The 132,500-nt window shown below is 42.1% G+C and overlaps 8 protein-coding genes and 1 long non-coding RNA gene across 13 annotated transcripts in view; 4 read left to right on the top strand and 5 right to left on the bottom strand.

Moving 5' to 3' along the window:
- Positions 1-11,150, bottom strand: part of arhgdig (Rho GDP dissociation inhibitor (GDI) gamma) — a 54,833-nt gene extending 43,683 nt beyond the window's left edge. Inside the window, exon 1 of the mRNA XM_072692906.1 lies at positions 11,101-11,150. The gene's annotated coding sequence lies outside the window, so the exon portion shown is untranslated. The remainder of the gene's footprint in view (positions 1-11,100) is intronic.
- A 1,059-nt stretch (positions 11,151-12,209) lies between these two features.
- LOC140573507 (enoyl-CoA delta isomerase 1, mitochondrial-like) lies at positions 12,210-17,067 on the top strand. The gene is made up of 7 exons (XM_072692903.1): positions 12,210-12,335; positions 13,221-13,358; positions 13,536-13,663; positions 14,317-14,463; positions 14,868-14,989; positions 15,096-15,274; positions 16,403-17,067. Exons 1-7 carry the CDS (start codon positions 12,293-12,295, stop codon positions 16,573-16,575), a joined length of 930 nt encoding a protein of 309 aa, XP_072549004.1. The 5' UTR covers positions 12,210-12,292; the 3' UTR covers positions 16,576-17,067.
- Positions 17,068-18,194: 1,127 nt separating this feature from the next.
- eci1 (enoyl-CoA delta isomerase 1) lies at positions 18,195-24,226 on the top strand. 2 transcript variants are annotated; one of them, XM_072693276.1, is made up of 8 exons: positions 18,195-18,256; positions 20,327-20,461; positions 20,648-20,775; positions 21,689-21,835; positions 22,121-22,242; positions 23,122-23,300; positions 23,610-23,779; positions 23,853-24,226. In XM_072693276.1, exons 1-7 carry the CDS (start codon positions 18,214-18,216, stop codon positions 23,777-23,779), a joined length of 924 nt encoding a protein of 307 aa, XP_072549377.1. In that variant the 5' UTR covers positions 18,195-18,213; the 3' UTR covers positions 23,853-24,226. The 2 variants fall into 2 exon arrangements, with proteins under 2 accessions (XP_072549377.1, XP_072549376.1); XM_072693275.1 differs by having other exon boundaries at positions 23,610-24,226.
- Positions 24,227-25,297: 1,071 nt separating this feature from the next.
- LOC140573517 (deoxyribonuclease-1-like) lies at positions 25,298-33,110 on the bottom strand. The gene is made up of 9 exons (XM_072692918.1): positions 31,881-33,110; positions 30,395-30,534; positions 30,221-30,309; positions 30,048-30,140; positions 29,783-29,898; positions 27,067-27,179; positions 26,819-26,973; positions 25,501-25,588; positions 25,298-25,416 (listed from the first exon to the last, which is right to left on the bottom strand). Exons 3-7 carry the CDS (start codon positions 30,235-30,237, stop codon positions 26,902-26,904), a joined length of 411 nt encoding a protein of 136 aa, XP_072549019.1. The 5' UTR covers positions 30,238-30,309; positions 30,395-30,534; positions 31,881-33,110; the 3' UTR covers positions 25,298-25,416; positions 25,501-25,588; positions 26,819-26,901.
- A 550-nt stretch (positions 33,111-33,660) lies between these two features.
- Positions 33,661-38,794, bottom strand: LOC140573515 (deoxyribonuclease-1-like). Its single transcript, XM_072692915.1, has 9 exons — positions 38,677-38,794; positions 37,519-37,657; positions 37,345-37,433; positions 37,178-37,264; positions 36,949-37,064; positions 34,910-35,022; positions 34,662-34,816; positions 33,881-33,974; positions 33,661-33,796 (listed from the first exon to the last, which is right to left on the bottom strand). The coding sequence occupies exons 2-9, from the start codon at positions 37,654-37,656 to the stop codon at positions 33,749-33,751; spliced, it is 840 nt and encodes a 279-aa protein (XP_072549016.1). The 5' UTR covers position 37,657; positions 38,677-38,794; the 3' UTR covers positions 33,661-33,748.
- Positions 38,795-39,414: 620 nt separating this feature from the next.
- On the bottom strand, positions 39,415-45,508 carry LOC140573518 (uncharacterized). Its single transcript, XR_011980669.1, has 3 exons — positions 45,411-45,508; positions 39,525-40,057; positions 39,415-39,427 (listed from the first exon to the last, which is right to left on the bottom strand). It is a non-coding gene; the product is annotated as an uncharacterized lncRNA (long non-coding RNA).
- On the top strand, positions 43,270-52,703 carry naa60 (N-alpha-acetyltransferase 60, NatF catalytic subunit). 2 transcript variants are annotated; one of them, XM_072692916.1, is made up of 7 exons: positions 43,270-43,524; positions 45,492-45,607; positions 45,796-45,925; positions 47,597-47,693; positions 47,793-48,027; positions 48,476-48,657; positions 48,774-52,703. In XM_072692916.1, exons 2-6 carry the CDS (start codon positions 45,498-45,500, stop codon positions 48,630-48,632), a joined length of 729 nt encoding a protein of 242 aa, XP_072549017.1. In that variant the 5' UTR covers positions 43,270-43,524; positions 45,492-45,497; the 3' UTR covers positions 48,633-48,657; positions 48,774-52,703. The 2 variants fall into 2 exon arrangements, with proteins under 2 accessions (XP_072549017.1, XP_072549018.1); XM_072692917.1 differs by lacking the exon at positions 43,270-43,524 and having other exon boundaries at positions 44,250-45,607.
- A 1,452-nt stretch (positions 52,704-54,155) lies between these two features.
- On the top strand, positions 54,156-89,644 carry carhsp1 (calcium regulated heat stable protein 1). Of its 3 annotated transcripts, none has more exons than XM_072693198.1 (4): positions 54,156-54,338; positions 82,303-82,539; positions 83,709-83,831; positions 89,371-89,644. In XM_072693198.1, the coding sequence occupies exons 2-4, from the start codon at positions 82,349-82,351 to the stop codon at positions 89,531-89,533; spliced, it is 477 nt and encodes a 158-aa protein (XP_072549299.1). In that variant the 5' UTR covers positions 54,156-54,338; positions 82,303-82,348; the 3' UTR covers positions 89,534-89,644. The 3 variants fall into 3 exon arrangements, with proteins under 3 accessions (XP_072549299.1, XP_072549301.1, XP_072549302.1); XM_072693200.1 differs by having other exon boundaries at positions 54,156-54,324; XM_072693201.1 differs by lacking the exon at positions 54,156-54,338 and adding an exon at positions 78,590-78,669.
- Positions 89,645-98,287: 8,643 nt separating this feature from the next.
- abat (4-aminobutyrate aminotransferase) overlaps positions 98,288-132,500 on the bottom strand; it is a 41,583-nt gene continuing 7,370 nt past the window's right edge. The window contains exons 2-16 of the mRNA XM_072692825.1: positions 126,290-126,420; positions 123,453-123,550; positions 123,123-123,152; positions 118,137-118,254; positions 106,638-106,687; positions 106,155-106,235; positions 104,849-104,941; positions 104,497-104,559; positions 103,304-103,367; positions 103,069-103,217; positions 102,244-102,381; positions 101,392-101,559; positions 99,899-100,045; positions 99,579-99,690; positions 98,288-98,511 (exon numbers count right to left, since the gene is read on the bottom strand). Coding sequence (XP_072548926.1) covers positions 98,390-98,511; positions 99,579-99,690; positions 99,899-100,045; positions 101,392-101,559; positions 102,244-102,381; positions 103,069-103,217; positions 103,304-103,367; positions 104,497-104,559; positions 104,849-104,941; positions 106,155-106,235; positions 106,638-106,687; positions 118,137-118,254; positions 123,123-123,152; positions 123,453-123,550; positions 126,290-126,359 — 1,503 coding nt within the window. The 5' untranslated portion in view covers positions 126,360-126,420 and the 3' untranslated portion in view covers positions 98,288-98,389. The remainder of the gene's footprint in view (positions 98,512-99,578; positions 99,691-99,898; positions 100,046-101,391; positions 101,560-102,243; positions 102,382-103,068; positions 103,218-103,303; positions 103,368-104,496; positions 104,560-104,848; positions 104,942-106,154; positions 106,236-106,637; positions 106,688-118,136; positions 118,255-123,122; positions 123,153-123,452; positions 123,551-126,289; positions 126,421-132,500) is intronic.

Raw genomic sequence — 132,500 nt, forward strand, 5'->3', positions numbered from 1 at the left:
TGACAAGAGCAATATTAGTGAGGTCAAGATGTTGGATGCTCACCACCCCATTCCACCTCATCATCCCCAACTCATCCCAAACGTATTGGATGAAGCACCAAACATCATTCCAGAGAACACAGTTCTTCCACTGCTCCACAGCTCAATGCTGGGGGGCTTTACACCCCTCTAGCCCACACCTGTCATGAGCTGGCATGGTGCCAATAGGTTCATGCTTATCTTCTCCAGAGAGTCCTATTCTATTGGCAGTACTTCCCTAGAGGTAGGTACCACACAAGCTGTGTATGTGTGTGTAGCTGAATGCATTCATTAGAAGGGGTGTCCACAAACATTTGGACATATGGTATCTCTCTCTCTCTCTCTCTCTCTCTCTCATCTTTCTGTCTCTTCCTTCCTCTCTCGCCAATTTCTCTTTCTATCTCGCTCGCCTTCCTCTCTCTCTCTCTCTCTCTCTCTCACTCTCTCTCTCTCTCTTGCTCTCTCGCTCTATCTCGCTCTTCAGATCTCTTTTATTTTTATCACCTCTTGGCGTGTCTACAACGCTCGCTCTCTCTCTCTCTCTCTCTCTCTCTCTTTCTTGTCCATTAATCTTCTGTCTCTGTCTGACTGTTTGACTGTTTTGTCCCCTCTTTCATTTTATGACTTCTTTGCACATATTATGACCCCCCCCTCTCTCTCTCTCTCTCCCTCTTCCTCTTCCTCTTCTTCCTCGGAACATTAAGACGTACCACACTCCTCTTCCCTACCGTCTACTCTCTGTCCCCTCCATTTGTCATCTGTCACTCAGGAGGTATCAACCTGTCCTACCTACCACCGTCACCATGGAAACACCCCTCTTGCCTCCTTTCCATATGACCCCGGTGGAGCTGAACGACATGCTAGTAACTGCTGACCTGCACATGCGCCCCAACACCCCTGATCCAGCCAATCATCTGATTAACAAGCCCTTCCTGGGCTGAAGGTGGCGTGTTCGAGCAGGAAACCACTGAAACGTGCAGGGCAGGAGGTCGTCCAGCACCAGAGTCTGAAAACCAGCATCCCAGAATGGTCCAGAAGGGTGGCCAGCCCTGCATGTTTAAGTGTGTGATCGCACTCAGATGAGGACCAAAACAACCACACCGAGACCCTGAAGGAGAGGTGGTCTTCTCCAGTTCGTGCTAAACAGCTCTACTGCCCAGCCATACTGCCCAGATAACTAACGTCACTACAGCTCTGCAGTAATGCCATCTCTGCTGCCTCTCCATGGTAAACGTTCTCGCTCCCCAAGTTTACACACTCGCTAACCGAAACCAGGACCCCAGAACCCAGGCCCAGAAGGACCCCCGGCCCTGCACACTTTACAGTTCACTCTGCTCCCAACGCAGCAGGACTGGGTTGCACCACAAATCCACGACTGAGGTAAACCTGGACGCTTCTACATGCCCACAGCAGATGTATAACCTGTCAATCAACACATTGCCAAGGCAACCAGCACAGATTTCTTACATTCTATGGAAGAAAAAAATAGAGCGGTTAGAGCGCCGGGCTACTGATAACAGGGTTGTGGGTTCGATTCCCGGGCTCGGCAAGCTGCCCCCTTCCTGTCATCTAGCTCATCTAGTGCTCCAAACGAGCCATGTTTTGGTTGCCGTCAATTTGGTAGTAGCTACTAGCTCCTACGTACAGCCGAGTTATCTTCGTAAACACTTGGCTACGCTACAGCTAGCCTACGTTTCAACGTAGGCACAACTCACGCAACCGGGCCCTGATCCCGATCCCTAATCAGCTAAAAACAAGCTGATGGTGGTGTGTCGGAGCAGGAAACCACTATAATGTGCAGGCTAGGGGGTCCTCCAGGACCAGGACATCCCAGAAACAGTACAAATGTGTGGTTTGGGAGGTTCCTGTAGCTATCCGATCTCGCCGTACATCTAAAGGTAGTAGCATTAGCATATTAGTCAAATACTGTGATGCTGCATTTGATCAGTGCTGCTCAGCAGCAGATCCGGGTCACTAATGGTAGGCTCAGGGTGCTGAAGCCATGCAGCTGCATATAGGCCATATAGGGAAACACAGGGATCCGTGTAGGACGCTTCCTCAGGGCAGCTGTATGGGGACATACTTGGCATCCAGGCGCCTTTTCTTTCACATTCCATTAGACATGCATCTACCTGTGCAGCATAGCTTTAAGGGATAGTCAGCGCTACATCAGTTCCCCCTTGATCTGAATGGAATCGATCAGCCAAGATGTAAACTGGAGCAGGCGGTAGGTTAGCATTGTGCACAATCCCTGACCGACTAAGTATTGCCAATAGAATAGGACTCACAAGCATGAGTAGCCAGGCGTGGGCTAGAGGGGTATAAAGTCCCCAGCATTGAGCTGTGGAGCAGTGGAAGATCTGTGATCTCTGGAATGATGGATGGTGGTGCTCCATCCAATCAGTACTTTTGGGACGAGCTGTGGAGTTGTGGATGAGGTGGGGTGGTGATCCTCCAACATCCTGACCTCAGTAGACCTCAGTAATTACAACACAGCGCCGGACAATGAACACAGGGGAACAGGGGGAATGTTCCTCCGGCAGGTACGGGCAGGTATTGCTGCGCACCAGAATGTGAAAGGATGTTACTACAAGTTCTACAGAGCTCGAATGCTCCAGCTTAGCGGGTTACCGGCCCCTCTCAAATATGCATTAGCTGCAATTAACCAGGAAGGGCTAAAGGCAGTTGGTAGAGCAAACAGAAGTCGATACACTCCCCAGATATTTGAATTTTACCGCTGAACTTTCTGCATCACTGGAAATGCAGAAGGTCCCTGTGTTGTTTTTGTTTATGTGTAAAAATATCTGGCTTTGGTTTTGCACAAAAAATGAGCTACGGGTTTTAAAATGGTGTCGATTCTGGTGTGTTCTGGTGTGCAGCACATAATACTGCAAAACCTTTCCAATAATTAAATATAATAACACTCTGATCGTGAACTGTACTTAAAAAATGTAATAAAGGCTAATAATGTCATTAGGGTCTTGACCGTTAACATAATACATTTTATTTTTACTAAGAATGTAATATTATATTGAATATAATATGTATATTATTGATAAATATACTACATTGTACATTACATAGTATTTTTGGTAATTTATTTATTTATTTATTTATTTATTACATTTTCAGGTTGATAATTTGTAATAACATTACATTATTGGGAATTTATTATGTTTTCAGGTTGATAATGTTTAATACTTTTATTACATTATTTGAAATTTATTACATTTTTAGATTGATCATTTGATCATAATATTTTATTAAATTATTGGGAATTTATATTACTTTTTCAGGTTGATAATGTTTAAAACCTTTATTACATTATAGGGAATGTGTTAATTTTTTTGACTGATCATTTGTAATAACATTACATTAATGGGGCTCATTACATTTTCTGGTTGATAATGTTTAAACCTTTATAACATTATAGGGAATTTATTTATTTATTTTTCGATTGATCATTTATAATAGCATTACATTTTTGGGGTTTATTAAAATTTCAGTTTGATAATATGTAATATTTTATTACATTATTAAGAATTTATTACATTTTCAGGTTGATCATTTGTAATAACATTACATTATTGGGGTTTATTACATTTTTGATTGCGTTAGCTGTTCATTATTGCTACATTTCTGTAGTTGTTATTATTATTTTTGTGATATTATTACAATAATAAGTGCTACACTGGTATATAGGCGTAAATGCTGTGGTGCAACTACACTAGTCCATGTCCTGTTTGCTAAGTATTTCACTTTCTACATATGTTTTTCACCAAAAGTCAAGTTGTGCAAAGGGTGGTGGACATCTTCCTTTGAAATACCCACATCCGTCATAAAGAAAGCCAGTCTACAAACTTTGCCACTATAGATGCACTACTGGTTTCATACTGGAGTGGAGTGCTTGGGCCCCTGATAATCGCCACTTGCAATGTAATCTGTAGAGCTTTCAGAGCGATTGTCACAGTCCACAGAAACTATCCCACATTAATTTAAGATGAAAACTAAATACAAGCTGACTGGTTTGGTTGCTAACAAAGATGTCTTTAAGATCTAATAATATTTTTTTAAGTTTTAAAAAGTTCTACAGATCTAATGTTCCAGTTTAGCGGGTTAGTATAAACACAAGCAAGAAGTTGAAATTCTTGTGAAAGGCAATTGGTAAGTAATTAGTAATTGTTTTTTCTGTTATTTCTAATATATATTTAAATAATAGCTGTAAATATGTACTGCTACACTGGTACACAGGCGTAAATGCAGTAATTTGTAAATGCTGGTTACAAATATTAAAAGAAAATGAAAAGATTATAAAATTCTAGACAGAATTGAAAATATATACATATCACACAGAACACAGCAAGCATGTTCACCTGCAAGACACTCGTTTCCTCCACCGATCAAGAAATGCATGACTGTTGCACAAACAGGATGTGAGATGAGGTTGCTGTTTGAAGCTCACCACAGTGCACACAGCTAGTGTTACGGTCTGTGTGGTGCCATATAGCATATTGTACATTGCTACCAAATGCAAGGCCCAACTGTGGGTTCATGTACTAAAAATAGTGGGTATTCATTTTTGCATTGGCCATTTTCCAACCTCTCGTTAGCACTTAGAATTAAACTGGTTGTTTTGGTTACTGTACCTTTAAGACAGTAAATGAGCATCCTTCTAATTGGCACACCTCCTTCAAAAAGCAGTCTAGACTAAAACACTCTTTAGAACTGTGTAAATGGGTGTAGCTTTAGTACTCTAGCTGGAACACGCCCCCTTCCGTTGGACAGTCTGCAGCCTTTATTATTAGGGGAAACGACCAAACCGTGAACGAAACAAACGGCTATCTGCTGGCACTCAAATCACACCCGTTTAGAGGAGAAGCCTCATATCTGAGAGCACAGGGTCGAGTGAATGGAGTGAATGCAGCGGCACGGGTCGGGTCGTCTTTTACGTTTCTACGTTCAGCCATGTTCAGCTCCTCCTCCTCTGCTGCGTTTTCTCTTCACTGTAGCTTCCTGTAGCTGCTCCCCAGGTCATCAGATTCAAACACCTGACTCTGGCCTACAAAGCCAAGACTGGACCAGCCAGCCCCTCCGTACTTGATGGCGACGGTCAAAACCCTGATCTGCCCCAAGAGCCCTTCCAGCTTCAGGTACGGCTCGGCTCGACCCGCCATACTTTAAGATCCACGGAAGACGAGCGTCCAGGCTTTTCTCTGTCCTGCACCGAAGTGGTGGAACGAGCTTCCCCTGGGTGTCCGAACAGCAGAGTCCAACGCTCGCTGTCCTCAAACCCAGACTGAAGACCCTCCTCTTCTGAGAGGACTTGGGTGACTAGTAGAGGACTATGGTCTTCATATTGATTTGTGTTTAGTCGTGTCTAAACTTTGAATTTGAAGTCGCTCTGGATTAAATCTTCTGCTAAATGCTGTAAATGTAAATTTTCACTGTAGCTTTCCCTTTTACTTGACCTTAGCATGTCGCTAAATTTGCAACTACAGTGGGCAGTGGTGGCTCAGCGGTTTGAGCGCTGGGCTATCGATAAGAAGGTTGTGGGTTCGATTCCTGGGCTCGGCAAGCTGCAAGCTGCAACTGTTGAGCCTGGATTCCAGACGTTTCAGAGAATTCTGCTTTTCGGTAAAATGAAGCTATGAATTCCTGATTCTTTATGCACAGCAAATAGCACCACAGCTCTGTCCCGTTTGTTTGTGCTAGCGGCCTTCACACTGAACGCTAACACGGCCAGGTCTTTTTACTGCTCAGGGGACGAGGCTGCGGTAACTCCCGCCACATTTGACGTCACATGCATACCCTCTATAGACAGATATGTAAATGTGTTGGTTTTTATGACATCAGAAAAACAGTAGATGCAGAACAAGCTGTTTTGTGTCTCTTAGTTGTTATATATGGACCATTCTGATACTCTTACATTGTTCAAGCACTGTGTCAACAGACAGAGTTCCCCTTTCATGATATGGACCCTCTACAATGTGGTAAATGGTCAGCATTTAAGACTTACCAACTACATTCTTGAGATTTCATTTGTTTACAAGCAAAACTGTCGCCTTTTACAGCCCCCTTAAACCATACAGTGACTTTTCTGCTTATTTCTGAAAGCAAGCTTTCCATCTTTCCGTAAGCAAACATAAAAAATCCCAAAGAGTGATTTCAAATTTCAATATCTGTAACCGATGTGCACGTCTGCCCTGAAGCCCTTTAGCTCAGCCACTTGAGCGTGCCCTGAGAACGTCCCGGGACGGAAGTGAAAAAGTCATTTCAATCAATACACAGAGGTCCTGTTTATCAAGGCCTGCCAGTAATGTACACGACTTCCTCTTCACAATCTGTCAGGCATTGTCACAACCAGCCGTGTGAGAACTATGTTGCGTATTGGGGGTGGGGGGGGGGGGGGGGGGGGGGGGAGTCTTTCTCAGAAACACTTGTTTGTTTGTGAAAACAGAGACAGTGCTGGTCTTTGCTTGGACATAAAAACAAACATGACAACAACATCCTGGATGGACGTCGGCCTCAGCTAGGGTCGTCGTGATTATTTGTTTTTAAAGGAGCTTTACAATGGAACAACCTTAAACACTGCTGTCCCTTCAGGAAAACCACCAAACAGAGCTGGAAAACGGGCCGATTCCAAAACCCCAAAACTGTTACATCACAGTCTTTACTTTGTTAAGGTTACACCCCCAAAATGTACATAAACCCCGCCCTCTTGAGAACACTCTAGTCAAAGCTGAAGGTGAAACAGTAAAACTCAATGGCAACTTCAGACATGAACATGGTGGCTCTGCTAGTCATGGGAATGCGGCCGTGAAACCCGCCGACAGTCCCCGTCCATCAGATTCGTCTTTTGGACGCAATTCTGACGAGACATTTCTGCCACTGCTGGTAGACCCATATGACCGCATGCTTCCATGCACCTGCAGATTCAGCAGCTACTTCCTTCACACTATGGTCTTTGGCCATGCCCAAATGCAATTACACCGACTGCACTCTTCTCAAAGTATGAGTTCCTTCACTCTCTCACACCGCAGGTATTTATAGCCCGATCATCCTCATGCAGCGCCATCTGCAGGAGCGTGAAGTTACTACCACACTCAAGGTGAGGTTATATCTTATTATATTACTAAATTAATCTGTAAAATAATGTAGTCCTGCGTGCTACAATCAATATAATCAATACCTAAAGATTTATCTTATAACATGTACTCGATAGTGACAGCCCTACTCTCAGCACTTCAGCACAGGTCTATCCAAGCTTTTATAGGCCTTACGTAAACACCGGGAGGCGTTAATATGGCGTGACATCTGTCATCCACTGCACTCATCAATATGAGGCTCGCAGGCATCGAAAAGAAAAGTCTCTGGTTTTACAGCCCTTTAAACCCGCCGGTGTTAAATGAGGCTTCATAAAATGCCCATTATTTCTGGATTCTCTGGAGGCTTCGGTAGAAGAGTGATAGATTCCTTATATTGCTGATGGAGGCAGATCACTTCGGCCATAAAGGCCTTTACTGCACACGCCCAACCGATTTACACACAGCGTGGGTCACCCCATGCAAAACTGCAACACCGGCATACTGAGAGGATATTACACCATATCCTACACAGATCTGTGACAAGATTGTCAGCATACAGCAATGCCACTAACTTTCCACCAAAGTGAAGGACTTTAACTGGGAAGAGGACTATTTATATAAGCATCCAAGAGGTTCTTTGAGTTGTCAAGGTTCTGTACAGAACCGCTGTCTTTGTCAAAGAACCCTTAAAGAACCTATTTTAATAGGTATAGTTATTGTAGGCCTCATATTCTACATCATCCCCAACAGAGGCTCAGCCAGGGATTTTGGGCCCAATGAAAAGATGTTACATTGGGGCCCACAACTCACAGTCACAATTCTGCCAAAATACCCAAACACAATTTTCAGTTACGGGCCCCTAAAATCAAAGACAGAAGAACCAAATTTGGTTCCATAAAGAACCATGTTTGTACTACACTGTTAAAAATAAGTTTCTTGAGGAGTTCTTCAGTTTAAAACCGTGGAGGAACCTCCTAAGATGCTTTCTTGAAGGTCCCTCAAAGCACACTAGAAGGTTCCCTCACAGCTTCAAGCTAAAGAACCTCCAAACATTCCCTAAGGATCTTTTACTTTTTAATAGATAGAGCTACAAAGGGGACCAGCTTCATATGAATGCCTGTGGATTTAGAATGGGAAGCTCCCATAAAAGCTCCTGTAAATGTAACAGGTGTAATGTATAGGTGTCCCAATACTTTTTTTTACATTGTAGTATTAAAATGTCTTGCACTAAGCTTATGCAGCCTACCTAGCATTTGATTAACCTCCTTATATTCTATGCAAAACGTCATACTTCCTTTATGAAGGCCAACACTTTTAATCTGTGGCAATTATGTAAGGAATGCAAGGGCAACCATATGGGTGATTTACGAGACCAGAAGAACCAGCTGAACTGAAGTCCTCCAGGTGCAGATATCAAATTATCAGTAATTTTCTCTTGAATGAAACTAGCACATAATGAATGAATAGAAATGAGCACTAAAAGCTAGCACTAATGCTATTAGCATTTATGCTAGTAGCCACATTACATTACATTACATTACATTACATTTAGCAGACGCTCTTATCCAGAGCGACTTACAGGGTTACTCGTATTACAGATGTGGGCCAATGTGGTGTTGGGAGTCTTGCCCAGGGACTCTTATTGGTGTAGTGCAGCAAAGTCACCCAGACTGGGAATCGAACCCCAGTCTCCCACATGGTGTGGTAGCCCAGTGGCAGGTAGTGGTGTTATCTGGTGCGCCACACCAACCACCCACCAGCCACAGTATGAGTGTTTTTGCTCATAAACAATAAAAATATGTACGTTGCTTAACTCTACACATGATTCTGTGGGACTCAACATTTATACACTTAATATTTATAATTCCATGTGAGCCAGAGTTAGCAAGATAGCTAATGCGCTAGTTCACGCTCTGAAGAGAGAACGTAGAACTAGGCTTGAGATCTCATAAAATAACAAAACTATGAAATGACAGTTCCTGCGGCCTCGAGGCCGTGAAAAGTGAACTAGAACCGTGAGTTCTGTTGGTTCCTGTCTGAGTAAGTTCTTGTTTTTGAATGTGGAACTGCTCATGTCTGTTCTGACTGGCTTCCCGGTATTGCAAAAGCAGTCCAGGATAAAAAGAAACACCCATTGTAACCGCCTTAAGCTGAATAGACAGCTATGTGTAAATATACACCAATCAGCCATAACATTAGAACCACTGACTGGTTCCAACGGCACCTGTCAAGGGGTTGAATCAGCATATTATGCAGCTAGCGAACGGTTCTTCGGTTCTTGAAGGTGATGTGTTGTTGGAAGCAGGAAAAATGGTCAAGCGTGAGAATCTGAGAATTATCGGAGAATTTAACAAGAGCTATATTATGACGGCTAGACAGCCACAGCATCGAGCAGATCTTCTAGTTTGTTCCTGGTATGCAGCGGTCAGTACTTACCAAAAGTGCTTTAAGAAAGGGTCATGGGCACTCAAGGCTTATTGATGCGATTCGTGGAGGCTCTACCTCACAGCTTACAGGACCTAAAGGGTCTAGTGCTAACGTTTTAGTGCCACAGGAGGCTTTAAAGGGGTTGGCTTTAGCAACAATGCTGGGATACAAAATGACTTTGACCAGTAGCCTTTTGTCTTCAGCAAACTAGGAGAGAACCATGGGAAACATGATCTTCAAAGGACAACAAGCTTTTGGTAATAATTAATGTTTCCCCTTAGAAAAAGGTTGCAGATCTAGGGAATCATGGATGTCGGTGCTTTCGTTCCACCGCAGATATCCAGTGTTTCAGGGGGCGTTCATGTCTGTGTTACCTTCTGGCTCTCTCCTTCTAGTTCGACTGTTATCGTCAGATCTACTGGAATCGCCGGCCACGCTCTGATAAAGTTCATGTTATCTGTACTCCATAAATCCAAAGACCCTTTAGTTTGACCAAGACTGACCTTAGATGGTCTTCTCCTACCTGCCTCAGTCCAGTTCCCTACAGCCCAATCCTGGCATCGGCTACACTCCATACCTTCAAACATACCTATCTCTGCTGGGCTTGGATATATGATGGGCGTTACTAATATTATATAGGGCTGCAGATTATATAGTTTCAGCATCATCATTGCAATGTGTGCATAGTCTTGGTTCCTCCCAGTGTTACTTTCTGTTCTATTCCAGATTTCTGTAAAGTTGCTTTTGACAGTATCAGGTTAAAACACACTGTGAGCACACACACACACACACACACACACACACACTTAGAGCAGGCAGCCACCCCAGAATGCAGGAAGCAACTGAGGGTTAGGTGCCTCGCTCAATAGCACCGAACCTTCCAGTCCCAGGCCTGCTTCTTGGACCAGGTTGCCCTGCATGGCAGTGTACTCACTCCGCCCTTCGCTTGCAGTAAAGGTGAACCAAAAAGAGGAATTTAAGGGGAGGAGAGGCCAGTTTGTCAGACTCGCATATCAAGAACAGGATCTTCTTTCAAAAGCATTAAGAGGATGTGGTTAGCTACGGCATTCACACTGGTTAGTAATCACGAATGCTGCGTGCAGTTTTAACAGTAATGCAGATGCAGCCGCACCATTATCATCCGGACTGAGGGACTAGATATGATTCTTATTAGATTAATCAGGGTTATAGTGCAATGCAGTCCATCCAACAGAGTCATATTAAAATCAATAATGATCAAATCAATTTGCTAATAATTTTTTTTTACAACTTTTTTACAACTCTGGGTAAATATGAATCATCTAAGCCCTCTGAAGGCAATGACATAAGCTATTATATCTGTTATATGCATCATATAATGCATCAGGGCCTGATTCCCTGTCCTGAAACTGAGTCGGTTCATGCAGGTCATGAACCAACTGACTCCCTGTCCTGAAGCTTTGCTCCTAATTAAGTTATTTAAACACTTTAAACTTTTCATATTCAATCATGAATATTTTCCTTCATAAACACAAGAAAAAACTAACAATTTTCGCGAATTTAACACAGAAAACACCAAAAACACTCTCACCTCTTCGCCCTGTTCAGACTTGTTGATGTAGGTCTCTCTCAAATAGCTGAGTGAATGGTGCGCGTTCTTTTTTCTTTCCCACCCGCATTCACACTAGCACCGCCTCTTGCGCGTTCTGATTGGCACGTCGCTCACTCTCTCAAGAACGATTGGTCAACTGCGTACGAGCCGGAATCGCTAGCCAATCAGAGCGGGGCCCGTCTAAAAACGGGTGGGAAACCATGAGCGGAACTTTTGCAAGCCGTTGGTTGAGTTAGTTCGCGTCGCTGAATTCATTATCATAATCGTTTATTTTATTTATCGTTTGTTTATTTATATATTCATAAGCGTTTGCAATAAATGCAAAATTGTTTTGCTTTGTGTGATTAACTTTCACTTCTGAGCAGCGGCTTTGTTTTGCTGCGCTGCTGACACCTAGCGGGCAGAGGCGGTGTGGCGTCTTCCGGTGTATTTATTATTTTGTCTTGGGGGACAAAACACATAATTAATTAAACTGGAAATTAATTATGCTATTAATTAATTCGTTTTTTTTTGGTATTTGTATAACGCATAGTTATTTATTAATACATTTACCAATATTAACATTTTTTAACTAAACGTTTTTCAGTGCTACTGCCAGAGTTAGCCAGAGTTAGCTAATCTAGCTAGACAACCCTTGAGAGCATCAGGTTCTGTCTTTACTGAGTTAGCAGTAAAAAATAAACGTATAAAAATGATCAGTAAAAACCGCAGAAGTAAAACGCGAGATATTGACAACCTGTTGTCCCGCCCCCGGCGGAAATGGCGTTTCTGATTGGCTCCGCCTCTGAGTTTGCCCGCCTATTTCGCTCGCTCCAGGTGAAAGGAAGATTTTGATTGGTTCAGAGTTTGTCCGTCTGTCTGTTCGTGATCTCGCACCTACAGGTCAGTGTCAGCGCGCTTTACGGAAAGCGCATATCTTTTAAAAAGCGGCTGAGAATATGCAAAAAGTTGAGAACATGGATTCTACGTGCATTGCGGCTCTGTTTAGAGCCTTAATATAACACAGAAATCCCAGAGAACCATCTATTATTATTATTATTCTCCCGCCCTCGGAGTTCCGTGTTGTGATTGGCTGTCGGAGTGATTGATCGATGCTATCTCCAATCAAATTCGAGTACGGTGGTCGTTGTTTGTCAACGTCACCGAGGCTCAGTTTTTCGGACTGACAGAAATGGCTTCACCTCTGAGGCAGGCAGCGCGTTTCGCGTCGTCTAGTAAGTTTTCAGGTCTTTTACGTGACCACAAATTCTCCAAAAGTTTGCTGTTATGGTTGGCCGACGTGTCCTTTATTAGAAACCTGTGCAGAAATTGTATGAACTTTAAACGGAACCGTATTAACCCTATTAATAAGGCACTGCCAGAAATGCTCCATTATTGTCGTGATTTCTCGCTGTTTCTGTACGCAGGACATTTGTTTTTGGGGTTAGAAAGGTAAAGTAAGAGTCCAGACAGTCCCCCTGCAGCTGCAGCCCCTGAATGTGGACCAAAGTTCACCTCTGCCCAGTGGCTGCTGGGTAATTGCAGACACTGCTCCCCTGCTCAATGCTGGGGGGCTTCCTCCCCCCCCCCCCTCTAACCCATGCCTGATCATTAGGATGCATGGTGCCAATATCTGCTCCAGAGAGTCCTATTCTATTGGCAGTACTTCTCTACAGGGACTAGACAAGCTGTGTGAGCAATGGGTGCATTCATCCTTAGAATGAGTGTCCACAAACTTTTGGACATGCTGTTTTAGTAGGAACTTTAGTAGGAGTGAATATAGCATCACCATAAAAGTTTGTAGACACTGAAATCAAGGTTGTTTACGCTACGATGGGACATTGCTGTGACCGTTTGATAGCTTCAAGCCACTACAGCAGTGGTGAGATCCAGTTCTAGGTTCTGGATCACAAACGCCATCCCAGCTCATACCGAAGGTACTGGCTGGAGTGCTGTGGCTCAGATTTGTACCGCTGTAGTTGATGGGACACTTGGCATAGGACAGGGTGACCTCTACTGGCGGTGCCTTTTCTATGGAGGTCATGCAAGCTGGTCAAGTGTGTTTGCAGGTGAACAACTTGAGCTCATTAATGGTCTCTTTTCTCTTGGATCTCTCCTAGGGTGTCTCTCCCAGCTCTCTGCGAGCCAAAGCCATGCCAGAGTCAGTGCTTCATCCTACTCTGGCCCCACCACCACCAGCAGCAGCAGAAATGCATCAACTTCGTCCAGAATCCAGGTGCAGCTGGACAGCAGTACAGGTCTGGCCTAATAAACCTTCTGAAGGACTGAATGGGCTTGTAGCTGACCAATCATGAATAACAAGTGGGCTTCAGTTGTAGTCATACAGCAGCCAGAAGTAGAAGGTGTTTCTAATAAATGTATTAAACATCTTTCGGTGGGGGTGTTGTTGTTGTTGTTTTGTTTTTTTTGCGCAGGCGTGGCTGTGATGACGTTCCAGAGTCCTCCAGTCAACAGCATGAGTCTGGACTTCATGACCGAGTTTGTCATCAACTTGGATAAGCTTGAGCTTGACAAGAGCTGCAGAGGAGTTATTCTAACGTCTGTAAGTCACTACGGGGTCACGCACTACCTGGCCTGCCCATGCTTTACCCAATAATGCTTTAGCGGCGGCTCCTAGAACCCACAGACTGTAGCATGTTCTGTTACCAAGCTCCAGACGGGTTCAGCTGAGGTAGTCCAGTATGTTTTCGATGGAGCGGATGCGATGGAGAGAAGAGATGGGAAAGGCTGACGTCGGCTGGCGAGGATCCCTGTCTGCCCCTTTTGGATTTTGGAATTGGCCTGTTTTACAGCTCTGTTTTAGATCTGCTGGAACACCATGAACCTCAAACACCGTCACATCTATGTACCGAACTCTAATTATCAACTATGCATTGAGGACACCTTTAAAAATGAGCTGTTTTTAATGAAAGCACTTAAACCTGACTTAAGCTATCGTGATTAATCTAATAGGAACCGTAGGCCACAACCTACAGCAGAGGTGATGGTGATCTACCAGCACTGGTTCCTGTTGACTACACCAGCACGGTTCGCCTTAGTTGCGTAGTTTAGAGGAGACTCTAAACTCCAACCTACATTTATTAGGTTAAATTAATTTGTCCGTTCTTCCGAACGCATTCGTGGGAAGAGCATGCATCGCTTAGCAATACTGTTGTAGTGTCTGCAAGCTTGGTTCTTCCTGTGGTTTTCATGTAGGCCCTGCCCAATGTGTTCTCTGCTGGCCTGGACATCATGGACATGTATGGGAGGAGCCCTGAGCACTGTGAAGAGTTCTGGAAGGTTCTGCAGGACCTGTGGCTGAAGTTGTACGGCTCCAGCAAGATTACGATCGCAGCCATCAATGTGAGTTCGACCAGTAGGGGTCTTTACATAGTGGTCTACTAACATCTATAACAGTCTATACAAACCTGACATACCTTCAAACCTAAGGATCAGAGGTGGATCGAAACTTTATAAGCTGATACCTGATCCATTAAAAAGGCCTGGATCACCAGTCAGGTCTTGGAGAGCATGTAAAGTGCCAGAACGGCATAAAAAATGTATGTTTTGGCAAAAGGAACACAACTATGTAATTGATTAGACCTCTATTGTCGCTGTAACATGCTTGTTATTAATCAGTGCTGATTTTTAATGAATGATGTGTTACCAGCATATCAACTGTGCACTAACCTCCACCTTCCACTCTAGGGTTTGCTAGCTGCTGCTGGTGCTGCTGACGTTCTTGATCTCTGTACTTTGTTTTTCAGGGTGCCAGTCCTGCAGGAGGCTGCCTGATGAGCCTGTCTTGTGACTACAGGATCATGGCTGACAATCCTAAATACAAGATAGGCGTCAACGAAGCGCAGCTTGGCATCGTCGCACCGTTCTGGTGAGTCAAGTCGGTTCTTGACAGCACGTGCGCTGAACAGTTTATTTACTATTTTTGTATTTTAGGAAGTACATCTAAGGAAACTGTTGTCTGACACCTTTCTCAGGCTTAAGGATTGCATGGTGAACACCGTGGGCCACAGAGTAGCGGAGCTATCTGTTCAGTATGGTGTAACATACAGTCCTCAAGACGCGCTGAAGATCGGCCTGGTGGACCAGGTGGTCCAAGAGGATAAAATTCTTGGCACAGCCACCGAAACTATGACCAAGTGGTTCGCCATTCCAGGTCAGTCTGATCCTCTTTCTCTCTGTATTTGATCTGCAGTAGAAATGTTTGAATGGTTCAAAAAGTTTGCAGATGCAGAATTTTTCTCTGTTCGACCTCAACTAGAAGACAAAGAGTTTGCCGATGTCAGAAATTAGGGGTGAAAATCCAATAATTCATTAAAAGGACATGGATATTTATTATATTTATATAGATCATGTCTAGCCAGCGGCAGCCGAGGCCCCGAGAGAGCACAATCAGCCTTGCTCAGCCTACATCACGCCAGTGCAGCTGGTCACATGATCTCACTTGTTTGCAAGGACACAAGGGAGACCCATCCAAACAGAGACACAGAACCCCTCTCTCTCCCTTTCTCTCTCTCTCTCTCTCTCTCTGAGGGGACTTGTGAAGTGTTCAAAACCTGCTTAATAAACAGCAGCATGTTCCTGCAAGACAGAGGAGGGGGGGGACTCACTGATCTGGGCTGTTTTCTAAGCTGGATTACTCATGAATACTCGACAAGTCAATGGCATATGGTTAGTTAGGGGAAATCTAGCTGGCGTCTCTCTTTTTCCAAGAGACAGAGCAGCACATTGGCCCTGTCCCAATTCTCACCCTAACCCTTAAGCCCCGAAGCGCACACCTTTATAAAGTTGTCTAGTACTCCGAATATGTCTAGTGCTGTGGACATATTTGGAGCCCTTGTGTCTGATCAATGATCGCAAATCAAAATACATAGAGCTCATTAACTCTTCAGTTTTATATTATATTGTAGTATTATTAGTAGTGGTATTTGTGCTTTATTTGATGTAATTAATTAATTAGTTTTTTGTAAATATAAACATAGTTGGCTTCATTTATCCTGTACAGAGAAAAAGAGCTTGGACTGAGGCCATGTGACACTAGGCAGCATGTAGGGCAATGTGATCACGTCAGAAATGAGCACATTACACCATTTAGCAGCTTTCTATGAAGGCTTTCCTCTGAAAAAACATTGGCATCACTAAGTTATAATGTGCATCAGGTCTGTAAGTTAAACGGATCTGAAGTTATGAAGCCTGGAATGCCGGCCAGTTGGCGGCTCAGATTATACTGTACTTCTTTCTTCCCTCTGGTTTCTTCTAATGCTGCGATGTGTTTGGTCCACAGATCATGCCCGGCAGATCAGCAAGACCTTGATCAGGAAGCCTACAATGGACAGACTGTTGGCGAACAGAGAAGCTGACGCCAAAAACTTTGCGAGTTTCGTCACCAAGGACTCCATCCAGAAGTCTCTCGGGACGTACTTGGCCAAGCTAAAGGAGAAGAAGGCAGGGAAATAGAACTAAATTGTGTTTGGATGCCTTCAATTTCAGTCGTTTCTTCACTCCATCGATACGTCATTGGGTGTGAGGCAGGAATAACACTTGGACAAGGCACCAGTTTCAGCCCAGCCCTACATGTGGAGTGTTTTTAAAAGGTGGGAAGAAGTGACCAAAGGACCATGGGGCCGTACGGCACAGGCTACCTGCTGTTCCACCATGAAGCCAGTTCTAAATAACCCCTAAAATGTAATGTGACTTTTTTTGCATTGATTTTCTGGCATCTTTTGCAGTTGATTTGTTAATTAAACACCAGGGCGCCTTCATTTTCGGTTGCCTTTTCTTCACAGACCCATGGTAATGTGCTTTCACCACAGTGAAAGTTTCACTGGACTATAAAGCTAACTCCATCACAAAACTGGACCTTCATAAAAGTCATGCATTTCTGGTGGTTTGCCTGATGTGTGAACAGCGAAACCTTGTTAAATAAAATAAAAAAACTCATCACTTTTCCCATTGGCTCCTGGCTCTTTTTATTTGCATACTGGCTGTGACCCCTCCCCTCCCCCCCCCCCTTTACTCACCATCAGTGTGTTGTCATTCCCTCCAGGCTACCTTCTCGTGGGCGTTTACATGTATTTTGATGTAACTGGCTGGTGTACGAGACATGGCTTAGAACTCCCAGTACATTGAAGGGAAAAGCAACCCAGGTTCTCCAGGTTGTTCCACTTAGGGCAATATAGCGCCCCTCCCCCTCAAACTAGACTGATACAGTCAATACTGTACAACTATTCTGGTATATGTTAAGAGGGCAGGGTTACACTTCAGAATGAGGTGATAGGGTGACGTCTGCAGGACGTATATCGCGCCCTGTCTTTTCGTTAAGTGGAGCAGCTGAGTTGTGGTGGAACTCACATGAACAACCTGCACTATGCAGTCGACAGTTCAATTCAAATGACAGATTCAGATTTACTAAAAGCAGCATGTGCCGTTAGCTGCCTGATTAAAAAAATAGTGCAATGAAAACCAGTTTAATTAAAAACGTTAAGTTTTGTAAAATATAGGGATTAGAAATTAAAAATAAATACTCAAATAAAATACTCAAGTAAAGTACAGATGCTTCAAAAATCTACTGAAGTTAGTACGGTTCTGCCCCTTCTGCTGAACTGGGGGAATCGGGTCTACAGTGCACCAGGAATTTATTACAGGGATCTCTGCTCTATTTTATTAAATATATTTTTATTTTTACTTTTATTTTACTTTATTATTTTTTTTTTATACATTTATATATATATTGTATATTTTTATATGTATTATTATATGTTATATATATATTTTAAATATATATATATATATTGTATATGTATTATTTTATTTTATTTTTATATATTTTATATATTAATTGTTTTTAGATTTTTTTTTCGTTACCATTTTAAATGTTTTATTTACTTTTATTATTTTATTACCTTTATTAACATGTTGTATCCTGTATACTCTATATTGTAAACGAAGGTAATTGATCATTCTCCCGCCTTCTGATTCTCTCTTTGTGATTGGCTGTCTGAGTGATTGATTTATCTCTCCTCCAATCCGATTCGAGGATAGTAGTAATTTGTCGACGTCACCGGACTGAGGCTTGCTTCTGTCTCACAGACAGACATGGCTTCACTGCTGAGACAAGCAGCGCGCTTTGCGTCTCCCAGTAAGTTCGTTTATCATTATTATTTTTATTTTTATTTATTTTTCCCCTCATTTGTGTTTTAACCTGACTCCAGTTCTGCAATTTGGAGGGTTTGGGTTCTGCAGCGGCTTTTTAAGTGGCTGGTATTTGTTGATATTGAGTTTTTATTAACTTCGCATGGTGAATTCTCGAGTGGGAATTCATGCACTTTCATACACAGTCCACTTCCTATTCCTAATGAACCTCTGTAGGTCGCTGCAGCCGCTGAATGTGGAGCAAAGTTCACTGCTGCCCCTGCAGCACAACAGCTGCCTTCGGTCCTGTGGGTTCAGCTATAGGTAGCTATAGCTAGCTGCTAAACGGTGCACCCATGACTGACCCAGGCATTTAGTTATGTATGCACAACCGCCATGGAAAGGCATCGCCACTATAAGCTCTGTGGAGGTGACTTCTCCAAGTTGCTGGAGCCAGGAAACGTCCCTGCAGAGTGGAGGAGTGGGCTGGGCGCATGGATGAGGGCACTAGCTAGCTACATCCGGGTACGTTGATGTCGCGTAAGATAATTTAATAAAACTTTTTTTCTTTACTAAATTAAACATGCTGTTTTATCGCTATTATGAGTCAAAATCATTTAACAATAATACCACGTTGTTAAATAAATAAAAATAATAAATATTAAAAAAAGGGGGCGTTGATGGCTGATACCGGGACCCTAACCTGCTGGTTTCACTGTAAATATCAATGTATTGATCAGTTTAATACATAATTCGAGTCTCTGTAGTTTCATATATATATATATATATATATATATATAATCCAGGGTAATTTTGAGGCAGCAAAGTCTCCCACAGTCCACTTCTTATTCCTGGTAAACCTCGGTGGGTCCCTGCAGCAGCTGAATGTGGAGTAAAGGTCACTTCACCTACCGGCAGTTAAAGGAACTGCAGGCACTGCAGCTGCCTTCAGGTCTTGTGAGGTCAGCTAGCTGCTTTATGGTTCATTTTTGTCCCTCTTGCTTTTACAATTTTAGTGGTTTATATGGAGTATTTAATATTTTAATTTCCCCTCTGTCTTATTTGGTTGTTGTATTTGTTGTTTTCTAGCTTCTAACTTTTATAATAATTCAACTCAGCTATGTTGGAAACAAGTAACCCCTTAAATAATTAGATTCACTATAGTTTCATTATAATTGCATTAATGCAGCCTTTAGATCCACTTTGAATTTGGATTATTACATTTTGAAATTGCCTTACTCTCTGACGCTTGGTGCAACAAACATCAAACATTTAAATAGATATTAAGTAACACAAAGCATAGAAATGATATGCCGTAATGTAATTTATAAAGTGTATGAATAAAGTTATATGTATAGAGTCCCTAAAATGACATTAAAAAAATTAAAGTGACACATGCAGCAGATTTAAAGAAAAAAAAAAAAACTCCAGGTATGGTCAGTGCAAATATAAACAGTAGTGCAAATTTGAGGTGATAGACTCTTATAAAGTGACGTGTGCATTACCAGTTCTTGATAATGCAGAGTTCAGTACGGAGTTTGTATGTTAAGAGGGTGAAGGGGGAAGGGGCGGCAGGGCAGGGAGAGAGTTGAGCATTCTGGCTGCCTGAGCTGTCCCTCAGTCTGCTGGTTCTTGCCTGGAGACTCTGACATTTCCTCCATGATGGCAGCAGGCTGAAGAAGCTGCATAATGGGTGGGTGGGATTCCCTGCTATGCAGAGGGCTTTCCGAGTGAGGCGGGTGCTGTGTGCTTTGATATGGACGTTCCAGTAGATCAGGGGTAAATCCAGCTGGCTGCATTAAATTTCTTTCGCTTTTCACTAGGTTGCATGTTCTGCTGTGTAAGATATGAACTGGCCGCAGATGCACTTTTATACAGACCATTTTTATCCTCTGCAGAAAGCTGGAAGCCACAGATTTCTCCTTTTGCTGTCCTTCGCTCTGTTTTTATAGATTTGTTTTTTCATACTTTGACCCGTTTGAACCTGGTCAGTTCATGTGACCCTCCAAGCAAATTTATTTATTTATTATTTTTTAAAAGTTCATTAATGGTCTCTCTGCTCTTGTATCTCTTCTAGGGTGTCTCTCCCAGCTCTCTGCGAGCAGTAGCCATGCCCGAGACATTGCTTCATCCTACTTTGGCCCCACCACCAGTAGCAGCAGAAATGCATCAACTTCGTCCAGAATCCAGGTGCAGCTGGACAGCAGTACAGGTCTGGCCTAATAAACCTTCTGAAGGACCGAATGGGCTTGTAGCTGACCAATCATGAATAACAAGTGGGCTTCAGTTGTAATCCTACAGCAGGATAGTGGAGGTGGGCTAACACAGAGTAGCCAGAAGAAAAAGGGGTTTCTAATAAATGTAAACCTCTTTGGGTGTTTTTGGGGTTTTTGTGCAGGCATTGCTGTGATGACGTTCCAGAGTCCTCCAGTCAACAGCATGAGTCTGGACTTCATGACGGAGTTTGTCTCCAATTTGGATAAGCTTGAGCTTGACAAGAGCTGCAGAGGAGTTATTCTAACGTCTGTAAGTCACTACAGGGTCACACATTACCTGGCCTGCCCGTGCTTTACTGACTAATTCTTAATTCTAGAGGTAGCAGAATACCGCTTGTCCAGTTCTAATATGGGATCCTTGAGTATCAGTGTATAAATGGTAAGTATGAAGGAAGTCTAGTTTAACTAGCCTATTTACCACCCAGTTATTCTTCTTATAATTAAACAATTATTATTATTATTATTGATAAATTTCCCCATTTTCTCCCAGTATGACTCTGCCGATTAACCCACCCGTCACACGTCCCCCTAGCACTAGCAATGCTCCCGACATTAGGAGCTTAAGACGTGTTAAGGACTTAATGCAAGTATCCTCCAGTCGTCCACTGTGCAGACTAACATTCCTTTTAAAGGAGACAAGGGATGAGAGAGAGTGCTATCTACCCATCCAGAGATGCGTAGAGGACACTCCAGTTGCTGATGGCAAAGAGGCATGACCTGGGATTCGAACTCTCAACCCCTGAGCCATATCGTGTTACATTCTGGGGCTCAGAGTGGCTCAGCGGTCTAACACTCTGATTTCCCTTTACAGTTGTAGTTTGTAGCCTGTCCGCTTTTAGCCTTGCCTCTCGGGTTGGCTTTCTAGAGTCTTACCGGTAAATAAAATAAGTCCAAAATAAGATTTGGTTTGGCTGAGGTCGTCCAGTTTCCTTCTAATATGCCGTCCATCTCAACCTAATGGGGAAACTGAAGGGCACAGTGCAGCAGAGTTCAGCCATTCAGACGGGAAACCTTAGCATTACATAGCAACTCTTAAAACCTCCAACTTCAATTTATTAGATTGAACAAGATCTCCTATAAAGCTTCCCCATTCTTCCATCCTCATCCTCACGGTTACTGTTGTAGTGTCTACAAGCTTGTTTCTTTTTTTGGTTTTCATGTAGGCCCTGCCAAATATCTTCTCCGCTGGCCTGGACATCATGGATATGTACGGGACTGGCCCGGAGCACTGCACAGCGTTTTGGAAGGTCCTGCAGGACCTGTGGCTGAAACTGTATGGCTCCAACAAGGTCGTGATCGCAGCAATCAATGTGAGTTTCCTTCAACCAGTAGGGGTCTCCGAATTGCACAGCCCGGTGCTACTGTTGGTACTATTCAGTATCCTGACATTTTCCACAAGGGGTGCAACGGCTAATTGATTGTAGATTAATTAGTGATGTCCTCGCACATTCCGTTTTTTGTGCTACTTGGAAGCAGTTCAGAATTTAATCCAGGAAATATAACCGAGCGCTTGTTGGAACTTCACCAAACGGTGCAGTAAGCTTGTTGGCTAATGCTGCTGCTGATGTTCTTGATCTCTGTACTTTGTTTTTCAGGGCGCCAGTCCTGCAGGAGGCTGCCTGATGAGCATGTCTTGTGACTACAGGATCATGGCTGACAATCCTAAATACAAGATAGGCCTCAATGAAACCCAGCTTGGCATCGTTGCACCGTTCTGGTGAGTGCTGCCTGCACATGCACTGATGTTTCTAACAATGTAATAAATTATAATTTAATTAATATATGTGATATGTCCAAATACTTGTGGACACCCCTCCTAATGAACGTGTTCAGCTACTTCAAGTTGCGCCCATTGCTGAACCTGGCGTGCAAATGCGCACACAGCTTTTCTAGTCCTTGTAAAGAAGTACTGCCAATAGAATAGACCTCTCTGCAGCAGATAAATATGAGCCTATTGGCACCATGCCTAATACCAGGGAACTTGAGGGGGCATACAATCCCTCAGCATTGAGCTGTGAAGCAGTGGAAGAACTGGAATGATGGTTGGGGCTCCATCCAGTACTTTTGTGGCGAGATCATCATAGATCCTGACCTCACTAACAATGATCTTGTCACAGACTCCAATGAAATCCTCACAGCAATCCTTCAAAATCCATTTAATAACCTTGATTTCAGAAGAAAGGGGCAAAAATAACCTGATTGAGACATCCCTGCTTATAAGTAAAATGCGCACACAAAGTTTCCAAAAAAAGCACTACATTGTCGTTGCATACTGTGGCTGTGATGTGTTATCATTGCAGTTATCATTTCAAGGAAAAAAATGTCTTTTGCGATATTCACAGTATTCACCTTGATATTTGAGGGGCTTTTTCCATTCTTATTTATTTGCTTATTTGTTTGTTTTTTGCAAATTTTCAAAATTTAAGGATGGAAGACCATCCAAAATAACAAGGTATATAATGGCAGTCTCTAACCAAAGTTGCATACCCACTATTTATACATCAAATTACCAACAAATTAAAATGTATTTATTTAATTTTGTATTTTAAAGATTGCATAATGGAAACGTGGAAATGTTCTCTGATTCGTTTCTCAGGTTTATGGATACCATGGTGAACACGGTGGGCCACCGAGTTGCAGAACTGTCCATTCAAGGTGGCATGATGTATAGTCCTCCTGAGGCGCTGAAGATCGGCCTGGTGGACCAGGTGGTCCCAGGCGACAAAGTTCTCAGCACAGCCACTGAAACTATGACCAAGTGGTTGGCAATTCCAGGTCAAACTGCTCCTTTTCTCTCTGTGTTTGATTGCCTGGCATCGTGTCGGTTCTGTTGAAGTGTTGTTTACGTTCACCAGGTCTGGGTGTGGCGTTGTGGTAATATGGTTACCTGGTTAATTTAGTGACGTGATACGTTTTAGGGTTTTAAATATAGTTTTAATTTGCATTTGGAAAGGGGAGGATACTATTTCACAGCCCTGTGAAGACCTGTGAAGACTGTTGAATCTTACTTGTTTTTCACTTTTTTTTTCACGCAGAAAGTCAACAGCAGTGTAACTAGTGCTGTCATGCTTGTCATGTCCACAGATCATGCCCGGCAGATCAGCAAGACTTTGATCAGGAAGTCTACAATGGACCGACTGGTGGCGAACAGAGAAGCTGACGTTAAAACCTTCGTCAGTTTCATCACTAAGGACTCCATCCAGAAGTCTCTGGGGATGTACCTGGCGATGCTGAAGAAGAAGGCAGGAAAATAGGCAAGAAGGCAGCAGGATAAGGGTCCTAAATTACGTCTTTGGTGTCTTCAGCTTCTTAGTCATTTCTCCACAGGCAATTCAGCAAGTGTTACTTTGGAAGTGGAAGGTGGGAAGAAACTGGAGCACCTGGAGGAAACCTTGGGAAGAAACGCCCCAGAGGACCCTCTACCACACACTGCTGCGCCTCCACTATGCCCAGTCTTCAGTCTAACTGGGATGTGAATTAACGTAGTGGTGATCTTCTTGCATCAACTATTTGGCAGCTTTTGCAGTTGTTTAGTAATTACATTGGGCCGCCTGGGCGCCTTCATATCCGGTTGCCTTCTCTTTTAAACAAACCTACGCTGATGTGCTTTCAACACAGTATTAGGTTACAGAGTTATGCACTTCTGGTTTGACTATGTTTGAACAGCACAGCCTTGTTTAAATAAAAAAAACTAAAACCTTTCCCATTGGCTCTGGCACCATTTCTTGGCACATTGGGCACGTTTCTGCTATGATTAAGTGGCTTTAGTTTGGGGGCAGGTTACATACAGTACCTCAGCTTGAGTCGTTATTGAAAGCTGATCAGGAGCAGCATCGCAACCACCATAGAGCTTTTATTTACTACAGCCAAGTACATGTGTCATTTCAAAATAAAGAAATAAGGTCAGGAAGGTTATGTTTGTGCAGGTGTTGCTTCCCAATAGAACAGTTCACCACCACTCCAGAGTGTGCCAAATCTTACTGAAGGTCTTACTGAAACAGGTTGATTTGACTTACTAGCAATCCCATACACTATTTAAAGGTATAAGATCCTTGAGGAACCTTTTGGAGGTTCTTTTAATGTGAATTTGTGGAGGAACCTCTTAAGGTGCTTTTGAGGAACCTTCAAGGAACCTTTTTCTTCTACTTAAGCAGTTTCAGATGAAAGAACTACCAAACGTTCCTCAAGGAGCTTAAACATTTTGCTTATTCGTTCATCCATGTTCTTAGTAATTTCTTCACGGGCAATTCAGCAAGTGTTATTTTGGAAGTGGAAGGTGGGAAGAAACTGGAGCAGAGGTTCCTCCACAACTTCAAATGAAAGAACCACCCAATGTTCCACAAAGACCTTAAACTTCTTGCTTGTTGGTTTATCCATTGGAGGTTCTTTAATGTAGAATTGTGGAGGAACCTTCAAGGAACCCTTTTCTTCTATTAAAAAAACAAAAAAAAACTTTCTTTAAGGTTCCTTAAGAGGTTCCTCCACCGTTTTAAATGCAAGAACCACCAAATGTTACTCAAGGACCTTAAACTTTTAACAGTGATTCAGTTCTCCCAGATAACTTTCTGCACTGGACCACCACCAGTCAGGAAGTTATCTCGGGAACTTAAATGTCTTGGGCTGGCCAGACTTTTGCAGTTTTTCAAACTCGAAATGTGTGTGCAACTGCTTAAAATGTTGACCCCTCTGCCTTTTCAGTTCTCAGTTCAGAACGGTACACAGTAAGAGAAACTTTGACTAAGGGTGCCCAAACTTGGTTGTGTGTATAGAGCTTTAATTGGCTTTTATTTTATTACATTTTTTAAATTGAGCTGCCTTTGCTCATTCAGAGTCTCAGTACTGGTCATTTGAGCTGGACCTCAACAGGAAAGTGATCGCTGACAGCCTGGGCCTAGGAGAGAGATAAGATGGCAGTCAACACATCGTGCACACGGTCTCTTAGCTGCAGAGGCAGGTATTACTGCGAGCTTCTTACCAAGCTGTGGCTTAGTCCCAGGTCCATCACAAAGTCATAGACTTGTGCAGAATTGACCCCTCTCATCATGTCATCGGTGGATACAATCCTAGAAAAACACATTTTAACAGACACCAATATTACCAATATGCCAATCAGCCACAGCATTAACACCACCAGCCTCATATTGAGTAGATCCCCCTTGTGCTGCAACAATGGATCTGACCATTTGGGGAATGGACTCCACAAGACCTTCGTAGTTGTCCTGTGGTGTCTGGCGCCAGGACGGTAAAAGTAGGGCCTGTCGGCGATTCACTGGTACTCCTTCCTTGGACCACTTTTGGTAGGTAGTGACCACTGCATAATGGGAACACCCAGACCTGCCCAGGTTTTGGAGATGTTCTGACCCTCCAGTTATCTAGCTGTCCCAATTTGGTGCTTGTCACGGTGTCTCAGATTCTTAAACTTGCCCATTCTTAAGCTTTTCCTGCTTTTAACACAAATATCACCTCCAAGAGCGTGACCTTTCACCTGTCTAATATGTAGACCCCACCCCTTGATTGACGCTATTATTGACAGCCTCAGCTTCCTAGCTTGGTAGAACACCCCTTAGAAACAATAGCTGAAAGCAGTCACTTCCTGTAACCATCTGTCTTCCATAAATGACATCTGTCTACTAGAATTTTGAACCACTCCTCCTTTACCAACTGCTCCAGGTCTCTCAGGTTTGCAGAGTGATGTAGAGTTGATGTAGTGTTAAAGTGAGCCATCTATTCCCCCCACCCTCCACCCAGATTGCCAGAGGCCAATTGTGTTCTCTCAGGCTCTGGCTGCTGATGGCAAGCAGCATGACCCAGGATTCAGACCAGTGATCCTCGGGTCACAGTGGCAGTGTCTCAGTCCGCTGGACCCCTCGGAGCCCCCGCTACACAAAACATTAATGTTGAAACTAACCTTGTTTGGTACTAACAGGAAGTGATTAAGCATTGCTATGGCAACATACATCACCGTAAGTTCTCCAGCAGTCATTAACGCCACACTTGTATTGTTATCTGCCATTCTTTTTTAACTATCATTCCAGAATTGACATTCAGCTTTCCTGCTGGTTGGGTTGTCTTATTTCCAGCCAGCCCCGTGCTCCCATGTGGGTTAGCTTAGGGTTGGCTGGCATCAGGAAAAACCCAACTGTGCAACCCAACTCAGCAGAGCAGAGGTGAGTGTAGCCAGGAGTGAGCAGACTAGCTTTAGGCCTTCCAGTCCTTTCATCAGAGCGAGCAGGCCACCTTTCCTTCAGAGTACACTCAACCATTCTGGACTGTGGTGTTGGGACAGTGCTTGCCTGTCGTAGGGGCAGGGTATGTGTGCGACCGTAGTGTCCGCAGTGTCTGGGATTAACCAGTGGTACGATTTGTCCGTGTACAGTCAAATGTTTGGCCAGTCCTTGGCTTTGATGTAGGTACAGCCTGCGTTCAAATCCCCCAGGAGCAAGATGTCCTGAAACATAGTTTGAAGTGAATGGTAAAAGTGATTGTTTACCACCAATAATAGTACATAATTAATAGTAGTCAATAATTATATTCATTTTACATTGGTGTTCCAGAGATGCCTGATGTAGACCACCACATCGTGCAGCGCGTCCACCTCCTTCACTGCAGAGTCCGGTGAGGTGTGCTGCGGGACGAGGACAAAGTTCTGCACGACTGAAGGAAAGGAATACAGGCACGGAAAGTGTAATCCCTTCATTGTCTGTTTATTAAGATAATAATAATAATGATAATAATAATAAGAATAACAGTCATGCTAATATAGTCACCGATTAGCATTATATAAATGACATCATGCTAGTTGGTGACTACTTACTTTTATCACTCGCTAGTGACATTAGCATGTAGCATTAGCATACCTATTCCTTTCCATTAGGGGAAGATGCTTGTGCTGGCAGTAGCTATAGACACATTAAATCACCATAAAATGTGGAATATATTATTATTATTATTATTATTATTATTATTGTTATTAATAATAATAGTATTGTTATGATTAGTAGGGTTGCAGTGATATGGGAATTGTGGGCCTATGCAATTTGTTTGTGGAGCATTTCTATTGGTCCATTCATTACCTTACCAACTCTGAAACAACTGACCAACTGTCAGATTTGCATTATGTCCCATTGGGTCCACATTTATATCAGATGAGTTACAAATGCAGTAAAATCAAAACAAATCGAAACATCTGACTGCTACCAATTTTAAGCAAATATCTTCCAATGCAGATGTCATCCCATTATCATCATATCATCATATATCTGCATTCCTATTGATTAATTAGTATGAATTATTATTCCTTTTGTGCAGTTGTGATTGTGGACAATAATAAACAAACAATTGTGAATCGAACACATTGCTATTTAATTGAAAACGTGAAAATAAAAATAAAAGAGGTATTATTGAGTTAATTTTAGTTATTATGATTCGTATTCCTACAGATACAGTATGTTTTGAACTTGGTACTGTTTAGAACTATAAAAACACTGAATATTGATGATATATCCCATATGATATGATGAATCATATATTTTTTAAATTATTTAATTGTTTAAAATGTATTGTTATAATTATTATGATGATGATTATTATTAGGAAGTAGTAGTAGTAACAGGAGTGGTAGTGTTAGTAGTAATAACAGTAGTAGTAGTTGTAGTATTATTAGTAATAGTAGTATTGGTAGCGATATGAGGAGCTGGTCAGATAGCACACAGAGCAAGAACAGTCCGATAATGATTGCAGTCTTCATCCTATTTGCATGGGTGGAGATATGTGCATTCACACAAGACGTATTCAGATCTCTGTAATTTGATTAAATAATCAGTCATATCAGAACATTATGACCACCCCTGGTTTGTAATGAACTCTGTCCATCATATCAGCTCCACCTCCCATACAGCAGCACTGTGTAGTTCAGTAATTCCAGACTGTCTCCACTGGTTCCTTTCACCCTGTTCTCCAATGATCAGGACCCCACAGGACTGATCATTACAGAACAGGTAGTGTTTGACTGGTGGGTGATTTGTAGTAAAATATTTGTACAATATTAGTAATAGTTGCAGTTGTAATAGTAGAAGTAGTAGTTTTATTAGTAGTAATAGTAGTAGCAGTAGTTGTATTAGTAGGAACAGTAGTGATAGTAGTAGTAGTGGTTGTACCAGTAGTAGTTATAGTACTAGTAACAGTAGCAGTAGTTGTAGTTGTAGCATTATTAGATGTAGCATTAGTTGTAGTAGTATTAGTAATAGTAATAGTAGCAGTAGTTGTAGCATTATTAGATGTAGCATTAGTTGTAGTAGTATTAGTAATAGTAATAGTAGCAGTAGTTGTAGCATTATTAGATGTAACATTAGTAGTAGTTGTAATAGTTGTAATAGTAGTAGCAGTAGTAGTAGTAGTAGTAGTAGTTGTAATAGTTGTAATAGTAGTAGCAGTAGTATTAGTAGTTGTATTAGTAGGAACAGTAGTGGTAATAGTATTAGTAGTTGTAGTACTAGTAACAGTAGTAGTCGTTGTAGTTGTAGCATTATTAGATGTAGCATTAGTTGTAGTAGTATTAGTAATAGTAATAGTAGCAGTAGTTGTTGTAGTAGTAGTATTAGTATTAGTAGTAGCAGTAGTTGTAGTACTAGTAACAGTAGTAGTCGTTGTAGTTGTAGCATTATTAGATGTAGCATTAGTTGTAGTAGTATTAGTAATAGTAATAGTAGCAGTAGTTGTTGTAGTAGTAGTATTAGTATTAGTAGTAGCAGTAGTTGTAGTACTAGTAACAGTAGTTGTAGTTGTAGTTGTAGCATTATTAGTAGTAGCAGTAGTTGTTGCATTAGTAATAGTAGTAAAAGTTGTGGTAGTAGTAGTAACAGTAGTAGTAGTTGTAGCATTATTAGTTGCAGCATTAGTTGTAATACTATTAGTAATAGTAGTAACAGTTGTGATAGTATTATTATTAGTAGTAATAGTAGTAGCAGTAGTAGTAGTTGTAATAGTAGTAAGAGTAGTGGTAATAGTAGTGATAGTAGTTGTAATAGTTGTAATAGTAGTAGCAGTAGTGGTAGTAGTATTAGTAGTTATAGTACTAGTAACAGTAGCAGTAGTTGTAGTTGTAGCATTATTAGATGTAGCATTAGTTGGAGTAGTACTAGTAATAGTAATAGTAGCAGTAGTTGTAGTATTATTAGTAGTAATAGCAGTAGCAGTAGTTGTTGTATTAGTAATAGCAGTATTACTAGTAGTGATCTATCAGTAACAGTATTAACAACCTGAGTATTTGGAAGAGAACATCACCACAAATGGCTCTCGTATGAACGTATCTGTCCCACATGGTTCACACCCGTCATCATAGGTGAAGTGCTTTACCACTGACACTGTCTCCTGCCTAATGAGCAGAAACACAGACACTCACCCTGACATCCTTACCATTCATTCACTTATATTTTACTGAAACAAATAAACAATTTTTTCTTAATAAATAACTAAATAATAACTTTAATAATAAAAGCACACAGATGGCAAATGAATGGATACCTGTAGATAAACAGATATCTCTCTCTGTAGGTGGAATCTTTCCTGCCCAGTGGTTCACTCACGATATGCTGGTAGGTGTATGGAGAGGAACCCCTGAGCGTAAGGAGATGGGAGTGTTAAAGGCTCTCTGAGGTCCGACTGTCCATAAGTGTGGTTTACTCACAGTCACTCACTTGTTGACCTGCTGCATCAGTCGGTAAGTTGCGGAAAGGTCATTGTCTCGTACCTCCTGGATGAGTATGATGTCATACCGATGCACCACCTACCAAAGCACACACAACAGGCTTGAGTGGGAACAGCAGATCGTGGGTGTTTGTATGTATGAGGAACACTGATGTTTCACTCACTATGCTGATTATTTCGAGCAGCGTGGCATCGGACGCTTTTTTGTTGCCAAACGCCTGGACGTTAAATGCCCCGATCAGTAAGGAGCTGGTCAGATAGCACACAGAGCAAGAACAGTCCGATAATGACTGCAGTCTTCATCCTATTTGCATAGGTGGAGATATGTGCATTCACAAGACGTATTCAGATCCCTGTAATTTGATTAAATAATCAGTCATATCAGAACATTATGACCACCCCTGGTTTGTAATGAACTCTGTCCATCATATCAGCTCCACCTCCCATATAGCAGCACTGTGTAGTTCAGTAATTCCAGACTGTCTCCACTGGTTCCTTTCACCCTGTTCTCCAATGATCAGGACCCCACAGGACTGACCACCACAGAGCAGGTAGTGTTTGACTGGTGGGACGATCATTCTCAGCACTGCAGAAATACTCACATGGTGGTGGTGAGTGTGTTAGTAATCTGTGTTGTGCTGCTCGTACAAGTGGATCAGACGCAGCAGTGCTGCTGGAGTGTTTAAACACAGCAGCAACAGATGCGCTCCTGTCTATGTCTTCTAATTCTTAAACTTGATACAGTATATATAGTATATATATAGTAGTATACAGTATATATATATATATATATATAATTAAACATCCTCCATCATAGATAAAATCAGTCATAAGAAATCATTGTTTAAAATGCATTGTTACAATTTATAATTATAATTATATAATAAATTATATAATTATAATTATATTATATAAATTATGGTTATTATTATTAAAAGGAAGTAGTAGTAGTAAATGTTTTGGTAGTAGTATGAGTAATTATATCAATATCAACAGATTTCAATGGTTGTGAAAGTATTATTTGCAGTAATAACATTAGTAATAGTTGCAGTTGTAATAGTAGTGGTAGTAGTAGTTATAATAATAGAAGTAGTAGAAGTAACAGTATTGGTAGTGGTGGTCGTAATATTAATTTAACAGTAGTATTTGTAACAGCATTAGTAGTAACAGTAGTGATTGTAGTATTAGTTGTAATAGTAGTAGTATTAGTAGTTGTAACAGTACTAGTAGTAGTTATAGTGACAGTTGTGGTAGTAGTATTTTTAGTAGTAATAGTAGTAGCAGTAGTAGTAGTAGTAGTAGTAGTTGTAATAGTTGTAATAGTTGTAATAGTAGTAGCAGTAGTAGTAGTAGTTGTTGTAATAGTTGTAATAGTAGTAGCAGTAGTAGATTTGGAAAAGAACATCACCACAAATGGCTCTCGTATGAATGTATTTGTCCCACATGGTTCACACCCATCATCATAGGTGAAGTGCTTTACCACTGACACTGTCTCCTGCCTAATGAGACTTACCCTGACTTACCCTGTCACCCTTATTATTCATTCAGGGCTTCAATTATTTAGTTAAATGAATAAACAATTTTTGCTTAATAAATAACTAAATAATAACATTATTAATTAAAGCACACAGATAGCAAATGAATGGGTACCTGTAGATAAACAGATATCTCTCTTTGTAGGTGGTCCTGCCCAGTGGTTCACTCACGATATGCTGGTAGGTGTATGGAGAGGAACCCCTGAGCGTGAGGAGATGGGAGTGTTAAAGGCTCTCTGAGGTCCGACTGTCCATAAGTGTGGTTTACTCGCAGAGCTGGCCCGATGCACACAGAGCAAGAACAGCCCAGTAATGATTGCAGTCTTCATCCTATTTGCATAGGTGGAGATATGTGCATTCACAAGACGTATTCAGATCCCTGTAATTTGATTAAATAATCAGTCATATCAGAACATTATGACCACCCCTGGTTTGTAATGAACTCTGTCCATCATATCAGCTCCACCTCCCATACAGCAGCACTGTGTAGTTCAGTAATTCCAGACTGTCTCCACTGGTTCCTTTCACCATGTTCTCCAATTTTTATTTATTATTACTTTTGTCAGATTCCAGTTATTTCTGTGACCTTTGTGGGTTTTTCTTTTATTAACAGAGCGGTACCAACAATTTTGTCTGTATACACACGCACGCACACACACACACACACACACACACACACACACCACATATTATACTAAAATACTACCCATGTCGTCTGGGTTATATGTTAAGTTTATGATGATGATGATATAATGGACATAAGGACATAAGAGAAGTACCTGCTATTGAGTTCCGCTTCGTCTAGACAGACTGTGACTGTGAAAGGCCAGCGAACCCATAGGAAGGCTTTTCAGCACTGGCCCTGTAACCCCCTTTTTCCCCATTTTCTGGGGAGTTTTTATTTACAAATTCTGTGGGAATGTAACGCACCACTGCAGCTGTTATTTCAAAGGGAGGTGTGTGTGTCCGTGTCCGTGTGTGTGTGTGTGTGTCCGTTGTCCGTGTGTGTGTGTGTGCAGAAGATTAGACAAACTTTAGGTGAAAAGCTGCATTTTACAGTTCTTAGCATGTAAGAGAACTAAGGACGAACTGGGAGATACTGTGGTATTTTCCTGGACTTGCCATAAGACTAGTTCTTTAAAGGGGAATTTCACCATGTTTTTAAAATTCGTCCGCATGGTTAAACGGTTGAGATGTGGACAATCTCACTCAGAGTGGGTCTGGTGTGGAATGGAGAGTGGGTTTCTTGTGAAGGATCATACAGGCTACAGTTTCTTTACAGTGGTGGTGATAGAAACCAGGATCTGATAGGATCTGCAATGCAAATCTAGCCATTTGCTATGCTTTCTAGAACAACCAGTAAGCCTACCTATGTCTGAAAGATAAAAAATAATAATAATAATAATAATAATAATCTTTTCAAATCTATCGTAAAAGTGTCTCAGGCATCCCACCATTTTCAGAGCCATTTCATATGTAATAACTTTCTCTGCTGTGGCTTTTGGTGGTGTAAAGTGCCTTTGCAATTTGTGTTGGTTCCTCCACAAAATGGTTCCTTAAGAGGTTCCTCCACAGTTTTAAATGCAAGAACCACCAAAATGTTCCTCAAGGACCTTAAACTTTTAACAGTGATGCAGTTCTCCCAGATAACTTTCTGCACTGGACCACCACCGGTCAGGAAGTTATTATGTCGTACGTACGAGAACTTAAATGTCTTGGGGTGGCAAAACTTTTGCAGTTTTTCAAACCTTTTCTCTTTCAAACTCAATGTGTGCGCAACCAAAATGAAGCTCCTGCTTAAAATGTGGACCTTTCTGCCTTTTCAGAACTATCCACAGTAAGAGAAACTTTGACTAAGGGTGCCCAAACTTTTTCCATTCGGTTGTGTGTATAGAGCTTTTTTTGGCTTTATTTTGTTTATTTATTTATTTATTTATTTTTATTTATTGAGCAGCCTTTGCTCATGCAGAGTCTCGGCACCGGTCATTTGAGCTGGACCTCAACAGGAAAGTGATCGCTGACAGCCAGGGCCTAGGAGAGAGATAAGACGGCAGTCAACACACCGTGCACACGGTCTCTTAGCTGCAGAGGCAGGCATTACTGCGAGCTTCTTACCCAGCTGTGGCTTAGTCCCAGGTCCGTCATAAAGTCATAGACTTGTGCTGTGTGAGAATTGACCCCTCTCATCATGTCATCAGTGGATACAATCCTAGAAAAACACATTTTAACAGACACCAATATTACCAATATGCCAATCAGCCACAGCATTAACACCACCAGCCTCATAGTGAGTAGATCCCCCTCTGACCATTTGAGGCACGAACTCCACAAGACCTCTGTGGTTGTCCTGTGGTATCTTTCGCCAAGACGGAAAAAGTGGGGCCTGTTGCCAGTTCACTGGTTGTCCTTTCTTGGACCACTTTTGGTAGGCACCCAGACCTGCCCGGGTTTTGGAGATGTTCTGACCCTCTGGTCAGATCACACTCAAACCACACTTTCCCTATACTAGCTACATATTTCATGCTAAAAAAATAGTTAGTATTAGTAATTATTACGCAATTGGGACGCACCCATAGTCAACCTTTTAAACGTGGGATAGGTGGTTAATTTCTAAAAGAAGTGAAGGGGTGCCAATAATTATTTTTACTTAATACTTACACAACCAACCTCATGTTGGGCAGGTTGGCACAAGATCAAACCATTAACCATGAATGCACTTATTTCCAGCCAGCCCCGTGCTCCCGTGTGGGTTAGCGTAGGGTTGGCTGGCATTAGGGAAAACCCAACATTAGGGAAGCCCTTTAGGCCTCCCAGTCCTTTCATCAGAGCGAGCAGGCCACCTTTTCTTCAGAGTACACTCAACCATTCTGGACTCTGGTGTTGGGACAGTGCTTGCCTGTCGTAGGGGCAGGTTGTGTGTGTGACCGTAGTGTCCGCAGTGTCTGGGATTAACCAGTGGTACGATTTGTCCGTGTACAGTCGAATGTTTGGCCAGTCCTTGGCTTTGATGTAGGTACAGCCTGCGTTGAAATCCCCCAGGAGCAAGATGTCCTGAAACATAGTTGGAAGTGAATGGTTAAAGTTTTTGTTTACCACCAATAATAGTACATAATTAATAGTAATTAATAATGATATTCATTTTACATTGGTGTTCCAGTGCTGCCTGGTGTAGACCACCACATCGTGCAGCGCGTTCACCTCCTTCACCGCAAAGTCCGGTGAGGTGTGCTGCGGGACGAGGACAAAGTTCTGCACGACTGGAGGAAAGGAATACAGGCATGGAAAGTGTAATCCCTTCATTGTCTGTTTATTAAGATAATAATAATAATGATAATAATAATAAGAATAACAGTCATGCTAACGATTAGCATTATTTAAATGACATCATGCTGGTTGGTGACTATATTAGCTCTACTTCCCATATAGCAGCACTGTGTAGTTCAGTAATTCCAGACTGTATCCATCTGTTTCTCTGCAGACTCTGTTATCAGCCTCCTTTCACCCTGATCTTTAATGATCAAGACCCCACTGGACTGACCACCATTGAACAGCTAGTACTTTTGCTGGTGGGTCGGTCATTCTCAGCACTGCAGAAATACTCACATGGTGGTGGTGAGTGTGTTAGTAGTGTGTGTTGTGCTGCTGGTACAAGTGGATCAGACGCAGCAGTGCTGCTGGAGTGTTTAAACACAGCAGCAACAGATGCGCTCCTGTCTATGACTTCTAATTCTTAAACTTAATATGGTATGTTTTGTCCTTAATACTGTTTGGTACTATAAAAATACTGAATATTATTTAGAATCCCAAACATAAGTATATATAATTAAACATGGATCATAGACATAATCAATCATAAGCAATCTTTGTTTAAAATCCATTATTATAATTACTATTATTATTATTATTAGGAAGTAGTAGTAGTAGTAGTAGTAATAGTATTGGTAGTAGTATGAGTAGTTAGTCAATCTCAACAGATATCAATTGTTGTGAGAGTATTATTTGTAGTAATAATATTAGTAATAGTTGCAGTTGTAATTATTGGTAGTAGTTCTAATAGTAGAAGTAGTAGACGTAACAGTATTGGTAGTAGTGGTTGTAATATTAATATAACAGTAGTAATTGTAACAGTATTGGTAGTAACAGTAGTGATTGTAGTATTAGGAATAGTAGTAACAGTAGTGGTTGTAGCATTAGTTGTAGTAGTTGTAATAGTAATAGTAGTAACAGTAGTTATTGTATTAGTAGTAGTAGTAGTATTAGTAGTAATAGTAGTAGTAGCAGTGGTAGTAGTTTTTGTAATAGTAGTAACAGTAGTGGTAATAGTATTAGTAGTTGTAACAGTAGTAGTTGTAGTTGCAGCATTATTAGATGTAGCATTAGTTTTAGTAGTTTTTGTAATAGTAGTAACAGTAGTGGTAGTAGTATTATTATTAGTAATAGTAGTAACAGTAGTAGCAATAGTTGTAGCATTATTAGATGTAGCATTAGTTGTAGTAGTATTTGTAACAGTATTGGTAGTAACAGTAGTGATTGTAGTATTAGGAATAGTAGTAACAGTAGTGGTTGTAGCATGAGTTGTAGTAGTTATAATAGTAATAGTAGTAACAGTAGTTTTTGTATTAGTAATAGTAGTATATTTATAGTAATAGTAGTAGCAGTAGTGGTAATAGTAGTAGCAGTAGTGGTAGTAGTTGTATCAGTAGTAGTTGTAGTACTAGTAACAGTAGTAGTTGCAGTAGTGGTAGTAGTATTAGTAGTTGTACCAGTAGTTATAGTACTAGTAACAGTAGTAGTAGTTGTAGCATTATTAGTTGCAGCATTAGTTGTAATACTATTAGTAATAGTAGTAACAGTTGTGATAGTATTATTATTAGTAGTAATAGTAGTAGCAGTAGTAGTAGTTGTAATAGTAGTAAGAGTAGTGGTAATAGTAGTGGTAGTAGTTGTAATAGTTGTAATAGTAGTAGCAGTAGTGGTAGTAGTATTAGTAGTTATAGTACTAGTAACAGTAGCAGTAGTTGTAGTTGTAGCATTATTAGATGTAGCATTAGTTGGAGTAGTACTAGTAATAGTAATAGTAGCAGTAGTTGTAGTATTATTAGTAGTAATAGCAGTAGCAGTAGTTGTTGTATTAGTAATAGCAGTATTACTAGTAGTGATCTATCAGTAACAGTATTAACAACCTGAGTATTTGGAAGAGAACATCACCACAAATGGCTCTCGTATGAACGTATCTGTCCCACATGGTTCACACCCGTCATCATAGGTGAAGTTCTTTACCACTGACACTGTCTCCTGTCTAATGAGCAGAAACACAGACACTCACCCTGACGTCCTTACAATTTTTGCTTAATAAATAACTAAATAATAACAATAATAATAAAAGCACACAGATGGAAAATGAATGGATACCTGTAGATAAACAGATATCTCTCTTTGTAGGTGGTCCTGCCCAGTGGTTCACTCACGATATGCTGGTAGGTGTATGGAGAGGAACCCCTGAGCGTGAGGAGATGGGAGTGTTAAAGGCTCTCTGAGGTTCGACTGTCCATAAGTGTGGTTTACTCACAGTCACTCACATGTTGACCTGCTGCATCAGTCGGTTAGTTGCGGAAAGGTCATTGTCTCGTACCTCCTGGATGAGTACGATGTCATACCGATGCACCACCTACCAAAGCACACACAACAGGCTTGAGTGGGAACAGCAGATCGTGGGTGTTTGTATGTATGAGGAACACTGATGTTTCACTCACTGTACTGATTATGTCGAGCAGCGTGGCATTGGACGCTTTTTTGTTGCCAAACGTCTGGACGTTAAATGCCCCGATCAGTAAGGAGCTGGTCAGATGCACACAGAGTAAGAACAGTCCGATAATGACTGCAGTCTTCATCCTATTTGCATAGGTGGAGATATGTGCATTCACACAAGACGTATTCAGATCTCTGTAATTTGATTAAATAATCAGTCATATCAGAACATTATGACCACCCCTGGTTTGTAATGAACTCTGTCCATCATATCAGCTCCACCTCCCATATAGCAGCACTGTGTAATTCAGTAATTCCAGACTGTCTCCACTGGTTCCTTTCACCCTGTTCTCCAATGATCAGGACCCCACAGGACTGACCACCACAGAGCAGGTAGTGTTTGACTGGTTGGTCGGTCATTCTCAGCACTACAGAAATACTGACATGGTGGTGGTGAGAGTGTAAGTAGTGTGTGTTGTGCTGCTGGTATGTGTGGATCAGATACAGCAGTGCTGCTGGAGTGTTTAAACACCTCAGCATCACTGCCGGACTAAAAACAGGACCAGAGGATGACCGACAGAAACTGTGCAGTCTCTGACTTTACATCTACAGAGTGGACCAGCTTGGTAGGAGTGTCAAAAAGAGTGGACAGTGAGTGGACACTATACCATCGCAATACATACTAACACACTCCCAGCACCATGTCAGCCAGTGTCACAACACAATTATTTATATATATATATATATATATATATATATATATATATATATATATATATATATATATTATACTAAAGTGTACTACCTGTGTATTCTGTGTTGTATATGTATAAGTTGCTGTGATGCTATAATGGTGTTAGATATATATATATACCTATTTATTTTTTATTTTCATATATATATATATATATATATATATATATATATATACACACACACATCACATAGTATACCAAAATACTACCCATGTCGCCTAGGTTACATGTTACGCTGATGATGCTATAATGGTGGTAGGTATATGAAATACTATATGGAGAGAGAAAACATATATAGAAATATAAATAAATGAATAAATAAATATGAGTGTTCATATATTTATATATGTAATCACAAAAACACAATTTCCGAGGTTCTCTAAGTCTATAAGGACATAAGAGAAGTACCTGCTATTGAGTTCCGCTTCGTCTAGACAGACTGTGACTGTGGTCCAGAATGGCCAGCGAACCCACAGGAAGGCTCTTTCAGTACTGGCCCCGTTAGCCCCTGCTCTAAAGCAGGATCACATTTTCTGGGGAGTTTTTATTTACAAATTCTGTGGGAATGTAACGCACCACTGCAGCTGTTATTTCAAAGGGAGGTGTGTGTGTCCGTGTCCGTGTGTGTGTGTCCGTGTGTGTGTGTGTGTGCAGAAGATTAGACAAACATTAGGTGAAAAGCTGCATTTTACAGTTCTTAGCATGTAAGAGAACTAAGGACGAACTGGGAGATACTGTGGTATTTTCCTGGACTTGCCCTAAGACTAGTTCTTTAAAGGGGAATTTCACCATGTTTTTAAAATTCGTCCGCATGGTTAAACGGTTGAGATGTGGACAATCTCACTCAGAGTGGGTCTGGTGTGGAATGGAGAGTGGGTTTCTTGTGAAGGATCATACAGGCTACAGTTTCTTTACAGTGGTGGTGATAGGAACCAGGATCTGATAGGATCTGCAATGCAAATCTAGCCATTTGCTATGCTTTCCAGAACAACCAGTAAGCCTACCTATGTCTTCTGGGTTGTTATGCTGATGATGGTAAAATAGTGGTACGTCTGAAAGATTTTGCAGTAGAATGCTCCACAGGTATGTAATAAAAATCTTCTCAAATCTATCGTAAAAGTGTCTCAGGCATCTGTGCCAGAAGGTTTCCAAGGAACATCTAAACAGACATGAAGCAATTTAGAAGCAAGTCCTGTGGACTGATGAAAGTGAAATCAAACTTGTTGAGGATTTCATGATAACAACTCCTCCTCAACTGTTAAGCACAGGAATGGATCAGTAGTGCTTTGGGCTTGTGTTGCAGCCAGTGACGCATGGAGCATTTCACAGAAATACCAGGACAATTCTGGAAGCAGACATCACACCATCTGGAAAATAAATGAAAAGATGAAAAGAGGACGGCTTCTACAGCAGGATCATGATATTTTACAAACCTTTGCAATTTAGACTCCATGTATTTCATGAGCGTTAAAACACTGCAGTATTCCAGTAAGTAATAATATTGTGTATGTGTGAGTGTATCTCTTAGCCATATCAGTATAACATTGAACGAGAGCCACTATTAGTTTAATTCGAAGCAGCTGTTCCGGAGCAGTCACTTCAGTACTTTTCCATTTCACTGTATTTTGTCCACAGGGCTTCCTGAGGTGTGCTGATAAACTTTAGCACACATTAACAGCAGCTCCAGTCCTGGCACAGGATTTCCCACCGGTTCCACAGTCCTCTGAACAGTCCTCTGAACAGTCCTCTGGTTTCCCAAAGGAGCTCCATTAGGTCTTGTTGCTGATTCCTGCTGAGAGAAATCTCAGAGGTGAGCTCATGTCACGAGTTGGCCCTTGAAATACAGTGATGGTAAATTTGCTTTAAACGGATTGCATTAGCAGTGAGCATCAGTGATCTGTATTTCCTCAACAAGACCTTTTTACGACATAATATCTCAATAATAATGAGATACTTCTATATATAATAAAATGATCTCTCTCTCTCTCTCTCTCTATATATATATATATATATATATATATATATGTCGTATCATAACTACATAATTGTGTGCTCTCAATTGTTAAGTTATAAGACAGTATATACAACAATTATAATTAAGCGATAATATATTGTGTCATAATTACATTGTATTTTATGGCATATCTCATAGTAATGAGGTACTTTATCATAATTATGAGATGTTCAATTGTTGTTTTTACTACATTATATCTCGTAATAATGACATACTCGACATACGAGACATATTCTCATAATTACAAACTATTTCTGTCATAATTACAATTTAAGACACTCTTTTTACAAAGTATGTCATAATAATGAGATTCCTTTTAACAATTGCGATATGCTCCATCAGTCCGTTCTTAGAGCATAAAGCCATAATTATGATTATTATAATAATTATAAAAGTTTGTCATAATAACATATTATGAAATTATGACCTTTTCTGGTCATGTTTTTTAAGACATATCTTTAAGCAACAAGGTACTTTCTGATAATTCTGATATTATTATGATAATGATAATAATAATTAATAAACATATTTTTATGACATATCTCATAGTAACAAAGTGATGTATCTTATAGTAACGAAGTTCTCTCATAATTACGTGAGACATTCTGTCACAATATCCTTTTTACAACATATTTCATAATGACGAGATGTTCTATGTCATAATTACATGTCATTTTTATGACTCTCTTAAAATAACATATTATGTTCTGATAACTTTTTCACAGTTCTGATCGTGATTCATGCCATTTTTTTATTGGTGACATATCTTATAATAATTAGATACTTTCTCATAATTATTTATTAGCGACATCTACAAACTATGAGATACTTTGCCATAACTATGTCAAAAGATTTTTTGTATTATGTTATGTCTTTTTTTCGGCGGCATATCTCATAATAACGAGATACTTTCTCATAATTATGATATATCTGTTTTATTGGCAACATATCATAACTACCAGATACTTTGCCATAACTATGTCATAACTTTTCTTTATTGGCGACATATCTCATAATAACCAGATACTTTCTCATAATTTGGCGACAATTCATGATAACGAGATACTTTCTCATAATTATGTTATATCTGTTTTATTGGCAACATATCTCATAATAACCAGATACTTTCTCATAATTTGGCGACAATTCATGATAACGAGATACTTTCTCATAATTATGTTATGTCTGTTTTTTTGGCAACATATCATAACTACCAGATACTTTGCCATAACTATGTCATAACTTTTCTTTATTGGCGACATATCTCATCATAACGAGATACTTTCTCATGATTATGTTATATCTGTTTTATTGCTGACATATCTCATAATAACCAGATACTTTCTCATAATTATGTTATATCTGTTTTATTGGCGACATATCTCATAATAACCAGATACTTTCTCATAATTATGTTATATCTGTTTTATTGGCGACATATCTCACAATAACCAGATACTTTCTCATGATTATGTTATATCTGTTTTATTGGCGACATATCTCACAATAACCAGATACTTTCTCATAATTATGTTATATCTGTTTTATTGGCGACATATCTCACAATAACCAGATACTTTCTCATAATTATGTTATATCTGTTTTATTGGCGACATATCTCACAATAACCAGATACTTTCTCATAATTATGTTATATCTGTTTTATTGGCGACATATCTCACAATAACCAGATACTTTCTCATAATTATGTTATATCTGTTTTATTGCTGACATATCTCACAATAACCAGATACTTTCTCATAATTATGTTATATCTGTTTTATTGCTGACATATCTCATAATAACCAGATACTTTCTCATGATTATGTTATATCTGTTTTATTGCTGACATATCTCATAATAACCAGATACTTTCTCATAATTATGTTATATCTGTTTTATTGGCGACATATCTCATAATAACCAGATACTTTCTCATAATTATGTTATATCTGTTTTATTGGCGACATATCTCACAATAACCAGATACTTTCTCATAATTATGTTATATCTGTTTTATTGGCGACATATCTCACAATAACCAGATACTTTCTCATAATTATGTTATATCTGTTTTATTGGCGACATATCTCACAATAACCAGATACTTTCTCATAATTATGTTATATCTGTTTTATTGGCGACATATCTCACAATAACCAGATACTTTCTCATAATTATGTTATATCTGTTTTATTGGCGACATATCTCACAATAACCAGATACTTTCTCATAATTATGTTATATCTGTTTTATTGCTGACATATCTCACAATAACCAGATACTTTCTCATAATTATGTTATATCTGTTTTATTGCTGACATATCTCATAATAACCAGATACTTTCTCATAATTATGTTATATCTGTTTTATTGGCAACATATCTCACAATAACCAGATACTTTCTCATAATTATGTTATATCTGTTTTATTGCTGACATATCTCACAATAACCAGATACTTTCTCATAATTTGGCGACAATTCATAATAACCAGATACTTTCTCATAATAATGTTATATCTGTGTTATTGGCAACATATCTCATAATAACCAGATACTTTCTCTTAATTATGTTATGTATGTTTTTTTGGCAACATATCATAACTACCAGATACTTTGCCATAACTATGTCATAACTTTTATTTATTGGTGACATATCTCATCATAATGAGATACTTTCTCATAATTTGGCAACAATTCATGATAACGAGATACTTTCTCATAATTATGTTATATCTGTTTTATTGGCGACATTTGATCTCATAATAACCAGATCCTTTTTTTCATAATTATGAGATGTTCTATGTCATAATCACAATATGTCATCTTTATGACCCTAGTTTCTTGTAATAACCACATGTTTAGGTCATAATTGCTGTTATATCATTGCATAACAAGAAGATGTATCTCTGCCTCCCTGGTGATTAAAAGAAAAGTCAGAAAGGCGCGTGTTTCCACCTGAAAAGGTTAAAAAGTCACGGAGGCCTGAGCTGTTTACACCGCGAGGCTGCCGTAGTTCCTCCGCGCACTGAGGCGTTAGCATCAGCGCAGCTACTCCAGCCGAAGCTAACCGGAGCTAATGCGCCGCGGAGAGCCGCACAGCCCCCAGCCGAATGTCTCACCTCCGTCCGGGACACACACCTGCTCCTCCCCATCATGATACCGCTGCTCTGAACTCTCTCCGCGGAAATACAGACAAACGGTCGCCTGCGTTTCTGCCTGTTCGAGCGCTGAAATAAGGCAGGTTGACCAGAGATCCACGACCTTTGTCCGGGAACAGCCAGCCAGCCAGCCAGCCAGCTAGCGCCGGAGCTGGGCTGCTACGGTTGGTAGCTAGCTAGCTAGCTGGCTAGCTAGCTATTAGCTAAGCAAAACAGACGCGTTTATGTGTAATATATCATAGAGACATTTATTTTATGTGGCTTTTAGTGTTTTCTTATCATTTTCCATAAGCAAATGTCCTTTTTTAAGTTTGTATGCGCTTTAAAAGCCGCTCTGTGTCTCTGTGTTAGCCGTTAGCCGCTAGCTATCCTAGCTCGCCCGCTTGTTTAGCTAGCCAGTCGGGCTCGGTCCACAGGGGTGTTGTGAGGAAAGTAAGTGGATAAAAAGGGGGTTTAAGTGTTTGGCGGGTTCATTTCAACCCCTAAAATGTCCCACGGTTCTGAAACTAACTTGCCGACTTGCCTAAAGCTTAGATAAGCGAGCTGTTCTGATGAGCTGGCTAACGTTGGTCGTAGTGAAGCCCTATGTCCGTTCAGTACGGCTCCGCTGTCTGTCCAAATGTTTGCGGACACCCCTTCTAATAACTGCACGCAGATAAACACGAACCAGTGGGACCATACTTAATGCCAGGCGTGGGCTAGAGGGGTATAAGGTCCCCCCAGCATTGAGCTGTGGAGCAGGTGATGGATGGATGGGTGGATGGGTGGGTGGTGCTCCATCAGTACTTTTGGGATGAGTTGGGGATGAGGTGGGGTGCTGATCCTCCAACATCCCAACCTCACTAACGCTCTTGTAAAGCAACATGCAGTCAAATAAAGCCTTTCCTGGACAAAAGAGACAGTTAATAGTAAAAGCAGGGTGCACTTTTAAAAATAGCTAGCTAACTTTATTGTGGAAGAAACAAGAAATAAGCAGGTGTCCCAATACTTTTGTCCATTTAGTGTATATATCTGTGTTCCCTGTTGCCCAGCTATATGACTGTGTCCCAGTCCTGCTCCTGGAGTTCCCAAGTCCTGCACATGTTTAATTTTTTCTCTGCTCCAAAAACCTGATTCAGCTCCGCTCATTATGAAGGCCTCCCGGAGTTGAGCTGGGAGTGCTGAAGGAAGGAAGGAAGGAAGGAAGGAAGTGTCTGGGGTACTTCACCAGGATCAGTGTAGGACACTTTGACCTCTGTGATTGAGGTCTCTTCTACGGAGACCCTAAGGTGACATGGCTGTTGTTTTTAAGAAGTCATGGGCACAAGACTGAGGCCACAAAATATCATGTTCTGAATATATCATCTCAGTATGTTCTCATCAGTGATTTATCATGTGGCCACAAGTTAAGTGTATAATGGTATTTAATAATGCATTGGAGAAATGGTGGCCTCAGAATATTGTATTGTGGCCACAAGATTATATTGAGATCACGAGGTAAGTTTAAAATGGTGTTTTAATAATGCATTATAGATGTAATGGCCTCGGGATATTATCTTGTGGCCACAAGATTAAATTGGAAATGCGTATTATATCTTTATCTTGTGATCATAATATATGAATAATAATAATAATAATAATGATATACTTTCATTGCCACCATATGTTGTCCTGTGGCCACAGCGTGTTCATTATCTTGTGGCCACTAGAAACTTAATTTGTGGCCTCCATGTATTATCTTGTGCCCATGCCTTATTAAAACAACCACTTTGTCACTTTATGGGCTCTGTACCCTTCAGATCGGTGTGTACCAGTGCTGAATCAATGACTTTGGTTACTTGATGACTTTGTAATCATGTAATTATACAGAAAATCTGAAAAGTGGGTGGAGTTTCTCTTTTTAAGCAGCCTGAAGCTGCTCTTTAGTGCTAGTTCAGATGAGAATAAATATGTTTCCTATTTCCAAACAATTTGTAGGAACCTAACCTGTGCTTGAATTTGATGTACAGGGATGGTGAAATTGTCTGTATCCCATCTGTAACTGCATACAACGCTCTCTTCTTTCAGGTGTGAATGACCGACGTGGTGCCCCTCACTGCGCTCAGCGAAATCAAGCTCCGTCTCCTGTGCCAAGATGACATAGACAGCGTTAAAGTGCTCTGTGGAGATTGGTTCCCCATTGAGTGAGTATACAATCCTTCTGTTTGTGTGACTGTTGCACCACTTTTCCAACTGCAGGTGTTGATGTTGAATCTATGGTCTGTTCCACTTGCTGGAATAGGTATGAAAGTTCTACCATAGCAGCATTCAGGGCTTTTTCTTCTGATGTCCCTCCGTGACGCTCAAGCCGTGTGTCTTCTGCACTCCTCAGGTATCCTGACTCATGGTACCATGACATCACGTCGAACAAGAAGTTCTTCTCCCTGGCGGCTACCTTCAAAGGGGGCATCGTGGGGATGATCGTGGCTGAAATAAAGGGCAGAACAAAAGTTCACAAAGAGGTTGGAAAGCTTGCCTCCTTGTTTAAACACTCCATGTAGCTCAGCTTGTAGACAGTTTATTGCTTTGGCTGAGAGGCAAGAAGGCATCACAGCATTTCAGATCATCTGGAACAGTGATTCTTCATCCTGACCTTGAGCCAGTCGCACCAGGAACCGGCTGAAACCTGAGGCCAGCTGTTATGTAGTTTTCAAAGGGCAGGTTTACGCATTACTAATTCAGAAATGTGTGCACCGAGTTTTTACTTGGAGCGTACTACTAGCGTTACTAAATATATACACCCACCCCCTCAGCAGGTGGAAGTGTTGAGTGAGCCAGCGGAAACCACATAGAGACCACAAAGAGGGCAAACACGAGCTGACTGCAAACAGCTGCTTTAATAATTTAGGCCTCAGTGAATAATGTTTGGTTGGTTGGTCAGAGATCATTATGTAAAATAAGCTGCATGATTAGTAACTAGATATTTAGATACTTACAGAGCTCAGTGTCTTTCTATGGCAGATGTTCATTGATGAGCGATCATGATGAGCATTTGTCTATACCACGGACTTAGTTGGGGTTGTTAATAGTGGTGTAACGAATCACAAAGCTCATGGTTCGAATTGGAACAATTCTAGCTGACGTTAGCTAGATGTTAGCTGCTCTAGCTGATGTTTCACTGTGCCCTGTGTAAAAGATAAGTCCTCGTCAGCACCTAACACTGTACCAGTAAGCTTTGCTAGCTCATTAACTTCTCTCCTCCGTTACTTAATCAGCAGTTATTCCAATAACCCGCTCCTTACTGTTTACACTCTAATAATACAATTAATCAGCGTGTGCATCCCTAACGCTCTCCCTAGAGTCCAGCTTGTTTTATTTTAGATTAGAGATGAATGCATATTTTATACTGTGCGGTTTTTAGAGTACATCCTATTCAGCAGGAATTAAGAGCTTTGCTTCAAAGTATTTTAAATGGAGCACGTCGGCATGTCCGGAGCCTCTTTATAGAGCCTGATTTAATTAGACTGCAAACTCCATATGTCCTTCACTGACTTTCTGTCTGCAGCAAGGGATTTCCCTTCCATCACCCACCATTTTAGCCGTTAAGTGAAACAGTGATGCTGTAAGATGACCTCAGACGCCGATGCACCATAGTTTGTGCATTCTCTTCAGGATTCAGGGGGATTAGGTGGTCGTAGATCAATATAAGACACCTTCCATCCAAAAGTAGGGCAGTGATTTCTCTCAGTTTGAGATGCCATATAATGCATTTATTAGGAATTGTAGTTAGTTTGATTGGTTAAATTGTAAGTATGTGACTTCCATTGATGTGTAAACTGCACAGAAGTCTGTTTACCACCCTGTTATTTTAGCCTCATAATAAAACACCCTGATTTTCTTTTTGGGGTTTGGCCTATCGAGGGGGTGGGCCAGGGGATGAACTCTACTTTAATTGAATGGTTTGTCCCCTAGATGGCTCCCACAGTAGCCGTGTAGCTTGACATAGGTTACATTTTTTTTTATCCGGAAGTGTTCCTGACCTCTCTGGGTCCTCTCAGCCTGGTCAGCCTGCCACAACAAGGGCTCCAGCGTGGCAGTTAACTACATCAGTTCTTGCTTTGTCCGACCAAGCGTGCACAGATACCAAGTAAATGCTGCTGTTTTGGTACTAACATGGTGTCCTGTTCTTTTAGGATGGGGACATTTTGGCCTCCAGCTTTCCTGTTGACACTCAGGTTGCATACATCTTGAGCTTAGGAGTGGTGAAGGAGTTCCGGAAACATGGAGTAGGTAAGACACAAGTGACGTTTACCATGATCACATCTGACTGAAGTTGATCAAGTTGATGAATCGGATAAAGCTCTCCTCTCTTATCCGTCCGTTGTCCAGGTTCTCTGTTGTTGGACAGTCTTAAGGACCACATCTCCACCACGGCCCAGGACCACTGCAAGGCCATCTATCTCCATGTACTCACCACCAATCTCACAGCCATTCATTTCTACGAGAACAGAGACTTTAAGCAGCATCACTATTTGCCCTATTATTACTCAATCCGAGGAGTTCTCAAGGATGGTTTCACATACGTCCTTTACATCAATGGCGGACATCCTCCTTGGACAATCTTATATCCTTGTGTGTGTGTGTGTGTGTGTGTGTGTGTGTGTCTGTGTGTCATTGGGTGTTTTGACTGTTGGGTTTTGCAGTGTGCTGGTGAAAGTGCTTTTATTAAGGCTGTCAAATGATTCAGATATTCTGGTGTTACAGTGGACGTTGTTGGTAAGTTTGTTTCTGCGGACATTGTTGGACTGTTTTCGGTGGATGTGGTTTGACTGTTGTCTGCGGACGTTGTTGGGGTTGTGACTGTGGGCGTTGTTGGAGTTGTGACTGGTGCACATTTAACAGTGGCTGCATGTTCCCACCAATTACTGTACATGTCACAGAAGAGATAAAGGCAGTGGGTTGATTGGTCAGTAAATTGTTGGGTCCGTCCAGCAGGTCACAGCTGTTATTGAAATGTAAGAAAACCCAAGTGCTGCTGCAGCTGCTGTCGTTTTCCTTAACCTCTCCTTCACTGATTATATTCATCATATAGGCTCAGCCCTGGCCAGCCTGAGCCCGTGCTCCATTCCACAGCGGATCTACCGCCAAGCACAGAGTCTTCTGCGCAGCTTTCTGCCCTGGTCAGGCATTTCATCCAAGAGCGGCATCGAGTACAGCAGGACCATGTAAGAGCTGACCATCGCCAGCCTTGCAGGTAGGCATTACATAGCTATTAATCTCTGCAACAAAGGAGATTAATTTCTTTTTACATAAATCCTGTAGAGTTTTAATGTTCTTGCCTCTTGTGTTTTTTCTCTCTCCATGCATCAGGTGAAGAGAATTTCAGTCTTACCAGTCCAACACCTTAACCCCAGTGGTGGTGAATTTTACACAGAAGCTCGTCTCGGTCACCTGCAGCCCTCCCTCCCAAGCTCTGTATTATATCTGTACATAATATATGCTCTGATTAATATATGCATTGTCTTTAGTAGACTACCCTCTTGATATGAACCTTCCAGTCCGCTTCACGCCTGTAATTCCGCTGCTATGTAGAAAATGTTCTATGGCTCACCCATATTTTTAATATAAATAGATTTTTATGTGTGCCTATTCTTCGTAAGGGGACAGAAGAAGGTAAGGTAGCAGTACTTCCAGGTATGTTCCTTAGTTATGGAGTCACTTCAGTGCATGTGTCAAGAAGTGGGTTCTTTTCTGGTTTCTCGGCACCTTGACACAAAGCACTACTTTCTTTTTCTTTATTTTTATGCAAAGTTTTAAGTGATGGATTTTAAGAAGGATCTGTGGAAAGGCAGTGAATGTAGTCTAGAAGGGTCGGCAGTCCATCCTTTTCATAAATGCCATGCAGTGTATTTTGTTTTTATATGGAAAAAGCTGAATGTAATCGATAGGTTAGAGACGGTGTCCTTTAGAAGAGTAAGGTGGTGAATCTGGGAATAAACATGTTGTGAGGAAATGCATGCAATATATGCTTTGCGATATATACGATTTCTTTGTCGCTGGGAATATTTAGTTGGCGCTCTCGCTGGACTCGTCCACTAACGCTGGGTTGGATTAAACAGGAGCATGCTGGCTGGCTGGGTGGGTGGGTTTAAAAGGGTCTGGGGAATTTCATTTAATGCAGTGTTATTCTAGAGTTTGTATTTTTTTGCTCCTGGGCTCCCAAAGCTGGTGTTGACTAGTTGTTAACTGCTCTAGCTGACCTTGCCTAGATGTTAGCTGCTCTGGCTGACCTTGCCTAGATGTTAGCTGCTCTGACTAATGTTCGAGAGGCATTGACTTCTCTGACTATCGTTGGCTAGGCGTTGACTTCTCTGACTATCGTTGGCTAGGCGTTGACTTCTCTGGCCGGCGTTGGCTGGATGTTAAGTACTCTAGCTGACTTTGACTAGGCGTTCGCCAACATCGGCCAGAGCAGTTAAGTGCTGACTGCTGGCAAGTGTTGACTAGGCTTTGAGCTTTGAGCGCCCCCTCATGGACAGCTGTACATGTGCACTTGTTGAAAAGATTAGATATTCAGAAGCAACACCTGCAGGTTAAAAAGGATGATGACTGAGGCGGAAGAGTAATATTACAGGATTTTACACCTGTAATATGACTCAGGTTACACAGCGTTACGCAGTTTTATTGGAGGCCTTGTGCAGCTCCATTAGTGCAGTAGCAGCGTTCCCTGCCCAGAGTAGGAATTACAGTCAGTGGAGCATCAATGAGATTCTGATGCTGCTGTTTTTTAAGGTGAAATCGCTAAATAGTGTTGCTTTGAACAATTACAGTACTGTGCAAAACTCAGATCACCCTTAATTATGTCCTGCGTTGGAAAGAAAAAGCAGAAAATGTGCATAACAGGAAATTTCACAGAAGCCCCAGCAACTAAATCTAATATCATCTGTTTTAGTGTCTAGTGTGTCAATCCTTTTCCTTTATTACAGCTTTCGGTTGTTGTTATTATTAACTCTTGTCATATAACTCTGTAATTAATTAACACTTGTGCAAAAGTTTGGGCACCCCTGGGGAAATATACACGCCATTCCAGGTTTTCTGTTACAAAAAACACACATCCTCTACAGGGAGCACATTTCTGCAAAGCTTTACGCACGTTTGCTGTTTATTACGGTGCCAAGACTTTTGCAGAAGGCCACACCATACATATATCTCTTCCTACTGACTCCTGATTGCATCTTAAGTCCTGTTTCTCCACATTTTGAAAAGGGAAGAATGCCACTGACATTCTGAGCCAACATGACTGTACACAGGCTTTGAAATGTCCACTGCCCTGTGTGTTTTGAAGTGTGTTACTCTGTAAAGACACAAAAGCGACCACTGAATCATGTTATGTTTTATTTGTGCGTTTTATGATTGCTGTAATGTTTGTCTGAGTGCTTTCTCTTAAAGTGGGATTCCACCACTTTTGTTAAAGGATTTCTATAGACTTCAATGGTGGAAATGTAAACACAAGTCCGTCAGAGGGGTTCGGAGTGAAGGGGTTCATCGTAGATGAATTTACTGGCTGATTTCATCAGATGTTGCAGTGTCTACAACTCAAAAATAACCATTTTATTTACATCCAGTTTACATGTGTTGCCTGAGTTGTCTATAAAATGTTGATGGTGGTAAAATCATAGTAAATACTGCTACTATTTTAAGTCTAAACATTGGGCCTATCAGCACGAGAGCACCTGATTCATTCTCTGATCTTACAACCATCCGTGGCCGGGAGTCCTAAGTCAGCAAAACTGGCCTATCTCTCCATAGATGAGTAGGTTGGCCCTCCCCCTCCCACCATCACTTAGCACAATTCTAGCCAGTGTGGAGGGATGTTTGTTAGCTGATGTAGCAGAACTAGTAGTCGGTGCTCTCGTCTAAGCATGTTGAGCTCCAATGATGTTGCATTAGCAATGAATTGGCTGGGCTCATGTGATTCTCAGGACACATTTGGGAGGGGAGTGTAAACCCCTTTTACACCTGGTCACTTCATGCGTCTGGAGTATCCGGATTATATCTAGATAAAGCCAATTAATTTGAGGTGCACCGATCTGATACTGGTCAAACTGCAAATATAAAATTTCTGTTAACGTTTGTATCATATCTCAAATTCAGACATATTAAAGTATTAAAGAATCTTCTGCAAATAAAAGGGCATACACGAATAAGTTTAGGCGAATAAAGTTACGTCAAACTATCAAAAATTCCCGAAAAATTGGCCTAGGGGTCTAAGGGTTAAGAGAGGTGAAAAATTATGATATATGATTGCTATGATATCAGCAGATACTCAATATTGAAGTATTGGTATCCTGCCACCACTAATAAAAATCAAGTGTAAACCACCCAACCAGTGAATTTCCATCCCACACATCAATCAGATTTCAGTCTGACTAGCCGGACCCACATTCGACTACCCAGTGTAAATGCATATGGCTAAAATCTTCTCAGGATACAATCACATGAAGTGACCAGGTGTACATGGGGTCATCGCTTCTTAGTTGGAAATGACCAATAAAACCAATGAAGTTGGTGTGGAAATTGGGTTGAAATTGGGGGGGCAAGTCTGAAAACTACTGTAAACCAGTGTCCGGGGCATTGGCAAGCTTTTTCACAACCACTTTGTTGGGTAATAGTTTCTGTAATGCAGCTTTTAGAGGCTTTTAGAGATCAGCAAGTTACTCTTCACACCAAACCCCTCTGAATGATTATCCAGTTAATTACTCAGATATGGTGAAACATCATCTGGTCAGGTCCTCATTGGCTTCACAGGCCTTTAAGGCTGAAAAAGCAGTGGAAACAAGTGTAGTAATGTAAAGACTGATGCTTCCTTGTCCATGTAGCAGTTAGTGGGACCTGATATAAAGAATTAGGTCTAGCCTTGGTTCTAAATTCCCCCAAAAAATGGTGTAATCTGGTTCCTCCATTGATTGTCATGACTTGTGCAATAGCGCCCTCAACTGGCTCATAAGATTTTATGGTAAAGTGTACCTGTGGAAAAAAATTGGGGTAATTTCACAGTGTTGGTCAGAGTGTGGACCTCTTCTTGAGCTCTTGGGGTTTCTCTGGCTATCTAAGAGTCCTGTGTAGTGATACACCCCCTCCTCCCCAGGCCTCTGACCTCCACCTCTTTCAACCCATCCATTTGTTTACATCCTCTGCCTCATCCGTCCATGCAGTCACACACTGATTATTACACATATTGTTTTGAGATGACTTCTTGACAAGAACGAAAAGAGGAAATAAAGCTATCAAAGTTGTTCACTTGACTGACTTAAGTGTTTCTGTTCCCCGTGCTGCGGTTGTGACTGAGTAGACTAATGTAAATGACTGTAAGTAACAATGTCTACAACCAAATATGGCCATTTTACTTACTATCCAAAACCACCAGTGATCAAACATGTCTTCTGAGCTGTTTATGTAACGACAGTGATGAGAAATCCAAAAAAACACCCTCCAGAACGTCCATCAGACAGCACGCCTATAGCCGTCAATATCTTCATGTGATGCAGCTTTCAGAGGCAACTTCAGGTGGCCAATCAAAGCAGAGCTTGTTTACAGCCATAACATTAAAACCACCTGCTAAATACCGTGCAGGACCCCTGCGGTATCTGGTAGCAACCTGGTAGATCCTTTATGTCCTGCTAGCTGGGAGCTGGGGCCTCTGTGGATGGTGTCACTGGGCCTTTGGCTCCCATGACCCTTGTCCTCCTTTGGAGCACCCTTGATAGGCACTGACCACTGCATGCCCAGAATTTAGATAAAATGAGATGATCAGACCCAGATCTCACCCAGCATTTATCTACTGCCCAGGGAAGAAGGCTTTCTGTTTGGAGGTTTTGGCGGAGCATTGCTGTGAAGATTTGATTGTATTCAGAGCAACACATTCTGCTGCTGCACAGCTCAATGCCTGGCTCATGTTCATGTGTATCTGCTCAAGGGAGTCCTATTCTACTGGCAATACTTCTGCTCCACGGGGACTAGACAAGCTGTGTGTGTGTGTGTGTGTGTGTGTGTGTGTGCCAGCAATAGGTTATACCTAAAGTTCACTAAAAGGTAAAGGTGCACATATTTGTCACTCCTCTGCATTTGACCCATCTGTGGTAGTGAACACACACACACACTAGTGAACTAGGGGCAGTGAGTACAAACACACACACCCAGAGCGGTGGGCAGCCAACTCCAGCGCCCGGGGAGCAGAGAGGGTAAAGGACCTTGCTCAAGGGGCCAACAGTGGCAGCTTGCCGAGCCCAGGAATCGAACCCACAACCCTGTTATCAATAGCCCGGCGCTCTAACCGCTGAGCCACCACTGCCCTAGAAGGGGTGTCCACAAACATTTGGACATATAGTGTTGACCCCACCCCTTGACAGCTGTCATTGTGACCAGATTGCCAGTATAATTCACATGACTTGGGTTTGGTCAGTGGTTTTATTATTATGGCTGAGAAGTGAACGACAGCCGAGTCCACTAGGCCCCAGCCCTGGCCCCTGGAGGCCCCAGCCCTGGCCCCTGGAGGCCCACATTAAACTCAGTAAGGACTTGTTTAGGAGTAAATTAGACATGCTGGGAGGAAGGAAGGCACTAAAACCTCCATCAGCGACATCAGGGTTGAGGGTCACTGAGCTGCGGGACAGACGTCCCGCCTATACTCGAAGATTTACGGTAATGGTCGTTTCGTGACGTCACCCCGAGCAGAGCTCTGAGCTGGGGACCGAGAGCAGCAGCAGGAGCAGCAGCAGCTCAGAGAGGCTTCAGTCGCAGGAGGGTCCCTGAACCACCCTGTTTACTTCTCCAGGGGGACTTTCTGAATTGCAAACACACCACGGGCGTATGTTGCACCCCTAAACCCTCCGGCAGGACCTGAAACCCATCCCAAACTGAGGCAAGTTGCTCTAGGTGAGAGATGCTGCCCCGGCTGTGTTGTTTAGAGTTGTTTATGGCTTTTATCCGGACAGGAACTGGATAAAGGTGTGTGTTTTAGTTTTGCAGTGAATTTACAGTGAACTTTTATTAGTTTTACAGTGTTTGTGTGTTTACGCTGTTGTTTATTTAGCTAGTAGCCTTGAGCCAGCTTGAGGAATTGAGGAAAATACTGCCCAATTAATTAATTAATTAATTTTTAATTAACAACCCCATTATATATTTTTAAATGTAATATTAATTAAAATCACAAATTAATTACTTTAAAATTTCCTGTATTTGAAGATTCAGTTTCGGTTTAGTCCAAGGGAGGCAGCAGGATATCGGTTTGCATAATGCAGAAAGCCCTGAAATCTGTAAATAATCTTTTTAATAATCATTTTTTATTTGTTTACAGTCATTTTTAACCATTTCGTCATTTTTAACCACATGTTGGACTTTTGCACTTTTGCACTTAAGCCAAAGTGTGAGTTTGTTTCCATTGACCTGGATGATAAAAGCTTTAAAGGGACATTCTGACCAAACCTAAAAAATATAATCCCAGTCTTATATGTTGTCAACATACCTTTTCACCTCATTCAGCTGTTCCACGAAAGCACCAGGTGTACGATCGACAGGCTTAAAGACCAGGGAAACGCCGGCAGGTGATGTAACTTGAAGGTGGGCGGGGCTACAGTTCAATTCAACTCTTGGCCTTAGCTATCCTTAGCTAGTTTGTGTAGAGCGTAGATAGGACTGATGAAAGTCAGTATGGAGACCGTGATACTCAACGCAACACTTCGCCCAAGTACTCTGGGAAGAGGTGAGTTGAAGACTTGGCAAGTGAATCTGCTTTGCTTTGGACACCCAGGGGAAGTTCGTTTTACCACTTCGGAGCCAGGACAGAAAATCGTCTGGATGCTTGTCTTCCATAGATCTTAAAGGATGGCGGGTCACGCCGAGCCGTACCTGAAGCTGGAAGGGCTCTTGGTGGTTGGTGTGACGCAACAGATAACACCACTACCTGCCAGTGAGTCTCACCATGTGGGAGACTGGGGTTTGATTCCCGGTCTGGGTGACTATGCTGCGCTACACCAATAATAGACCTTGGGCAAGACTCCTAACACTACACTGGCCCTCCTCTGTAATACCAGTAACCTTGTAAGTCGCTCTGGATAAGAGCGTCAGCTAAATGCCATAAATGTAAATGTAAATATACTGATCGGCTTTTGACCATCGCCATCGATAGGGAGGGGCTGGTCCAGTCTTGGAGAACGCTGCAGAGGAGATGAACATGGCTGAACTTAGAAACGTTGATGACAACAGTACAACCAAACTCACTCAGGGCAGAATAGGACAGTAGGACAAAAAACACTGGACAGGGTGTGTAGACAATACGTACAATAAGTACATAAATATACAAATATAAATATGTGCGAATGTGTGCATGCAGGCTGGGTGATTAAGGTCCAGAATAATTTACTTATTCCAGTAAATGGAATAAATAAATATGTAGAGAAGGGCTGAGGTAGAGGGTTACATTTACATTTATGGCATTTAGCAGACGCTCTTATCCAGAGGGACTTACAAGGTTACTCGTATTACAGAGGAAGGCCAATGCAGTGTTAGGAGTCTGGCCCAAGGACTCTTATTGGTGTAGTGCAGCATAGTCACCCAGGCCGGGAATCGAACCCCAGTCTCCCATGCGGTGTGGTAGCTCAGTGCCAGGTAGTGGTGTTATCTGTTGCACCACACCAACCACAGAGTGGACAGTGAAGCAGTAAGTAGCAGCTAGTGCTCAGGTAAAGAGAATAGTACACAGCTAATGTCCAGAGACTTGAGAGCCTGGTTTTGTATACTTTTATATAAATGTTTTATTTATTGGTGGGTAAAAGTAAAATGGTAAAATGTTATAATCACAATATTTAGAAACATTATTTAGCACCACATTTATCATACTATTTTGACATGCAGATCAATTGGACCAAGTAAATTAGAGCATTTCTATTGGTCCATTTAGCCAGAACTATTCACACAGTGGACAGAAGCTGCTACAGGGTTAAAATCATGGAGAAAACTAAAGACGGCCTAATATGGAGATGCATGATTTTCTATGGACAGCAGCAATAAACTGTTTCCTGATAACCAACTTTATCACGATATAATAAAATATTGGCATATTGCTCACCTGCTGAATCATGCTGTATCTGCTGTATCTGGCTGATGCAAAGGGTAGCCGAATGGCTAACGTTACTGCTAGGAAGGCACATATCAGGCCTATATTAAATAGCCATCCACTTTAGAGGGGCACTTATTGGGGGCACTCCCAGTGCTTGCATGACTTAATAGCTGTGTGGTGCATGCTGGGAAGTGTAGTGAACATTGGACAAATTACAAAATAATCATAAGTTGGGAATTCTGTTAAACTGATAAGACTGAGGGATGCATACTGCTCTACACAGAGCAACGTGGTAAATGCTAGTTCAGACCCTTTAAATTTAGTTTAGGCCTGATCAGATACTCATATGAGTACTGAGATGTTTAGAAATCTAGAATTATGCCTGTAAAAGGGGACCTTTTAAAGTCTTTACATTAGTAATACATGAACTGCTAGAGATTATTATTCTCTATTATTATTATTATGACCTCATAAAATGAAATGACCTCATATGATCTGTTATCACAGCCTTTTTGGCCGTGGGTGTGTATGAAAAGCAGAGGGACGCCATACTTATTTCCTCCACTGTTTCAGCAGCAGCAAAAGCATGTTGAATTTTTATATGTTTATATTCAGATTAGACAGTTTAAACTCCCTGAAGGCTCATAATTTCATATTCATATGCACATCAATTCTCAGCAAGAAACACCAGGCTTGTAAATATCAGTACTTCTGTAGTTTGGCTTTTGGACATGAAGCATGTATACTGTTTAATTTTTGAGCGTATACAAATATTTCAATGCTAATTTCCAATCTAAGATTCCGATTTTTCCAGAATATGTTTAGCAAAAGTGTTCAGACAGGTGTTGGTGGGGCTTTCAGTGTTTCAGCCTCAGCTGCACATGAATAAATGCTAATAGCCTGAGAGAGAAATCTGAGAGCCAAGCTATTAGTGGAGTTTCCTCCAAAGCACTCGGACTGCTTTCCATATTGATTTCTGGATGGAGAAACTTTTATCTCTTGTCTTGGCTGTGAGCGACCTCTGAGACTCAGACTAGCCTTGAAAAGAAGGCTGTTCTAAATCACCTGCAGCCGATCCAGCATCTTTATGTTTTAGTTGAATTATAGGATAATCAAATCGCAGTAAAATCAGAGTTTGGGGTGTGTTCCCACCGAGCAGGTTGGTTCCCATTAAAACGGAGCTTGGGGTGCTGTTCTATTTTCCTAAAGTTTCAACAGTTGAACTGTGTCCATAAAACTAGAACAGTGCTTGATTGCATGACTTGAATCATTTCCAGGTGGTTGCTGGGGTGTTTCTGTGTGGTTGCTAGGTTGTTGTTGTGCTGGTACACACACCTTAAATTTAAACATTTGTTTTAACCCAACTAGAAAAGTGACTGAGTGTGTTACTGCACCTCAAACAATTTCCCGGTGGTTGATGTGGTGTTGCAGTGTGGATGCTGTGCTGTTACACTTGCTTAAAATTAGGGATGCATATTGGTCCCAATATGAACAAAATTAGCTGGATCAGGTATCAGATAATTCTGCAGATCAGTGGAACCAATCCTTTTTTTTCCACTTTTATTTATTTGCACATTTAGTGCAGTCTCACACCACCAACTTAATGACAAATGACAATTTAGTACATTTATGTCTCTGTGTTAATTTGTTATATTATATAAAGTAATGTTTAAGTCAATCCTGATGCCTTAAGTCTCTCCCACATGGTGAGGTATATGGTTTATTAATTCAGCAATAGTATCAGACTGGTATTGGGTATCGACCGATATGCACAGTTTATGTATCGGTATCGGAACTGAAAAAGCCGTATCGGTGCATCCCTACTTAAAAATTTTACATCTTAGATTGTATTTATAAAACTAGAAAATGCTCTTAAGTGAGCTATGCAACGGAAAGGGCGGAGTCTACACATTCTGGAAGCGTCTGAACCGTATTTCTGCGCTGTGTTATCGCAAAGATATTGACCGAAACATCGAGAAACACCGAATTTGACGTAGGCTCCCGAGGGCCTCTTCCAAATCCAGGCTGAATGTGTTGGTTTAGCTGTAGCTTTTTATCGACGCTGATGTTTTAGCTTGTGCTGCCAGCCTCAGTAAGAAGCTCCATGACATCCATGTTCCAGTTCCATGTTTACTACAGAGCTCAGTGCATGGGTTGCTTTAATATTTCACAGATGTCCTGTAAGGTATTTGGCTTCGGTGCTGGGAAAGGCTCGTGGAGGCTTTTCTGTAGAGAAGTTTAGGCTGAATTCCTTGGCCTGCTCTATGCTGAGGTGTCATGTTACACGTTGCTGTTGACTTTTCTGAAAAGCGGGCCTCTTTTAGGCTTTCAGTCGTATCTGACTGATAAAATACCTACAATAGCTCGTGTTTCATGCCAGGAGGAACATGTAGTAATTACAACCTGTTTGCACATATGAGTGAAATACCAGTATTGTGACGACATTACTACATATTGCAGTATATAAAATACAGTGCTTAGAATTACAACAATACATGGCTAAAAACTGGCCTGCATTAGTTTGACTAAAATATTAGATTTTTTTCTTTTAGGATTAGTCAAACCACCCACAAGAATACTGATCTGTGATTGGACAAGGTTCTCACCGCATCTGCTCACAAACACTGAGTTTGTTTACTTCTGGCATTAACAGGCGCTTTTGGTGATCGGATCATGTTCGCATTTTACTTGTTGGCCTGAAAAAAGCCAGGTGTAAACATCCCCAAGACGCATTCTGTGCGGCTTATAATTGGATTATGATAAAATTGCCGGATTGTAATAGGGCTATGATCTGATTAAGATCGGATTAAGATCAGATCAGCCAATATTAGTCAGCTTTCTCCATAATGAGACCCCATGTGACCTAGAGTACTGTGTGAAGAGATCCTCTGACCCTAAACCTGAAAATCCTGTAAAGACATGAATTCTTGAATTGGATTTACCGGAATCGTATGTAGGGATGCACCAGAAGTCGTTACGATGGGATTGTGATGGGATTACACTGGGATTGCGATGGGATTGCGATGGGATTGCGATGGGATTACACTGGGATTGCGATGGGATTGTGATGGGATTGCGATGGGATTGTCATGGGATTGTGATGGGATTACACTGGGATTGCGATGGGATTGTGATGGGATTACACTGGGACTGCGATGGGATTACACTGGGACTGTGATGGGATTACACTGGGATTGCAATAGGATTACACTGGGATTGCGATGGAATTACGATCAGATCTGTCAAACTGAGGTGGTTTGTGACGGATCTCGTCCACATTTAATGCGGTGTGTATACGGAATCCGGAGCAGGACAGTTTTGATGAGAATCCGTTGTTTAAAGGAAGTAAAACGGGAATGCTGTACATGCTGGTGTGATTTTTACACCGAAAGGTAAATTAATCAGATCTCAGATTTTATTAATTATTAATGTTCCCAAACGTTCAAATCTGTCACTGCGTCTTCTGTCTATTCCAGCTTTTTAAGCCTCACAAGCAAACTCTAGTTACAGTGTTAAAACTATGCTATACTACACTATATGTCCAAATGTTTGTGGACACCCCTTCCAATGAATGCAATCAGCTACTTTACGTTGCACCCATTTCTGACACAAATGTGCAAATGCACACACACAGCTTGTCTTGTCTCTGTTGAGAAGTACTGCCAATGGAATAGGACTATCTAGAAGACAAAGGCTTAAACATAAACTTGAACCTATTGGTCTAATCATGCCTAATGGCAGAAAAGGGCTATAGGGGTTTAAAGTCTCTCAGCACTGAGCATTCTGACCTCACTAACACTCTTGTCGCTAAATGCAATCAAATCCTCACAGCAAAGGTCTAGCAGGAAGCCTTTCCTGGACAGTAGAGACAGTTAGTTCAACAAGAGCAGGATCAACTCTTTTAATACTCTTGATTTCTTCAGATCTTTAGCAGATGTCCCAATACTTTTGTCCACAGTGTGTGTTTATATATTTCCACCCTGTCCCAACAAATATTTTGTGTGGTCAGATTTTCACTGCTCGTTGAACTGCAGTTCAGATAACATAATGTGTGCTTTCTGAGTGTCCTGCTTTCCTTTTCCCCCCACCAGACAAAGTAGAGAGCAGTCTATTGGGCAAAAGGTCGTCCACCCTGCAACTTACGCAATGACGTGTCTGAGACTCAGTAAACAACTGATGGTTGTTGAATGCTCCCGCTTCAGTCCAGCTGATCCCGTCCAGTTTGGAGCAGTTAAGATAGTTGCAAACTCTCAAGGACTGACCTGTCCTTTGAACCTTTGAACCTTTGGTTCTGTCCAAAGCCTTGTGGAATTATAAAAATGAACGTCTTGACATGTTCAGTGAATAAAAAGTAAAACACATTTATGATTGTGTTGTTTCCAAAAAACGAAATTTCTGATCAGTAATTTAATTTTAGCAGAGCAGAACTGTAAAATGTCTTAACGTGAGTTAAGTGTTGCTGGCTAGATGGTGACTGCTCTAGCTGATGTTGACTGCTCTAGCTGATGCCAGCTAGATGGTGACTGCTCTAGCTGATGTTGACTGCTCTAGCTGATGCCGGCTAGATGGTGACTGCTCTAGCTGTTGCTGACTAGATGGTGACTGCTCTAGCTGATGCCGGCTAGATGGTGACTGCTCTAGCTGTTGCTGACTAGATGGTGACTGCTCTAGCTGATGTTGACTGCTCTAGCTGATGCCGGCTAGATGGTGACTGCTCTAGCTGATGTTGACTGCTCTAGCTGATGCCGGCTAGATGGTGACTGCTCTAGCTGATGTTGACTGCTCTAGCTGATGCCGGCTAGATGGTGACTGCTCTAGCTGTTGCTGACTAGATGGTGACTGCTCTAGCTGATGTTGACTGCGCTAGCTGATGCCGGCTAGATGGTGACTGCTCTAGCTTATGTTGACTGCGCTAGCTGATCCCGGCTAGATGGTGACTGCTCTAGCTTATGTTGACTGCGCTAGCTGATCCCGGCTAGATGGTGACTGCTCTAGCTGTTGCTGACTAGATGGTGACTGCTCTAGCTGATGTTGACTGCTCTAGCTGATGCCGGCTAGATGGTGACTGCTCTAGCTGATGTTGACTGCTCTAGCTGATGTTGACTGCTCTAGCTGTTGCTGACTAGATGGTGACTACTCTAGCTGATGTTGACTGCTCTAGCTGATGTTGACTAGATGGTGACTACTCTAGCTGATGTTGACTGCTCTAGCTGTTGCCGGCTAGATGGTGACTACTCTAGCTGATGTTGACTGCTCTAGCTGTTGCCGGCTAGATGGTGACTGCTCTAGCTGATGTTGACTGCTCTAGCTGATGCCGGCTAGATGGTGACTGCTCTAGCTGATGTTGACTGCGCTAGCTGATGCCGGCTAGATGGTGACTGCTCTAGCTGATGTTGACTGTGCTAGCTGATGTCTGCTAGATGGTGACTGCTCTAGCTGATTTTAGCTAGCTGCTGACTGCTCTAGCCAATGTTGACTGCTGTAGCTGATGCTGGCTAGATGTTGACTGCTCTAGCTGATGCTGGCTAGATGTTAACTGCTCTAGCTGACACATGTTGATGTAGATGTTGACTGCTCCAGCTGATGCATGTAGATGTCGATATTAACTTCTTTTGTTGATTTTGACTAGACGTTGGCTGCTCTAGCTGGTGTTGGCTAGATGTTGACTTCTCTAGCTGATGTAGAATGCTCTAGCTGGTGCATGTAGATGTTGACTTCTCTAGCTGGTGCTGGCTAGACTCTTTTGGGTAGTCAAATATAAACATGATTGTATGTAGAATAATTAGAATAAATAATTAATAATAAATAATAATTAGAAAATTAGAATTTCACATTTGTTCTGAAAATTGTCAGTTACAGCTAAGACAAGGGCCAGAGCAAACTAGCTAAACTATCTAGCTACATAAGGATTCCTGTCAGATGGACTTGGCAACATTACGAGCAAGGGGTGGATTATTCAGAACACTAGCATGGCCTGGATTAGCATTAAACATTTATGAGAGTCAAGGGTGTGGTTTAGCTCTGGGGTGGTCATGGGGTTCATGTGCAGAAAAGGCTAATTGAACATCTGTTAGTTCGGAGCAGAGCAGAGGTACTGTTTCTGCGACAGACTCTGAGAAAGAGTTGACAAGACGGGGGGATTATTCTCAGAGACAAGAGAACAAGCCATGTAGTGTTCAAAGAGCTGCATTGAGATGTAAATGCCGGACGTTCAAAGGCCCTGCCTGGAGCTCAAGACGGGCAACCTGCATGCCAAGCACCTCTTGGCACAACCCAGCCTGTATGTAGTCTTGCATGTTGGGCAGGGCTACTGTTTAAATAAGGGAGACTGGGTATTCTTTCACTGTTATAATAGTGATGCACTATGTGGACAAAAGTATTGGGACAAGTGCTCACTCATGTTTTTAGGTTGGGAGGCTGGAAATCCACTATATAGACAAAAGTATTGAGACACCTACAGGAGCATTAAAATAGAGTTGGTCCCACTTTACCAGCTCTGACAGCAGCTCTGTAAATACATGGTCTTCTACTTAATGGTCTTAAGTCTTAAGTCGTGTCCTAAACGCTTCCACTTTTCAATAGTACCACTCACAGTTGATGGTGGAATATTGAAGACGGGTGAAATTTCACCAGCTGACTTCTTGTTGCAATGGTGGGTCTCATTACAGAACCTTGCTGGAATTCAGGGAGCTCTTTAGAACCACCCATTCTGATGTGAAGAAAGGTAGACTGCATGGCTCAGGGCAATATGACTGAATGAAACCTCTATATTTGGTAATAAAGAGGTGTGTCCCAATACTTTTGTCCATGTAGTCTACCTATATCAAAAAATGTAACTGTTTTAAATGTAAAAGGGGGATGTCTTGCATTGCTTCCCTTTTAGGGGCAGTAAATTTGTGATAAAACTAACCCCATGGTGTGGAGGCCGTCGTTTTGCTGCCAATGCAAAGCCCAAAGCAATGTCTGTGAGGTGGTCAGTGGAGGCATTGGGGGACCAAAGTACCTTGACCTCGCCATTATTCACACTCTAGTCATTGGTGATTCTCACTCTTGGCCATGCTCCTCAGCTGTTTAATCCATCAAATCAGGTGTTTGAATGTTTTTAACCCCATGTTCCTCATGACTTTTAATACACTCTAAGTATTACTACTAGTCCGTAACTTCATGCAAAGCACTGCAAATTAGCATGGGGTGGGGGGCAAGAACCACTGTGGGTTTGTCCTGTGGGTTGTTTGTCCGTGTTGATGATGATGAGCGTTCTTACGTCTTCCCCAGCACTGAGACCACGTTCCCATTCGGCCTTTATTTATAACAAATTAATTTAACCCTTATGAGCACGTCTGTTTTTAATTGACTATAACGACAGCTGGAGGAGCAGGAAGCTACTGCAGGAAAAACATGGCAATTAGTGTAGGTTATTAACTTTCATGTTTACATCATCTTTATGTGGTCCAAATGAGATGCAAGAATGGGTAGGGAAAACAAAACATTGACCACTTATCATTTGCTTAGCCTTGCCTGAAATGCTCAGACCAGAACATAGAACTTGGGAGGATCTAGAGCTGAAGAAGGCTTATTTTGTGGCAGGTGATGCTCTGTGTTGACCAGACCTTCAGATTTAAAGTCATTCCACTTGGTTGGTTACATTGGTTATGGGTAAAATCCACACGGCCAGAAAGTAAAAATTATTTACTTGTATTATAAGGGTTGATAACAGTTGACAGATAAATTAATCATTGAAAAGGTCATGAATTGCAGATGCGGATGTAGAAAGTCGGCCTACTCTTAACGTATTATTATTATTTTTTTTTTAGCATAGCAGTAGGGTATTTGTGAATGGGAGGGAGTTTTGGGGGCGTTTTTTTTTTATTTCAGAAGCAGGTACTGCAGTGCTTCTCAGTGTGCCTGGCCCACACTTAATTCTTTTAAGCTTCAAGTCTATTGTTTTGCCACTTGCCTATAGACGCTGTACACAGTACTATGGATGTACCGATATGGGACTAAAGACTACGTAGACTGAAGCTGATGCCTAAACCCGATACTTCATATCTACTGGTGTACATATCTGATGATGCTGGTATCAGAATTCGGGTTGGCCGGTATAATGATAATACCATATACGGTAGTATCGCAAAATGAGGAGGGTATATCCGAATTATAACATGTCAGATTTCTAGTAAATGGCCAAATACGCAGGAAGGGGGCGCTGTGGGAGCTCGCTGATTGAGAATGTCATGCAGGGTTTCTGTTGCCCAGACTTCTCTGTTCTCTGGTCAAAAGAATGTTAGCCTGAAAACTATAGATGGAAAAATTGCTAAGCTATGAATCGGTGTCGGCCGATTTTCTGTCAAATTATCAGATCGGTAATCGCCCAGTATGTCTAGCTAGTTATCAGTTTCTGAGATTCTACCACCTTTTGCTCAGCACCCTATTATTAAGTCCTCTTCGACTTCAGTCAGATTGCCTTTGCCCATGATGATCATTTTGTACTCTGCTACAACTGACCGGTGTGCCCGCAAACCTGGTCACGTGGCATCTGTGACGTCCCAGGATGAGTTCATTTTAAACCAGGGTGGTCATAATACTTCCACCTTAATATCGTAATATGACTGTAACTGTGGTGGAGGGGTGGGTATCTTGAAAACCATTAACTCAATTAGATGTTCTAAACTGCTGTAGTGAAGGCGTACCGATAATGGACTTCGAGTACCTCCCAAAAGGCATAACACTGGTGCCCCATGGGCCATTGATGCCAGAGGGGAACGACGACTCCAGTGATGGGGACCGTGGAGCAGCTAAGCTCTAGTGCTTTAGCGCTAGTGTCATCCGAGCTAAGGGTGGGTATTCCCACTATTCCATAGGTGGTCATAATATCCTGATATGACTGTGTATTATATTGAATGGTTCACATCCTACAGTGGGCCGTAATGCAAATATTTAAACCCGTTTTAGTATTTATGCCTCGAAGGCAGCAGATTCCTAACGAGGCAACTGAGGGATGTTGCGTTGTGTTTTTCCATCTCCTCAGCCACGCTTCCATGGGTTGCCTGGCCACCGCTGAGCTGCTAAAATACCTCCACCACGCTCTCAGGAGGAAGTGGCCATGCCAGTTCTGATTATGTGTTTCCTGCTGCTGGCCATCAGCTGGGATAACCTGCCCTCCAGCCGGCCTGCTCTTCCTCACACAGCTCTCTTTCTCAAGGCCTCATGGAAAGTTTTCCACAACCTGTTACCTAACCGTGCCAGCATGACTCTGACATTTCAGAATGTGTCCCCACCCCTTCATTTCCCGCGAGGGTGCTCTTTATCCCTTGCTTGTGCTCGTGGTAGAGCTGCAGAAGAACTGGACTGTGGTAGAATCACATGAGTTGCTCACATATAGGTAGCAACTCGGGCTGTATTACAAATCCATCAAAATAATAAAATAAAATAAAAATAGTTTGGTACTGACTACTAACCGACCCAATCCTAGCTCTCCCTAGCACTAGCAATGCTCCCGACACTAGGAGGGTAAGGACTTAACACACGTCTCCTCCGATACATTCGAAGCTAGCCGACGGCGTCGCTGGGCAGCCCACTTGCTCTGAGGAAAGCGCTGGGTCCCTAGCTCCACTGCACCAACTTAGAGACACCTGTGCCGGAAAAGTGATGAGGGGAGTGAGCGTTTACTGTATCATGCACATGGCAGCGCTATAGTGCCCCCTACAGTCTAGGAGCACTCCTACAAGACAAGGCAGTGTCGCAAAGCTTATAAGATCGCAAAGGAGGGTTAGATATTCACACAACCCTTATTTGAGTTTGGTTGCCTGAAAGTATACTGAGGCCTTAACCTAGCTCCTAAAACTAGCTATTTTAGAAATATCCCAACAACAAAGGTCCACCAAGCTACCAAACTATCCATACTCTAAGTTTGGAAATAACTCAACAAAATCCATCAATATAATGACTCTAACTGATCTGGGGCTTCTGTAAACACGAATAATCCGAAATATCTGTCAAAAATGCCCTGTTTTAAGCTACTGGAGTGTAGATATATATTTAATCTAAATCTTGACAAATAAAGGTGCCCAAGCTTCTCATGAAATCTGTGGTTTAAGAGTCATGTCCGGTGGTATGTTGGAGACCTTTTTTAGTTGTGGTAAAAGTGGTTTATTTTGGTGAACATGTAAGTAGGTTTTCTCTTGAGCTCATTGTGTAATGAAGGCAGTCCGCCTTTGTGTAATTGTGCTCTTGGTGCTACCTGTGCATTTCAGTAGTATGAACTGTTTGTTGAGCAAACAATACTGAACATTTACTCTGGTTTTATTCACTGTGAGCGTATCTGATGGCCCACTGCGGTGGAAGGGCGAGGCCTAGAACCGGTGTGCACTTGGAGTCTTGGGTAAACAGCATAATTGATCTACCCAGCATGCATGGTAACATAAGACAAGTCAATAAGACATCCCAGCACCGTGATTGCAGTGATTCCTGCAGAACACACCAAGTAAAACTGTAAACACTCAGCCTGAAACATTGCCGAAACACTGGTTTCCTGGGGTCTTAATGAAATGTCACATCCACAACAGGGACCGAGCACCAACAGCATAATTTTTACTCAGTCTAAACAGCCCTGTTCAGAACCTCTGGTTTGAGTGCATATGTCTTTAAATGGTAAGACACATCTGACCTATCCCCCACCCTAAAAACGACACCCTTGTTTTATTACTCTTAACAGCTTCATGAATTCTTACACTTTACTTTTAAGTGTGTTCTCATTTGTCTCTCTTTGTACTCTCTAGCTAACATTTACTCCACCTTGAGTTCACGTCCTCTCTTTCAATCCAGGAATATTTTTAATTGATCAGGCTATTTAATCCCAATCCAGTTTCTGTTCAGAGCGCCTGACATTAACAGACATTATTGCCCAGCCGTTCAGCAGCAGTGCGAAGTTCTCAAGAGCCATAGTGCCCCCTGCAGTCCTGGAGCACTCCTACAAGACAAGGCAATGTTGTAGGAAGTATGGGAGTTTATAAGATCGCAAAGAAGGTATAGACATTAGCACAACCCTCAGCTGTGTTTGGTTGCCTGAAAGTATACTGAGACCTTTTACATAGCTGCTAAAACTAGCCAGCATTTTAGAAATGTCCCAACAACAAAGGTCCACCAAGCTCTACTGAACTATCCATACTCTAAGTTTGGAAATAATCCAACAAAATCCACCAATATAATGACTCTAACTGATCTGGGGCTTCTATAAAAACAAATAATCCGACATATCTGACATAGCTTAAAGAAATGCCCCGGTTTAAGCTACTGGATCAGGCTATTTTAATCCCAATCCAGTTCCGCCAGGCATTAACGGACATTATTGCCCAGCTGTCCAGCAGCAGTGCGGACGTTCTCAGAAGGTAAATAAAAGAGTTGAGAGTCTGCAGTGGCAGTATTATTTCTACATAACAAAGACCAGATTGGATCGCTATCAGCTGATACTTAGCATTAAGATACTCGTATTTGATCTGGGGACATAATAACTTGACCGGGACCTTCCTAAATATGACATTAGTTTATAGTTATCATGATGAATTGTTTGATATAAGTATAGTTATTCTTATTTAATATTTTTGGCAGTATTATTTAGGGATGCACCGTTAACACATTTTCCTTACCGATGCCAGATTTTCACGTATCTGCCAATACAGAATACCGATACCGATACGAACTCAGACATAAATCCTTACTGGTTGAGGAACTGCACATTTGAAAATTCAGTTTCAGTTGCCACAATGCAAAAACACATGCAAATAGGGAAGCATAATCTTGCTAAGCTTCACCAAACAGCTTTTAATTGGGGTTAAAATTCACATTTCAGGGCAGAGAAAAAATGCTAGTTTAGAAAGAAAAAGTGCTTATGCAGCAATTTCACCTTCAGGTTCACGTCTCTGTGTGAAAACATCCTAAATGTCAGTGTGTGGCTTTGAAACAAGCTGCTGAAACTTAACATTTGGTTTCAGAACCAAAACAACACTACATGGAAACAAAAAGGTCTTATGTAAAGATCATTAAATGTCTGTTTAATGGTAATAAGGGTTTATAATAATTATGATTATAACATTAAGCTTCATTGTGTCGGTGCTCTCTATTGCCAATAAGTGCCAGTAATGCATGTTTTAAAAAATAAATAAAATTATAAACTATTTTAAATGATTCGAAGTCATCATTAAAGGTTCACGCACTGTCCACGACAACAGGTGTGGGAAAAGTGAAAACTGACATAATATTGTATATCATCATCACCACACGTGTATTAAAGTCTGCTATTTACAGTACAGCCTTGTGCTGAACAAGCATTCCCACTGGATTGGCCTCGTCCCGCAGGAGCAGCATTACTCTTGCCCACTTTCCCAAGGCTACCTCCGCCTTGTGAGAACACTGCTAGCATTCATATTTCCATATTCTCTTTCCTCTCCGCTGGCTTGTAAAATTCAGCAGCTCGCCAGGTGCCAGGTTGAGTTAGAGGAGGCCTTGCGTCTTCCAGTTGCAGGCTCTGGGGCGGTGGGCATGCCTGTGCATGTAGCAGAAGTATGTGGGAACCTTCAGAGACCTCCTGTGTTTACTGTTTACCATGTGTGACTGTTTACCCAGGCCTACGCTGTTTGGCCTGCCAAGGCCGCTGTGTACAGTTGTGTCTGTGGCTCTGTACCACGGTAATTGTATAATTATCTGGCGTCCTTATGCTTGTTTGTGCTTTTACTGTTAATGGTGGACAAGTTAGTCAACCTGGCACCTGCTAAGCTAGCTGTTGTTGTTAACGTTAGTTTGCTAACTGCACCTGAATTAAGAGGTTTTCCCATGGCCTGGCCTTCGGTCCAGCCGTGGTCACTGCCTACATTCTTCATATACGTTTATTTTTTTGTCCAATAATTAAACCGTCTGTTTTAATGACTGTATTTTTTTTTATGTAAATGAACTCTCTTCTGATTGGCTTCCTTTTATTTAATCCTATTTCACCTCATTCAAAATTCAGTCCTGGGTCAAGCGCTCACTATGACGTCAACACAAATGGGCGGGGATAAACTGCTATTGGCTGAATGAGTGAGTAGATCTACACTATATGGACAAAAGTATTGGGACACCTGCTTATTCATTGTTTCTTCAAATTTCTCCTGCTTTGTTGGAGCAACTACGGTCTCTCCTGTCCAGGTAAGAAGGATTTCCACTAGATTTTGGAGGAGCATTGCTGTGAGGATTTGATTGCATTCATCAAAAAGAGAATAATTCCACAGAACATAGTTCCACTACTCCACAGCTCAATGCTGTGCTGGGGGAGGGCTTTATACCCCTCTAGCACATGCCTGGCAGTAGGTTGGTGTTTATCTGCTCCAGAGAGTTGTGTACTATTGGCAGCACTTCTCTACAGAGACTAGACAAGCTGGCAAGTGTCTGTACGTGTGCATTTGCGCATTTGTGTCAGCAATGGGTGCAACCTGGGTGCCTTTGTGCTGACCTTACAAGGGCAGTGAACTCCATCTAAGTATTAGCAAGATCCACTACAAGAGGTTCTTCGAGCAATGCCATAAAGGGACCACTTTTGAGTCTTTATGGAACCAAAAGGGGTTCTTTTAAACTCTTTGTAGTGTATTTGGCCGTAAAAGCTTATCGTGACATAACGAGGACGAAGGGACATGCCGGTATCAGAGCAGCGGAAATAGGCGGAATAGAAGTTGGGACAGGTGGAAGCTGGTGATTGGTTAAGGTAAAGGTGACTTAGCACTAGAGGCTTCTAGTAGAACCGGAAGTAGAACCCAGAAGCTGTCCTTTTCACAGTAGGTTGTATTTTGCTGGTGGGATCCGGGTATTTGTGTCACATGATCATGGAGAACTTCTTGTTGTTTACGCCTGTAGAAGCCTTCTTTACCTGCCCTTTCACCCCTCCGCAAGTGCTGCTCCTGTCTAGTACAGCCGCTGGGGTTCCAACCAGTGGCATAGAACGTTTGGCTGGAACATGAAGCAACAAACCGCTTCAGTTCTGCTGGTTCTTCAAACCTGTCCTCCTCATACAACATCCAGCGCATCCTTAAAACAGCCAGATCATAAGAACACCTGTGATCTGGGTAATCTCTCCCTCTGCCTCTCCATATTCCTCTCCCGCTGTCTCTCTCTCTCTGTTTTTGTTCTTTTCTTTTTACCTTTCTTTACCGTACTCTCTAACATATCATAATAGTGATATCTGAGAATATCGGCCAACCCCTGAGTAAGCATTTCCCGAGGAAATCTGCGTCTTTGTGGAAGCTCCATCTGTTCAGGTGTTTTCTGCTCTCTGAGCGCGAACAAAGGCAGTGGGAGAGGCACATCAACAGCTTTCCACCGCCCGGCTCCAACCGGCAATCTCTGCAACTAGCAGTGGCTTTCAAACTGTGCTGCTGCGCCCACATGATGAAATGCGCACCATATGCGTCGTAGCAGTGAGCGATTTGGGCTGATTGCAGACTTCAGCGTCTGTGGTTTTGCTTTCACAGAGCTTTATCCACCGTCTTCTGTGTCCCTGTCGACAGCTGTGCTGAAGCCCGTGAGCTCAGAGCACATATGGGGCTGTTGTTCCTCTCCCTTGGCTTTTCCACTCTCCCTCATTTTCCCTCTCGCCTATTAACTGCCATGTTTCTATCTCTATTCCTGCTCTCCTGCATGAGCCCTCTGGGGAAAGTTTGCCCCCTTCGCACAGAAGACCCAAACTACACAAATGCGCGCACACACACACACAACAGGGTCTGTATATGTAGTGTAATTAGATGCAGTAGGAAATAAATGAATAAAAATGAAGGATGGGAGAGTGTTGGATTTGGATTAGGGCTGCATGATATAGTAAAATACTGCCATTGTGATATTTTTCCTGTGATAAATATTGCAATATTAAATATGGGGATTTCCATCAGAAGTCAGAGATCCAACATGATGTTTATAATGCACTCCAGGATTGGAGTACAGTCAATCTGCCTCTGGTAAATATGTTATCAGAATGTAAATAATGCAGATTTTCTTTTTGTATCAAGCAGCAAAAATTACGTTTCGGTTAATTTGCCTTACATGACATTGCATGTCCTGCAATGTGACCATTGGATATTAGGATATGGATTGTGTATTGTGAAAAAGTCTTTACTTATCGTGATATAACATTTGTACCATTTCACCCAGCCTGATATATTAGAAGTACTTGTATATGTACTAGTATGTTATAGACATTTTTTATAAATGATAAAATTCACATTGTTATTAAAGGAAAACATACTGAAGAAAACCATGCATCATTTGTTAAGCTGACAGATGTACTAATCTCAAGATTATGGATAAGACGATGTGATCTCAAATAAATTTGTTATTTCGAGAAAACACTTATTCTGCCAGATCAACTCATTTTAAGATCATCAGTCTCGACAAATCAGTTTATTTCTAGTTCACAAGAAAACCTTGTGATCTCAAGAAAACCCAACCCAACAAAACAACAAGCTTCACATCATGGGAAGAAAAACTTCAGGACAAATCAGTTCATCTCGAGATCATGACAAATAACTGTTATGTTTATCTTGAAAAAATGTTTGCTATCCCAACAAATGAACTTATCTTGAGTTCATTAGAAAAAACTTTGTGATCTCAAGAAAAGTGCATTATCTTGAGAAAATAATAGTTCACTTTGATCACAAAAAAAAACATAAAGCAATAAAAAAAATACAGTACAGTAAATATAATGAGCTCCTGGCTTTTTAGACTTAAAAAGTAAATTTCCTTTTATGTAATACTTTCTATATATTTCACATATCTGTAAAAAAAATACCTTTAATATAATATTTCCATAGCTGTTATTTATTTAGAAGCTCTTTTATGTAATATCTTCTCTTATGTGTTGCATATCTGTAATAGATCAGATGTCATATTTATTGCGTTGTTTAAGTAACTTTATGTAATATTTTCTATATGTATTATATATCTGTAAGTACATTTCTGTAGAAATAGTACATTACATCTGCACACACACACACACACACACACACACAGACACTCGCCCGTGTGGTGAAGCTACAGGTCTGATTGTTTTCGAGCCACTAAACCAGCTACTGCTAAGGCTTCCAGGAGCATTCCACTCACACCTGCCTTCTGCTCTAGTTCCATGCTTGCTGTAGTCTCCCCACCCACCTCCAGCCTGTCCCCTGAGGCAGGGTTGGTTCCAGAGAAGCTCTCTGGTAAAACAGTTCGGCTTCTGTTGATTTCTGACTTGACAGACCCACCCCCCCCACCCCACCCCTTCGCTGACACAAACCACCTGTCAAAATAAGCCACTAATGCTGATCGCTACGTTAGAAGTTATTTGGTAATTGAGCGGTTCGTAATAATCCGAGTAATCGATTAATTGTTTGTGTCAACAATCATTACATCACTAGACCTTTAAAACAGTCTTTCTTGCATTTACATTTACATTTAAGGCTTTTAGCAGACGCTCTTCTCCAGAGCGACTTACAAAGTGCTTTGCTATTTACCCAAGAAAACCTCAGCTAGTTAGAATAGACTAATAGTTCAAAGATACCTCTAAGCTTTAGACAATACTAAGCACAAGACAATAAGGTGACCATAGTACTCTGCTATTCGCTCAAGTCCTCTCAGAAGAGGTGGGTCTTCAGTCTGGGTTTGAGGACAGCGAGTGTTGGACTCTGCTGTTCGGACAACCAGGGGAAGCTCGTTCCACCACTTCGGTGCAGGACAGTAAAAAGTCTGGACACTCGTCTTACGTGGATTTTGAGGGATGGCGGGTCGAGCCGAGCCGTACTTGAAGCTGGAAGGGCTCTTGGTGCAGATCGGCTTTTGACCATTGCCATCAAGTATGGAGGGGCTGGCTGGTCCAGTCTTGGCTTTGTAGGCCAACGTCAGGGTTTTGAATCTGATGAGGGCAGCAGCTACAGGAAGCCAGTGAAGAGAGAACGCAGCAGTGGAGAGACATGGCTGAATTTAGGAACATTCTGGATGAGTTGCAGGGGCCTGATGGTGCGCAGAGGGAGACCAGCCAGAAGAGAGCTACTCTGTATCCTAATCATGCCACACATTCAAGGGTTTTGAGTGGTCTGGGTTCATCCGTTCATCGTTCAGAAAGCACCAGGACCTTCTGCATTTTGATTTGCCCGTATGTCCTTTTCTTGTCTGGCTGCTTTTCTCAGTAAGAGCTTCTTGATCATCTCCGCATCCTTTCAGACACACAGAACTGAGTCCTCTTTTCACAGTAGAGGGGTGGACTGAAACACCTGTGGTTTTTCTCAGATCTGATGTGAGAGTGAAACTCGAATATCTCATTTCTCTGAAAAGTGAAAGCTTCACGTGTTGTTGTTTATCTGCTGGGCACTGTTTTGGTGGCCTACCAGATCTTGGCCATTTAGGAGGTTGTTGGAGTCCCAGTTGCTTTGTATATTCTATTAATTGTTCTCAGCTCCAGCTCCATGCAGATGAATTATGTTGGTTCCACAGGAACATCTCCTTGCAGGCTGTTTTTGTCGAGAAATGAAACACCTCAAAGGTGCTTTCTGACTTTTATACAGTTCTGTACCTACCTTTAGTTACCGATCAGTAGATGCAGTAGATGTTTGAGTGTGTGGTGGACTCCTGCTGCTCTTTACAAGCTGTTATGTAGGAGGAGGAAGAGAAGGGAGGTAAAACTATTTCCTGTTGTGTTCTGGGCTGCCCACACACTATATTTTGGGCAAATTCCTCTCAGCCTTGTTCAAATAGAAAAGCAGCAAACGTTGCCCCTTCATGTGAAGTCATTCCATTAACTGTGGTTATGAAGAAGTGCTCTGTGAAAGATAATCGCCGTACAAGTCTTCAGCTCTTCAGGCTTCTATTCTAAAATCTTCAGGAAATTGGACGACTTCTGGATGCTTCATTGCCTGCCCTGGCTGCCTTGCGTGCCCATAGCAGCATGCATTATGCGAAAGCCCCTCTGTTTGCAGTGCTGATTATGCTGTGATTTAGTGCTCCTATTGTGGTGGGCTAGGACTAGCCAAGCTGGCAGAATTATTTGCTTATGTAGGCAGACTTTTCAGCAGCAAACTGCCATTGCAGTCGTGGTAGGGGAATGGAAAATTCCGCCATGGCCGTAGCTGACCTTACCCCAGGGGTCTAAATGCCACGCTGGGGGGTGTAAAGGCCTCGCTTTGATTAGTCTCATGAGGTTGCGAGGTTTCCAGAATATTTTTTTCAAAGGGTGGTTAATTTGCCGCTATCTGAAACGGCCACTGTGTTGACAGCTGTCGGAGATAAGGAGGCGCCATGTATCTACTGCATGGCATGGCTCAATATAGTTTAAAAGCTTGGTCACAAGTGTTCAGGAGGTTGTTTAGTGGAGATCTCGCTGGTAATGGTCTTTCTGCCATTATGTAGACTCCCTCTTCACTGTTCCAGCGTCGGCCTTTACGGTACTTTACTAACATGGACGTATTTAGTAAAATGTACGATGGAGAAACTTTCTGTGGTCATATTCTCTTATTCCCAATGTTGACAGCAGTTGGACTGATGTTTCTCATTCTGAAGACCCCATATCTTTGTAACATAAAAGTGGTCATCCAACATCCTGATTCTATTATATGCTGAATGCAATCAAATCTTCGCAGCAATGCTCCAAAATCTAGTTAAAAACCTTCTGGACAGTAGAGACTCAGTACAAGTGTCCCAATACTTCTGTCCAAAGCTGGCCTGTAGGTAGTAGAGGGTCCTCTGTGAATTGATTTCTGCCGTGCCTGAGATCACGTCTAACCGAAGAGACGGACCGAGAACAGGCCGAGAACAGGCGCTCATCCATGCATCTCTCGGGCAGCGGACAATGACAGAGTCATAATTGAGCCAGGCTCAATTTACTGCTGTTTATGGGCCAGGCTGCATGCAAGCCCTTTATTCAGGGCCTGACAGCGAAAAGCTGTAACTGCAGTGAATGATGTAATCCATCTGAAGGTACAAAGAGAGCCATTCTCATATGCCGTCAAGGGGGAGATGTTAGACCAGCGTTGCCATGGCAGAAAGGCCTTAAAAATGTCCGTAGAGCTTGTTTTGTGGGTTCTGGAGGTCTGAAGGAAATATCATATTACGTGCACACCTTCATATTTATGGCACCCTCCAGAATGATTGGCATCCTTGGTAGAAATGAGCACAAAACAGCTGTGAAACCAATTAGGTCTTTATTAGTTTGATATTTCACTGAAAATATGAGAGAAATCTAACCTGAAGTTGAAGAAAGCGCCGTTCCAATTAAAAGTCTAGTTCATCCCCGGGCGTCATGGCTCCACTTTTCAGGAGATCCTACTGAAAAAGTTACCATTTGTTGATCCATTCATCATGAAAAGGGCAGCTAGAGGGTACAAAACCACCAGCTTTAACTCCCGAGGGGTACGATGAGTAGGTGACGACATTTATTTACATTTATAGCATTTTATCCAGAGCGACTTACAAGGTGGCTCATATTACAGAGGAGGGCCAACGTAATGTTAGGAGTCTTGCCCAAGGACTCTTATTGGTGTAGCACAGCCCAGTCACCCAGACCGGGAATCGAACCCCAGTCTCCCACATGGTGTGGTAGCTTACTGGCAGGTAGTGGTGTTAACTGTTGCGCCACACCAACCAACGATGAGTTGAATGGTGTGTTTTGGTCTGCCTAGTGGTCTGGCCAAGATGAGGCAATTTCGCTTACTGACTCACTGACTGACCAACCTTGTTGAAATGCACCTGTGCAATGACTGCCTCTTGTTTACTGACTGTCTGAAGACTACATTTAGCCACAAAGCAACAACGCTAGCAAGTATCTGAGGCTCCTGAGAGGAGAAGAGGTGATCTCCAGTAAGCTGAGGTTGGCTCTCCTTGCTTGAAATGTTCTTGTAAAGGGAAGAGGTACTGAGGCACCGCTGGCCTCGTCCAGGATCGGTACCGACATTGGAACAATGAAGAGTAGATCTGAATAATGTCTGAAAGACCAAAATAAGAAGATCTCTGCTAAACAACCTCCTGAACACATGAACACCTGAAGACCAAGCTTTTAAACTGTATTGAGGCATGCCATGCATCTCCAACGGCTGTCAACACAGTGGTTGTTTCAGATCGAGCAGCAAATTCATCACTCTTCCTTTGAAAACATAAAAATGTCAGTGGTGCAGAGTTAAGAGATTAAGCATCAAGCATTAGCATCACAACCCCAGCCCCACCCAGCATCACTTTTACGGCATTAGCATTACTATGAAGCATTAGCATCGCTTCTCCATATGGAATTCGCATCGCTAATGCGATGTTGGCGTTACTCCTACGCCGGCTGCCATCATTGTGTTATCCTCCCTACCATGCCGCCATAGTCCTCGTTATTGCCCCACTGTGTCGTTACCAGCCTCTCCCAGCATCGCTACCATGGCTTAGTTATAGTTAGTCACAAGCCGTTCATTTCCTATCGTTATCCCCCCACCACCACCCCCCCATCGTTCTGCTGTGGATGGTGTCCTCTACAATGAAGTGTAGTAGCAGTCGAGCTGCACTGTCGACCCAGTAAACTCCTCTGTGATTATGTTGCACTTTGCAGTGTGTTCGTAATCACTGATGAGGCAAGGACTGCAGGTCATCTGTTGGTCATCTGTTGATGCACAGTCTGCGTTGGCTATCCTGTAGCCCTTCATCAGTGGTCACACAGCCTCTCTTTGCTGGATATTTTTGGCCTAGGGACCACTCTCAGCCTAGCGGTGACGCTGACGTATGTCAAAACCTAAGCAACACCACTGCGCCTGATGTACTGTTTATGTTACCCTGTCAGCGATACTGCTGTGCTGAGGATGGGACCTTGAGAATGGTCTTGTAGCATTAGCTGATTGTTGGTTAGTCTAATACTCGTTAAATTTGATATTTTATAATTGTCATTGTAAGATAAGTTGATGTCATTTTGATCATAATGTCACAGCTCTACTGTTCGACGCATCGTTTTAGCCATGTCCAAGCACCACAGTTTCTTCAGCCCCGCTCGCTCTAAATAAACTAATAAAAGAGATGGAGACTGCACCCGTGGTCAGTGAGGAGACTATGATCATCTCTCTGTGATTTTACTGTTTATTATTGTAGGCCCGGCAAGTTAACCAGCATGCTAATCACCAAGTTACCACCTCAGCTGAAAGGAGCTGACACACGGTCACCCACTGCTCTGACCATGGTGGTTAATTTGGGTCATTACAGAATTGAAGGTACATTGATTGGTATATATCGGAAGGTATATTGATCTTTTAGGCACAATTTATACTCCAAATAGTACCAGAATGACTCCCAGGCCACACATCATTCACTTCACCTCCTGATTTAGAAAATCAACTTGAATTATTAGATACAATAATGAAGTAATTTTCATTTTACTTTATTAATTATTATAAAACGTTTACTCTTAAATTGTTGTAAAATCAGTTGCATAGAATATACAGTTCTTGTTTTCTGTGGGATCTTTCATTTCACTGTATATTTTATGTCTGTCCTAAAGAGAGGCCTTCTTCTCTGCCCCCAAGTACGGTTAGCTAACCATGCTGAGAATACCAGGCTCAGCCCTGAGGGCCAAATGAAGAGCATTGAATGAACCTCCTGTTCTGTTTTTAAGGAACGATAATGTGTAGAAACACACAGGGTTATGGCAGGTTTAAATGGTTTAAACATTTTAACGAGAACAGAATGTACTGATGAGTCAAATCTTTCCATATTTGACATACAATCGAATCCTAAAATGGGCTGTATATGCAGTTTTATACTAGAACTCAATGTACTGTGATGTACTGTACCGGTATGACGTTATCTGGCCTGTTAATGCTAAGGGAACTGCCTCCGTCTCGCTGGGGTTTTCTTTACTTAAACAGTCAGAAGTGTGCGCTGGCTGTTTCTCTTTGTTTCAGTGCTGTTTGCCATTTCACAACCCTTATCTTGCTTCAGTCTTTCAAAGAAAATGGGTGACTTGCAAAAACCCTTAAGGAATTTGGCTGTGTTTAGTTAATGGTGTGAGCTGACATGATGAAGTACTACTTGTAATTGCCGGTTTTCTTCAGGTTTTAAGATAAAACCGCGAGAAGTATGCCTCTGGATCTGAAAATCGTCTGGCAGGGGTCGGCAATCAAATACAAGGAAATTCATGATACATTGGTAGGTATATTGAGCTGTGTCATGGACCATACCAAGGAAAGGCTTTAATAGGGTGTCCTATTTTCTTCACATGACTGTAGTAATTATATAGTAGGTATTTCTCTGTTCAGCTTTGAGGTGCACTAAAAAGACAAAAGTAATGGGACACCTGCTCATTCATTAAAGAGTTTCTCTTGCTGTGTTTGTTGGAGTGACTGTCTCTACTGTCCTGAAATCAGATTGGGGTGAATTAAAGCATAGTTTCAAAAACCTACATGGCAAAAACTTTAAATAAAATTTATATGAAGGTAAAAATGACACATATAGAGGTATACTGTGGTCAGTGCTATTATGCAGCTCTAGGCAGCCAGAGCGCTTTTTTCGGAAAGCATAGCATAGACGCCTGTGCTGACCATCATCACACTAGGAGTGATGTGAGGAGGAAGTTCTCTCAACCCACCCTTGAGAGAGCAAGGCCAGTTGTGCTCTCTCTGACTCAGGTTGGTGGGTTTCTAGTAGGCCTAAGTTGTAGGACTGTGGCAGTGTGTGTGTGTGTGTGTGTGTGTGTGTGTGTGTGTGTGTGTGTGTGTGTGTGTGTGTGTGTGTGAGCATGGAAATGCCTCTTAAACCCTGCAGCTACAGTATGTTAATGCACATTAATACATAAACAATACATTAAATAGCCGTATTAGCCTATATAGACCTACTTGAAACCTCCCCCCAGCCACGACAGCCTAGAGAGCCTAACTACGGTGGACACCCGTGTGTCCCCAGTGTCCTCTCTTTTTGGTCACCCTAGCTTTTCAGATCAAATATTTTTTTAGGCTGTTGATCAGCACACATTCAACCAAGTACATCCAAACTTTTAACTCACTACAGGCTGGACCAACTACCTAAAGGGGGTTCTGGGCGCGCACTGCACGGCACTAGGTAGAACAAACTGGAATTTGGACGACTGTCTCTCCAAATAAATGCAAAGTAATGAAGCCTTATGTGACCTTGGGGTCTTTTTTTTCCCTAATGCTGAATAAAGAAACTAATGCCAGCATAAAAATTGAAAAGTCAGCCACACTTAAGTGCCCACAGAAACTTAACCGAAGCACCCAACACAGGACACAACATTGATTGCTTTAGGTCTCATCTGCATATTGCAGCTTACCACAATATCAGTACTGCAAGTGCAAGTGGTTTACCGTGCCACCCCAGTCTGTGCTTGAGCGTCATCACAGCTGAGATTAGGGGAGGGTGATGAATGATAATGCGTTCGTCATCATTTCCTGCTGCGATTAGCACGGACGCTGACCTGCGGTGGCCCAGGCGTGTTAACATTCACCGCATCACCGCTCCCACCAAGGGTCCAGCCATTAGCTGGTGGCCGGCTAACACCTGGCTCCATTTTTAAATATTTTTTTTTCCCTGGACGGCACCGGCCAATTCCGACTGGATGGAGATACGATCTCTGTGGCAGCTTAACCGAATGCCCTGCATGGGGAGAGGGTTGACTGCGGCCTGCAGGAAGGGAGCGTTACAGCAGGAAACAGAAGCCTCTCCTGGCAGCCACCAGAGCAGACTCTGTTCAGTGTCTCTGTGGTTGGGAATCAGAGACGTTGCAAAGCACCAAAGCTTGGGTGTAGCGTTAATGGAGTGTCCAGGCCTGTCTGGTTAATGTCCAGCTTTGCTTTTAATATCCTCTGTTGCCCTCATCCTGCATTAGGAAGTGACTGATGCTTCCACAGTAATTGTATGCCCTAAAATATTTACATTAACATGACCAACATGAATCAAATACAAATACATTTTCTTCACATGACTGTAGTAATTATATAGCAGTTATTTGTTATATTAGTTATATGTTCAGCTTTGAGGTGCACTAAAAAGACAAAAGTAATGGGACACCTGCTCATTCATTGTGTATTCTGAAATCAAGGGTATTAAAGAGTTTCTCCTGCTGTGTTTGTTGGAGTAACTGTCTCTACTGTCCAGGGAAGAAGGCTTTCTACTAGATTTGGGAGGAGCACTGCTGTGAGGATTCGTGTTCAGAGACAAAAGCATTGTGAGGTCAGGATGTTGCATGATCAGCACCCCAACTCATCCCAAAAGCACTGGATGAAGCACCATTAACATCATTCTAGAGAACACAGTTTTTTCACTGCTCCACAGCTCAATGCTGAGGGACTTTATACCCCCTCAAGTCCCCTAGCATTAGGCATGGTGCCAATAGACTCTTGTTTATCTGCTCAAGAAAGTCAATTCTATTGGCAGTTGATCAATCAATTCTTCTCGACAGGGACTAGACAAGCTATGTGTGCATTTGAACATTTGTGTCAGCAATGAATGCAACCCCATGGGTGAATGCATTATTTCGAAGAGGTGTCCAGACCCGAGACCAGGCCGGTGTTCTTACTGCAATCACTGCAAGTAATGGTGTTGTTTTGTATTGAGGAAGAGAATGACTTGAGGTTAATCTAATCAGCCTGAACAATCTGCACAGTGTTGTCAGTTGAAATGTTGATGGCGGCTCAAAACATGATAAGGTTGTTTGGAGGAGAGGTTCACTGGTTTCTGAATGGTTTTAGACAATGCTAGTGCTATGCTAGTGCTTTCAGACAATGCTAGTGATCCTGTACTACCCTAAATTCATAGTCTGGCCTGGTACTTAGCATGCTAACACCACAAAACCCCTAGTACCCCTCCCTTAGTTTCTAGGCAAAGCGTCTGGTTGATTTTCTGACATCCTGGAGGTTAAAAGAGCCGGTATCAGTCGTGTTTCTCCTGAGTCAGGCATATACATCACATATACATGACACGAGGAGTCCCCAGGTCCTAGAAGTCAAAAGGTTAAGCTTGTTTTTTTGTTATCAGGAATTCACATCTGCTTTTGGGTCTTTTCCTGGGGTTAAAGCCTGACCATAAATGGACCAAGATGGCACTATGTGATTGCTACGAATAGACCTTTCTCTCGCCTCTTGTCTCCTGACTCTGCTTCCTGTGGAGCTCAAGAAAACAACCATACAACGACAGTTTGTCTAAGCTGTCGTCTAGGCCTTAATCGGTGTTATCTCGTCCGGATATTTTTGGGTGGTGGACCACTCAACCTATGTGTGACAACTATGAGGGCTTTTATCTTGAGCTTTTCTTTTTTCTAGCCACTGAAATGTTTCCAATGCCACTGGCTGCAACAGACCCACAGCATGAGCGATCCACCCCTATGGTGAACAGTTGGAGAGGTGTTCTTTTCATGAAATTCTGCACCTATCTGTCGTAACTTTATCCATTCTCAGGACTTCAAAATGCACCAGGCTTGTTTAGCTGGTGGTAGGGGTCTTGCTTTAGGATTTGCCTTCCTGGCAATCCTACAAACGGTTCTTTCACAAAGTTGTTTTAAGGCTCATGTGTCAAAACCCCTCCATACCAGAGTTTTTAATGTCAGCTTTGTTGATTGTTCTAACAAACCACACTAACAGGAAACCACACCGGCGTGTGAACAGGCCCTTATTGCACCACAGCGTAGTGGACCTATATAAAGGGACCTGTGAGAAGAAGTACAAGTGGGTAGAAGATACAGGATGTTAGTCAAAGTGGAGGAAGGTGTAAAGAAGTGTCTCCATCTCTGTAGGAATCGGTCAGATTTCAGATTGTCTCCTCTCCTTCCAGTGTCCAGTGTGTCCCGTGGCAGAGCTGAAGGTGTACTCTGGGCAGCATGTCCTCTGAGGCCTCTTCCCCTGTGCAGGCGGCCCCGTCCACCACCCCTCCACTGTCCCCCAGCTCTCCGGTGTCACCCAGCTCCCTGCGTCTGCCCCAATGTCGCTATCGGGCCCGCTCCCCCTCGCCCATGAGGGGCTACCTGATCCCCAGCCCGCTGCCCACCCGCCGGAACCGCACCTGCTCTGCGTGAGTACATACACACACACACACACACACATTAGGGCTAATGGTTGTATCTGTAATTTATGAATCGAGTGTTATTCAATTAATTGAGTATTATAATATATTAAGTTCACTCAGCAACAGTAGAAGCAGTGTGACAATTACAAATTGTGCAGTAATTAAAAATCCAATTATTACATTTTTACTCGATCGTAATTGTAATTGTAATTTTATTATATTCCTTATTTTTCCCAGCTAATTTGTCCTGTACTTTTCGAGATATCCGCTCCTCTCCAAGTCTGATTGCCATATTTTTGGCAGCATCCAACCAACCACATGAAGTACCACAACAACCACTTGCCAACATCCTAGCAGCCACCTCAGACGCCATAGCAATACCTGTAATACTATTGCAACTGCCATAGCAATCACCAGGAACACCATAGCCCAGCTGGAACAAATTAGCATCCACCTGAGACATCTTGACAACACCAAAGCAACCACCTCAAATACCTTAGCATCTGCCCCATGCCCCCCACCCCACTCCCCCCACCCCAGCATTATATATCATATCATTGTAAACACTTCGTAACACCTTGGCAACTATCAGTGACACCTGTGCCACCACCAGGAGCACCCTAGCTACTGCATAGCAACAACATGGGAACCTGTTTCTCCAGAACTGCTGTTTAACAGGACATGAAACACCAGCTAGACGAGTTCTCCCTTCTTTCACTTTGCTAAAAGCTCGATATTTTGTCCAGAATTTCTAAGTACGGCAATGGAAAATAGGGTGGATGACTTTGTTAGAGTCCTATAGTCCACCTACTGGACCCTACTCTGTCCAGTGTTTGGAGCTGCATAATATGGATGTACTGTTTTATTACAGTAGACTCAGGATATTGCGAGAATTTGTGAATATGTAAAATCATTCGCTACAGATGAGCCTGTGTAACCTTCATTATTTACGTTTTGCTTAATCAAAACATCCAAACTGCACAGTATCCGTATTGTGTGTAAAAAAATAATAATCATAAATATGATATTTTGTGCAGTCCTCATAATAATAACACATGGAACCACAGCTGTTCTTCTTTCGCTCAGTAAAAACTGTTGCATAGATGTGGATCTGATTTGGGCTCTGTTCCATCCGTCTTCTCACACATTGTTGTTTGTGTATCCCACCCCTGCAGCTCTGCCCGAGCGTCAGAGGGTCCCGTCTTCACTGGAGTGTGCAAGTGCTTTTCACGATCCAAAGGGCACGGCTTCATCACGCCATCGGACGGAGGCGCTGACATCTTCGTGCATATCTCGGAGTGAGTGAGCTGGGCCATCGCTCCGTGTTTCCTCCGGTCATTGGTCTAAATGAATGGGATTTATCGCTGACCCCTAACGCAGCCGATCAGCCAAGACATTTCTTCCTGAGTTCGGCATAGGAGATGCTAGGCTAACATTGCTAATGAACACTGGGCTTAGACTGTCACCAATCTCATCTCTGTAAATACACAGCCAATAAACTGAATGGTGGTGCTGCCCCTGTTTTGACCAACTGGGGACATTTTTAGTCCGGGGGCCAGTCTGAAAGCAGAATAGTGGGATCTTATATAGATGCAACATTTCATTTTAGCTAAAATGCTGAAAGGTGGTCTATGCATGCCACCTTACTGAATATGTTGTATTTTTAAAGCTTGTTCACATTGACTTTTGATGGCTTTTAAGGGAAATTCATTAAGATTTTGGCATGTATTTACAGAGAGGAGATTGGTGACTGTTTAAGTTTAAGGTTAATTAGCGACGTTAGCCTAGCATCTCTAGTTAGTCATATCACATCTCCCATTGTAAACTAACGAAGCACACATCAGATATTAAACATGTATCGACTGATTGACTGACACCAAACTCCTCATATATGTTTATTTATGTATTTATTTATTTATTTAGTATATGTAGTATTATTTAAACCTTCTTACAGGGGAGGCTATTTTTGAACCAAACTCATATATTTTTTATTTATTTATTTATTTAGTTAGTTAGTTAGTTAGTTAGTTAGTATATGTAGTATTATTTAAAGCTTCTTACAGGGGAGGCTAATTTTTGAACCAAACTCATATATTTTTATTTATTTATTTAGTTAGTTAGTTAGTTAGTTAGTTAGTTAGTATATGTAGTATTATTTAAAGCTTCTTACAGGGGAGGCTAATTTTTGAACCAAACTCATATATTTTTTATTTATTTATTTATTAAGTTAGTTAGTTAGTTAGTATATGTAGTATTATTTAAAGCTTCTTACAGGGGAGGCTATTTTTTAACCAAACTCATATATTTTTATTTATTTATTTAGTTAGTTAGTATATGTAGTATTATTTAAAGCTTCTTACAGGGGAGGCTAATTTTTGAACCAAACTCATATATTTTTTATTTATTTATTTATTAAGTTAGTTAGTTAGTTAGTATATGTAGTATTATTTAAAGCTTCTTACAGGGGAGGCTATTTTTTAACCAAACTCATATATTTTTATTTATTTATTTAGTTAGTTAGTATATGTAGTATTATTTAAAGCTTCTTACAGGGGAGGCTAATTTTTGAACCAAACTCATATATTTTTTATTTATTTATTTATTAAGTTAGTTAGTTAGTATATGTAGTATTATTTAAACCTTCTTACAGGGGAGGCTATTTTTTAACCAAACTCATATATTTTTATTTATTTATTTATTTAGTTAGTTAGTTAGTATATGTAGTATTATTTAAAGCTTCTTACAGGGGAGGCTATTTTTTTTAACCAAACTCATATATTTTTATTTATTTATTTAGTTAGTTAGTATATGTAGTATTATTTAAAGCTTCTTACAGGGGAGGCAAACCTTTGAACCAAACTCTATTTAGTTAGTTAGTTAGTTAGTTAGTTAGTATATGTAGTATTATTTAAAGCTTCTTACAGGGGAGGCTATTTTTTTAGCCATGACCTTGTCGTTGCTAACACTGTGCACTACCATTTAAGCGAATTAAAGAGCCCAGTAGAATGTAGTGTGTTGAATTCAAGAGCAGTACCTCTACATGCAGGAGAACATCAGGCAATCATCTTTTCTGGTGCACCGAGGAAAATACGCATAATTACTACCCTGGGTTGCACACCCACCTTCCCTCTATGTCTCCTCTTCTCACTCATATTAATTATGTCCTCTTCATGACAGCTGAATACATCAGCCTCACTGGTTAATCACAACAGTAGAATAACCTGCGTGGACGCAAGCCCTGTTCAGCCACAGCTGACGGACTGAGCAATTGTGGAGGCTTCTGACATTAGAGCAGTTTAGAGTGTAGGGCTCTGAGTATCAGAACATCTGATTTGTATGTGTGTGTGTCTGTGTGTGTCTGTGTGTGTGTGTATTTGTGTGTGTGTGTTTGTGTGTGTGTGTGTGTGTGTGTGTTTCTATCCTTTTTTCAGTACATTTTAAAAGCAGAATGCAGATTTTTAAAAATATATACACACACTATATGGACAAAAGTATTGGGACACCGCTCCTTCATAGTTTCTTCTGATACCGATCCATACATTGCTGGATTTGAGGATTTGATTGCATTCAGCAACGAGAGCATTAGTGAGGTTTAGGATGTTGGATGATCAGCAACCCACCTCATTCCTATCTCCCCAACTCCTTTTCAACTTTTTATATATGTGTAAAATATGTCTCCCCATAACAATCAAATGTAGTCATAATTTTGTGGTGATGAAGTGATGACCTCATCAAAGTCTCTTTGACCACATCATCTTTCCTCTTCTATTCTATTTTATCATATATTTAAACATTTTAACTTTCAGATCAAGCTTGTCAAGCTTTTTTTCAGATGGAAATATCTGGAATAGTGCCAAGAGCAGAAATATCTGAAACACCTGAAACACCAGTTTGTACAAAAGCCATTTTAGCACAAAACCTTCAACCCTGTCACATTAAACCCTGTAATGTTTTAATAGGCTTGAATAGTTGAATAATTTTTTCAAAGGGAACCCGTTCTGTTATTTTAAAACTTAATAATAAAAATTACTATAGTGAGAACTAACTGAACACTGACACGCTGAACACGACCAACCATTTCATTATAAGGAGCAAATCATCCCATTTTAGAGAAAATAGAATGCAATTCTGATTTACCTTTTACTCAAGATTCTAAAAACAGTTGCTATTCTCCAATAAAATGTTCTTAAATATCTTTCCTAACCTTATAATAGCTTCACTCTTAGACTGTAAGAGAACCAATTACATGCCCAATTCAATGAGAACTGTCCCAACACTGGGAGGCTGAAGACTAGCACAGGCCTCTTTTCGAGCTGCCGCTGATGCAGCATCGCTAGGTAGCCGGCACGCTCTGAGGAAAGCATGGCTCCCCAGCTCTGATACAACAGCTAACAGACGCCTGTGCTGACCTACATCACACTAGAGGTGCTATCAACCCACCCCGGAGAGAGACAGGCCAGTTGTGCTCTCTCTGACTCCGGCTGTTGATGGCTTTCGAACCAGCGGTCCTCGGATCATAGTGGCAGTGTGTCGGCCCACTGGGGTTTATTTTTACATGTAAGCATCGTTTTGTTCACACTTGTGATGCTCATCACATTTGGCAGCAAGTGATGCATATGTAGTGCATTATGTACTTAAATATATAATAATATTAATATAATATATTATAATATTAATATTAATAGAAATACTCATTAATAGAAATAATTCATATGGGTACTGACATGTTTAAAAAATTATATGTGTTTTTAAAATTAAAAGTGTATGTGTGTGTGTGTGTGTGTGTGTGTGTGTGGTCATGTGAGTGAGTCACCCCTACTCCATTCAAGGGCTGTGTAGTGGGTGGGCTGTGAGGAATGATGGCGGTGGGAGTATTATGTATGTATGTTCTGGATGTTTCCTGCTTAATGCAGCAGTAAATGCAGCGGGTAGTCATGCTAAAGTGGCAGCGTTGGGGCTTGAGGCTTATTTGAAGACACATTAACATGCCTTTGTATGATTAGGTGTGTGTAAAATGTGTGTGTGTGAGTGTGTAAGTGTGTGGGTGGATGTTTTTAAGTGGTCACATGTTTCATCTTTCCATGTGGGAGGGGTCTGGGGATGAACCGTACATTGTTTGTTAATAGTTATTGCATTATTGCCTGTTGCAGTGCTAACACAGGAGACTGCAATATGCAAATGAGGTAGTCATATTGTGCTCCGAGCTTCTCAGATGTTCCATTTGAGCTTCTGTGGGTGTTTTGATTCATGATCTAACGGAGGGTTATTATTTTAGACAGAAATAACGCAGGTCTTTCATCAAATCACACAAAGCAAACATTGTTTTGTACAGTTTTCGAGACGGGAGATGCAGGGAAGTGTTTTCGGAATGTAATTAGGAAGTGTCAGCTAACCGACACGGTGGAGGTTGAGGTGAGCTCGGGAAGACCAAGAAAACCTTCAGACAGTACTGCTCATACAATTGTGAGAGAGCCAAACCAGAACCCCGTCCGACTGCAAAAGACCTTCCTGAGGATTTAACAGATTCTGGAGTGGTGGTGCACTGTTCTACTGTGCAGCGACATCTGCACTAATAAGACCTTAATAGTCGCCAAATGAAAGGACATGCGTGTACCATAAATACACGGTTCAGTAGAAGCTGTGGTTGAAGTAAATCCAGGTCATATTTCATTTCATCTGTAAGTTTTCTAGTAATAAATCACAAGGTTTTGGTCTTACAAACTTTCTACAGCCCCCTCACCAGTCTAATCGTCATGCTGGCTGCTGATCCGACAGCGCGCTGTACAGCAGCAGGCTGCTCTCCGACGTCATCGTATTGTTTCCATGTAGAGGAAATGTAACGCTATCATGCGGATGAATCCCATTGAAACCGCAGCATGCGTCTGTGTCACCAGCAGCATTCACAGGTGTCTAACAGCTCTTGGCCTTGAGGGCCACTGAAAAGCACCAGTGACGACCGTCCTGTTCCTCGCATTTCCTGTTCCTTGTTTTGCCTCGCTGTGTGGGAGGGCGACAAGAGAAACAGTTTCCACTCCATTTCAAAGCACAGTGTGATGGATACACACTTGTCTCACAACTTTAGGAAGTTTTCACTTTTCGCCCAACTGCTGGAGCTCTCACTTGACCTTGAGTGGCTTTACGTTTACTTTAAATGTCCGTAATACAAGCAGCATTCACTGAATTCGAACATTATTGTGTTCCCCCCCCCCCCCCCCCCCCCCCCAATTGTACTGCCGACCATTTCGGGTGGGTCAAGTCAAGTCAAGTCAAGTCAAGTGAGATTTATTTGTAGAGCTTTTTACAACTGATGTCGACACAAAGCAGCTTTACATAAATAGTGATTAATAAAAGACAGAGACAAAGAAGAAAGAAGAAATAACGTAAGACATGATGGATCAAAGACCCCCAGTGAGCAGCCAACGGCGACAGTGGCAAGGAGAAACTCCCTCAGAGCTGGAGGAAGAAACCTTGGGAGGAACCAAGACTCACAAGGGGGACCCGACCCGTCCTCCTCTTAATGTTAAAAATGGTTTGAACATGGGTGGTGGTGGGGGGGGCCTGCTGGTTGGACCAGTAGGTGGCAGCTGGTTTGAAGAAGGTAGAGGGGACCTCAGCGGGCAATCTCCTCCAAAATCTAGTAGAAATTCTTCCTCACTGGACAGCAGAAGCAGGATCAACTTTTTAATCCCCTTGATTTCAGAGGAAACTGTGAATGAACAGGTGTCCCAATACTTTAGTCCCAATGTTATGTTATATTATATATATGTAGATCATAAGCATTCTGTCTCTTGACCATTCTGTCACATTGATGGGTGTGTTCATGTGTTTTCTTTGCAGTATTGAGGGAGAATATGTTCCTGTAGAAGGCGATGAGGTCAACTATAAGATCTGCTCCATCCCACCCAAACTTGAAAAGGTCCAGGCTGTGGAAGTTACCATAACTCATCTGGCCCCGGGAACCAAGCACGAGACCTGGTCAGGGATGGTGATCGACTCGTGAAAAGCAGCGGTGCTCTAAACTGCCGGATTGAAAAGTGATAGTGCTGTTTTTCTTCTGTTTTCTTTTTGAATCATCATGCTGGGAGGGTTCGGGAGGGGCCGGGAGGGTTTGGAAGGGTTCGGGAGGGTGGGTTTGAGAAGAGCCGAGCTGAGAGTATATCATGGAAGATGAAGCTTGCCTTTATTGTTTTTTTCATTTGTGAACTTGTTTCCAATTACTATCAAAACTATTCCTTATTACATGCTGGGAGAAATCATCGCTGCCAGATCTACACTAGCCAATTGTGGCTCATACTGGTTTATTAGTCGTGTCTGTGGGTGAGCGACTGCAGGACCGAGTGTATGCTCTTAACAATAAAGCCTTAACTCCTACCTAATGTAGATGAATGGCCTATGTAGACCTAAAAATGATTTATTTTTATGTGATAATAAAAGAAACTGATACTAAAATGTGCTTGCTCTAAAAAAAACAAAACAAAACAAAAACAACTGTAGCTATATATCATCTTGGTCGTGTGTGTGTGTGTGTGTGTGGGGGGGGGGGTGTTTTATTAAAGTTCTCTGCCGTCTTTCACAGTGTTTTATCTGCTGTCAGTGCTGCAAAACTGCTGGAACTCATAGATCACTGTTGTGGCACAGCCTTGAAATATTTACCAGGTTTATGAGGACCTTTCTCTTAAAGGTGCCATAGAATCATTTCTTTAAAGCATTTACTGAGTATTTCAAATGTTAATTAATGTATTTGAGTAAAATAAAGGGGGTTTTGGTTGGTGTAAAAAAATATAAGATATTTTTTACAATTTTACCACCGAGTGAAACACTGATTTCCTGCTGTTATGTGGGGCTGCTTTAAGGGAGGGCTCCTGTTATAAAGGACTCCCGTTATTGGGGACTGCTCTTATGAAGGACTTATTTTATGGAGGACTGTTGTTATGGGGGGGACTCCTTTTATTGAAGGATGCCTTTTATTGGGGGAGTCCTGTTATGGGGGACTCCTTTTTTTATGGAGGACTCCTTTTATTGCGGGACTCTTTTTTTTGTAGAGGACTCCCTTTTTATGGAGGACTCATTTTATTGGGGGGACTCCTTTTTTGTAGAGGACTCCTTTCATTGGGGGACTCCTTTTTATGGGGACTCCTTTTTAAAGGGGACTCCTTTTTATATGAGAACTCCTTTTATTGGGGGACTCCTTTTTTATAGGGGACTCTTTTTATTGGGGGACTCCCTTTTTTGTAGGGGACTCTTTTTTATGGAGGACTTCCTTTTATTGGGGGATTCCCTTTTTTATAGGGGACTCTTTTATGGAGGACTCCTTTTTATATGAGAACTCCTTTTTAATGGGGGATTCCTTTTTATAGGGAACTCCTTTTTTTGGGAGACTCTTTTTTTTGTAGAGGACTCCTTTTATTGGGGGACTCTTTTTTTATGGAGGACTCCTTTTTATGGAGGACTCCTTTTTTATAGGGGACTCTTTTTTATGGAGGACTCCTTTTTTATAGGGGACTCCTTTTTATATGAGAACAACTTTTTTTTTGGGAGACTCTTTTTTTTGTAGAGGACTCCTTTTATTGGGGGACTCCTTTTTTATAGGGGACTCTTTTTTTATGGAGGACTCCTTTTATTAGGGGACTCCTTTTTATGGCGGACTTCATTTTTACACCAACAAAATCACCTGTAATAGAAAGGTAAGCACGTGACGTCACCTTTGCCACGCCCACTGAGTGGCAGCCTCAGCGTTCAGTGTGAATGCTGCTGCAGGAACACAGGTCAGAGAGGACAGGAGAGGAGAGGAGAGGCTGGTTGGTGGAGCTGGTGGAGCTGGTGGAGCTGTGGGGGCTGTAAAAACAGGTGAGAATTACAAGCCCGCTGTAGCTGCAACTGTAGCAAAAGACTTTGTGTGGAGATAGGAGGTTTTGCCCTCACCACTGTGTTCATTTTAGGGCCTCCTCTCACCTCTCACCTCGAGGAACCCGTCGCCATGTCTCAGAGCTCGTGTATTTTGGACCTCAGACCCAGGGGCGCTGCCAGGGTCCCCCTGAAAGGGTCCCACACTTGGCCCCACAACTCTCTGGTAAAATGCTTAGACCCCTGTCAGTCACAGGCCCTCGCCCCAAATACGGCGCCCTTTCACGTGCACACAATGAATGGGTGCAGTTGCAGTTTCGCGTGCATATGATGGAAAACAGCAAACTACAACCACAATCTTCTCTTTTTTTTTATTATTATTAATTATTATTATCATTATATTTGACAACAATCGAGCCTCGTGCATCATCTCTCAGTCTGCAACCCTTGCAACACAAAAAGCTCCTCCAATTCTGTTGCACTGTGGCTATATGTCCTCTTGGTCATGCATGCATACAATGTCATGCACAACAGCTGCAATTACTAGATCACTGTTTAGCCCCCCATGAAACATTACCTGGGTTCATAAGGACCTTTCTTATAAAGGTGCCATAGAATAATGCATTTACTGAGCTTTCTCAGGTCTGCTGAGGTTCAGCCAGAGTAGGCCAGCTTGTGTTGGAGGGGCAGAGGAGATGGCAGAAGCTGGATGGCAGTGGGCTGGCATTCATCAGCCACAGCCATACTGAACATGCTCAGTTAGAGGAGGGGTCTCAGTAGCTCCTGCTCCTCCTTCTCCTCGTATAAAACAAACCAAAAAAAAAGCTGAGTTTGGCCGAATGTTGGCCGAATGCCGTAGTAACCTCACTGCACCGAGCTTGGCTGAGGTCTTCAAATCTGGCCCTTGTGACACTATGGGGTGGCACTATGTAGTTTAATCAATTGCATGATCTGCTGCCTTTCACGTCCAGCAAAGTCCAACAACGTCCAACAACGTCCAGGACTGGGAAGTGAATTGAGAGTCTTAATATAAATATATTTAATGTATAGTTTAGTGCATTAATAATATTAATAATAACAGTATAGTAATAGTTAATAGCAGGTTAATAGCATCGTTATTAGCTGCCCTTTAATTACACTGTAAGTTTCAGTGTGTAAAATAAGGCTGCAAACACGTGCAGTAGTTTACACAACATAGCTCAGTTAAGATCACAGTTAAAAGTCAGGCTTTTATTCTATTTTAGTCAAATTAAAATTGAATAATTAGATTTTAATGTAGTAAATAAAGTCTAGTATACTGGAGGCTACCGCTTGCACTAAGGGGAATGCTGGGTGAGCATAGCTAGCTACCTTACGATCAGCGTCCACAGCAGTAGCCCCTATTAAGAGTCATTTGCAATAACCTGTAAATAATATTGTTATTGCTTTTTTTATTCTTATTTATATTGTGTATAGTGCAAATTATTTATCTACATTTTTGTAACAGAGTGCCTTGCTATCCCTTTTTGCCGTGACACTGAGAATTTCCCCACTGCGGGCCTTATCTATCAGTCTGCAGACCCTTGCAACACAAAAGCTCCTCTAATTCTGTTACTAAAACGTGCACTGTGGCTATATGTCCTCTTGGTCATGCACGTGACTGTTTTTATTACAGTGTTTCATCTGCGGTCAGTGCTGCAAAACAGCTGCAATTACTAGATCACGGTTTAGCACCCCATTAAACATTACCTGGGTTCATAAGGACCTGCCGTAGAATAATGCATTTACTGACTGTTCAATCGTAGGGTCTCAATAAATATGTAATTCCCGTAAATTCCCATAAAAAAAAGAAGCAAACTCTTGGAAATGGGCGTGGCAGAATAAACCACACTGCTTTGTTCTCTTAAAAAGAGTCGGAGATGAAAGTAGATCAAAGAGTTTATTTTATTTAGTACAGACAGTGTGTATATATTTTTATTTATTTATATTTATATATTGCTTGACAATACTCCAGACTAGGGAATTACGATTATTACGATAATTCCATCTTTAAACCTTTTATTATTTCTTCTAGTGGTGGAAACAAAAAAATGGCAATGACTGTGTTTAGCTGTTCACAGGTTTAATCAGTGATACACAAACTCTCTATACAACACTGACTTGGCCAAGAAACAGACGGAGGCACGGAGTCGTCACATATCGGGATTTCTTAGCTCTAAACGAGCGGCTGGGAGCGGCTGCTGCTGCTGTCCGCCACGGCTTCAGAAACACGCTTAAGAAGCTTTCAAAACATCAACTACGACTTTTAATACTTTACACTGAGAAATGGGACGCGGCACAGCAGGAGCTCTAGGAAAACAGGCCGAGACACGGTGCACCTGCAAACGACGTCCACTGTTAAGAATAAAGGTGCTCAAGGCCCTAGAAGGACCACAGTTGGTTGGCTCCAGGAGGACCATGTCCGTGAGAACATTTTCTAAAATACCTTTAATTGCTGGGTTTAAATTAAGGTTCTCCACTTGAAAAAGTAGAAGAACCACTTGACGCACCGTTTTGGTTCTGTGAGGACCATGCTTAAAAAGATGTGCGAGTGTGAAGACTTAAATGGTTCTTCATTCCCTTCACTGGATGTGCGAGTTCCTCACAGACACATCTCCATTACAAACATGGTTCTTCTATGGGAACCATTTGAAGCACCTTTTTGGTTTCCATGAAGAACCGCCATGCGTGTACTAGAGCTTGTAAAGACCTAGAATGCTGTACCTTCACTAGCTGTAAAGGTTCTTTATAGTCTAGATTATGAACGTGGTGCTTTACGGAACCAAAAGTGGTTCGCAGCTTCTGCAACCCTCACTTGACTGGTTCTTCACCACCTGAAAGGTTCCTCACACTAAAACACGCCTCCTTACGGTCACTCAAAGAACCTTCTGAAGCACCTGTATTTTTAAGAGGGTCGTGTTCTGTCTCTTGCAGATGTGCTCTACTGACGCTGAAGGGAACGAGGCAGACTACAGGACTTTGTACATATTTATAATCCAGGAATAGAGAAGGAAGGTTAAGGGCGAGAGCGACGGAGGCCGGGTTTCTGTCTGGTGTGTTTCCCCAGGTTTGTGCTTTCTGTTGTACAAAGCAGGTCTGAAGAGGAGGAGGACAGGGACAGGGACAAGGATAAAGACAGGAATGCTACAGAACAAGCTGGTCAGCTTTGGACCATCAGGAGAATCACCCCAGGCATTGTGTATGTAGGTACACACAAACACACACAGCGTGCCGTTTCTTCCTGTTCTTGGCACTGAAACGAGCAGCCGAGGGGACAGATTCTGCAGGGGGGTCATGTTCACCTGAGAAGCGACCAGCAAGCCACTGCCCCACTGGCTTGGTGTACCGTATGGGAGTGGAGTCGTCGCGTATTCTGGTCTGGTGTCGGGGAAAAACGCACCGACTTTACTGTCGGTTCTAATCGAGCGAAGGCAGACGAGTTGTCCTTCACTAGGGACTCCGCACTGAGATGCGCTCAGGAAGCGCAGGGCGTAAAGCAGCCCTTTGTGCTTGTGGGCGGAGAGTGTGGACGCGGGTTTAGTGCTTGTGCTGCAGTGCTGTAGCCTGGAGCGAAGGCCGTCCTCTGTAGCCGAGGGAGAACCCTGGCTGTTAAAGGAGTAGTCCGGTCAAGGACCCAATGAAGGTGATTGATCACGGACCTCGGATCCAGCCATTCGATCTAGACACGTTTGATATCGAACCTGTGCTTCTTTAGTTTCGGACGGGAGATGCTAGGCTAACATTGCTAACAAACAGTGAATCTGGACTGTCACCAATCTCAGCTCTGTACATGCTCGCCCCATTTTTTTTGTGTGTGAGATGGATTTAGAAACGGGACGACCACTTTCTTTAGTCTATAACCACAAATGTGCATTAAATTTATTAGCAGAGGCAGACGTTTAACCGTGTAACTGTTAAAAGCGCAATATAGATAAACAAACTTTAGCTTAAATGTTAAAGATCAAACCAGTCTGTTCTGTAAATCATTTTACATGAATTTGTTTATGTAACTTTTGACACATTTATACAGACACAGCCTGCGTAAATGGCCTACGCCACTGAGAGTGGGTATACTTGTGCGTTGGTGCGTCTGTGGCACTCTGCAGTTACGCTGTGAAAACACTAGTTGGCGATGGGGTTCCGATGGTACCTTGAATCGAGCAGATTCAAGTACTGAAACTGTTAGATGGTTCATACGGCCACTGAATCGACTCAGTTCGTCTAACTGAAGTCAAAAATGGCGGCGAAGGCACCGATACGATGCTAACAAACAGGCCACGCACAACTGCATCAGGCTACCTGGGAGATGCTAGGCTAACCTTGCTAACAAATACTGGACTTGAACTGTTGCCAATCACAGCTCTGTAAAGCAGCTATGCCTTACCCTGCCCAAACAGCCAAGGTTATTGTGAGCGCCTGTACTTGTGCGTCGGTGCATCTGTGTCACTCTGCAGTTACGCCGTAAAAACACTAGTTGGCGATGTTGTTTCTACGCTGCTGTGTTGACTTCTTGGTGCCTTAAACTGAGCAGATTATGTTGGCAGTTGGTGCGAATAGCTGTTGCACAGCAGTTACTTGTACCCAAATGTTTGACATGTGCTTCCTAAGTTTGGAACGGGAGATGCTAGGCTAACATTGCTAACAGATACTGGACTCAGACGGTCACCAATCGTATATTCTCTCAGCGTGCTGAAACCTGTCAGAAAGCTGCGTTAACAAGTTTACAAGAATGGGTCGACCCATTAAGCCTAGTTACCCAGCTGCCACTGCTCTGCAAATACATGCATGTTTGCGCTTATGGACTAAAGAAACTCGCCAATCTGTGGATGACTCCACTTTTGAACCATAGGAGCACGAGTCAGAGTTGCCTTTAGGTTTTTTGTGCTTGGAGATGAAGTGGTGGGGTTTATGGCGTACAGAGTGCTTAAATTCAGATCAGTGGGCCGTTCCTGGCTGTAAAAACAGTGGCTCTTTGCTCGCTTTATTTTCCTAATAAAGGATGGTGAGGAAGCCTGGCAGGCGGCCACCTTTAATACAGCCGCCAGGAATTGATTTCCTCTGACTGACACAGGTCAAAGAACAATACACAGTAACTGATCCCAGTCAGTGTTTCCAAATCCCGGTGGGAGGGCAGGAAAGCAAAAGGGAGTTTCTCACTTAGCCAGATAACTTAGAGCCCGGATCCCACATTTATCCTTACTGTTTAATTTATTTAGCCCCTGAGGTCCACTTAAGACATCTGCATGGTTTTCCATTTAACCTGACCATTTCCCACCTCTCTCGCTATCCCTTTAAGAATTACACAGGCAGTTTTCCTTACTGTGCCTTTAAGACTGATATACGTAAATGAGCTCTGTTCTGATTGGCTGTCCTGTATCGTGCCTCATTCAGAACGCAGTCCTTATAAACGCTTAACTTCTACATGAATGGTGGACAGATGGATCTACACTATATGGGCAAAAGTATTGGGACACCTACTCATTCATGCTTTAATTTGGTGTAACTGTGTCTACTGTCCAAGCTTGGCTTTTTGCTAGATTTTGGAGGAGCGTTGCGGTGAGGATTTGATTGCATTCAGTGGCGCGTGTTAGTGAGGTCAGGATGTTGGATGATCACCATCCTACCTCACTCTTAACTCATCTGGATTTAGCACCATCCATCATTCCAGAGAACGCTGCAGTTCTTCCATTGAGCTGCTCCACAGCTTTATACCCCTGTATTCTAGCCCAAGCTTGGCATTAGGCAACAGCTTCATGATGTTGATCTGCTCCAGGGAGTCCTATTCTATTGGCAGTACTTCTCAGAGACTCTACAGGGACTAGACAACGTGTGTGCACGCATTTGCACATCTGTGTCAGCAATGGATGCAGCTTACAGTAGCTGAATGCATTCATTAGAAGGGGTGTCCACAAACTTTTAGACATATAGTGTATGTGAATGTGTTTTTGTGACATCACAGAACCACTGAGTCCATTGGTTATTTTTTTGCAGCTTAATTTCCATATATGGAGTGTATGGACTGGAAGGGTACTACAGACCTACAGCCAAAAGTCCAGCCTGTCCACCACGATTAGAGGTCAGTAACACGAGCATAAACACAGACATGCATAAACCCCAAGTCAGAAACCTGCTGCTATCTAAACCCCTATGTTTGGCTCAAGGTATCTGGCTATTAGAGAAATCCTACTGTGTGAATGATCCCCCGGGAGGCCTTCAGAACAGGACTGTGAAATCTTCTTCTTCTATCTGAGCCGTTACGATTCCTCTCTACAATTTTAGCAACTTTAGTCAGTTAAAAAAACCCATCCTCTTCTCCACACATACCTCTTACAGCCCTCTTGTAATTCCACCTCCACATGGTTTTACTTGAGCATCAGAATGTCAGAACGCCCCTTAAGATCAGAACCTATAAGCAATGATGGGTCGTAGCTAAAGCTCCCTTCTCCTTGCTCTGAGTGAAGGCTGAGTTTTAAATGGGAGAGTTTGACTGGAAACGTCTGTACTCAGACATTGTACTCAGAAGAAGCTGAGTGAGGACAGCTAGCTGCAGGTTTAAGGTTCAAAACCCTTCTCTAAGCTCAGGCCCACTGTGCTGGGTTTGGGTTACTGGGTGTGGAACGTGTGGAGAACATTGGTCTTCCTACTGATTGATGCAGCAATCAGTGGATCCATAGGTAAAGCTTATAAAAATGTATTTATAGACTCTGCTGGGGTTAGAAGTGACTGATTAAACATTGCCGTGATGCTCTCGGTTCCACTGCTGTAATACTCTCCGTTCCATGGTGCACCTTATATTGTGGAAAACTGCTTTAAAAAAAAAATAAATAAAAAAATAAACGAAAAAAGAAGAAGGAGGACAGAAGGTTAGAAAGGAAAACCAGAGCAGAAGAAGAAAGTGATGGATTGTTCTGTGATGTGTTGAGAAAAGAACCCCTCTTTGGGCTTGGACCCTTGTGCTTGTTCTCTGTCGTCAGCTGGCTGGGCCTCCCGGACTTTATTTGTATTCAGACAGCACGTCGTTGAAAATGTTGAGAAACTGGTGAGCGTGGTACTCCTTGAAGACCAGAGCAGGACGGAAACGGATGGACTTGTCGCCACAGCCGCCCAGGAGAACACCTGTGGAGACAGTCAGTGGCAGCTCACTCAACAGTACAACACAGCTATGGAAATATGGACGGTTGGAGAGCGCCATTCGTTTCTGTTAGGACGGACATAAAACTCAACATTAGAGCAAATCTAAATGAAGAGGAGTGGGATTGCTAAAGTATGTCCAACACAGCAACAGTTGATATGGAAGAATGCTCGGATAAGTAAAGTATCTGTGTAAATTCCCAAATTGAAAGTCCAAATGTTCATGTCAGTGTTACGCCACAGGACACTCTCAATTATACCACCATACAGCATGGTGGCGTCTATTTGCAGGTTTCTGTAAAAGTTACACAATCTGCAGATACTGGATTCAAATATTTTTAATTAAAAAACGGCTAATTAAAATGACTTTACCATGTAAAATCACAGATTCATACTGGATTAAAAATCAAATTAAAATTCAATAATAATAATAAACATCAACAACCTGCAAACTTCAAAAAGTACAGTGTACAAATGTACACATTCATTCTACAACCACAACAGTCAGAGAGCACAAACCTGCAGATTCATACTGGATTAATATAATTCCATCATAGTTATGGTCAGACTGGATTAAATAGATTCATACTGGTATAATAAGTCCACAATTAATACTGTCAGACTCTTAAAAACTACACAAATTTGCCGATTTAAACTATTACTATTGTTAATCTGTAAAAAGTACACAAAGTGCAAATTCATACTGGATTTAAACCTCCTCAATTATACCTGTTACACTATACAAAGTACAATCACAGATTCATACCGGATTAAAAGCATTCCATAATAACAGCTGTCGGACTGTGAAAACTACTCAAATGTGCAGATTCGGATTAAAATCACTACATTTATACCAGTTAAACTGAACATACTGGATTCCACTCGTTCCGCAGTTACTACCATCAGACTGTAAACACTACTCACAGTGCAGATTCATAGAAAGTCAAACAAACAGAGTGCCTGGACTGTATGTGTGGATCATCCCTCTTTAAATAAGACTAATGCAGCACAATTCAGACTTCTGAAGGAGTTGGTTTAGTGTTCCTACTTACCCTTGTCCCTGATTTTGAGCAGCAGGTTGTCACGGGTCACATCGTCACGGGCGTCGATGGCACAGAAGGTTCCCTGGCCACGAGCCCGACTCAGGAGGTGGGGATATTGAGCCTGATCGTGTGAACAGAGAGTCCGCACATCATGTTCATGTTCATTTTGTCCTTCATGTTGCAAATGTTGCAAAAAGTGGCTCCACAGCCCAAACGTTCATGACAGAGCGTCTACAGCTTCCTATTATGTAAAGATTTAACAAATAAATCCGTAAATAAAGAAATAAGAGCTGAGAAATGAACTACTCTGAAAAAGAGAGCTTTTGTACCTGCAGTTCATACAGCCCCTGCAGCAGAGCCTTCCCTGAGCGAGTCACCTCTTCCAGAAGGTTCTCTCTCCTGATAACGTTCAGGACCTCTGTCAGGAACACGTTCTTAGAGGGGTCGCCCATCCAGGTGTTGAAGATTCTGTAGCCCTGGTTCAGATACATGGACACTACAGTGAGGGCGGGTAATCCTACATCAGAATACTGGAAGACCTTCATGATACCTGAAATGCTGCAGATTCATACTGGGCCATTGCTCCAAAAAATTATGGCCCATTTTTTTAACTGCAGATTTATACTGGATTAAAATGACCTGGCAAGCTTCATACTGGATTAAAATCATTCCACAATTCTTACTGTCAAACTGTGAAAGACACACACACACACACACACACACACACACACACACACACACACACACACACAGCAATACCTCTGGAGTAATTTCAGTCCAGTATGAATTTGCTCTGTCAGTTACACCGCAGATTCATACTGGACTAAAATCACTTCACAATTATTACTGTCAAACTAAAACACACACACACACAGAACTAAAATTACTCCACAACTATTACTACCAGTCTGTTTAAACTGCACACACTGCAGATTCATACTGGACTGAAGTCATTCCAAATACATTACTGGCAAACTGAATATGACACTGCAGATTCACACCGGTTTAAAATCACACCACAATTATTTCAGTCAAACTGCAAAAACTGCACACGCTCATTCATACTGGATTAAAATCATTACATGATTATTACTGTCAAACTGTGAAAGACATGCACAGACACACAGACAGACAGAACTGACTGACAAACTGAAACAAACTTGAAAATTACACACTGCAGATTCATACTGGACTTTAAAAGCTTTCCATTTTTTTAATTGAATGCTTGCAATAATAAACCCTTTAAGACTGAAGAGAAGAACAAAACCAAATAAAAAGGCAGAAAAAGCACCGATTACCTATCGGCTACGTGTTATTATGCAGTTTATGTGGTTATTATACACTAGGTGCTGCTGTTTGGAGACTGGTCTAAATCTGTCCTTGTATGATCTATGCCGTTGTTCAGCAGTGATGATCCTCATGAAAGTTTATAATGATGTAATTTATCATAATAATCCCATCATCTCATTTCCCGCCAATACAATCCCATCCACCAATCCACTTATGATGTCTCCTGAAGAGCTTTCAAACAAAGCAGCTTCGAAAACAGGCACAGTTCCATAACAACTTAATATGCAAGAGCTGTGTTTCAGCAGCAGGGGGCGCTGTTGCTCATATTGGAGGAAAGAACAGTGCAAGTGTGAGATGTACTACGCAGGGATCACCATTTTTCACAAGTGATTACAATCAAAACATGATTTCACACACACTCCAACACCAGCAGCAGATTTGCTCAGATGCTGTGCGGACGATAAAGCTGTAATCATTCCTGGAGAGCAACACAAAAAAAAAGCACCTCACTGGCGGCACAGTTCAGCTGTACCTTGTCAGGCTGCAGCTCGTCTTTGTGGTAGTAGCCGCCAGTCAGCATTTTCTTGCTGAAGGAGACGATGTCAGCGGGGTCGTCTGTTCCCCAGTGCTCGTGGGCCCAGAACTTGCCCGTGGTTCCACCGCCTGTCTGGACTTCATCCACGTGGAAAGCACATCCATGCTGAAACAACAAGACAGAAAAACATCTGTCATAAAAGATCTGAGCGATATTGTGAAAAACTCTTATTTCATTCTTATTCATTTAAAAGATATATAAATATAATATTAAATTATATATAATAAATAAATAAATAAATAACCAAAAAGTAAATAATACATTTATCCAAATAAAATGTCCCCAAAAGGAGCCGATTATCACTGTGGGAATGTGAAACGTGTGTTCAGATGAGGGATTACATTGACAAAATGTTGAATACTATAGCAGGAAAGTAAGTGAACACTGACTACCAAATCTGAAGCACTGTGTTCATTAAGTTTAAGGACATGAGTGAGTTCATCACAGTTATGCAAGGACAGGGTGTCTTTTGAGGCCAGCGCGAGGCCATAGTGAGGCCACAATAGCTTGCTCGTTTCGGTTGCCAGCCTGTCACATTCAGAAAGACACAAATTGGAACGGACAAGGAGGGCATGAGCCTGCGGAGTGCCATGTGCCCAAATTCCTTTTGCACTGCGCTTTTCCACACTAAGAAAGCTGTTTTTTAATGACGGTGCTTCAGACTCAGGAGCCTTACATACCAAAACAATCGAACGCACATAAGAGCTCCTCAGAACCTGGTAAAGCTGGTAAAAACAGGTTGATGTTCTCACTGAGCAGATGATGAGCTGACAGGGAAGGAGGCGCTACCTTGCGGGCGATGTTGCGCAATTTGATGAAGAAGTCCGGCGAGGCGTGATTGTCTCCTCCCTCGGCCTGGATGGGCTCCACAACGATGCCGGCCACAGGCTTTCCCTTCTGCCTCCACTTCACGATCAGCTCCTCCACCTGAAGCACACATGGTCGGAAAGAAGCAGAAGACGGATAGCGAGGAGAAATAGATGTAGGAGGAGCAGTAGAAGAAAACGAAGATGATGGATAAGGAGAAGATGGATAAAGAGGTGAAGGAGAAGTAGGAGGAGGGGTAGAAAGAAAAAAACAGAAAAAGAAAAAGAGGAAGAGGAGAAGGGGGCGAGGAAGGAGAAGAAGCAGATGGAGTAAAATAAGAGAAAGAGATAAAGGAGATAATTAAGAAGCAGGAGGAGAAGGAGCAGAATGAGTGGGAAAGGAAGGAGGAGGAGAAAGAGATGGGAAGGAGAAGAAGGTGTCTGTCATTTATACACTTGTACACAACAGTCCTTTACTTATCCCAGCTTATAAAAGCCAGGGTTGAGTAATGCGTGTTAAATAAGGCAGAATACAACCAAACACCTTGCTGAGTTTGGGGAACACACTGAAGCTTTAAGGCTTAAAGACTTAAAGGTTATTCAGTTCTGGTACTACAGGACCAGGTTTCAGCACAGTTTGATGATTTTCTGGCTCAAACCCATCCACCATGTCTTGGTTATCAGGAGTGTTTCCACAGGAAAATCACCAAACTGTGCTGGACACTGGCCTCATCTGACTGGAAGTGAACACTGACTTGAAGACTGAGAGCCAGGACTTCCACACTGTTTCTCAACTGAGTGCTCTGACCTCCTCCAGGCACCGCGCCTCCTCCTGGGCGTTCTCCCGGACAAACTCCTCCAGGGGATACTGCAGCTTGGGGAAGGGTGCGATGGGCCAGTCAAATGAGGGAATGTCCAGCTTGTGGATGACTTTGGAGTGTGTCGTTGCCAAGCAACCTATGAATAAAGTGTGTTAGATTTAGGTTGAAGGTGAAACCCGATCTCTGAAAGGAGCGACGGTGACCGCTGGTCTAAGGACTTACCCAAAGTTCTTCCATGGAAGCCTCCCATAAAGGACAAGATGCTCAAATCGGGACAGCCAGGGCCCTACAGTGAGGACAGAGTGTGTATTAAGGCTGTGGGATCCCTCATAACAATCTGTTTGGTGTTTTAATTCTAAAGCTACTGGTTAAAAACATGTTGGGCGAAACTGAACTTGTATGAAATGCACTTTACACAAGCAGCACAGGGACAGGAGTCTTTATATACGCAGTGATTCTAATGAAAAGACAACACATTAGCATACGAGACAGAAAATGAGATGAAAATGCAAAGGCTAATGATTTCTTTGCAAGCCCTAGAAGGGAGAGTGGCTAGAAACTAGCGCTAGGAGGTCATCAGAAGGGAGAGTGGCCGAGCAGAGGCTAAAAACTAGCGCTAGAAGGTCATCAGAAGGGAGAGTGGCCGAGCAGAGGCTAAAAACTAGCGCTAGAAGGTCATCAGAAGGGAGAGTGGCCGAGCAGAGGCTACAAACTAGCGCTAGGAGGACATTCGAAGAGAAAGTAGCTGAGCAGAGGCTAGAAACTAGCGCTAGAAGGTCATCAGAAGGGAAAAGACCTGAGCAGAGGCTAGAAACTAGCGCTAGAAGGTCATCAGAAGGGAGAGTGGTCAAGCAGAGGCTAGAAACTAGCGCTAGAAGGTCATCAGAAGAGAAAAGACCTGAGCAGAGGCTAAAAACTAGCGCTAGGAGGACATCAGAAGTGGAAGTGCCGGACCACAGGCTACAATACAACACTATGTAGGGGCAGACCCCTACAAATGAGAATGGCTACCTGGAGCCTAAAAGCTAATACTAGGTGGACATTAGAAAGGATAATTGCTGACTGGGGCCTAAAATAATTGATGCGAGCTGCACAGGCACAAGCACTGCTGCGGTTATCCAAGGACCTTGAGTGGCTAAAGAAAAAGGCTAAAAGCTAACTCGGCTGGTTGCAATCTCATCAGCTAAAAGAACACTGTGCCAAGAAGACACTGAGGGGACCCAGAAGGGACAGCAAGATTGTCCGAAAAGCCTCAGGAATATAATAACAGGGTGGTAAATAGACTTGAAAAACATAATCTGAGCATTTCATCCCCCAAACAAAGTCAAATACATACTTTTTATCCATCAAACAATTACACTAAATACTCAAAAAAGTACTTTACACACTGTAAGAATCACAGTTCTTATTGTTACCTGGTTAATCATGCAGGAGCTCACTTCATCTGCTGAAGGGCTGCTGGTGCCTCTCTCTTTGTTCTAGACATGAAACCACATACAACAATAACTATTAAATCTAATCCATCACAGCAGACGATTATTAGTAATTCATTACATTATGCATATTTTAAATATTATACATTTGTACAGACAACATTTCTACTGCCTATTGACAGCTGTAATTTTTTGTGTGTATTATTACACTCTAAGTTTTGCACAAATATTTCACTATGCCTGAGTGGAGAAGGGAGTGAGCCTCTAAATCCCATTAGAACTCAATGGGCTGTGTGTGTAGGAGCAGTGCGTCGAGTAAATGGAGTGCACTTACTCTGTACCAGATAAACATTGCCTTGTAGGCGTTCTCGTTGGAGCAGGAGCCACAGGCCATGGTCTGCACTCGGGTCATTCCAGCAGGAGCAATCTAGCAGAGAATTAGACAGCTTGAATTAACTATAGCAATTAGCAATTCAGCAAACGGCAAACCCTGAGTCAGCTCAGGTATACTTACTTACTGGGGGTTTAAGGAGTCACAGAATTCAGAATTCAGTCTGATTCAGTGGAGTCTCAATTCAATACATGAGCACATAGCTACGAAACATAGGATTTGGGACCCAAGAGTGGTCCAGCAGACTAAAGTGCTGCCAGGATTACTGGTTCGAACCATGGGTCATGCTGTCTGCCATCAGCAACCAGAGCCAGAGAGTGCACAACTGGCCTTGCTGTGTCCGGGTGGGTAGATGGCAGTACACAGGCCGGTCCAGTCCGGTCAATTCATCAGAGCTGGGTACACGGCTGACCTGGTGACGTTGCACTGGCGGCAGTTGAAAAACAGGTGGTGGCTGGTGCACATGTGTTGAAGGAGACATGTGTCAGTCCTAACCCTCCCAGTGTCGGGAGCCTTACCAGTGAGTGTACCTACGAGTGGGCTGGGTAATTGGTAATTGGTCTAAAATTAGGTTTAAAAAAATAAAATGTTGTTTGTATTAGTGACTTTTATTTTGACATCGTCTGTCCTTAGCCACAATACCGCCAACCCTCCTCTTTCTCAAGCTGGTTGGCTCTTTATCTGTAAACAGTCGATAAGTCGCTGCAACCCTAGTATGTTTTGTAATACAGTATTGATTCTCAATCAATAGTTTAAATGTAAAGACTGGTGTCAGACAGTGGTTCTTTTTGTGTTGTGTTTAAATCCTGACCATTAGAACCTTTATTGAGCCCCGATTTTATAAATATGACTTTTATACCATGTGAGTTTTCCTAAAATTTGCTATAAAAATTAAATAAATATATTGGTCTTGCCTATAGTACCACAATATGACTCAATGCACCGAATCATAACTCCAGTATCATAATACGGATCATAATGTTAAGACTAACATTTACTAATACATGCTTCTTTTAATTATTCATGCAGATAAATTAAAGTTAAAGGAATAAACAGACTCATATTAAAGGACTTGACTATTTGATCATCTTAAAATACAGAAAATTTCCCACTCTATCTGAGACTGAGACGTGTACCCGACCACGTGACACCAGGCCTCAGCGAGATGTCCTATGAGAAGTTCCATCCAAGCCCCTGCTTCTAAGAAAAACACTCACCGCTCTTTCAACAGTTCCCAACTAGCACTCACCGTCAGAAGACTCTCCATCAGCTTCTCTGGAAAGTTTTCCGGTGGCAGAATCCCAAGGGCTGGCCGATTGACAAATGCACTCTGTGAAAACAGAAGGCAACTAAACAAATCCTGTATATGTGAGAGCCAAAGGACTACAGGAGAGACGGCTGGCCCATTTAAATCTGATCTGTTTCCATCAGAATCTGAGCAGGACTCTGCCAGCAAGAAACTCATAGAAGTGACTCTAAAGTAAAAAGCTATGAAATGAAATGGAGCTGAAAACTGTCATATCCTGTGTTGCAATAAAGCTGCAGAAGCTGCAGGTGACTCCGTCTGGATCATAGATCAGACTGGGATTGTAATGCCTCCGCAAATTGAAGTCTCATCACTCTGCTCCGTCAGACAATGAGCTCTGCTCTGCTTGACTGAGTGCAAATCTAATTCACGCAGCACACTCACGCTCGCTATAAATATGCACTGCGTTTCCACAGCACGTCTTACCAGATGGATGGGATTGGTGACGACCTTCATCAGAGCTGGATGGTTGTAACCTGGAAAGAACAAGACAAGAAAATCAGGCTGTGTTTGCTTTAGGGCTCTGGGAACGATTCTTCAAATGTGATTGCAATGCTCAGAGGAACTGATCTCCAAAGGGCATCAAGTTAAAAGATGAAGCATTTTTTCCAACATTTTAAACTGAATTAGTGGATTATTTATAGATTTGTACAATTTTGGAGTCAAAAAAGAAAAGAAATACTATTCAAACATTGGTCCACCTGAGGAGATCTAAGCTCTCTGATAACTTTGACCTTTAACTTTGTCTTCGACCTTAATGAGCTTGTGATGGTTACAGCTTGTTCACCATGACCATCAGGAAAAGCCAGATGATGCAAATCCCATAGATTTATAAACACTCAGATTCCTCAAACCTTTTCCCCAACAATCAGCAGCATTCGGGTCCTCCAAGTTTCTGCTTAGAACTCTGAACATTAAGATAACTGATGCACAAAAGCAGGAGAAGACTAGAAGATATAAACAGGGTGTTTTCTCAGTTCATTATGTATCCAAGTTGAGGTCTGGAAGGGCAAGAACACTTTCCTAGAGAACTGTTTGAAGGATTGCTAGAAAGCCACATCAGAGCCCCTGTTGGCTGCAAAAAAAATAAATCATGAAGATTTATTGATTTAGTGGTGCACTGTTCTACTGTGCAGCGACACCGGCACCAATATGACCTTTAATGATGGGATATCAAAAGAACTTTCCTACACCCTCAACGCAACATTCAGCATCAGACAAGATTAAAAGAACATTTAAACAATTAGCAAAATGTGTGTGTGTATGTGTGGAGAAAAAGGGGGCATGATTTCATGAAAAGACCACCTATACAACTGTTAACACAGTGAGTGTTTCAATCATGCTTTTGGTTTGTGTTGCAGCCAGTGGCACAGGGAACATTTCACTGGTGGAGGAACAAATGGATTCAACTAAATACCAGCAAACCCATCACCATCTGTGTGTGTGTATAATTATATATATATATATATATATATATATATATATATATATATATATATATATATATATATATATATATATATATATATACAGTGAGTCCAAGAAGTATTTGATCCCTTGCTGATTTTCTTCGTTGGCCCACTAATAAAGACATGATCATTCTATACTTTTAATGGTAGATGTATTCTTACATGGAGAGACAGAATATTAAAAAGAAAATCCAGAAAATAAATCTAAGGAATATATATTAATTGATTTGTATTTCATGGAGTGAAATAAGTATTTGATCCCTTAGTATTCATTAGCAGTTCTGGCTTTTACAGACCAGTTAGACACTCCCAATCAACTTGTTACCTGACCTGAAGCCACCTGTTCTCACTAATCACTTGTGTGAAAAACACCTGTCCACAGAATCAGACAGATCACACAGATTTCAAGTCTCCAACATGGGTAAAACCAAAGAGCTGTCACAGGACCTCAGAGTCAGAATTGTTGACCTTCACAAAGCTGGAATGGGCTACAAAAAGATTAGTAAGGTGTTGGATGTGAAAGTAACAACTATTGGTGCAATTATCAGAAAGTTTAAAGAGTATAACATGACAATCAACAGACCTCGGCCCGGTGCTCCAAAGAAGATTTCGCCTCGTGGGGTGGCAATGATGCTGAGAACAGTCAGAAATCGTCCTGCAACCACTCGGCAGGAGTTAGCAAATGACCTGAAGGCAGCTGGGACCACAGTTTGCAAGGAAACAATTGGCAACACTTTGCGCAACAATGGATTCACATCCTGCAGTGCCCGAAAGGTACCCCTGCTGAAGAGAGCACATGTGGAGGCGCGCCTCAAGTATGCCAATGATCATTTGAAAGATGAACCAAGTTATTGGGAGAAGGTTTTGTGGTCAGACGAGACCAAAATTGAACTTTTTGGCCTCAACTCCACCCGCCATGTGTGGAGGAAGAAAAATGCTGCCTATGACCCCAAGAAAACTGTGCCCACCGTCAAGCATGGAGGTGGAAGCATAATGTTTTGGGGGTGTTTCTCTGCCAAGGGTACAGGGCTACTTCACCGCATCACTGGGAAGATGGATGGAGCCATGTACCGCACAATCCTGAGGGACAACCTCCTCCCCTCTGCCAGGGATCTGAAAATGGGCCGTGGTTGGGTCTTCCAACATGATAACGACCCTAAACATACAGCAAAGGCAACAAAGGATTGGCTCAAGAAAAATCACATTAAGGTCATGGAGTGGCCCAGCCAGTCGCCAGACCTCAATCCGATCGAAAATCTATGGAGGGAGCTGAAGGTCAGAGTTGCCAAGCGACAGCCCACCAACCTTCATGATTTAGAGAGGATCTGCAAAGAAGAGTGGGCCAAAATTCCCCCTGGTGTGTGTGCTAAACTTGTGGTTAACTACAACAAACGTCTCACCGCTGTGCTTGCAAACAAAGGCTTTGCCACTAAGTATTGAGTGTGTTTGGCAAGAGGGATCAAATACTTATTTTCCTCATTGAAATACAAATTAATTAAAATATATTCTTTAAAATTATATTCTGGATTTTTGTCTTGATATTCTGTCTCTCCATGTTAGAATATATCTACCATTAAAAGTGCAGAAGGATAGTGTCTTTATTAGTGGGCAAACAAAGAAAATCAGCAAGGGATCAAATACTTCTTGGACTCACTGTATATATATATATATATATATATATATATATATATATATATATATATATATATATATATATATATATATATATATATATATATATTTATTTATTAAGCTGAAGATGAAAAAAAGATGATAGCTTCTACAGCAAGATAATAAGCCAACGCACTCCTGACAACGCACTGCCTCAAGAGGTGCCAGCTGATGGTTTTGCCATGGCCCTCACAGAACCCTGATCTAAGCATCATTAAAAATCTGTTGATAGACCTCAAAAGAGCAGTGCAGCAAGACAGCCCAAGAATCCCAAAGAACTAGAAGGCTTGAATGGGTAAGAATCTCTCAAACAAATAAACTAAATTACTAAATACCAGAATCAGAAACACTTGATTGATCCCAGGAGGAAAATTACAGTTGTTACAATTGCAACCGTTCGTGTAAGAATAAAGAAAATATTAAACTCTCTAAATAAACAATAAACTCTATAAATAAACACACTATAACATAAAATGCATTTACAACAGAGAGAACAAATTGAGAAACTTGAAAAGTGTACATATATATAATTTATATGAATATATTAAAAAAATGGCATGGTGGTAATAATAATAATAATAATAATAATAATTACTGATGCAATAATTTTCCATATTTATTATCACAGTTATTGCACATATTAAAGTTAAGTACAGTACTGTTGCACATTATTGCACATATGAACAGTATCATTTGAGTACAGCACAGCTGAACCATAGTGTCACACACTGAGGGAGGAGTTATAGAGTTTGATGGCCACGGGTAGGAATGACCTCCTGTGGCGCTCTGTGGTGCATTTCGGTGGATAATGGATAACCTGAACCTTGAGAAACTTCATGTTCTTGCCAATCTGCTTAAAATATTAAATACCATCTGAAAGTACCTTTCCTTTCACTAGTTTACTAGAGCACCTTTAAGTGCTCTAACGTATCAAACAGTCTACTTCACAGACTAGTACTGGGGCAAAAACATGTGCATAAGAGTCCAAATGCTTGCTTTGTTAACCAGTTTCCAAAAGCAGTGCATCACATCATGGGGATCAATTCCCTATCAGCTCAACCTACAGTATTTCAGATGATCATAGTCATCACCAGCGCTATTACTACAATATCCAGCATTTTAATTAGATCCCAGAGTTAATGAGCCACGAATTATTATAGAGAAATAAACTGCAAACCAATTATTGGATAATCTCAGCACAGCTCTGAAACACAGAATAAATGGATAATCTGAGTATGGGTCTGCAAAGCAATTTTCGCTGATTAGAATTCGATAATGCCTGTGGCTTTTAGCAGATGCAGACGGGTGAGGGAGGGGAAGTGTGAAGAGCACTTAGTAGAAAGGTTCAGTGAGGTTAACCCGAACATGCCATGAACCCACTAATCTGTAGGAGCTAGTGAATACTGGAACTTTTTGTGTTTTTTTTTTTTTTTTTTTTTGGGTCAGGGGTTGGATTACATAAGTAGTCTGCATAGCAGTTCGTCTCGCCACCAGCAGAGGGCACCTTCTTGACAACTCTTCTCTACTCATAAACACTGAAGCCAAAAAAAAAAAAAAAAGCAAGGCCTGTGCCAGGCTCAGCTAATGATTTCCAGTTGTCGGATGTACTAAAGTCCACGAGTTCAGTTCCAGGTTACTCGACTGATAAGCACACGGCAAGGTGTTCTCAGTTTACCTTACTACAGGTCATACCCCTAATCAAGCAATAACCTGTCTGACACCAGGGCTTCCTCTCAGATGAGGACGGTGCCTTTTCTGAACAGGTGCAGCCCGGAGACATGTGCAGCTTTTCTGCTGAAAGTTATCAGTTGTGTGTCTCTTATAAAGTGTAACAGGAGAAACCCAGTGCTGTATTTTGTCCATTTTGTACAACTTACAGCCAACACAGTCAGTAGAAAAGTACTGCCTCGGGGGGGGGGGGGGGACACAGATCAGCTCCACAGCTATTTCGCAATCTCCGAGGGAACCGTCCAGCTGTTACCAGGACTTGCATAGTAAGGAAAACCTAAACTGATAGCTGGAACCAAACCAGTGGTGTTCTAAGTGCCTCACAAGATGTGACCTTAGTATCCAGAACCATTACATAAACCTGCTCAAATCCACCAGCAGCGCATCCAACTTAATGCAGTTCTGATGAACCAAACCAGACATTGGATGGGAACTATAAGTAGTACTGGAGGTACTTAAGCAGAGCTTTGAAAACGGTTAAATGAATAAACTTATGTATAAAATAACTTAACATCTTCTAATGTTATTCATATTTATTATAATTTTATTATAAATAGAATATTTACTCTTCTGTACAGAATGTAGTGCCTGTTCCAAACTGCGTAATGTTATGAGCCAGTAATTTATCAGCATGACTGAGCTCTTCTGCACAATGATTAAACTGAACAGACCCTTCAGTAATGCACATGTTCAGCAGAGATAAGCCCAGTATCAGTTCTGAGCTGGATATGTGTAGGAGTTTACATTAAAAAGGCCTGGGATGTAAACTTTACAGAATTAACATAAATTCATCAATTTTGAATGCAATTTAGGAGCAGCTAGGACACAGTTACACTGATCGACCAAGGTTTCGCCAAAGTGTGGCAACATTGACTTTCCACTGAAAGGCTTTTTTTTTTTTCTCCTTTCTCTATAAAGCTGCTTCTCTGTGCGACAGTGATGATATAGGACTGTTCGCTGTATGGAAAGCTAAAGCTAATGCAGTCTGAGGGGGAGAAGATGCAGCTGCTGAAATCAGGAGGACAGAGCACACTGTGCTTCACACACTCACACACAGCAAAGAGAGCCCCCAAGGCAGGAGAAGCGTGCCTGCTCTTGCTTGCCCTCATACTGTACGCATGCATGCACAGACATCACTGGGCACTGGCTTCTGTATGCGTGTTCACATGCATGCGTATGCACAGGGCTGTGAGTGCACAGTGCCTGAGGCAGGAGAAAGCCCTGCCCCTAGCCCTCTTTAGGCCTCTCTAAGAACCCCCCCCCCCCCCCCCCACCTTACAACTGACAGGAGTTAAGGGATCTGCTGGAAGACTTAATATATATGTGTATAACCCCAGCTCTCTTCATATTCATACACCTACACTACATGTCCAAATGTTTGTAGACACCCCTCCTAATGAATGCATTCAGCTACTTGCATTCAGCAAATGCATGCACTGCCAATAGAATAGGACTCTCTGGAGAAGATAAGAATGAACCTGTTGGTTAATGCCAGGCGTGGGCTAGAGGGGTATAAAGCCCCCAGGATTAAGCTGTGGAGCAGTGTGTGGAAGAACCGTGTTCTCTGGAATGAGGATGGTGCGTCATCCAGTACTTTTGGTATGAGTTGGGGTGGTTATCATCCAGCATCACGACCTTGTCGCTGAATGCAATCAAATCCTCACAGCAATGCTCCTCTGAAATCTAGTAAAAACCCTTCTTCCCTGGACAGTAGAGGCGGTCACTCCAATAAAAGCAGGACAAATTGTTTTTAATACCCTTGATTTCAGAAGTAACAATGCAGCAATGAGCAGGTGTCCCAATACTTATGTCCATGTAGTGTCTCATTAATAGCCTTTTTGCATGGGACTTGAAAACGTCACACAGATGATAGAGGTTTATTGTGCCCTATGCTGGAGAAATTCGTCTTTCTCACAAAAGGAATGACACACACACACACACACACACACACACACACACACACACACACACACACACACACACACACTTCTGTACGCTCTTGTTGGGGGAGGAGGGGGCAGCTGGAGCTCTTTCCCAAAGGGGACACAAACCACCGTTCAGCTTGAGCGGCTGTGATTAATGTGGGGATGTGCAGCGCCTGAGCAGCGGAGGGGCGGCAGCGCGATAACGCGAACAGCCAGATCACGCTATTCGCTCCTGTCCGCGCGACAGCGAAGACGCAAGACAGAAATGAAATCAAACCCAGATTAATCTCACCCCACCTGCAGGTATGAGGCCCAGTGCGGGACCCAGGTTCACTCAATTTGTCAAGACTGATGGAATATAAATAGACTAACTGACCAAATCAATGGCCATTCCGTAGCGCCGGACAGGGCCGCATGATGAATCGCTCTTTCTGTCAGCGCTGGGTGCTTGGACTGAAAACAAACCCGATGCATTAAATAATACCCAGCTTCATTTACTGACTGCAAATATTAGAAGCTGCTACACTACATGGACAAAAGTATTGGGACACCTGCTCATTCATTGTTTTGCTTTATTTTTTCTGAAATTAAGGACGTTAAAAAGAGCTGATCCTGCTTCTGTTGGAGTTACTGTCTCTACTGTCCAGGGACAAAGGCTTTCTACTGGATTTTGGAGGAGCATTGCAGTGCAGATTTGATGGCAGTGAGCGACAAGAACGTTAGTGGGGTCAGGATGTTGTTGGATGATCACAATCCCACCTCATCCCTAACTCTCTAGCTCATCCCAAAAGTACTGGATATAGCTTCACCACCATCATTCCAGAGAACACAGTTCTTCCACTGCTCCTCAGCCCAATGCTGGGGGGCTTTTTACCCCTCTAGCCCACGCCTGGCTTTAGACATGGTGTCATTAGCTGAATGCATTAGTACTAGGGGTGTCCACAAACATTAGGACATATAGTGTATATTCAGTAATCAGCATTAATCCAAAGAGACATTATACATTTCCTAACACTAAAATGTTATGTCCATAAGTATTTGGACAGCAAGATTTTTTTTTGTAAGTCTCTCTACCTATAATTTTGTCCTCAGTAAGTGAAAAGCTGCTCGAGGTGCTGCCACTTACGAGGATTCCATTTCTTCATTTTGAGAAGCTCTTTGGTTGGTTTAGCTGTATGTTTTAGATCATTATCCATCTGTACCGTGAAGCGTCATCTTATCAGTCTTGCTGCATTTGACTGAATCCAGCTGCTGACGGCAAGCAGCATGACCTGGGATCCGGATCATAGTGGCAGAGCCTTCAATGTCAAACGGATTCAGCAGCAGCATCCCACAACCTATCCCACAGCCTATCACAAAGAACGATGGGGGAAGATGTACTATGAAGCGTCATCTTATCAGTCTGGCTGCATTTGATTGAATCCGAGCAGAAAGTAGAGCTCTACACCCTTCAGAACTCATCCTGCTACGACCATCAGCGGTCACATCATCAACAAACACCAGCGACACGGTTCTACTGCCGGCTATACATGCTCATGCCATAACAGTGCCTCCGCCGTGTTTGACAGATATTGTGGTATTGCTTCGGGTCATGAACCTTTTCCTGTTTTAAAGGATGGGCGTCAACCCTATTAAGCCAGATCCAGCAGCAATCCACTGTTTAGCTTGCACTTTATTTTTTACCGCACTGATGCTGAGCCCTAATTAACAGACATAATCAATCAATCACCTGCAGATGTGATGTGTAGGTTTGGCGACTCAAAGACTAATCTAAATCTAAAGACTTTTGTTTAAGGGGGTAGTGAAGAAAAGATGGCAGTTGAGAATCTCAGTTATGTACAGTGCCCAGCAGAGCACCAGGATGTATTCTCCCCCTGTCAGTCACAGTTAATCAGCCACCCGGAATTGTCTCAGCAGGCACAGTGTCCTCTGAGCATGGCTAATGCTGTCTGAACAAACACACTCCCCTCCAGTGTGTGAGGTCCACCGCGGATGAAAGCACAATTATCGAAAATTTAACTATTTTTAAATAACAGCAATACATATTTGAGGATTTCCAGTACAATGGCATGCAACGATTTGGGCATCTGTGGTCAAAAAATTGCACTGTGAAAAGCTAATCAAATAAAAGAGGACCTGATCTCCAAATGCTGGGGAACCGTGCATGGTCAGCACTTGTTGGAGAGTTCCACAGCTTGTAAAAGCCTTGGCTTGTAGTTATGCGAGATTCTTGGGCCGGTTAGGCTCGTTTAGATGCTGCCACTACGATCTGAGGATCGCTGGTTCGAATCCCGGGTCATGCTGCTTGCCATCAGCAGCCGGAGTCAGAAGGAGCACAATTGGCCTTGCTCTTCTAGGGGTGGGCTGGTGGCACATCCTCTCGTCGCTCCTTGTGTGATGCTGGTCAGCACAGGAGCCGGTTATCTGTTGTGCCGTGCTGGCTACATTGGCGATGGCTGGCTTTGTGATGGCATGTGCCGGAGGAGACATGTGCTAGTCTTCACCCTCCTAGTGAGCGAGTGGGGAGGCAGTAGTGAGAGAAGTCAAGCGACTGGTGTTGGGAAGAACAGAAAGGTCAAATGAGAGGCCGGTTCTGCGGGGTTTGGACTCGTAGACGTCTATCTAAGCTCATATCACACCGTTTAAAGGATAATGCCTCCCATCTGAGAGCACAGAGTTAAGGGAATGGTCCTAGGAGGGGTTTCCAATGCTTTCAGGCTCATTCAGTAGACTGGCTCGTCCAGATTTGCTTGCTCTGTCTTTCGGTCGGACCTGGCATCGCTAACTTGCACTACGGTGGGCTTGGCGTTTGCCCCCACCCCCACCCCAAAACAGTTTTTAGGGCATAACATCCCCAATAATTAAGCACCCACAGGGGTCCCTCTTTTTTAGCCATGTACTAGATACACACAGAACCCAAAACTGACACATCAGACATGTCGCAATTTTAAAGATCTGATTGGCTGAGCATTTTCATGCGTGATATTTACAATGCATGTGATTGGTCTGCGAGTTTTCTGGGCTGCTAAACCTGTACCGTAAAGGCTAGAAAAGTTACGCCTGTAAAAATTAAACAGTTCTCAGTAATTCATCTGTTATAGGTATAGGACTGGACAGGACAGGCTCAAGGCCCAGAACTGGACTGCGGTTCATGCGGTGACCTCTGTTCTATGCATCACTGAAAGAACCCTAAGTATTAGACTATAATTAGGACTAAACAAATAGTTTGATCTTCCTTACTGCCTTTTTATCAATAATTGAGAACTTTATAGTAAGGCAGATTCTCAGAACCTCACGAAACCATTCCCACTTGGAGCTCCAGCTATTTTTTTCCCCCTTTATTAACACATTTTATCTCCAGCTACTCCACGCCAGCACTTCCTAACAGTTTGCTAATGTATCTGGCTTTGGGCGAATGAGTCAGCTAAATGACTGAGGACAAACCATCACTGCTGAAACTAGGAGAGCTAAATCTGCAGGGCCAGGCTGAGCTAAGAACAGCAGAAAGTGAGGGGGACAAATTAGCACTTGCATTTCCACAGGCAAAGCCACCAAAGCATCCAGTCAGTGAAATTCACACCATAAACACACAGGCTCCTACAGATTCCCAAAGAATTTTCTTTTTCTGATCTGAATGAATTCATCTTCTCGTTCTTCACCAGTGACTTCAGCCAGCTCTGTGGTTCTTTCTCCAGGGAATAAAAGCTGCATGGAGCCTTATCACGCACCTGGCTCCACTCTCAGGCACAGAGCGCTCTGGAGGAGTACAGATTCAAAGGCAAGGATAAACCAACAGTACTAATTAATCTGCTTTCAGTGGCTGTTCGGCATCCCAGCGCTCTATGGTTCAACTCACATTATGAGCTGGAGAACCAGTCTGGATTAAGGAGGTTAATATTTAGTACACAGCTTATTGTGGCGAACGAGATCATCAGCAACCCAAACAAAATATCCAACAGGGGACGCAAGGGGCACCATCTAACGTGGAGTAGAACGTAACGGGACATTTTCATGTAGTTAAACAGATCCAAATAAAATGTGCTTCATCTCATCTACCCATAGCTACGCCATCTGCAAATTGCCAGAGATAGTTTTATTAAAGACTCACTCTGAAGAACGTTCCTGTACTTTTTCCATCAGAAGTGGTTTTGATTACCAGGTTTTGTGAACAGTTCACAGAATTCCCACCTATATTATAATAATATCCATCTTAGTGGTTTTAATAAAGTACCATTTTAATCTAAGGTAATCAATGTATATTATTTTTAATCTGAAATAAAAAAAAAACATTCTATCAGATTTCACAAGACATCAATAATCCAACATGGCATGCTAATAATGATATTGAACAGATCTGCATGAAAAATGTGAACAGTGGAAATTTACTGTTCAATCATGCAGCAAAATTTAACAAGCACTAGACAATCACATGTCCTGCGATGACTATTGAGCATGTGCACAATGTAATGGGGATGCTGAAACGATATATTGTGCAGCCCTAGCATAACATACACATACATATACACACGTATACATACACACACACATATATATATATATATATATATATACATACACACACATACATATACACACATATACATACACACACATTATATATATATATATATATATATATATATATATATATATATATATATATATATATATATATATATACACACATACACACACACACACATACATACACACACTATATATATATATATATATATATATATATATATATATATATATATATATATATATATATATGTGTATGTATATGCATGTATGTATTTGTATGTATACATATATGGGCACATATGGGCACATATAAGTATTTATTTTTATATTATTAGTTTTTATTCTTTCATTTTAATTCTTCTTCCTATACCATTCGCACAATAAACATTAAAAAAAAGCCTTGGGGCCAGCCTACAGGTGCCAGATGTAATCATATATGCTTCTGTTGAGAATCCGTATATTGTCTTTCATGAATACTGGGGGTTAATTCAGCCTAACATTACAGAATTCATAATTAGTTGATAATATTAACTGTATCTCTTTAACGTACCGTGAATGTACTGCAGTTAAATGTATTGAGTTAGCTCAGTGAGAAGGAGGCTCACCTATGGGGATGGAGGAGATCTGAGTGTACAGATCCAGCATTCGATTGCCATCAGCATCCACCAGGTAATTCCCCCGGCTCTCCTCGTAGTTGCAGAAGAAATTAATCGCGCCGACATTCTGTGAAATGAAAACAGAGGCGAGACAGAGGGGAGGGGGAGGTGAGAGGAGTATTATGTTGGAGCCGGGAAGCTATTTATATTGCTTTGGAAAGACTGCAACCTGCAAACTGCACTCCCTTAAAGAAAAGGCCTATTCAGGGGTTCTTTAAAGAGAGGTAATCGACCTGTATTAAATCATGATGACTTAAAGAACCACTCGGATGCTTGAATGGACCCTTGCCTGGTTTTTGCATAGGTAGAGGATCTATGTACATCCTATTCCCTATTCGATGTGGAGGCTCAGTGGTTAGAGCACTGGGTTACTGACTGAGTTCAATACCCAAGCCCACTAAGCTGCCACTGTTGGAGCCCTTGAGCAAGACTCTTAAACCTCTGCTCCAGGGGCACCGTAGCATGGCTGACCCTGCGCTGTGACCATGGCTTTTTAAAGGCTCAGTTATGCTCTGCGGATACGGACAGTACGGAGCAGTACCACTCAAATCTGCAGATCGTTGGGCCGCATAGCCAATAGCCCTCCTCCACCGCTGGCTGCTTGTAGCATTGAAGGTCCTTCTAGTGGATTTACTGCTTAACAACCATGTCAGTGTAAAGGATGCATAGAAGTATGTGGGCAGTGAAGGCTTTATGTAAAGGGCACAAGTTTAATGACCAAAAGGGTGCTTAACAATACAAACACCAAGAGTTCCACTCTCGTAAAAAGTCAAAGAACCCATTTTCAGCATTATACAGAACCCCCTTTAACTCAAAGTATGTACCACCCCCGTGGTGAATGCCTGTCAGAAAGTAACTACGTCGCCTGAGGGCCTAACGTGTGCAAACTTCTGTTCCAAGCACAGTCTGAATCTGTACCTGGTTAGTACTCAGATCAAAATTTGAGCAAAATGCGACTTAATGGAGTCCTAGAAACCAAAACACAGCTGGAAAACAGGCCAATTCCAAAACCCCCAAACTCTTACATCACAGTCTTCCATTTACAACCTCGAGACCAGCTTCGGCTAGGGCTGTAAGACACATCTGCAATTTCAGGAGAATATGGGTTTGCTAATACTGGAGAGCAGCTCATCGCCTCCAGACTCTGCCGGTTATGGGGATACAGGTTGCTATGGAAACCAGGCCTTGCGTGTGACCGCAGCTTTTCCTGTGCCAGTGTCCACAGAAGGGGAGCTTAAACTCGGCACAAGACAAAGCAAAAGCCATGGTGATAAACGTGGATCCACGCCAGGCGGAACCTCTTCTCTCCAGTGTCCGCTCCCATGAAAACAAACCGGGCTACCTCAGCTGAACCAAACTGGGGCTCAACTCACACCAGAAAAGAAAGATCTGACCAACATCAGTAAGACTCCAGAAAGCCAAACCCAACACAGCATGCTGAACACAGAGAGAGCAGCACTGAGGGTGGTTACATATACATATATGTATATATATGTGTGTGGTAGTTATGGGCGATATTAACTCAAATCAGTGTCACAATTAATTGAACATTTTACCTCGATTAAGATTACTGAGCGATTATATAGGATGCTGGAGTTGCTCAGTTGGCTCGGTGATTGAGGTCTCCTACATGTTTGAAGAAGACCTCCATGTTGTTGAAGACTGGACGGTGCATTAGTAGTATGTTTTTAAGGGGACAGTACATTCACATACCCTGGGGTACTTTGATCAACTTCGATCAAAGGTTCTACATATTAATTTCAATAAAAACTGTCCAGCTCTAATGCGGTTCTGTGAGCTGTCGCTGGTGCTGTACCCAGCCAATAAAAGCAGAGCTTATTGTCCCTAAATCTGTAGCACTAGTAACTCCCGACTCCCGAGCGGCTGGAGTCCGAGTGAGCACAACTGGCTGTCCTCTCACTGGGTGGGCAGATGATTTAAGGACCGATCAATCAGATTTAGGAATGATCCATTGTTTAATAAAATAAAATGTAATAAAAAATTATTAAAATGTAAAATGTAATACAAGCCAGCGCCGACAGGCAGCCACGGACAGGGCTGAGGGTGTTTTCTGAAGAAATGCGCAGTAATGCGGTTCTCTCTGCTATTATTTCTATTGACAAAGAGCAAGAACATCCCTCATAGAGATTAAACAAACACAATTACATTATAATGGCAGATAATCTGCACTTCTGCCAGTTCCAGGAGACGAGAGGAGCGGTGTTGAAACCTGTCCATGTTGCAACATGCCCCAGAGCTCGACGCACACCAGTTCAAACCAGTCCAAAACATTACGTAACCTTCAGTAGTGTACAACTGCTGCCTCTCTGCCTCTCTCCCTTTCTCTCCTCTCTCAGCATGGTTTGGTAGGAGCGCATTCACAGCTAAACACACTGCGCCACTGATTGGGGAGACTGAAACCTCATCACACCACACACTGCATAAGACCATCCACTCAGCTGGATTCAAGCATGTAAGGAAATATTATGTAATAATACACAGATATGTCCAATTATTTATGGCCACTTTGTACGCATTGCTGACACAGCTTGTCTACTTCCTGTACACTGTTAAAAGTATAAGATCCTTAAGGAACCTTTGGAGGTTCTTCAGTTTGAAACTATGGAGGAACCTTCAAGAAAAGGGTTTTAGAAGAAAAAGGTTCCTTGAAGGTTCCTCAAAGCACCTTAAGGAGGTTCCTCCACAGCTTCAAACTGAAGAACCTCCAAAAGTTCCTCAAGGAACGTACTATTAACGGTTTAGAGAAGTACTGCCAATAGAATAGGACTCTCTAGAGCAGATAACCATGAACCTATTGGCACCATGCCTCCAAATGCCAGGCGTGGGCTATAAAACCCCCCAGCCTTGAGCTGTGGAGGAGTGGAAGAACTGTATACTCTGGAAAGATGATGAAATGAGCTCCATCCAATACATTTGGTTTTGGGATGAGTTTGGGGGGGTTGGGGAATGGACCAATAGAAATCCTCCAAAATGACCTGCAATAAGATCTTTCTTCATTGACTTTCACTGAAAGCCAAGACAGTCCTTTCTTGTCCTGTAAATGTACCGTTTTGATAAGAGGTTCGAATCCCTTTCTAGGACGTTCGGAATCCATCATTAGCTCACGTGATGAATAGATAAGAAGTAGTCCACCGCTGAAGTCCATCTCACTCAGCAGGGCCGTCATAAGCACAGCTGCCGAAGCCGAGCAAATCTGTGTTAATAGTTTCATCCCGGCCTGTCAGCACCAATCAGAATCCTCATAGAAACCACAGCAGCTGGAGAAAGACTAGCTCATAGTTTCAGACTCCGTACTTGGCTAGGAGAGAGACAAATCACCCCCTTAAGGCATTTCCTGCATGGCTCAACACACACACAGTGATGAACAGACCCCCGCGGGCTGGAGGGTTTCAGATCCTATCAGCAGCGAGGTTGTGTGTACACACAGTTAAGGCTGTGCCACTCAGGGCTGGGTCTTCAGTGTATATACAGGAGGAGGCCTGGCTGGCTGTGCCGGTCTGCACAGAGGGAGTTCTTTCGGCACGAGCGGTGGGGAGTTCTAGATTGAGACCAGATCTTTTTTAAATGTTTTATTTGTATAGCCATTTTTACCTGTTTTTATAAAAGTAGTGACACTTTGTGACCTTAATTCACATATTTACTGCATCTGACTCATATAAAAAGTTTAAAATGACCATTTTAAAAGATAGAAACATGAGATTTACAGCATGAAGCTGATATTCCACCTTAAAACAGCGCCACAGTAACACTCTTCTGTACCATTTGAGGGTGACTCCGGCCTCATGAAGGCTGCCACGTTTGTTTACAGTGTTTATGATAGAAATGTTGTTCTGAGGTTGTGTGACGGGGTGGTTAAATGATCAGAGGCCTTGTTATCATAAAACAACCAATCAAATCACTGTTCATTCATTAACTCTCCCCATCTAAACCACATTCATTCACAGCTCAATCTCTGGCTTCTTCAGGCCTGACAAAGCCTACAGGACCGGAGGGCCATTCATCACTTCCACAAGAGGGATCAGCAGACTAAAGAGTCCAGCTTGGGATGCCGGCCTTCAGTAAACACGTCGAGACAGCTAGGCCATTGGTGTACGGCAATCTGCTTAAATGACCACATGAACCACATGATAAATAAATGAAGCATTGACCAATCAGCTCTACTGACTCACCGTTGCAACCCTACAGGATCTGCAGCTACAGTGTAAAACTGAAAAGCTGAGTTTACCTTTAAACCAGAAAAGGCAGAAACCTCCTGCCTCCATTAGTGGCTCAGTAACCATATTGAAACCTAGACTTCAAGTTTTTAATTTAGTTATAACAAATAATTCAGTAACTGCTGTAAAATCAATATGTAACATGTCGTTTAAAAGTGAGGAATTAACCAATTCATTTCAAGCCAAGTTTAAAAACAGTAAAGGGTACTGAATGTAAGTCATACCTACAAATAAAATAAATCAAAGCTATAAAACAAAGATATAAATATAAAAATAAAGAGTTTAACTTTAAAAGTGAAAATTACAAATACTAAAGGTCAAGATGAAAAGGTAAATTACTAAGAAACATTTAACTATAAGTTTACCCTTTTTTCTGAAAAAAAAAAAAGTTCAATTTATTAATAATGTAAAATAATGTATATAAAATAGTGTGATTTGTATGTATATCCAGTCCAACATGACTTGCACAAAGTTAATACATTAAATAAAACGTTAAATAAATAAAAAGATACACAAATAAATAAAAATAAAAACCCAGGCCAACAACGGCTGACCTGGAGGCCAGCTGCCAAACCAACACTCACAGAAAACTTCACCCAGGGCTTTTTATAACCTGATGTTCCTGATCATGCAACGTGTGTCCAGCAGAGTGAAGGATGGGGGGGGAAGGAAAAAGTAGTATTTTCAAGGTCTGACTTACCTGAATCTCTCCCAGTTGTCTTGTTAGCTCCTATTAGAGAGAGAGAGAGAGAGAGAGAGAGAGAGAGAGAGAGAGAGAAAATGAGTACTGTGAGAGCACCAAGTGACAGATTGCTAATGACGTTAATATTAATGTGAAATCCATCAGGCCTGCAGTGACATTTCACATATTTATGATGTTTGCCTCATGTCAGATTCTAAAAATGGAAAAGGAGAGAGAGGCAGCAGCACTGCAGCTTCAAGTCTTGCTCTACCAGCGTACAGGTGAGCCAACAACACACAAGTGGAATAAATAAATACATAAATAAATAAATAAATGTTGAAATCGAACCTTTGACTTGGGCCCGGGAACAGGGGTCTTCATGGAGGGGGCGTCATATTCAAAATCTGAGACTGGCTTTGCAGCTGTTTTGCTGACATATCTGCAAGCTGAATAAACAGAGCTTGATTAGCAGTGTGAGGAATTCTGGTACAGGCTTGAAGGATAATAGTAATAATAATAGTAATAAATTCTAAAAAATTTTTTTAAATAAATTCTTGCTAGAAATACTTTAAAAAATATTTGTTTACTATTTACTGCAACATCAGAAATAAAATTCTGCATCAAAATCACTATAATAAGGGTTTTAAACATTAGTACTTTGCTACTTTGGCCTCGTTTCAATCCCAGACTTTGAAACTTCTGTGCTTCAATAAAACGCTGAAAAGTGATCAATTAATTAAATAAAAAACAAACAAACAAACAGAAACAGTATTTTACAGTCCCCAACATAACATGTGGGGACTGTGATTTCAATAAGTGCTTATTTTTTAATTTTTTTATTTTTAGGTAAAGGAATCACTTGTTTATGTAGATCAGAACCATGGAAACAAAAACTGACGAGGAGCACATGAAAGCCATAGGAGAAGAAAAGGTGTTTTGATGTCTGGAAAAGTGAACCATTCAATCATTGTTTCTCATCGTTACGTCTAAACATTAGGATTACAAATTAAAGGTTCACTTTTATTTCTATGTATTTAATAACAATAATAATAATAATAATAATACTAACGGAATATGAGTGGTGTTAGGAAATTAATGACCCACCCAGAACCAAGTCGTGAAAAGGGCTAACGGTCATTACCAAACTATACGTGCTGCGATTGTAAGAGCACCTGTTGATGCTACTTTTTAACACATTGAAAAATTCTTTGTAAATTCTGATCACTTCTGTCACACTTCGTGAGCCTCACATTTCTTACATTTCTAAAAGCTACAAGCCAGATATTGTAAGCCAGATATTAAAAAAATAATAATAATAAAAATAAAAATAAAAACCTCTCAAAGGACCTGGTGGATGTTTGGATTAATTTAAACCCCTATAATACATGGTTACATATAGAACCTATAAAAAGCAGAAACTGGTACTACACAGAGCCCCTTCTGCTCAGAGTGCAGCATTAGTGTGTGTGCTTGTCCGGCAGCAGGGATCACACTACCATTGCACTGAAGTTATTGATTAAAACGAGATTCAGCAGAACTGGAACAGTGATGTGATTGGCTGTAGTAGGGCGATCTCGTACACTTTGATTTTCCCCTCCGCAGCGGCTCACAAGCCACCGTTGGAAACCAGACTGAACCGGTCGCTCATTTACATGTTAAGTAAGCTCGGACTCCAGCCTTTGCACCGGCACGTCGGGTCACACAGCAGTAGGAAGCACTTGCTTGCCAAACCATGATTTTTACGCTGGTTTACTCTAGCGTTAGTGTAACGGCCACCCCAGCCCACAAAGGTTACTGTGGGTTACGTCAAGTTTATGATTTCCGTACCTGTCTGAGGAATGGTTTGTGATTAGGCTGTAGAAGTCGGATGGTTATGGGTTTTTAAATGAAATACCACACTATAAAAAGTTGTGTTTATATCTTAGGTCTGAAACCTGGGTACGACTGGCAGTAAACAGTCCATTTTACATTCCAATTGTATATTTTTGAACATAATTTAGTTGTTTTTAATTTTTTTTGGTGGGCATTAGTGCCCCAGCGGTTAGGACGTTGGGTTATTGATCACAGGGTTGTGGGTTCAATACCTGGATTTTGTAATATCCCATTATTGGGCTCTTGAGCAATGTTTATTTTTGGTTAAATACAATTATTTTGGTAATCTGTGGTTAAAGCACTGGGTTCTTGATAATAGGGTTGTGGGTTCGAAACCCAGGTTTGCAAAACCACCAGTGTTGTACCCCTGAGCAACATTTCTATATAGTGGCTCAGTGGTTAGAGTGCAGGGTCACTCTAATGATTTAGTGCACAATATAATCTCAAATTTCAGAATGATTCAGTACAATTGTGATTCCTTAACGATTCAATGCAAGATCTCAAATTTTACACAATTCCTTACATGATTCAGAGCAAGACACAATCGCAAATATTAGACATGATTCAGTTCAAATGCCTTAATGAGTCAATGAAAAATATAAGCTGTGAATTGATCTGTGAATCAGTTCAATTGTGTTTCCTTAATGATACAGTAAAACATGACATTTCAGAGCGATTTATTTAGATTCTGATTCAATGCAAGATACAATCTCAAATTTCACGATTCCTTAAATGATTCAATGCACAATATAATCTCAAATTTCAAAATGATTCAGTACAACTGTGATTTCTTAACGATTCAATGCAAGATAGTCTCAAACTTCACCCTGATTCAGATCAATTGTGATTTTTTTAATGATTCAATGCAAGATCTCAAATTTCACACAATTCCTTACATGATTCAGAGCAAGACACAATCTCAAATATTAGACATGATTCAGTTCAAACGCCTTAATGAGTCAATGAAAAATATAAGCTAATTTTCCACTGTCAATCAGTTCAATTGTGATTCCTGTGCTGGTCACTGATCACAGGGTTGTGGGTTTGATACCCAGATTCGTCTATCTACACAACCATCTCGGGGCTCAGTGGTTACATCACTGCTGTAGCATGGCTGACCCTGTAATCTGACGCAGTGTGGAGATAAGTGGGTTGTGAGAAAGTCTCAGACGCCAGAAAACACAATGGCATGAGGGGAATTGATAACCTTGAAGAAATACAATTCCAATGGATCCAACAAATGGAATGAAAATGGCTTTCAACTGGACCCGGTTCACAATCCTCATCCCCAACCATCATCTTGGGTCGCTTACCTGGAGCTGCGAGACGCAGGCTAGGCCGCAGGGAGAGGGTCAGCTGACGGCTGAGGAGAGAGGACGCCATGAGCAGGTTTCAGAGAGAGATAGAGAAAGAGACAGCCCACAGCTCCTGCCTTTCACGCTACCTGTGGAATAAATAGACAATATTAAAGCACTGTCGCTCAGACAGAATTACATAAGCGTCTGCAGGGAACGCTTCAGTTGAGCCAATCTCTCATTTCACCTCCAATTCTGATATTAGAATAAGGCTGCAATATGCAAATAAGTCCCCAGCTATGCAGGGACTGTGTTTTTTCACTGTGAGCATTTCAGACAGTTCAGACCCATGTTTTGCACAGATGCATGACCAGACTTGCCTTGTTGAGGAGCTTGAGCAGGGCTTAGATTGCCGACTGTACCAACGGATGTATTCGCTTGTGCACTGTGAGGCTTTATTAGCTCCAAAAAGACAAACATCAGATCAGACTCGGCTCATCAGATCAGACTCCGTTCAGGCAGAGTCTCAGTACTAATAACTCAGAGACTGTGGCAAAACAAACAAATAAAACCACTGGAACGGGACATCCCTAGCAACAGGAGGTTTCAGCACTTGTGTGAGGACAGCTCCCCCAGGCCCAACAACAGGTCCCGTACCAGCCAGTGCAGATGTGCTCTTACCCAGATGCCACAGCAGAACACTAGCTGCACATTTGGCTGCTGATAATTACAGCACGGCCCAGCAATTCCACAGGCCTTAAAATCGGAGTCTGTCTGATGTCTAAGGTCTGATCTCATAAATTCAGTTGTTTAGAGAACGATGCAATGTAATATAATCTACTTCACCACGATTCAGTTCAATGTTCCTAATTTACAGCTGAACAAGTCAATGCATGAGCTCAGGTCACCTCGAACTTCACGATCCTTGATATTCAGTGCAAGATATCATGATTTTTACCATGATTCAGTTTGATTCAGTTCCTTTAAATGATTCAATGCAAGATTCAATCTCAAATGTCACATGATTCCTTAAATGATTCAATGCACAATATAATCTCAAATTTCAGAAATGCAGTACAATTGTGATTACTTAAGGATTCAATGCAAGATCTCACATTTCACACAATTCCTTACATGATTCAGAGCAAGAAACAATCTCAAATATTAGACGTGATTTTTTTAGTTCAAATGCCTTTATGAGTCAATGGAAAATATAAGCTGTGAATTTATCTGTGAATCAGTTTAATTGTGATTCCTTAATGATACAGTAAAACATGACATTTTAGAGCAATTCATTTTGATTCTGATTCCATGCAGGATACAATCTCAAATTTCACATGATTCCTTAAATGATTCAAAGCACGTTATGATCTCAAATTTCAGAATGATTCATTACAACTGTGCTTTCTTAACGATTCAATGCAAGATAGTCTCAAACTTCACCCTGATTCAGATCAATTGTGATTTTTTAATGATTCAATGCAATGCAATCTCAAATTTCACACAATTCCTTACATGATTCAGAGCAAGAAACAATCTCAAATATTAGACATGATTCAGTTCATACGCCTTAATGAGTCAATGAAAAATATAAGCTCAAATTTCACGGTGAATCAGTTCAATTGTGATTCCTTAATGATATAGTGCAACATATATGACATTTCAGAGCGATTCATTTGGATTGTGATTTTTTTTAAGGATTTTATGCTAGATATAATCTGACATTTCACAGCGATTGACTGGAATTCCTTAATGCTTCAATACAAGATACAATCACAAATCTCAACATGAATCAGTTAAACCTTGATTCCTTAATGATTCAATGTAAGATGCTCAAATCTCAAGAATCACAACACCTTTCAAAGGGGAGAGCTCTGTGCTAAAGCTCTGTGCTAAAGCTCTGTGCTAAAGCTCTGTGCTAAAGCTCTGTGCTAAAGCTCTGTGCTAAAGCTGGCACAGTGGAAACTCCTCCAAGACCCATCGTAGGACACTGCTGGGGCTTCGAGTGGGCCAAAAGGATGGTGACTAATGCAGACACTCTGAGGTGCTGATAAATCTTCCAACAGGGATGCACACACACACACACACACACACACACACACACAGAGAGAGAGAGAAGATTAATATGGACAAACTCTGCCTTCACCTCTCAACAAGGGATTCCTCACTCCTACTCAGTCTACCATATGCTCACAGCCTCAGTTAGCACACTCAGCACACGGTCTGAAAGATGAAGGGTAGATGTAGAACAGGGCTGTGGTCCAGGTCTGTGATTGGAGACCTTATGGTTAAAATCTTTCCACATACTGGGTAGGGCCTCCTTTTTTAGGGCCTCTCTCAGTTCTTTGCAGCAGATGCTGAGGTTTCAGAAGCTCCTTCATGCTCCAAATCTCCTGTTATACCATATTCCAAAGGTGCTCAACTGGATTCAGGCCACTACAGAACACTGGACTCACTGGAACGGCATCATCATGCTGGAAGTAGCCTGGATGCATGTGTGGCCATGAAGGGATGCACATGGTCAGCAACACTTCTCGAATAGGCTGCAGCACTCAAGCAGCCATCGATTGGTATGAACGGGCCTAATACACCACCTCCACCCACCTGAACTGTTGACACAAGGCAGTGTGGCTCCATGGATTCATGCTGCTGGTGCTAAATATGTGTGCCTCAGAAGACGGAACCCAGATTCATCAGACCAGGCTATGCTAACTCTCCAGTTCTGCTCCAGTTCTGCTGAGCCTGTGCCCACTGCAGCCTCAGCTTTCTGTTCTCGGCTCTTCTGCTGTTCTGCTTCTCTTCTTGTCATAACTGCACAGAGTGGATACCTTTAGAGTTACAGCCCCAACCAGCCTGCATGAACGTGGAGGAGCGCAGGTCTTCCTAATGAAGCTCCTGGTGGGTATTCTCTCTTTTGGTGGCTCTTGTCTTTGAGCACAGCTCATTATTAATTTGGAGGATCTCTCTGGATCTCTCTCGATGCTATATTCCTTCCAAATATTTAATTTCTCCGACTCCAAGTCGTCTCTGAAGTGCTTTAATGAGTTCTAAAGCTAAAGGCAGGCAGTAATAAGAACAGATGAGTGCAGCGTGCTCATCTTTATTCACCGCGCTGGCTGGATCAGAGCGAAAGGCAGCGAGCAACTCCCTTCTGCTCCAGATCGGGGGGAGCGCTTATGTAATCGAGGCGGCGGGAGCAGGAAAAATCCAGACGCTCCCATCTTCAGAAGCACCCCGTCCAGACAGCACCTCGACTGGATGGAACTGGTTCCAGATAGAGGAGTTACGCAAGCCTTGATCATGTATGCCACCCAGGACGCAGCCAGCAAGTGGGTTAAGTGGGTTTGAACCCGTGGGGTGGAGGTTGGTACTGCTGTCGGAGTGAAAAACCTGAGAGGACTGAGAACAGGGCTGATTTGATTAACTGACTCATGCAAAGCGTGCAGATTTAAGGCTTGAGCTGCACGATGTCCCATTTGTTCAATACTGTGCGATACTGGCCTTTACGAGACGCAATACTGAAGGAAGTGAGCCCCCTGTAACCAATCACAGGCCTGAATCTGTAATCAACTGCAATGCATAGCTGTAGAATTGCTGTGCTAACACTCAGCTCATATTAGGGACCCCTATTAAGACGCGGTGCAAAAACAGCACACCTGGGAGAGACCTGGATGGTGGGATTGTGCAGATGTACGAACCTCTAGTCTCTACAGCGATCAGCCAATACATTAAAACCTTCACGGTGAAGTGAAGAGCGCTGATTATCTAGTTACATGGTAACGGTAAAGTGGGGAGTTCATTTCCTGAAGTGGTTCTCCCGTTCAGGCACTTGCTACATGGTCACTGGGGTGAAAGCTGTTGCTATGGTATCTGAGGTGGCTGCTACAGGGTTGCTAAGTACTTGCAAGGTTGGCGTTGCAAGGCGGTTGCTATTGCATTGCTACGGACTGGCTAAGAAGTCGCTAGGTGGTTGCTCATGTATTGCTGGGTTGTTGCTATGGTGTTACATGGTGGTTATAGGCAACTGCAATGGTTTTAGGGTTTTAAGTAGTTGCTAGGAGGTTGGTATGGTGTTGCTAGCCAGCCACTAGGCAGTCGCTATTGTGTTGCTGGGTGGTTGTTATGGTATCTCAAGTGGCTGCTATGGTGCTAGGTGGCGTTGTATGGTGCTTGCTACATAGCTGCTAGGTGGTTTTGCTATGTGTTTGCTAATGAAATGCTGAGTGGTTGCTATGGTATTCATTATGGTTGCCATGGCGTTGCTTAGTGGTTAATTGGCAGTTGCAATGGTTTTGCTAGGTGGTTGGTATGGTGTTGCTTTGGGGATACTAGGCAGCTGCAAATGAATTGCTATGGGGTTGCTGCATAGTTGCTTGGGGTGCTAGTGAAATGCTAGGTGGTTGATATGGTATCCAATATGGTTGTTTTGGTATTGCTTAGTGGTTGCTTGGCAGTTGCAATGGTTTTGCTAGGCAGTTGCTGGGTGGTTGGTATGGTGTTGCTTTGTGGTCACTAGGCAGTTGCTATTGTGTTGCTGGGTGGTTGGTATGGTGTTGCTTTGTGGTCACTAGGCAGTTGCTATTGCGTTGCTGGGTGGTTGCTATGGGGTTGCCAGGTGACTTTGTTAGGTGCTTGCGATTGCATTGCTAGGGGGTAGCTACGTAGTTGTTAGGTGGTGTTGCAAGGGTTCTGCTAAAGAAATGCTAGGTGGGTGCTATGGTATTCCATATGGATGACATGGTATACCTCAAGTGGTTGCGATGGAGTTGCTTAGAGGTTGCTAGATGGTTGCTATGGTAGCCTAGATGGTTGCAAGCATGTTAGCAAGTTGGATGGTTGCCCATCCTCAAGGTGGCTTTCCTGCTTTGTGCTGCTGGAGCTTTTCACTCTTTACCAACGTTCTGAACTTCTCCTAGAAGATCCAACCAGGAAAGTTAAAAGATCAGAGAGTGCTGATCTTTAGACAAGGCAGGATTTATCCCCAAACGAACCCAAGCGTCATCATCTCACCACCAGCTCACGTAAATCCTCGTACTTTTCTGCCTTACCGTTCCTCCTTGCTTGGGAACTCCACTGCAGCCACTCATTATTCAACAGGGCTCCCCGACTGCCCACTGCACCAGGGGAACGTTTCATGAAGAAACAAAGCCGGCCTTTGAAGATTACTCAACTCCCGACAGGCCCATCCGGCCCGGGGCTCGTCTTCTCAGCGCAGCCGCAGCCAACTCTCCACGTGAGTAGTCAGCGACAGCAGCAACACGCGCTTTTCTCCCACAGTGGAGCCATTGCTGAGCACCATTAACATGCTAATTACTCAGTACTGCTTTACACAACCTGGATCCATCCGCATCGGAACATAGGAGAAGGAGCCGGACCACTTCCTAAACAACTGGAACAGCTCAGAGTTTACAGGGCTGGCAGAGATGGAGATACACTCTTGTTATCAAGACAAGGAGCGTTATAATAAGCTTATCTGAGCGGGATCTGAGCATGGATCTATCCACTCATGAGCTACAATTTTACAATTTTACTACAATTTTGACGGATACTTGTACTTTCCTTCGGTATTTATGAGGAATGCATGATTATTCTGCATCTTGGAATCATAGCATTATCAGTATTGGAGTATTATAACGGAGTATTATAACAGCTGCATCAATTCATAATTAAAACAATCCATATTCATTTGCATACAAATACATTACACATACATTTATAAGTATTAAAAAATTATAGTCACATTTCTCAGTACATGTAGGCATCAGCCCACACTTCCCACACTGCTTTATCAGTGCAGATACATGCTGGATGTACCAAGAGGTTCCACCACAACCATTGCTAGGTCTTGGCTAAGCAGTCGCTTATTGGTTGCTAGGGTGATGCTAGTCAGTTGCTTCAGCATCCCAGGCGGCTGATATGAGGTTTTGAAGTTTTTAAAGCTAGGCCGTTGCAATGGTATCACCAATGATTGCTGTGGTCATCCAAAAGTTATTTCTATGAAGTTTCTTCATGGTTGCTAGGATGTTACCAGGTAGTAGTTGCTAGGTACCCAGATTACTGCCATGGGGCCCTACAAGTTATAGCTATGAATTCATTTAGTGGTTGCTAGGCAGTTGCTATGGCATTCCAGATTAGTGCCATGGGGTCCTAAAAAGTTACTGCCATGGAGTCGCTTATTGGTTGTCAGGGTGGTTGCTATGGTATCTCAGGTGATTTCCAGATAGCTAAA

This window comes from Salminus brasiliensis, chromosome 12 (assembly GCF_030463535.1).
Source record: "Salminus brasiliensis chromosome 12, fSalBra1.hap2, whole genome shotgun sequence".
Lineage (NCBI taxonomy): Eukaryota > Metazoa > Chordata > Actinopteri > Characiformes > Bryconidae > Salminus > Salminus brasiliensis.

Excerpts from the sequence above, each read along its gene's own strand:
- LOC140573507 (XM_072692903.1), top strand. The coding sequence starts at position 12,293 with ATGGCTTCACCTCTGAGGCAGGCAGCGCGTTTCGCGTCGTCTA. Across the intron at positions 14,464-14,867 it reads TTACGATCGCAGCCATCAAT|GGTGCCAGTCCTGCAGGAGG; the intron begins GTGAGTTCGACC and ends TTTGTTTTTCAG. Across the intron at positions 14,990-15,095 it reads GGCATCGTCGCACCGTTCTG|GCTTAAGGATTGCATGGTGA; the intron begins GTGAGTCAAGTC and ends CACCTTTCTCAG.
- carhsp1 (XM_072693198.1), top strand. The coding sequence starts at position 82,349 with ATGTCCTCTGAGGCCTCTTCCCCTGTGCAGGCGGCCCCGTCCACCACC. Across the intron at positions 82,540-83,708 it reads CGGAACCGCACCTGCTCTGC|CTCTGCCCGAGCGTCAGAGG; the intron begins GTGAGTACATAC and ends CCACCCCTGCAG. Across the intron at positions 83,832-89,370 it reads ATCTTCGTGCATATCTCGGA|TATTGAGGGAGAATATGTTC; the intron begins GTGAGTGAGCTG and ends TTTTCTTTGCAG.
- LOC140573517 (XM_072692918.1), bottom strand. Across the intron at positions 29,899-30,047 it reads AGATATCTGTTTATCTACAG|GCAGGAGACAGTGTCAGTGG; the intron begins GTATCCATTCAT and ends TCTGCTCATTAG. Across the intron at positions 27,180-29,782 it reads GTTCTCTTCCAAATACTCAG|TCGTGCAGAACTTTGTCCTC; the intron begins GTTGTTAATACT and ends CCTTTCCTTCAG.
- naa60 (XM_072692916.1), top strand. The coding sequence starts at position 45,498 with ATGACCGACGTGGTGCCCCTCACTGCGCTCAGCGAAATCAAGCTCCGT. Across the intron at positions 45,608-45,795 it reads GGAGATTGGTTCCCCATTGA|GTATCCTGACTCATGGTACC; the intron begins GTGAGTATACAA and ends TGCACTCCTCAG. Across the intron at positions 47,694-47,792 it reads GTTCCGGAAACATGGAGTAG|GTTCTCTGTTGTTGGACAGT; the intron begins GTAAGACACAAG and ends TCCGTTGTCCAG.
- eci1 (XM_072693275.1), top strand. The coding sequence starts at position 18,214 with ATGGCTTCACTGCTGAGACAAGCAGCGCGCTTTGCGTCTCCCA. Across the intron at positions 22,243-23,121 it reads GGCATCGTTGCACCGTTCTG|GTTTATGGATACCATGGTGA; the intron begins GTGAGTGCTGCC and ends TTCGTTTCTCAG. Across the intron at positions 23,301-23,609 it reads CAAGTGGTTGGCAATTCCAG|ATCATGCCCGGCAGATCAGC; the intron begins GTCAAACTGCTC and ends TCATGTCCACAG.
- LOC140573515 (XM_072692915.1), bottom strand. The coding sequence starts at position 37,656 with ATGAAGACTGCAGTCATTATCGGACTGTTCTTACTCTGTGTGCATCTG. Across the intron at positions 37,265-37,344 it reads CTGATGCAGCAGGTCAACAT|GGGTTCCTCTCCATACACCT; the intron begins GTGAGTGACTGT and ends CCTCACGCTCAG. Across the intron at positions 37,065-37,177 it reads AGATATCTGTTTATCTACAG|ACAGGAGACAGTGTCAGTGG; the intron begins GTATCCATTCAT and ends TCTGCTCATTAG.